We start from the raw sequence: 136,644 nt of genomic DNA, 5'->3' as shown, positions 1-136,644 counted from the left end.
ACATTAAAATGGGTTGTGTTTCAAAGATTATTGTTTCTCATCCCATCTCCAGCACACTCTGTTTATTTCAGTGGACCAAATATCAAGGTTGTTATTTCTGGGTGTGAAATCCTGGTTCTGCCCTTGCTGATTTCTATATCCCCTTCTGGCCTTGGTAATTAAACCAAGCAAGCTTTTGGCTACTTTTAGAGGATTTTCTGGTAAGGCCTGTTTCACTGCTTTTTCACCTGCATCCAAAACAGCAAAGAGCCCAGTGCTGTTTGCCACCTTTTCTCCATTTCTCTGAAAGGTGTAGGACAGAGAACACAGAGGTGTTGGCCAAGATGAAAGAAGGATTCCTGTTTTCTGGTTAGATCCCTTGTTTAGTTTTGGGCTCACAGGTGCTGCTACATGGTAAGATTCATCTCTCCTAACTTCAGACATCTGCAACGTGGACATTTATTTCTGAATAGTCATCCTGGACTCCCTTTACAGTCCAGCAATGTACCTCATCCTGAAGTAGACATTTTCAGCACTTACCCTGTTGGGTTATGCTCTAAAAACCCCTGGTTGTCTTCCTGGACTCTAGTGGGGTGTGGAAACCCAGGGCACTGGGAATGTTTCTCTGTCTGTTCTGGGGTGCCCTGACCCCCAGGGCAGCACTGACTTTGACCCTCATTCATGGAGAAAGTTCTCCAGACTTCAAGATAGACTGGAACCCACAAAAGTGTGAAATAGATTATAGAGAGCAGTGCAGGTGTGTCACTGGGTGAGAAATTGAGGTTTTGGGGTTTTTAGTGTGTTGTGGATGGCAGCAAGATGGAGGGCACAGGGTGTCATCCTGGGTTTCTGCTTCATGCTTCTTCCTTCTTCTCCATGGGTTTGGGTGGCATTTTGTAATTGGGCAGAAAAGTCCCCATTGCAGCTCTGTGGGATCAGTGATTGGGTTAAAAGGGAAAATAATCCAGGTGTCAGTTCTTCATTGGATAGTTTAGTCTGAAAACACCTTGGAACAAGAGATTGTTGGCCATTTTGTGCCTTCTAATGAAAAGCTGCCAAACTCTCAGTAGTGAGACTGTTTTACTGATAAGAAATAATAAACACCTGAGTCTGAACATGAAACAGCATCTCAAATGCCTTCAATCCAGACCCAGAGAAACCCACAACTGGGACCCCCACAGTGGGGTCTATCAAATCAGCTCAGGGACAGACAGCTACAGCTGAGATGTTCACATTTGGTTGGAGAGCCTCAGGTTCAGAGCCTTGTTTTTACTGGGTCTCAGATTTTAAAACAAACCTCTGTTCAGTCTATTTTCCCTTCAGTAAGTCACCTTTGGAGATGGATTTCCCCTTTTTTGAAGATATAATGTGAACTCAGTCCCTAAAATCTACACCTATGGCCCTTTGCAGAAGCCATGCATTCACAGGTTTCTTGCATTGGGGCATACCTGTCCTTCCAACCATCCTCTAGGATGTATTTTTAACAGAGGAATATAAATGGGATGGTTGTGCTTCTTTCCATCATTGCTTGGGACACCACCACTAACCAGTACTCTATGAACAAAGGAGCCACCAGGGCAGAAAGCCCAAACCTTCCACAGTCCCCAAAGGTACCCTGTAAGAGGGACTTCCACAAACCTTCCACAGTCCCCAAAGGTACCCTATAAGAGGGACTTTTGACCAGGGCATGTAGTGTTAGGACAAGAGGGGATGAGCCTAAATGGGCAGAGGTCAAGTTTAGATGAGGTATCAGGAAGAAACTCTTCCCTGTGAGGGTGGGGAGGCCCTGGCACAGATTCCCAGAGAAGCTGGGGATGTCCCATCCCTGGAAGTGTCCAAGGACAGGTTGGATGGGGCTCTGAGCAACCTAAAATTGTGGAAGTGTCCCTACATAAGGTAGGGGATTGGAATGAGATTATCTTTAAGGTCCCTTCCAACTCAAACCATTTCATGATTCTGGGATGTCCTCATGAGTGAATGCACTTACAGAACAGGAGGGCAGCATCTGGATCGTGCCCCATAACACACTGAGAGATCCTTGGGATGAAAGAAACTGCACAAACATAAACTATCTCCATTGATTACAAATGACAGGGAAAGGGAAATGTGTGATTTAAAGCAGTGCCAGCTCTGGTTTAGCAGCAGATAAGCAGCACTGGGGCTGTTGGTGAAACAGTGCTGCTCACTCTTCAGTGCTCATGTTCAGATGAAATGCAGGGGAAGGATATTTTTTCTATCAATGCCACAGAGATCTGAGTGTTCCTGTATGTCTTTCCTACAGAGATAAGGACATGGACACTGCTGACACGTTACATTCCCCTTATCTGGGGTGATTGTGCAATCCCACTGGTGTAAATCTCCTGCTTCCTAGCTGATGCAAACAAACTCTGCCTCTGCAAAGACTGGGGGCAGTTTGGCACGGCCCTGCCCCCACAAAGCAAGAGGTGTGACTTGTCAGCAGGAAAATCATGGAAGCCATTCTGCAGGAGGTGACAAAAGGTTGGAAGTGAATGCAGGGCTTTCCAAGAAAGCCCCATGCAGGCTCCACAGCAATTCCTCCTCTGGCTGTGTGTTTTATGCAAGGTAACAAGAGACTGACTTGCTCAGCTGGGCTGCAGGCTGCTGCTACATGATCCATCTTTGGAAACAGAGGCCCATCAGGAGAGCTTCCAAATGGGGTATTTCCATGCCCTGCTGACCTGGGCACTTTGGGAATGATTTTCACCTCATGCAGCTTCAGGAGAATTAAATCAGTGACCAAGTGCTGCTTTGGATGCCCCATGTCAGCCAGGACATGAGGCTGTGTCACCTGTGTCCTTTTCTAGAAGCAACCAGAAGCCAGGTGAGACACACCAGGGCATCCCAAAGGGCCTGAAATGCCTGTGTTTAGGCAGCTGGCTTCCTTCTTGCACATCTACACCCTGTATCTCCATCAGAGCTGGGCTGTTCTTGCAGCAGTGCCACAAGCTCTTTCAAGGTGGGGTTTAGCCAAACTGATTTAGACACCTACTTCAGTGAGTTGCTCCCTAAACACCACAGGCTGTCATAACTAGACTCCTGTGACTGTGAAGGGAGCTTAAATGTAGACATTTACATGCAATCAGCCAAACTCCATCCCAGATCTGGTCTGTCTCACACTGACATTAACTTAATACCAAGAAAGCAGCAATCCACGGGCCTGATTTTGCTTGTAATTACAGCAGTGTTGATGAGATTAGGTACAGAACCACCACTTGGCAGTTGTCCCCCAAAGTAAGCTCTGACAGATCTTCATTATGGTAATGTTTTCATGGCTCCCTTTGTAAAAACAAGAGTTTCAGTTAAGAGTTATTTGTTTGGATTCAAGCCAATTGTGAGCAGCTTCAGTTTTAACAGGGTGTCCCACGATGCTTTCAATTACAACGAGGTGAGTAAGAGATGTTTTGGTTTGCTGGCGATGCTGAGAGATAATTGCACATGTCTATATTGTTCCTGATCTAATAAAAAAGCTCCACTCCATCCCAGAGAAAACATTTCAGTTCACTCTTTAAGGATTTTTCACGGTAAGAAGAAAAACAGAGTGAAAGGAAATCTCCGAACAAAGACACATTTCATAGTGAAATCCATCTCAAGCAACTTATGGTTTTTAACTCTAAATGAATTCACTTGGCAAAACTGACAGAAATTCACAGTGTTGCTGCTTTCTTTCACCAGGAAAAGCATTTATCCTGCCCAAAACACGCCCACACTGTTGCAGCTGCAGTGCTCTAAAACCCACAGGGCTTTGGACCCTTGCTGGCAGGGCTGGGGGGCCTGGGGTGATCCCTGCAGGTTTTTGACAGCAGGTTGATAAAAGGCCCTTTTGGATGCCTTCCCTCCATGATACTTCCACAAGGTAAATGTTCCTGGTATTATTTGCAGCACAGTCATATGTCACAGCAAATGCCAGGTACAATAAGACCCAGACAGCAAAACAGTACAAATAGATGAGGGAATTCCTGGCATTAGTTTTGGAGCAGTTTGGGACTGGAACAAGTGAAAAAAAAATACAATTTTTCATAAAGGGAAGTTTCCTGTAAGTAAAAGAAATTCTCCCCCATTTCTCCCCTCCCTTCTTTCTCCAGATTGCACTTTTTCACCAGGGAGAATCCAACTGTTCCAAGTGAGTTGAACCAGAATTTCATTTTGCTGAAGTGGCCTGATTTGGGATGCAAACCACCTCTGAAAGGCTGAAATTTCCCATGGGAGTGGAAATTTTCTGAATTTTGCTCATCTCTGGTTAGTGCTTGCTCAGAAATGGCCTAAAGCAAACAAACAGCCCTCTCCTGGAGCAGCCTGGTAAGTAGGTTAATTTGGATGGGGTTCCCGGGTGGCAGCTCCTCATCCTCCCTCCTGCCTGGGGAAACCTGAGCAGTGATCAGCTCTGCACACAGGGCAGTGACAAGCCTCCCTTCAAGGCAAAAATAAACTTCCACATTTATGAGCTCAGAGATCCTTCCCTACAGGAGTCATTCCCACCCCAGGGCAGGCTGGTGTGGCCTGACACAGCTCCACTCACCAGAGCACCCCAGAAAAAGGATCACCTCATTGTAGATGTGAAAATATTCCATTTTAGAGCAAAGCCAAGTCCTCAAGGGATTTTTTTGGTAGGTTCTACAAAGCAGCTGATAGCCCAGATGGGAATTCATAGCTGTGGTTGGTTGCTGAGAGCCTGCCAGCTGGTGATGCATCCCCATTGGTGAGGTATCAGCATGTTATTGGTGAGGATCAGCAAACATGCCAAGGCTGGGAGCCTGGGGGGATGAGAGATGGACATGTGTGAGAGGCTCTGGATGGAGACAGCTGGCTCCTTCTCACTGCCTCTGCCTCCTTAAAGTGACTGCAAGGAGACATCAGCCTCCAGAGCTGCTGGGAGGCTGGGGCAGCTGTGGGGAGAGCTGGAGCCCAGGTAGTGCTGGGAGGTTTCTATCCAGGTGCACAGGGCATGGGATGGAGGGTCAAGCAGTTGCCTCTCCTTGCAGCAAAGACAGATGTGCTCTCTGAGCACTGCACTGGGGTCCTGAAGTGTTCATGGCCTGCCATGCCAACCTTCAGCCTTCACTTCTCATCTGGGGAGAGAAAAGTGCCCTGCAAACAATTAACACTCAAAATCCCCCAGTGAACTAGGGAAGAATTATTTCCTCATTTTTACCTGTCTGGAAAATGACACAGAAATTAATTGACTTCTTCAAGGTCACTCAAAGAGTCAGTGGGAGATTGGAAAATGGGACCCAGGAGCCCTGACTGCTGGTGCTTCCTAACCACTAGATACCTAACTTCAATTGCTAGACAACCTGCTCTCAGGCTTCACAGTTTTGATTAAATAGTAAAAAAAAAATAAAATTGAAGCTTTAAAGGAAAAATAATTCACTACAACTGTACCAAGTGATGTGTGACTGGGCACAGCCCCCTGGGAATACAGACTCTGTTTAGGACACTGCTCTGCCCAATGCTCTGCATTCACATGAGGTCCCAGGCTGGATGCCAACAGACACTGGCACAGATCTGGCTCCTGCCACCACAGGCTGCTCAGGTGGCTGCCAGGGCTCTGCTTGTCCATGTCCAGCAGATGAGGTCCTGAACTGCAGCAGCACAAGCTGTGTGTCTGCCCCTCATGCTGGGCTTTGGGTGTGTTATGTGCTCAAGAGTGTTCCAGCTGCTGAACATGAGCAACCAGGGCTTTGAGAGTAAAACATGGAGTTCAGTGGGTGCAGGAGCAGAGCAGGGAGTTGGCTCCTGGCTCAAAATCATCCTGTGAGCACAGAAAAGAAAGCAGAAAGCACCTTCTACCAGGCTCCTCATTCCCTTCCCTGGGCTCCCACCCCGTGGCCCTGTGCTCCCTCAATGCTCAGTGGCCCATTTCTGATGCCACCTCATTTCTTCTCCCACCAGTGCACACAGACCCCCTCCCAGTGTTGTCACTATAGTGCAAGAGTTCTATTGTCATTACATTGCAAAGGTTCTATTTTGCTACAGTTTTGTACCTCCTTGATGCTTTTTGTAGGCAGCTCCCCCAGGCACTGATTCTTCCTTGTCCCCACAGCAGCCAACTGGCTCCAGACCCCTCAACCAACCAATCCACTCTTTTATAACACTCTTCTTATTGGCTACAGGTGTGGCCTGTTAACATCAAGCCTGCTCCTCATCCTTAATAATTGGCTCAGCTGCAACTCTTTAGGGGGTAAGATTACTTTCTATACTACCTTTATTTACCTATGTTCTATCCCCCAACATCCCAGCATCCCACAGCTCTGTCCTTGGGGCAGCCCAGCCCCACTGGTGCCCCATAGCAAGGACAATGAGGGCAGTGCAACCAGCCCCTTCTTTTGCTCTTGCCTGTTCTGACCTCCCTGGAATCACCACCTCCAACCCCTGCATCACCACCAGCACAACCCATCCCAGCAGCTGGCCCACAGCCTGACTCACTGTTACCCTCTAGTGCTGGGCCAGCTGGAGACAGCCTTCTTCTCCCTGGAGAACTCAGTGCTCCAGGCAGCCCTGGGCTGTCCTCCTCACTCCCAGACACCCAAAATTCAAGTCCTGGCCCCAGTGACTCATCACAGGGTGCTGACTTTCAGCCCCTGCATGGTTTGCTGAGCCACTTTCTCTGTTCTTGCATGCCAGACAGGCAGATTTGTCACACAGCTGTTGGTGGCTTGGACAAGCCCTTTGGTTTCTCTTGATTATGTGCCTGCTGTAGGTTTTGTTCTTCCTTCCTTTGTGTTTAAGGATCTCCCTGTCATCTTGAGTTGTGTTCTCCAGACCTTGTTTGCTGTGGTTTTAGTGGAGGGACCAGTAGCAGGTTTGCCCACGGAGAGGCTGACAGTGAAACACCTGCCAGGAACAATTAGGGAAAACTTGTTCTGTTGGAAACTCCTATTTTTATAGGGAAAGCAATGCTGGTGAGAGGGACCAGAGTTTGCTCCCAGTCTGCACCAGTAAGAGCTCAGACTCAGGAAGATGGTGAAAACATTAAAGCCCTCTGGATTTTTCCCTGCAGTCTCTGAGAATATTGACATTGGTTTTTAAGGAACCAGGACTTTCCCTCTCTGTTGGGAAAGGAGGGGTTGAACATCTTTGTAGACAGGGCTGAAGACAGCCTGTGGGGCTGGGAACAGAATGCTGGGATCTGGCCAGGGTGGAGTTAGGAGCCTGAAAGGGGGATGGCTTTCCTGGGGGGAGTGGAGAAAAATAATCCCTTGCAGCAACAGCAAAGCCTTAACCCTCCTCCCTCTCTCCTTCCAGGGGAAGAGGGTTAGCATTTTTCCCTAGCAGGATTTGTCAGAGTTGGGCACCCAAATTAGAAGCCTTCTTGCCCTAGCCAGGCCACAGCCCTGAATGCCAGTGATTCAGCACTGGAAATACTGGTAAAGCTACTTTCCTTTTCACGCTTTTCTGTTCCTTTTCTTTCTTAATGAGTGCCACCAATTCCTTATTTCACACATGCCAACATGGATTATAACTTGCTCTTCTGAAAAGAGGCCAACAGCCACATTGGCCACGGGCTCAATGCTGTGTAATCAAAACCTTTCTCTGGCTCCTGACACATTTGGACCTGTTTTTCTGATAAGCTGAGCTTGTTTATGGCCATGCATGAAATGTAGCTTGTGGTTTTCTGTCCTAGTGCATCTTGTTTGACTGTATTTTAACTTCACTGAATGTTCCTGATGATAGAATAAACATTGGTATTCATATAAATAGTTTACCCTTTGAGATCCTGTGATAAAACACAGGAAAAGTGTCTTGCCTGCACTAATGAACTGAGCAAAGCAAACATCCTGGACGATAGGTAAGGATCATTTGGAAATTTTATGGCCAGAGACAAGGTCTTTGAGTCTGAGCATTTGTGTACACACACCACAAGAACTCACCCCTGTGTTTGTGCAATGTATCCAGCAATGCATTCTTGAGTAATGTATGTGTTCCTGGAAAACACACAGGGCACTGTTCACGTGTCTGAATGGAGGTGTACGGGGGTTTTTTGGGATGCTGTGAGAATCTGAGGCATCCACACGCATCTGGCAGGAAATGATGCAGGCCTACAAGCTCCCTCCCTCTTGGGGCAGCTGCTGAAAGCTGGGCAAGATAGGCCCAAGGCCCTCCAGGGGTGTGAGATAGCGATGTGCTGTCAGCAGGGCTGAGCTCCCTGCGTGGTGTGAGGGGTAGAGCTCAGAGATGGAGGCACAGCTGAATTACAGTGTCTGCAGGATGGTGTCTGTCCATCCTGTCCACAGACCCCAGGGAGTGATTCCTTTGGCCAGAAGAGCAGTGCTGTTGGCTGTGGTAGGAGGGACTCCGCTTTCTGAGCACTGGCATTTTTTCATTTGTGAGATGCTCCAGCCTGTCCCAGCCAGCACATACCATGGATTCCTCTGGCATCTGCAGACATGACAAAGGACTTAAAGGAGACCCAAGTCTGCATGACACCAAATTCCAGAGAGATGAAGGTCTCCTTTATCATGTCAGCCAGCAGGGATGTGTGCAGATACCCAACACATCCAAAGAGCACTGGGCAGTTTGGAAACAGAGATGAGCACCAAAATTGGAGTTCACCTCTCCAAACCAGACATTTACAATACAGTCATATCTAACGAGGCCAATCCCAGCTCCTTTGCCATAGGTGGTAGGAAATGTGCACTCCAAGGGCAGAATTCATCTGCCCAGTGAGAAGTGACCTCTAGAGAGATCAGAACAACCCCTTGGCTCTCCTGAGCACATTGACTAGAACTCTCCAGGGTCTAAATGTGCACATCAAGACAGAGTTACTGTTGGCTTTTCCCTGTGGATACAGGCATTAATCAGAAGAATTGCACCTTCAGGACACAGACAGTCCACCAATTCCTTTGATAGATATTCTCTGTGACTGGTAATTGTCTCATCTGAATTTGCCCAGCTCAGTTTATGTCCTGCTTCTCTTCTGCAGATTGAAGGATCCTTCAGCACTGCAGTGAGTCACATATTCTGATCTTCCCATTGATAAAATGAAGAGCTGGAGCTGCTCAAGGCTTTGACAGAGTGCTTAAAATCCTTGAGAACCGAGATAAGATATTGTTGAGCACATTGTTTCCGTCAATGAGGACAAATGGAGCAAATTATTAAGTAATTCTGTGTTATGAGATAACTGCCCTAATGGCATCATCATGGTACAGCCATCTATGACAAATCAGAGCAAAGCTTTGTGCAAGCAACTCATGGATGGGAGAATATATGAATGTGTGTGTGTGTCCAAAGAGAGGCAGAAGGACCAGAAAAATGGAGGGAGAATATCCAATGGATGTAGTCACAGGAATGCTGTTAGGATTTGCTAAGAGAGAAGGGGAGCAATAATTCCTTTTACTTTCACACCTTGAGTTAGCTGGAAAGTGGATTGGAGCTGTGAATTCAGAAACAACCTTCAGTTCTTTTTCATCATTTCTAGAGGAAGAAAAAGAACAGGATTGCTCTGCAGAGGTCTTGATCCTACTGTGAGTTCTCCTGATGGAACACAGAGCTGCTGTGCCTCAGTTTCTCCACCTGCACAGTGGAGCTGTAGGATGCTACTGAGCATCTCCTCAGCTGTTAGGGGTCTACCCAGTCTAACTCAGACCTCTGATGGTGTAAATCAATTCCTCTAGTACTTACTGACAGGGATTCTGGCCTGCAGCTTGCACAGCAGCCAGACATTCCCATGCAATGTGAATCCCACCCCTGGGGCAAAACCCACTCCCAAATCTGTGAGCAGGAGAGGGACTTCCTTGCTGGAAACATCACAGTGTCACCCTGGAGGGTGGAAAAGGAAAGAGGACCATGGACTGCCCTCCTTCTGGACAGAGTTTAGTTGAATTTTAAACAGCCTCATTCTAACCTCCCCCCATGACAGCAAATGTCACTTGCAAAGTGTGTAATTTGTGCATGCAGCCTCATGTCACTCAGGTCACATGCAGACGTGTGCTCCCTGCTGCTCCCATCTCTGCTCCTGGCAGCCCCTGACATCCCAGTGAGGCATCCACCCACAGATCCAGGGCCTCTCCATGATGGGGAGATGGGATGATGGGCTTTGGGGAGGTCTCAATGTCCCCACTGCACCCGCAGTGACCTCTGTGCATGCACGGCTCAGGGCACTGCTGGCAGCAGGTGTCTGCATTGTCACCAGCTCTTAGGCCTGTGAGCCTGCAGGGTCTGCTGGGGGAGAGAGTTCCTGCTTTTCCTGGGCAGATGTCCCTTCCCTTGGCCTTGGGCTGGTGTTCTCCCTGGCTGGCAGAGCGTTCCTCCCTCGCTCGGCGTCGCGGCATTGGCAGCACAGACGGTGCTCGCAGAACCCTCTTTGCCAGCCTGACCTTGCAGCCATCTCTTCTCCAACCAGAAAGATGACTATGCTGGTTGCTCTGCCTCTTACAAACCCCACCTGTGCTGGGAGGGAGCTGCCAGACCCGTGGGGAAGCCCTTGGCACCTCATGTTGTGGTCTATTACAACAAGAGACCCTTTGCAGGTCTTCAACGTGGTGCTGGCCACACGCTGACAGTGCTGGGCTGGGCAGCTGTGGTGCTCACTGTGCTGCACACCCCTGGGCATGCCCTGGTTCATCTCAGCCTTAGGCAAGCGCTTCTTCTGCTGGAATTATTTAAATATCAAAGAAAAGCCCTAGTCCTCAACTGTTTGGTCTTTTCTCACAGTGAAACCTCGGCGGAGTTGAGTAACTTCATGGCTACATCCAGCTAAAAAAAAAGTGTTCAGTGTTTCATCATTTTGGGGAGTGAAACTTGAGCTTCTGCAGTGAGCCAGCCCAGCAGATGCCTTCTGAAGGCTGTTTGTAACCCAAGCAGGCACATGGCTCTGCTGGAGGTCAGGGAGACGTCTGTGAGTGTGCCCTGATGAATGAGAGTCAGGAGCCACCAGTGGGTGATCCTGTGAGGCAACTCAGTTGCTGACTGAATTTCAAAGACACCATGAATAACATGAATGAAAGGCTCTGTGGCAGTCTCTAGAAACTCCTGCCTGGGCTAAGGTCCTATTTACCAACCAAGAATAATGAAATTGTACACCTTTTAGAAGGCACTTCAAGATCTGCTTATGCTGAGTATCTTAGAAAAGCCAAATACTGCCATTATTATTTATTCCAATGTCAGAAATGTGCCCACACCTTGTAACCAGTGGAGGCCACCACAGAGACTTGACAATTCCATCAGCCAAATGACGTCCATGGAGTACAAAGGAGTATCCATCCTCCCTGGCTGTGCAGTGTGCATCTGAGTGAGGCTGAGTGACTCACAGCTACCCAGAAATACGTGGATGAGGCAGGACTGATTTCAGTGCCACAACCCTTGAGGCTGTACCTGCTCTGAAGATCACGTTAGCAGAGCAAAGCAACCCTTGCAGAGAAGGTCCTGATCCTGTCTTGTCTCCATGCAGAGCTGTGGTCATGCTGGGCAGCGAGCCTGTGGCCAGTGAGTTTCCTTCTGTAGCCCTCGTAACAATTTCGTAGCCCTCAAAACAATTTTCTTTCATCCCACTCTAAGCTTCTGCATCCCTGCTGCAACCCAGCCCATGCATGTAAATACCTGTGACAGACAAAAAAAGTTTCCTCTAAAATACTTTCAGGATCTAAAGTATTTTTATAGGTTCTTCTACACCCTCTTCTTTTAGGTGAAACCTACACTTTGAACTTCCATTGGGAAAGGAACAAAACATTTCCGTTTGAAAGCCTGAAACCGGGTGAGGGACGCCGGGTAGTGTGTGAACAGGGAAAGAGCTGGGTCCTCATCAGATCTAACGCCTGTCCTTAATTAGACAGGCTTTAATCTGTGGTGATTAAGTAAATGAGAGCTCAGTGGGAAGAGGGAAGGTGCTTGGCCCGTGGTGAGTCACGTCCTTGGTGCCAGCCCGAGGGCGGGAGGAGCGGATGGATGCTCCTGCTGCAGTCCTCGGGCAGCAGGGCTGAGCTGGCAGAGCAGGCTGGAAAAGCTTGTCCTGTTGGGGCTTTGGTCAGACACCAAGACAGGGCTTCCATTTTCATGCATGGCAGCCTCATGCTTTCCGTGAAGGGCAATGAAAGGAGTTTCGTGTCCCAGGGCTGTGCGCTGCTGGCCCGTCACTGAACTCAGGTTCAGCAAACCTTGTGAATCCCCTGATTCAAACATTTGACTCCAGATCTGAGATCAGATCTAGACCTGTAGAGAGAAACCAAGGTGGGTTTTTTGTTGTTTGTTTGAGGAAGTATTTTTCCTAAAGATAGTTTTTTCAAGCACTTTGAGTTTTGTTATTGCATTGCTGAACCCCTTCTTTAAAAACCAATGAGTTAAGAAGGGACCCTCTTTGCAAGGCTTTTTTTCTATTCCACTCTCTGCCACAGATCTGCTCTTCAATGGGTGCCACTCGTAAATAAATCTTCCCCTTGTTCTCTCCTCCTCTGAGCCAACCCAAGGGAACTAGATAGCACTTTAGCAAGCCATTATTAAAGTGATGGTAAATCCAAACCCTTGATGGAGAGCTGTGGTGTAGGAACAGATTGCCCAATTTTCTTAGAGCTATAGGGATGTGCATGTCATTAATAAAACATCTTGTTGTATGGTTTTTAATTATTTTTCCCATCTCAGTGGGGATCGTTACCTCTGCTCACATGAAAGAGCAGATAACTTGATGAAGGTTCTTGTAATAAGCATTGTTGGAGCCATAATCTGCCAGAGCATCTTGGTAATTAATGGTTTCTTTAAATTCCAGTGCATAATTGTCTTTGCCTTCTTGACTGTGGCTGCTGCTTGGATCCTAATGGGACATCTGTAGAGAAAACAGGAGGGCAGTGGGGGTTTAATTAATCACAAATGTTCATCAGCCAGGTGAGCTTCAGCGGTGTCACATCCCAGAGGTGCCGCTTGGAGAACGGCTGCCGTTGCTCAAGGAAACAGAATCTCTTTGCTGGGCAGTGCCATGGATTTGGGAATAGGACTAGACACCTTCTGAGCTAAGATTAATGTTTGGGTTTTTTCTGGTGGCTTCTCCAGACATTAAACACCACCCTGTGTGACAGCACAAGGTGCTGTACAGGCAGGACCAGGAGATCTGATTCTACTAAATATTTACTGGGACCAGCTGGTATCTTGCTCTTTCAGCCCTCAGTCCAGTCAGGACTGGGCCCCAAACCCCTGCCCTCACTTGGCTCTTTCTCCTCAACAGAACAGCATGAGAAGGCCTTTGTCTCTTGTCCTTGCTGCAGCCCTGCAAATGATTTGCACCTTCTTTCACCTGATTTTATTTTGAGACCTGAAATACCCAGTGCTGTGTTCCCCACTCCCAAGTCTGATGTTTGATGAAGTAATTAAGTGTAGACATAAAAAAGGGCTTCTGATCCTTGTAAATATGGAAGAGATTTTGAAAACATGATCCATGCACAGCTTGAAATTCTTACATGTGAAAAAGAAGTATCCTGCTGAAACAAAAAATACGAAATGATAGTGACATATATCTCAGGAGATGCAAATCCTGCGGAGAGGAAAGGGACCAAGGGGTATGCTCACACTGCTTTGAGGCCAAAGGGTCATGGCATTAGCTGTGTCAGGACTGTCACTTTGCAGCCAGTAAAGCATTTAGTACAATTGCAGCTTGACAGATCCTGAAATGTAAAGCTAATTTCAGTAAATGACAATTGCTAGATGGGTGCACATCCTCACTGAAGAGGTTAACACTGTTAGCTGAGCAATAAAAGCATCACTGGAAACCTCACCCTCTCCATGCCTGGAGTGTGAAATTCCTCCTTGGAAGGTGTCTGTGCCACAGGAGGCAATGGATAGAGCTGGGATCTCAAACAGTAAATAGAGTTTTTTACACCCCAATGACTAAATGACCCATAAGAGCTTTCATGGTTCTCTGCTGTCACCAGTTCTCATGCTTTAGGACAGACAGAATCCTGGTGCCAGGAAGGGATCTCTCCTCCACTGCCACAGGTCCCACAGGTGACCAAGGACAAGGTGCCTCATGTAAATCTCCCCTCTGAAACACCCACTCACCAATGCCTGCTGGGTATTTCATTTTTCAGCCAAAATATTGAGTAGCTGCTAATTCCAAGATGACAAGTGAGCGGCTCAGAATCATGTTGTTGATTATTTTTGGGAAGCCCCGTGTTACTGTGGTGACAGCCTAGAAGGAGTGAGTTTGCTATCTGAAATGCCTTTGGGCACTTGTGTGTGTGTGAAAATGTGCTGTGTTCCCAGCTCCCCTGGCATCCAGCTGGGGCCCTGAGCCAGTGGAGCAGCACAAAATGATTCCAAGTGATGACTGGGAAGAGGGTGAGCATCACCAGTGGTGCCTGTGGGTGAGCATCTCACCTGTCAGGAAAGAGGTGTACAAAATATCCAGATTGTCAGAGATGCTTCTTCAATATGTTCCCAGGGAAATTTGAGCTCTGGACATGTTGGGATGGTGGGAACACAAAGAAGTTCTCTCCTCCCAAGGTCTTGTCCTTTGAGAACAAGCACCAAGCAAGAATCCCTTTGTGAGTTACCATGGGGGAGTCAGCTTGCAGAACAAGGCCTAAATTTAGCTGCTTTCGAGTCACAGAATCCTAGAAGAGTTCAGGTTTGAGAGAACCTTAAAGATCATGTCATTCCAACCCTCCTGCCATGGGCAGGGACACCTTCCAGTAGACCAGGCTGCTCAGAGCCCCATCCAGGCTGGCATTGGACACTTCCAGGGATGGGAAGGAACAGCATCATCTATCTCCCTCTCAGGGACCCGTGGCTTCTCTCTTGTGTTAACTGTCATCCTCCTCCTGTTTCTGCAAATGCTGTAATTCGAAAATAGAAAAAGGAGAAGAATGAAACAAAACAACTGCTTTAAAAGCCCTGTTAAAAAAAAAAAAAAAAAAAAAAAAAAAAGGGAACCTGGAACCTAAGATATAATTATGCCTCTTGGATGATATTTTCCTCTGGAAAAATACTAAACATGTTCACGTGATGTTCTGGTGTACAAGTATCTGCAGCATGTCTCCCTCTTGCTCTCTCTCTTCCTCCCCCTCCCCTGCTCTGTGTCCCAGGAGCTGCAGCACATTCTGCACACAGACCCAGCTCAGATGTGAACCCACAGCACTGCTGGGCTCGGATTTAGGGATCACTCCAAAACATCACTCCACGAAACCCACGGAATGTGGTCATGGCATTTTTAAAAAATTACATTTTGAATCCTCTTCCTACCCTAATTTCCAGCTCATTTCTGGGAAGCTTTGCCAGAACAGAGGCACCAAAGGGCTCGGGGGTGTTGAGCCATCCCTGACCCGTCTCCCCTGAAGGCAGGCAAGCCCCGGGAGCTCCTGGAGCAAGGCAGGAGCAATTCCTGGTGGGATGGTGGATGGATGAGAGCCCAGGGGTTGAGTTTGTGGGACAGGGCACTGACACTGCATTTCTGCAGTCACAGGGAGATGTTCTCTGGCCCTTCACTCCCCAAGACCAATGCAGAATCAAGAGGGGCCATCCCTGGATTGGTGCGGGGACTCTCCCGGGTGGCAGTGTGTCTCAGTTTGGAAAGACAGGAATCTGCTGAGGAAGGCAGGAGCCTCCCCTGAATTGGAAAATGTAAACCTCCCCACCCCTCTGAATTGCTATAAATTTAAAAATTAAGGGGCTCTCAGGCAAAACTATGGGAGCAGGAAATAACAGTTCTATAACAGGGAAAAGAAAAATAAAAGGATAAAATAAACAATGCAGTGAACTAGAACAACACTGACAGAGTCAGAACCCAGCCTGACACCCTGTGGGTCAGGGTGCTGGCAGCAGTCCCATTGGAATTGTGGCTCAGCCCTCCTGCAGTGTCAGGGGTGGTTCTGCTGGAGCAGGGATCCTGTAGAAAGGTGCAGTCTCTTCCTCTGAAGATCCAGTGGAAGGAGAGGCAGCTGCTGTTCCTCTGGGGAATCCAGTGGAGAAGCTGTGCTGGTGTTCCAGAATCTCTGGATTATATCCAGGTAGGAATGCTTGGCTCCTCCCTCTGGGCTCACATCTCCCAATGGGATGCTGTAGTTCTTATCAGTCATGCAGGGACATTCAATGGCTGTTATCAGCAGGTGTCCCCTCCTGAGGGAGGAGTGATTGTGATCACTCAGAGAGAGATAAGGCAAACTGCCCACTTGACAAAAGACAACTGCCATACAGATGGTGATAGAATACATCTTGCCTTGCAGCCTGGAACACAGTGCCCACAAGGGGCACACAGCTCCCTGTAGCAGTTGGCTGTGGTGTGAGTAGCACAGCAGCAGCACAGGATGGAGACCCAAGGCAAAGGAATAGGGAGTGATCACTTGTTTGAGTTCCAAGGAAGTTTATTTCCCCAGGGGAGTCAGGGACAAGTGACACTAATGGAGGGCAACAGAACTGTGTTTAAGGAAGGGAGGGAATAAGGGGAGGACACAATTCTTCACCTATAGGAAGGCATTAGGGCAGGGGTGCAGGGTAAGGGCTATCCAATAGAAGCCAACAAGGGGAAGGAGCAAACTTTACAATTTAACCTTGCTTCAAGGAAGGGATGAAGGACGGGGAACATTCCAGAGTGAAAGGGATGTGCTATCTTTGACAGACAAGGGAATAAGGGAGGTACAAGGAGACTGACAGGAGGATTGACATGCACTTGGCAGGGAAAATCTTGGTGCACACAACTCAGGACTGAACTGTCAGGGAAGCCAAATGGGGTACATGGAATGAACCATTGCAAACTTACGGAGTATTACAGAAGAACAAACTGTAAAATAACAGGGTACCACATAGCACCATGGTTTAAGAGAGATCTAAGAGAATAGCTGCAACAGAGGCTTCTGCACTCAGAGGCACAAACAATCCCCTTGCTCCCATTCCCTGCCTTAGGATCAAGGCCACTGCTGGTTGTGCTGCCAAAGCTCTGCGAGAAATTCCCTCACTGTCCTGGGGAGGCTTCTCCTGACACCCTCCCGGGGCTAAAGGATCCCGAGTTTCATTTATTCCCTGTTCTCAGACCTGGGACCTTCACTTTCCCTTTCACTTCTCCCCTGAGAGAGGTTTGCAGCAGCTGAAATTCAAACCCTGCAGCAAATCACCGTGTGTTGCACTAATTTAACACGGAGCTCCGGGTACTTAAACATTTCTCCAGTCTTTGAGCACAAAAGTGGCCTTTTTTTCCCTTTGCCTCCATCCCCTCTGTTATTCAAGCCCTGTTCCAAAAAATCTGAGGAATGAGCTGTGTTGCTTGTTGCTTTCTGGCATATTTCATGTATTAAGAGCAGTTTTTCCACCATGTTGCAGAAAAGGACTCATCACTGGGCACAGTCCTTAGCAGGCTCTTGAGAACCCAAGCTGGATTTAAGGCTGGGGAGAAAACCTGCAAGAAGATTTGTGTCCCAAAAAAACAGAGTTTAAGCTTGGGATGTTTGCACATCTCAGTTTTGGGGACTTGATGCTGCCCTGTGGGGTGAAACCCCAGCACAGGAGGCTCCCCAAGGGTTAGGTGACCCCATAAGGATGCAGCCTCTGTAAAAAGCTCTTTTTTTTTTTTTTTTTCTGTTAAAACCTGAAGCCTCACATCTATCACAACACTTCTGAGGCATCATTTTCTTTTAGGTAACTCTTAACCTGTCAGAAAAATAGATGAAAAAAGAGGAGACCTTGCTCCAAACAGGGTGTACCTCAGTGAAAATGCAGAGCTAGAAAAAATGGAGATGCCAATAAAAAATAGGAAAAAGAATGTTTTCATCTTTTTAAAAGTGGTTTTTTTTTTTTTTTACCTGTTATTTTCAAAAGGTGCTTAAAATCAACCAAAGGCTCTTCCTTCCAGCTGCAAAGGTGTCGTCCTAAATTAAAGCTCCCATGAAAATTCAAGCTGCCTTGTCCTTACCGGGTTTTTAAATTGAATTAGTCAACTGAATTAGGAATGCTCTTTGCTTTTCTGTGTTTGGTGGTGGCTGATAAGCCTGCAGCCACAGAGAAGCCTGGGTTTGATCCCAGCTGCTGCCTGGACCTGTGTGTGGAATTGGTTAACCATGTGCAGGAGAGCCCTTCGGAGCCAGGCCCATATTTCCTCCATAAATGATACTTGTGACAAATACCTGGTGTCATTGATATTCCATTAGTTTCCTTCAGTGAAAGATCAGACAGCTTTAAAAAGCCAATAAATTCCCACAGATTGTCTCTGAAAGGGAGAGAAAAAAAGATTCCTTGGCAGGCCACACACCATTAAGCCCAAGCAGTGAGCAGTGTTTTATGGTTAGTGCAGCTGAGGTCACTGCTTCTGGATGGGTGCAATTAAGATTCACTGAAGCTTCCAAAGCCCCACCATTCTTCAGGTGCTGGGGCAAAGACACCTTGTTCAGACAGCAGCAGCCTCAGCCTGGGGGAGGGATGTTCTGCACTGCTGCAGCTCCAGGCTGTGCTGGCCCTGGCAGCACCTCCCAGTGCTCACAGCTACAAACCAGCACAGATCCCACTGACAAAAAAAAAAAAAAAAAGCTTTATGAAGATCCAGGGAAATGTCACTGAAGCCAGAGATTCTGCTTGCCTTGCAGACCAGAGGACATTTTTAAAAGGGGTTTTGGAGTGCTGTTAAAACTCTGCAGCTGACACTGTGCCCACCTTGTGGTCACCTCGTCTCTGTCGCTCCAGAAAATGTCTCAAAGCCACGTGGATTTCTTTTTTTTTGTGTGTGCAGACAATCCATATGTGCAGTATGAAATGGCAGCAGCTTCCCCATTGCCCAGCGTGCTCAGGAAATCTGGATATTGTCAGGTTTTGGGTGCCATTTCCTGACATTTGGGTGTCCTTCCATCCATCTGTCTGTTGAAATGATTTCCTCAGATCTTGCTCTAGCTGCAATCCTCCAGCAAGTCCTTTGTTCCCACTATTCTGCCTATGCCTGAGAAATTATATTATTCACACACAAAAATATATTTTAGCCATATGCACCCAGACTTTGAATTTCAAGAGCCATTGATTAGGCTTTTTGAGTTTAATATTTTTTAAATATCATTTTCTACAGGTAAACCAAATCTTTTTAGCTAAATACCAGAATAAATGAATATGCAGAATTTTTTTTTCCTCCAAATGCTTGCTTTGATGAATGACTCATTCCCTTTGTTACAGGAGAATTGTTGGAGCTCTGGTGTTTTCAGGCTCTGAGCAAGGCAAGGTTGGGAGGAGGAGTTATTGTCTTTTATTAGACTAGATGATATAGTTGGAAAAAAATCAGGCAGGATTTCAGGCATGTGATCTTTCCTTCAGGTTTGGAGCTGCTTTTGCTGCCTTCAAGCTGACTGCAAGTTAAAAACAATCATTGCAATAATTCACTGGGTGAGCCAAAGTCAGTGCAGTTGTCCTCAGCTTTTCCTCCTGACCTGGGAAAGGAGTCCTGGAGTTCTGTGCCAGCATCACCTCATGCTAAAGCTCCTTATCATTTCACCCATTAAATGAGAGCAGCCCCTTTGAACATATTTACCCACACAAAGTCTGTTTAGCTTCCAGTGGCCCCTTTGTAGCTGAGAAATGAAATCAATTGGAGATACTGAATGGCATTTCTGCCTTCTTCCTCCCAGCATTTGGATGGAAACCCAACCTTCAGGTAATTCCAGTCCCATACAACATTTGCACAGGAGGAAAAGGAGGGAAGGGCAGATGCTGGAATTTAAAACTTCTCTCTGAAATAATCTGGGGTGGAAAAAAAATCCCCAAGTTGACAAACCTCTGGGTAAACCTATAGGGGAGTCTCTGTCTCAGAGCAGATCCTGGGGCTGGAAAACTTTTCCATCTGGGGAAGGAACAGCCTGATGAGGAGACACCCTGAGGTCAGGCAAGGCTGTGGCTGGGTGAGTGGAAGCCAAGCATTTTGCACATCCCTGGAGGAAAACTTCAGCTCCCATCATGACACCCCATGAACAGGAGGCTGTGGGTGATGCTGCCTCCAGGCAAGGAGCTGCCTGATGGGTTTTGGGGGAGATAACCAAGCAGACCCCCATAGCCCTTAGGGTTTGCACAGGTGCTGGTGTTTTTCAGGTGTCTGCTCTGGGCCAAGCCAGGCACTGCCTGTTTGCTTCAGCCTGGCTGGGTGTGGGAATGCTTTCCTCCCCTTCTCCCACTGCATCTGACTCAGAAAATGTTTGAAAATCCCAGGTTTCTGCTGTCTCTCCCACTCTGGGTAACAGGAGGCTGAAGGAGAAGCAAACAAAGGCCTCCTTATGCTCTGGAGAGCTGATGGGTCATGAAGCAGCAACTCCTCCTCTTCTCCTGCTGCCCTCCCAGGAATCCAGCCTCCCCATTGTCTGCAGCAGTTCCAGGCACATTAAAGGCCTCCTTGGTGTGGCTGTCACATCCAAGCCAGGGCTGAGGGCTGTTTTTATCAATTATCCAAGCTGAGAACACATCTGAGCCCTTTGCTGTGCCCGTGGTCCGTGCGTTCGCTGCTGGGCTTTGATGGGTGCAGAGGTGACAAAGCCAGGGGAAAAGGCACAGCAGGCATCTCATCACCCTGCTCACCTGCACTTGTGTGCTCACTCCTGTCTCAGAATCATCTTGCAAGTTTGTTGGAGCCAGAGTTTCCCTTTTTTCAGTGTTTGTGTAGAATCCAGCACTGCAGGGCCCTGCTCCACCTGCAGGAAGCATCATTTAAACTGAGGCAGTGCCACCGCACAGCTGTGAGTCCAAGGGACAGAGGATGGCAGGTGGGTCATTTCCAAAATACATTGCAAAAGCAGAGAACCAGGTCTGTCCTCATCAGGGTCTGCAGCTTCCTCATGAGGAGGAGAGGAGGAGCAGGCACTGATCCTTTCTCTAACCAGTGACAGGACCTGAGGGAATGGCCTCAGGATGGATGGAGCCAGCTTTAGGTGGGATATTAGGAAAAGATTCTTTCCCCAGAGAGTGGTGGGGCACTGAACAGGTTCCCCAGGGACAGGGTCACAGCACCAAGCCTGATGATACTGGATTTAAATAAAGGGAGAGATATCTGAGGGTCTACACAAGGCAGAGCAAATCTGGAACTCCTTTTCTCTGCCTCCCAAGGATCAACCCCTTGCTATTTTGCTATTTTTTTTTTCAAATAGTGGCTCAGATGCAGGAGGAATTGCATCCAGCTCCTGCTGCAGCACTGGGGTGTCATAAGAACATAGGGAAAAAATCCCAGGCTGTAGGAAGAGTCCCTGTGCACGCCCAGGTTGGCACCTGGGAGAGATGAGGAGAAGCATTCCCAAGAGATCTGCTGGGGAGGCTTCTGAAAGCCTTTTCAAGCCCATGACCTTGTCAGCAGAGCTTCTGAACCCTGTGATGGCCAGCAAACCTTCATCCCTGCACGGTGTCCTCATCCTCTTTATATAAACCCAAGCCCCAGGCGAGGGCAGGCGGCCAAGCAAACACAAATTCCTTCCTTCCTTCCTGCCCTGTTCCACCTGCACCGTGCTCAATGCACGGGCCCCACATGGGGCCTTGGAGAGAAAGGTCAGGACCATTTGGTGTCCTCTTACTTTGGCTAGTGAGAGGGTGTCTCTGGCTGTGCAGCCTTCTAAAAATAAGCCAGGCTTGCAGAGAGGTTTTGCTCTCCACCACACACAGGAATAAAAGGATAGGAGAGGTAGGAGAGGTGTCGGGCGAGGGAGGTGTCCAAAAGCTCCCTCCAAACCACACATATGCTCCCTCCTTTGTGTGAGCATCCTGTGTGCTGACAGAGGGACAGGGAGGGAAGCAGAGGCTCAGAAAGCCTCTCCTGCCCCTGGCATGGAATGCAGACCTGCTGGAGGGGACACAGAGGGACCCCTGCCCCGTGAGCAGGCTGGCAGCTGGGCTGGGGACACAGAGGGCACCGTGCCTGTGAGTGGGCAGGGTGCCACCAGGGCTGCCCTGGGGACACAGCAGTGCCAGCGTGCTGAGAGGGGCCTTGGGGCTTTCAGTGGCTGCAGTCTGGGGGATGTTGGGATCTCTGCTGGTCACAGGGACCCCGAGAAAAGTTCAAAAGTCTCTTTTCTCAGCCCGGCGCTTGAAGGAGGAGTCAGAGCTCTTCAGTTCTGGGTCTCAAGGTTGTTTATTGTTTCTTATCTATAAAATTCTTTCTCTTGTCCTGCCAGATCCGCTCAGCACAACAGTCCAAGGCACTCTGCCTGCCCCAGGGCTGTGTTATCTTTTTATACTAAAAACTACCTGTACAATGTTTACAATCACTTCCCAATACCCATCACCTGTGTTAGACAGTGAGCTTCTACTCTAAACCAACCCAAAAGTGCCAACATCACAGCAGAAGATGGAGGCCAAGAAGGAGAAGGAGAAAGGCTGGACACACCCAGTTCCCTCCATCTTGCTCCCTGAACCCCCATACCAAAAACCCCAATATCGACTTTTCCACTCCATGATAACTTCACTATCATTCTACCTAAACTGTTGTGGCTTGCAGATCTTCATCTAAGGTTGGTAATTTGCTCCATGGGTCATAATCAAACCCACAGGCACCTTGGGCTCTGTGCCAGGGTCTCTGAGCCCCTGGCAGGGGTCCTGGCAGTCCTGGACAGCCAGAGGGATGTCCTGGGTTCCCACAGGGGGAGACCTCCTGGGAGAGAACCATGGGCTGCTCAGAGCAGCAACAGCTCCTGCTCGGGGGAGCTGCTGGGTTGGGATGGATATGGGGAAGATGTGTCCTTTGGGGTAATCCTTTGGGATTGTAATCCTTTGGGAACAGCTTTGCCTGCCAGAGGCAGCCCCTAGGACAGGTCACCAAGGGAGATTTTAGGGCTTTGACCCCTTCAGGACTCTGAGGGGTCCTGCAGCACAGAGCAGGTCGCAGAGGTAGCCATAGCACTGATATTTCAGGTCCTGGTGAGGATCTCCCACCACCAGAGCTGGCCAGTATAAACCAGCTCACTTCAATGTTCATCTTCATCACCTTTTTTTTTCCTTTGGCTTACCATGCAAATATGTCCTGTGACAGCATTTCTCCTGTGATTTTGAACACTCAATCCAGCTTGATGTTCTATGAAAGGCATTTCTCACTTGACTTTTCCCAGGCAATCCTGCCTCAACCAATTAATTGCTCATCTAAGCAAGCCCACAAAATGTGACAAAGTCAGCAAGAGACAGTGGAAAAATGTGCCAGAAAACCACGGATTTACCCCAGCTTTCAAAATCAAGAGAGTGTTTCCATCATGTTTATGGAGAGCTTGGAAGTTTTCATCCTGGGTAGAAGGAGGGGGATTTCCACCCAAAGGAGTGTGAAGAAGGTCAGAGGAATGGAGAGCCAGCCCCAGGAGAAGGGACTAAATCCTCCTGGTGTTGTAGATGGATTTTAGTCCTTATATGAGCAGTATTATATTTTATGGCTGCCTAAAACAGCTGATTGTGGGATTTGAGAAATCACTGGCCATATATTCTACACTGTAATCAGGAATTAATCTGGCCAACTGCCCACAGCTCTGTGATTGCATCTCTCCAAAGAGCCTTATAGCACTCCTTGAGCTCTGGGTGGATGGGAAACACTGGGAGCAGTCATCAGTCTCTGACAAAGCAGAGCAAGAGATGGTGACAATAAATAAAGTGGAGGTCAATCCAATTTCCTGTGATGGGCCATTTGTGAGAGGGAAGGGGTTTGTCTGTGGGAGAACCCCCTGACATTATCCAGGCAGCCACCCTGTTAACCATCCCCTCCTTCAACAGGTAGGGGTGTGTCACCCTGATTTTTTAAGATTTTCTAAGCCTTCTGATGTTTCCATTCTTGTAATGAACTTCCTCACACACTTTCTGTAAATAACTAATTGTTTTGCATTCTTTTATGGAAGAAGAGAAATTTGATGGACTGTTGGTTTGTCCAGTGTCATTGGAGAGGTGGCACTGTCACCCTCCAATCCTCTGTCACTTTTGGAAAACTGTAAATGTTGGAGTCAGAGAATAAACTTCCCTTTTTCTTCACCTTGAGAGCAGCGGTGTGTGCGCTCATGTTGTTTCGTGTCCTGTAGTGACAGGGGTGTAAATGGATTTTACATCCACAAAGCAAGTCCAGCTCAGGAGCTGTGGAAGTGGATGTCAGGAACACATGGTGACAGCCCTCTGGATGTGTGTAAGCCAAAACCTGGGGAAAAGTGGTTTATGGGAGAGGGAACCAGGAGCTCTTCACTGGGCTCCTCCTGGGTAAGTGCTGTGCTGTAGATCAAAGGTGCCTGACAGCACAGCAGCACTGGTGCTTACACTGGAGGACAATTCATCCAGCCTGGCTGAGCTGAAGAGTAATCAGAAATAAAAGCCTTGGTGGTAACCTGGGAAGGCTGCTGTTTCCCCAGGAAAACAAAAGATCTTGCCAAAAACCTTCTTGTTGCCCTGTTTTTGACAGGAATCACCAGGAAAGGCGCCGTGCTGGGCTGTGATTGCAGCTCTCACCCCAGCTCTGAGCTTGGGCCACTCGTTCTGCCTTTCTCTGTCTCCTCTCTGTAAGATGGAGAGATTCATTAATGGCTTTAGGCTGAAAGGGGGTAGATTTAAATTGGATGGGAGAAGGAAATTCTTCCTTCTGAGGGTGGTGAGGCACTGGAACACATTGCTGAGGGATGTTGTTGGAAGTGTCCAAGGCTGGACAGGGCTTGGAGCAACCTGGCAAAGTGGAAAGTGTCCCTGCCCATGGCAGGGCTGGAACTGGATGAGTTTAAGGTCCCTTCCAACCCAAACCATTCCATGATTCTATGAATCATACTTACAGAACATTGCAGGGTTCTCCAACAAGCATTTGACAACCACAGAATGATCCTATTAGACGTGAGTGTTGGGTTGCCTTGGATGATGTCCCAGCCAACATTCACCTCCCAAACAAAACTGAGGTGAGCCAGCTCCAGGCTATAAACAATGGCTGCGGTGGGCAGGAAACAATGCAGGTAACGCTTCCAATTCACAGCTCAGCCATCACTGAGAAAACACCTTTGGTCACAAGCAAACAAAGCTCCCAAGAGCTGATTTGATTCCTCTTTGCTCCTCAGCCCCCGTGTGCTGCTGGAAACCCGTTTGTGCTCCGCTCTGCAGAGAGGGGGAAGGCAGCCAAGGGAAGCAGTACAAAATCTGCCTCTGGAGGTTCATTTCCAGGGAGCTGCAGGGACTTTCACACACGTATAGAAAGCTATTAATAATAAACAGAGTCGTCTGGAACATTCCTGCATCCTGGGTAGGGGTTAATGCTTCCAAGTCAGGGAGATCCAGCAGATGAGCAAAGAGGGACTGTGAGGATAAGGGGGAATGTTGGACCCAGAGGCTTGGATCTCTGGAGGAGGGGATGGGGAACTGCCTGCCCCCGATTCAGCAGAGCCAGCCCCGAGATCAGAGCCAGCAAAGGCTGTTATTGCTGGCAAGAGCAATGAAATTAAAGAGATGTTTCACTATCCATCATCAGGTGTGTCAGTTTTCAACACTTAGCGGCTGCGAGTTAAAGCCTTTCTCGGCTGCATTTCCAGTCATTGGCTTTTAATTTCGGGCACAAAGGAGGGAATTACTTTGCAAGTACTTTGCAGGTGAGATTTCCTCCCTCCTGCCACACATTTCCACGGCAATGCATCAGTAATGAGACTTCATGGGCAGCGTCTTCCTCGGCAAAGCAGAATAATGAATTCCGTTCTTTACCGGGTTGCTTGTCCAAAATCCACCTGGGGTAACAGGATAGAGACTGTGCCAGTCCTTTCCTCTGGTGTGTGACAGCCAAATGCCACACACCAGATCACATCAGCATCCCTCCTGGCAGAGCTGGGCTGTCTGAGGGGCAGGGCACCTGTGCTGAGACCTCACCTGGTCTGTGCCTTGTGCTCAGCCTCTCCAGGTGCGCTCCCAGGCTTTCCTTGGGCTGAGGTGAACACATCCGTGGGGCACAGCTCAGCTCAGCTCAGCCCCAGCAGTGTTGAAGGAACCCTGCAGAAGCCTTTGCCATAGGTTCGGCCCCCGAGTGAAGAAATGAACAGAAGCACACAGAGGGTGAGAGCAGCAGCCCATGGAGCATGGGAGGAGAGAAGAAAAGAGCCCCTTCGCTTTTACAGCCGCATGAATGTGTGTCAGGGAGAGATACAGGCTCCCTTTTGGCATTTGCCAGACAACAGCAGTTTCTCAAGGCAGCATCATATGGATTTTCCTTTTATAACCATCTCTCTCGTGGAAATCCCCATTGGTCCCTGCTATTCCAGCAAAGGAGAGTGTCTAATTCAGCTCGTTTTCCCCCAGGAAGATCCAGCTGATTATGCAACAGCAATGTGTACCAGCACGTTAATGGTGCTTGGCACCTTCCTGGGCTGCACGGGAGGCAGGGGATATTGCTGTCATTATGGAATTAGTCATGCTGGAAACACCGCGGGGTTTGTTTAATCCAAGGAGAAAAGGAAAAGAATTGCTGGGGTGGGGTGAGCAGAGGCAGCTTTCTGAGCCCACAGAGAGGGAGCCAGGCAGGACCCGGCAGCTTGGCCAACAAAAAGGGGGTGTCCCAGCAGCTCCCCCTGCTCTGGGAGCCTGGGGGTGTCTGTGGGGTTCAGCCAGGATGCAGGCTGGGGGATTTCACCATGCAAGAGCTGGCTGGATTTGAGCAGGGATAAAACAGGCAGGTCACTGCAGACCCCCATGGGAGGAGTGGTCTGGAGGGAAATGTCAGAATTCAGAACATCCCTCTGGCTGTCCTGGATTGCCAAGACCCCTGCCAGGGGGCTCAGAGACCCTGGCACAGAGCCCAAGGTGCCTGTGGGTTTGATTATGACCCATGGAGCAAGTTACCAACCTTAGATGAAGATCTGCAAGCCACAATAGTATAAGCAGAATGACAGTGAATTTATCACGGGGTGAAAAAATAGATTTTTGGGGTTTTTAGAATGGGGGTTCAGGGGGCAAGATGGAGGAATCTGGGCATGTCCAGCCTTTCTCCTTCTTCTTCTTGGGCTCCATCTTCTGCTGTGATGTTGGCACTTTTAGATTGGTTTAGAGGAGAAGCTCACTGTCTAACACAGGTGACAGGTATTGGGAAGTAACTGTAAATGTTGTACAGGTAGTTTTTAGTATAAAAAGATAACACTGCCCTGAGGGCATCAGTGTGCCTCTGTCTGACCTGCTGGACAGACCTCTGCAGGCCAGGAGAAAGAATTTTATAGATAAGAAACAATAAACAACAGTGAGACTGAGAAATGAAGAGCTCTGACTCCTTCCTCGAGCACCGGGCTGGGAAAAGAGACTTTCCAACACATCTCAGGGTCACTGTGACCAGCGAGAGAGATCCTGAGAGGGAAAGAAAGACCCTGCCTGGCCTTTGCTGACCGAGGCGACACTGTGTAGGGGGATACAGTATGGGTAAATGAAGGTGGTATAGAATGTGATCTTATCCCCTAAAGAGCTGCAGCTGAACCAATTACTAAAGATCAGGAGCAGGCCTGATGTTAACAGGCCACACCTGCAGCCAATAATTAGAGTGTTATAAAAGAGTGGATGGGTGGGATCTGGAGTCAGTTGGCTGCTGTGGGGATAAGGAAGAGTTGGTGCCTGGAGGAGCTGCCTACCTCATCAAGGAGGTACAAAATTGGCAATATGGAACCTCTGCAATGTAATGATAACAGAACTCTTGCACTGTGATGACAACAGGGACACACACAGGTTTTCTGGAGAACCCCTGGGGATGCTCTTGTGTTGGTGAGGAGAGGAAGGTCCAGGCCAGCCCTCCCTGCTCTCCAGCTTTCACCCCAACACTGCTCCACTGTCTGGTGCTCTGCAGGTCCCCTCTGCCTCCCCAGGCCTTTCTGGGCTCAGGCACCATTGTCACACACTTCCCCTCCATCCTCTCCTCTGGAAATAAGGCACAGCTTGGGGTGACCAGCCCAGTGACCTGGCTCTAGCCCTGTGTCCTGACCACCCCTGGCCCAACAAGAGCTGTGTTGGCTGCCCCATGAGGTCCATCCAGCTCCTCCTGCTCCTTCAGGAGATGTCTCTGCAGCTGAGCTTGCAGCAGCTGGGACCCAGTGTCACCCTGCTGGCTCTCCATCCCAGCTGGGCCCAGGCACCTCGCTCACAGCTGTGTGCAAGCCCTCCCTGTGCCACTGGCTGTGTGCTCAGTGCCAAGGCACAGCTGGGATGGTGCCAGATGGAGCTTGTCCGCCCCCAGTCTCCTCCTCTGAGCCAAGATTTAATGGTTTTGCAGCAAACTCAGTCCCCCACCTGTGCCTGCATGAGTGCTGCTTAGATTTCATGTGCTGTCAAGGGCCTTCAGATGCTGCCAGCTGAGCTGGCCCTCACAGGGCCAGGAGAAGATTGGTCTGGACTAAATTAATGCACAGACAGGTCCCTAAAATTCCTGTGAGCTTCTGAGCCCACAGGAAACACTGCCATGTGTAATGGGAACCAGGCCAGAAGACTTTCCCTAAGGAGAAGGAAAGTCTGTTCCTCCTTCAGCCACACCATATCGCCTCCCATGAGTTTTCCTGCTGGGTGCAAGGCCCTGACAAGGGGATGTTTTCTACCAGTTCCTTCCACAAAAATGCCTGCAGCAAGGCTGACTGTGTGGGGGAACGTGTCCCCCTCTCTCTTCCTTGAGGGATGTGGAGCAGAGCTCCCACCAGCTCTCCCCATCCCTCACTCCTGGTGAGGGGGGAACAAGACATGGTGGGGATGTGCTCTCCCTGCTGGGCACTGCTAATTAACATAAGAAACAGTACCAGAGGCTGTGAGGCATTGAACCAGAGTGTAATTAGCTACATGGGATTTGCTAAGTGTCTCAGCAGCCCTGACAACAAGAGAGAACCTCAGGGCCAGCCTCTGCCATGGAGCTGCTGTGTGACAGCAGAGCCCCCCAGGGCTCTCAGTGCTGCCCTGCCTGCTCCAAGGCTGTGCTGGGATGTCTGGAATGGCCAAATCCCTGTTCCCTGCCCCAGGTTGCCAGCAGCACAGACATCTCTCTCCTCCTCCCTGCAGCTTATTTAATATTTATGTACCCAAGTGCTCAGGAATATCCTGACAGTTCATATGCTCAAAAGTCCAGAGCTCTGCTGAGATGTTTTGCTGCCTGTGTTTCCTTTCCCTCCTTTTCTCCTTTACCCGTGGCTCTGCAAAGGTGCTGTCACTGGGTCAGCCAGTTCTCCTGCCTGGGGAAGGGAGCAGCTCCCCAGCTGGGGTCAGGCTGTCACCTCCTTGTCACCTTGTTGAAGATTTCAATGCAAGATGTTTTCAATTGCCATCTGTATGGCAGATTACCTTTGTCAGGTGGGCAGTTTGCCTTATCTCTCTCTTTGAGTGATCACAATCACACCTCCCTGGGGAGGGGACACCTGCTGATAACAGCCATTGAATGTCACTGCATGGCTGATAAGAACTACAGCATCCCATTGGGAGATGTGAGCCCAGAGGGAGGAGCCAAGCATTCCTGCCTGGATATAATCTGGAGATTCTGGAACACCAGCACAGCTTCTGCACTGGATTTCCCAGAGGAACAGCAGCTGCCTCTTCTTCCCCTGGATCTTCAGAGGAAGAGACTGCACCTTTCTACAGGATCCCTGCTCCAACAGAGCCACCCCTGACACTGCAGGAGGGCTGAGCCACAATTCCAATGGTTCTGCTGCCAACAGCCTGACCCACAGGGTGTCAGGCTGGGTTCTGACTCTGTCAGACACACCTCCATCTGCTCCTCCCAGACACAGGCAGGGATGTCCTGCTGGGATCTCATCATCTCAACTCCCTTTGCCAGGCCATGGAGATCCAGTGAATGCCAAGGAGGGGCTGTCCAAATGCTGCCAGGTGAATCACACCTCCAGAAGCACCTGGCCTTGCCCACTGAGCACCCAGTGGCATCCCCAGGTCGTCACACCCCTGGGGACTTGGGGACTTCAGGGACTGTGAGCCCGAGGTAGAAAATATTTTATGCTGCTTCTGGTCTCCATGGTCACCTTGGGATGGGCTGGATTAAACATGCCTGGCTTAATCTATCCTTTATGGGGATAATAAACCCACCCACTCAAATCTCTAAAGGCTTTGGAAGGCACAGACAAAGGGATCTCTCCTCAAGAGGCTAAGCCAGAGGCAGTAGGACACCTCCTCTTTTGGATTAGCCAAAAGGGGACAAAAATAGCCTCAATCCCCCCGGAAGCCTCAACCTGGGCTGTGATTCATGCCCTGGCTGGCTGCCCACGAGGTTTGCACAGGAATTTGTGAGTGGAGCTGTTGGGTTTCTGGCCCCAGCTCCCCTGAGTGCCTGCAGGAAGGATGAACCCTTCCCAAAACATGCCAAGGCTTGGAAAGGAGCATCACGTCACGCCTGGCAGGAGGAACCTGCTCCAAACAGAATGCAGCTTCTGTTCAAGGCTCCCTTTTCTATTTTTACATGTGTGGAGTGGTGTAAAATGTGCTTTTTTATTTTGATTTTAAAGAAACCCCACATGCAGTGGAACACAGAGCAAAAGGACTGGAGCCACGCTGGAAAAGGGGAGATGGGGAAAGAGAAAGCAAGGCAGCAACAAAAATCTGTCACCTGCTGGTCATGTTAGATGAGATCTTTTGATGTTTGGTCTTGTTCTGCTGCTCTGTGTGTGCTCTCCTGCTTCCAGCCTGGCAGCCCTTGCCTGTCCTCCAGGAAAAAGGAGGCAAAATGACTCCTAGGAGTAATGCTGACCCATTGAGCAACACCAAGGGCTTCATGGTGAGGATCTGGGGTGAGTGGGACGAACCCTGTCACAGAAATAATTCTCTTTCCCAGGGCTTCTCACCTGGAAGCCTTTCCCAAGGCTTTTTGCACTGATTTTAGGCATCTTCTTCCCTACACTAATGGAAGAGATACAGATCTGTATGGCCAGAGATCAAGAAAGCCCCAAATGAGGGGGAAAAAAAATTAAATTCACTTGTTTAATATTTGATAAAGTGCAGTTCTGTCTGAGCCCAGGGTGATTTGGTTTAACCACAGTGTGCAGGGGAGATTTTTTACATCACTTTGCAGACATGGGCTGAGTCTCTTGGGCCATGCTGTTATCTCATGAGCAATCACTCTTGTCCATACTGGGGTAAATGAGAAAAACTTTGGGATGAGGGAAGGGGCTCCAGGTGCAAGGGAAACCCCAGGGATGGTTTTGAATAGCAACTGATTGCCTGCACTGAGATTTGCCCAGAGGGTGAGACATGAGTGCTCATCTCCTTTGCACACAGGGTGGGAGATTTAACCTCACATCCCCCAAAGATTAATAAAAACATTTCCTTGGGCAGGAAAGCTTCATCTTTTACCCATTCCCTGTGCTTGCAGTAAACAAAAGCTGCTCCCCTCACCTCCCTGATCTCTGGGGTTTCTCAGCCCTGGCCTCACCCCAGAGCTCTGCAGCTGAGAGCAAAGAAGGTGGGATGGGACAGAAGGACAGATGCCACGGGGGAAGGCAGCACATGTGCCTGGGGTGGGACTCACTTTCCAGCTGAAGACACAGCCCTGGTGGGCTCCCATCTCCCAAACCCTCTTTGTTTCTTCTCTTTTTGGGAGAGAGGAGCTTCCCCTTCCCTCTGGAGGGTGAGATCTCCCCTGAGGTGAGGGTTACCCAGATGTGGGCAGGACTGTGCCTCAGTATTTCGGTATTTAATGGGCTGAGTGGCTGCAAATCCAGTCACTTCTAACCTCAGCAAGGTCTGTGGGACTCTGCTCTGCTCTTGGCACTGGGAATTGAGGAGCAGGGACCGGTCAGGAGTTGCAGCTTCATTTTCCTGAGGGTGATGCTGTAGCTCACTGTGTTGGTCTAACACCAGCAAAGTCCTGGAAGACCCTTTTAATCTTGGCTTTTAAGGGCTTTTTCTCTGTCTTAAAAGCACATCTGCTGTGTCTGTGTCACCTAACCAAGACCAGGGCTGGAGCTGATCATCCACAGCATGTGTGCTGTCCCAGAACAGTGAACTCCCCCCAGTGCCACTCCCAGCACTGCAGCCCTGGTTGGGACAGCAGGAAGGTCACTCAGGTAGAAATGTTGGCTACAGACTCACCTCTACATGAGGTAACAAAGTGAGCCAAGGCCATTGTGCCCCTGCAGAACTGCCTGGGCTTTGAGAGTCGATGGATGCTTTGGGAACCATGATCCAAGGCAAAAATAAGCTGGAAAAAACAACCTGGGAGCCAAGCCCAGTGGGTTCCTTAGTGCCTCATCAGCCTCCTGAATGCTGTGTCCAATCTGCCCAGAAAATTTCTCCTCTGGATTAAGCACCAGCCATAAAACTCCTGGCAGGGCCCTGGCCACCAAGGCTGGCTTTGACTCCACCACCCATGTCCTAAGTCACTGGTGCTGAGCTACACTCACACACCCCCTGAATCAGCTTTACTTTTTAGTGTAAAAATCCAAATAAGGACTGGAATAAATGATTTAGGTCCAGGTTGGGTTGTTGCAATGGGATGTGTAGGCACTGTGGGCAAGGGGCTCATCCCACTGGGCTGGGTGAGACCCTCACAGGCTGCTCATGGTCACTGCTCATCCCCTAAATCTTCTCTAAGAGGGAATTTTTGAAGAGGATTGGGGGAAAGTCCTCTTGTTTGTTTATTTGTTCCTTCCTCCCATCTCTGCAGAGAGAGAGAGAGGATTTTTGGAAGTCAATCCAACTCCCTTATTGCCTTGCCTGAAACATTTCCCCCCATCCTCACTTTGAGGAGGAGCTCAGGCAAGTGCCTGATACTGGCCCCTGGGATGTGGAGGGAGGCTCACTGGGACAGGAAGGTGGAGCTTGGAGGGTGCAGTGCTGTTATCATAGATTGCAAAATATTGCAAAAGTTCCATTTTGCTAGAGTTTCATACCTCCTTGATGTTTCTTGTAGGCAGCTCCTCCAGGCACTGACTCTTCCTTATCCCCACAGCAGCCAACTGACTCCAGATCCCACCCATCCACTCTTTTATAACACTCCAATTATTGGCTACAGCTGTGGCCTGTTAACATCAGGCCTGCTCCTAATCCTTAATAATTGCTCAGCTGCAACTCTTTAGGGGATAAGATTACTTTCTATACCACCTTTATTTACTTCTGTTCTATCCCCCTACACAGTGCCCCTCCTACAGCTTTTCCCACTGGGACACACCAGCCCCAGAGGCAGGGATGGCAAGAAGGTGCCCTGAGGAGTGCAGGCACCACTTGTGGGGATCTGCAGCCCCAGGGTGCTCTGCAAATGACCCTGGGCTCATTCCAAGGGACTCCATCAGCACAGCTGGATGCCCTTTCCAGCCTTCCAGAGCTGGAAAGGGCAGAGGATTGTTTTTAAGGAGGCTCTGCCTTGCTGGAGGTTTGCCTGGTGTGAACAGAGCCCTGTACCCTCCCTGCAGGCAGGGCTGCCCCCTCTGTGCTCCCCAACAGGTTTGGGGATAAAATATGGAGATTGTGGGTTCATCACTGCCATCTCCCACCTGAGGATGGAGGATCCTGTCACAGACATCTTTTATGAAAAATCCTTTCCTTAGGATTTTTCCTCCTGAGAAGCTGAGAGGCCTCAGGAACAAAATGTAAGCAATGGTTATCTGCTGCTGTGGAATGCAACAGGTGCATCTGGGATTGGTCTCATGTGGTTGTTTCTAATTAATGGCCAATCACAGTCAGCTGGCTCAGACAGTGAGTCCGAGCCACAAGCCTTTGTTATCATTCTTTATTTTCTATTCTTAGCCAGCCTTTTGACGAAATCCTTTCTTCTATTCTTTTAGTATAGTTTTAATATAATACATATCATAAAATAATAAATCAGCCTTCTGAAACATGGAGTCAACATTCTCATCTCTTCCTTCATCCTGGGACCCCTGTGAACACGGTCACAGGATCCCTAAGGAAGGCAGGGCCCTGGCACAGAGAAAGGCAGCACAGCCTCCAGTCCCTCTCCTGGACAAGGTTTGTTCTCCACACCCTCCAGGGACCCACTGAGCAGCAAGGCTGGGGTATTTGGGAGGCTCCTTCCCAAGGGCCCAGGATATGATTCAGCCCACCCCAAAGCAGGGCAGGTGATTCACATCCTCCTATCACCTGTGTCTCCTCCTCAGCTCCAGTGGAGCCTGGATGGAAGATGAACTCAGCATCTCTGGTGCTGGATCAGGCCCTTCCTGCTCTGGAAAACTGAGCAGCACCCTGGCCTTGCAGGAATTGAAGCTACTGGGATAGAGGATGATCTTGCAAGGTGCAGCATGTGCTGGAAAGCCACCAGTTCTGCTGAATTTGGGGCTGCTCTGTGCCCTGACTGCCTCATCCATTAATCCATGCAGCCTGACAGGACATTCCCTGTTTAAATCTGCTACCCAGCTTTAATTTTTCATGTTTCTTATGCTGAATTTTTTTTTTTTTTTCTCTGAGAAATTATTTAGGCAGATGGCGGAGCTTGATATTAATACACTTATTTCAACATTTGCATAGAGCATCTGTTAGGGAAAAAAAACCTCCTAAGTTTTGCAGGTTTAAAAAAAATATATTTTTTTCATCTTCAACTGATTTCCAAGAATCTCAGAAGACGACCACCCCTTCTAAGAATGCTGAAAAGTTTCATTTATATGCCAGTAAGATGGCACTCCACTGAAATGTCAGTCACTAGCAGATGATTTGGAAGGGGAGAGGGAAATGAATGTGTGACTTGAACTGATCAAGTCTAGACAAAAAAAAAAGGGAAACTTTGAAAAGCAAGATCCTCAAAGGGTGGCTGAGACGAAGCTGCTGAGAAATTACATTTTTTTCTCTTCGAGAAGATCTGACAGTTTGTCTAAATCCCACATACCTCTTTCTTCCCTGGTAAAATAACCTCCTACATTAATTTTAGATTATTAATGTTTGGGCTAGCCACAATAAAAATAAAACCTCATGATGTGGTTCATCAGTGCATGTGAAGAAGGAGCCATTCCCTTCTGTCCAAACCCTCTGGGTCACCTCCCTATTAAACCCCCAGTGCCAGTGCTCTGCTTCCACCCAAAGGACTGTCCTGATGCTGAGTTCTTTTATTTCTCCCTTTTATGACATATGGAGCAAAGTCAAATAGTAAATACCTTTCAGATGTTTTCATCTGGCCTCCACAGCACAGGGTCTGTCCTGATGAGCTTTAATAACAATGTCTGCCCATCCCTGAGAGCTGTAGGTCAGGCTCAGCTCTCAAGCCAGACCTGCATTTGTGTAATTGCCTCTGCAAAAGGCTTTCCCTCTGCTTTAATACCACGTGTGTCGCAGACATCTTTTCATTAAAATCCTTTCATTAGGATTTCTCCTGCTGAGAAGTTTCAGCAACAAGATGTAAACAATGGTTATCTGCTGCTGTGGAATGCAACAGGCCCAGCTGGGATTGGCCCATCTTGGATGTTTATAATTAATGGCCAATCAAGGCCGAGCTATCTCGGACAGAGTCTGAGAGAGCTGCCTTTTGTTATCATTCTTTTCTATTCTATTCTTAGCCAGCCTTCTGAGGAAACCTTTCCTTCTATTCTTTTAGTATAGTTATAATGTAATATATATATATATCATAAAATAATAAACCAAGCCTTCTGAACATGGAGTCAACATTCTTGTCTCTTGCCTCATCCAAGAACCCCTGTGAACACTGTCACACACATGGGTTGAAGAAGGTGGCTGTTTGTGCCTTCAGTTTTTACTCTGTCTTCCTCATTATTCCCACTCAAGCAGCACAGAGGGTGCAGCCAGGCAACCAAGCCCCATTTTTTTTACTTGTGATGGAGATTGATCTCAGCAAGTCTCAGCTGGAGTCACCCAATACACCCACGTTGATTCTGGGCAGTATCTTTGATTTGGAGTCACTCTGGATTTTTTACACTTTACACTGCAAGGGCAAGGAGAGCTTTTGAGCTGCACCTCTGACAGGTTTTCCCTTGGCTTGATCCTTCCCTGTATCCAGCATCACTCCAGACTAGGGCACTGCAGCGAGAGGCAGTGTTATAAATCACAGCATATACATGCTTTAATTATTTTGTCAAAATGATTTATAAGCTCTAACTTACTGGAAAGTACCAGGCTGTACCCGTGGACCAGCCTTTTCTGGTCCCTACCTGTGTTAGCTCTGCTCAGCACCTCTTCCTCCCACATCCCTGCCCTGAGTTTGGCAGTGCCTCACCTTGGGAGCAGTGAGGAGCAGAGGGAATGGACCTGGCACTGCAGAGATGGAGCCAAGGTGCCACACACAGCCCCTGCCATCCCTCCCTCCACATTTCCACCCTGGGGTCACTCAGTTTATCACAAACCTTTCTGGCAGGGTAATAAAGATTTACAGCTCGGGCAATGCCAAAAATACCTGGCATAGCAGGCTGCATCCCAGAGCACAGGTAAAGGGGCTGGGATTTTCCTCCCTTGCAGTGAGGGAGGGGTGCTGCTTTTTGAACGTTTTCACAGTGGTTTTTTTGCTTTTTAATGACCTGTTTAACCCCTTGGCTGAAGGGTGTAATTTATGGCTCCAAAATATAACCAGGGGGTTCACGGCCTTCATGCTTTGGCTCCCTCTGCTTTATCATCCAGCTCATTCCTCACAGTTTTGCATGACAGCACAAGGGCTGAGTGCCATGAATGGTATGCAGATAAAAACAGGGGGGGAAAGGCTTTCCCTCAAAGTCCAGAGCCTGTGGAAGAGTGGAAGGGAGGGGGAATGTGCTGGGGGAGGCTCTGGAGGAGCTGTGAGATGCCTCTGGAGCAGGCAGTGGGAGAAATGCAGAGTGCTGATGGAAACCAAGGGCTGGATGCAGCCCTGGGGACACTGAGGGGAAGGAAAATCCCTTTGGCACTGGGATGGTGGGGCACAGGCAGTGCTGTCCCATTTTCCAGCCTCTCTGTGCAGCCACAGGGGCTTGCTCTGGCCTCACCTGCTCCAGCCTCAGCCCCTGCAAAGTGAAGGGACCCTGCAGGAAAGCTGAATGCTGTGCAGGGAAAGGTAAGGGGGCATCCCTACACCTTCCTTCATGGCAGCACTTTGGGGGTCAGGGTGAAGATGAGTCCCTTTCCCTCATCCTTTGGTGGGGGACTTTGCCTTCCCTGCTCTGCTCCTCCCTGCTGAGCTTCTTCCCCTGCGATTCCAGCTCTGTATTTAGGTGAGAGGTAACATGAGGGGTTGTTGACATGCCAGAGGACTTGTTTCCTCCTGGGATTTCCAGTCAGCAGCAGAGCAGCAAAGCCTTGGGATGGGCCAGATGGACCCAGAGGAGGCTCCTGCTCCTGTCTGGAGGCTGGAGCTGAGGTCCTGCACCTCCTCAGCTTTCCAGCCTGCTGGGATCCAGGTTTGTCAGCAACACTGGGGACAAAGCTTAACCACAGCTCTCTGCTCTGAGCTGAAGGATAAGGTTATTTATATATTTCTGTATTTATTTCTGTATTTCTATATGTCTGTATTTCTGTACTATTTCTATATTTCTGTATTTCTATATTTCTGTATTATTTCTGTATTTCTGTATTATTTCTTTATTTCTGTATTATTTCTGTATTTCTATATTTCTGTATTATTTCTGTATTTCTGTATTATTTCTGTATTTCTATATTTCTGTATTATTTCTGTATTTCTGTATTATTTCTCACCCCAGCTCCACCACAAACACAATTTTACCCCACTGGAAAACACTGAGTGGTGGATTCTCTTTATGCTCATGGCAAATCCTTGAGGGAGGTCCAGGCCAGGCTGTGGAGAGCCATCCATGCTCAGTCCTCTCCCTGATCTCCATACATCCACTCAGAAAACAAAATCACACCAATTTGCTTCCTTTATGCATTTCTTGGGGGTCCAGACCCAGAAACTGCTCCCTTGCTCTGTCCATTTCCATAATTAAAGCAATAAGCAGTGGATGGGATTTAAATCAAGCCTGAGCTCTTGAAAAGCCACCTGTGGTGTTAAAAGCAAGTCCAAAAGTGTGTTAATAGAAGCGTTAACATTTCAGCCAGCACAGGCAACGTTAATTACAACATTCCCCATCAGGCAGGGCTCAGTGCCCCTCCGTGAGCAGGCACTGGGGATGGGTTTGGCTCTGAGTGCTGGGCTCAGGAGGGGAGCAGTGCCAAGCTGGGCAGGCAGAAAGCATGGGAGATACCCCTAAACAGAGTATCCCACCCTGGGTCCTACAGTCACTGGCTAGCTGCAGGATAAATGGGATTTAAGCATGTCTTTGGCACATTGAAATAATTCCAGAGCAAGAGAGTGGACTGTGGTATTTTCAGAGTTCCCCGTCGTTGGGAGGAATGATTGAATCTGACTCCATGTTCTCAGAAGGATATATGATATGATATGATATGATATGATATGATATGATATTATATTATATTATTATGCTGTACTAAAACCATACTAAAGAATAGAGAAAGGATACAGACAGAAGGCTAAAAGATAATAATGAAAACTCCTGACTCTCTCCAGAATCCTGACACAGCCTGACTGTGACTGGTCATTAAGTCAAAACAATTCACATGAAACCAATCAAACAACCACCTGTGGGATAAACAATCTCCAACCACATTCCAAAGCAGCAAAACACAGCAGAAGCAAATGAGAGACTATTGTTTTCCTTTCTCTCTGAGGCTTCTCAGCTTCTCAGGAGAGAAATCCTGGCAAAGGGGATTTTTCAGAAAATATGATGGTGACAGTGGACTAAAGCATCCTTGAGGGCATCAGTACCACCACCCTGGGGAGAAACTCCTGCAGGCTGTTGGCAGCCTTTGCCATCTCTCCCTCAGGTTGTCTGTCCTGCTGTAGGGCCCCAGTGATCTCCTCTGGCACAGCCATGCAGCTGGTCCTTGTGAGAAATAGCTCCTCACTTTTCATGGTTTAGGAAGGTTTATTAAACCTTATCAAAAATACAACAGAAGACGAATAAAGAAAAAAGGGTTACGGCGCCAGGAGCAAAAGATTTTCCCTGCCATGTGCTCAGCCCCCTCACAATGGAGATTTTCCCTTTTTAACCCTTTAACCCCTCCCAAAGTTCTGTCCATCAGCCCCTTCTCTGCTGTCCAGTGGTGGAGATCTCTTCCTATCAAATCCTGATTGGAGGTCAGATGTCCCCATAGTGACAAACCAGCCCTCCCAGGTGTCCCAACTCCAGCCGTCCCTTGATAACCATGTAAGGGGGTACAACATAACTATAAATCTATAAAACTTTTCTTAACCTATATCCATGATATTTGTCCATTAATTGTGAGAGTCACTCATCGCATTGCTCATCTATCACATCCTTCACTCATGAGGTTGATATAATTCCATTTATATCCCCTCAGACAGGCAGGAACCATTAAAGGTCTGGGAAGGGGGATTCCAGCAGCAAACTGAGCACAGGACCCTCTGCCATCAGTCACTGCTGTCCCAGGGCTGAGCTTTGGGATACTTGAGAACAATTTTGCCCCATCCTGGCCCCAGAAGAAGTGCAGATGTGTGAAGATGTGCAGTGCCCAGCTCACCCCTGGGCTGCTGCAAGCACCTTTACCCATTTACAGCCTCCCTTTGCCCAAGGACTGGAGAGCAGCTTGACATTGATACTGCTCAAAGTGGAAAGCAGAGGGAAATAAAAACCAGGAGAGGTTTACATTCACCAGTGCCAAAACGTTCAAACCAAATAAGTTTGTCCTGAGTTTACTGTCTGGGAAAGCATTTAGAAATGCTTTGCTTTTCCAGACTGTTGTGATGTGCCTGCTCACATGTGCACAGGGACAGGCTCCAAGGAGAAACAATAACATCAGGACCTTCTCAGAAAAATCCTCAATTAACAGGATGCTTGGCACATGCTTAAGATTAAGCATGTGCTTAAATCCACCCCCAAGAGCAAAACTGTCAAACATAGTGGGGAATCCATCCTGCAGCCAGTAACTGATCCTCCAGAGCCATCAGCTGTGACTTAAAACTTGTCCTCAAGTGCTCTGCGAGGCAGGGGCCAAAGTCCCACTGAGTCAGCTGAGTCTCTGACTCTCCATTTTTAATTAAATTCCATTTTTACAGGAGGAAAAAAATGCTCACAAGCAGTTGATTAGACCTTTCCCAGGTCTTTTGATCAGCATGGGACAGAGGACATGTTCAGTCTGTCATTAAACATCATCTGATGGCTTCTAGAAGTCACATATTTGTCTTAAAAATGTGTTATATTTAATTTCTCTCACTTCCATGCTTGCTGCTTCATGATTTCACCTTCTCCAAGCAGACCCTCAGTGTGTATGGAGGACAGAGCAGCATTTCTGCTTGCTCTGCCCCACAAAGTCTGTGCTCTACCCAGCACAGATCCTGTTTCTGCAGAGTTTTAGGGAGGTGGCATCCTCACCCTCACTACACACATGCCAAATGGGGGGAAGAATGCCCAAGGGCATGTAAAAGTTGGCAGCACAGCTGGGAATTGGGATACTTTGACAGCAAAGCCCACAGCTTGCTCCTCCCTCGTAAGACTCTGGTGTCTGCCTGTCTCCATCCCTCACCTTTATCCAGCACCTCAAACCACTGATTTTTCCTGCAGGGAAGGTCTTGTAGGATGTGGAGAGCCTGGTACTCTGGCTGTTTCTTTGGTATTGCTTTACCATGACTGATTAAAGCCTTGATAAGCCCAGCCACTCACCACAGAGGCAAACTTGCTGTTTCCATCCTGGCTGCTTTGCCTGTGCTCAGATTCTCCAGGTGTCTCCTCACTCCCAGTGCACCCACATGGACTTTATTCTTCATACCAAGACAGACTGAAAAAAAATTCAGTTCCTTCACTGCTGTCCCCTTGGCCTGCCACTAAATATTTTTCATCTAAGGGTATGCTCTTGAAAACCATATAGATTTAAGTGCTGCCTCTCAGGGCTGCCATTTAACTGAGATCTATGTGTTATTATTCATCTCTCCCTGGAAGCCAGTCCCACTCACCAGCGTGGCTGGATTCCCCTGTTACACATAACACCTGCCTTTTCCCTGGATGGAGGTGTTATTTATTGCCTCTAGCTTGGCTACAGGGAGGATAAAACCATCCCAGCAGCTGCTCTGAGAGGAGCAGTGGCCTTGTTCCTCGGGACTCCAGTGTGAGCTGCAATGAAGCACACTGACCTGGGAGCTTGTCTTGATCTATTGGAAGGAAGGAGGGCTCTGCAGAGAGGCTTAGATGGGTTGGATGGATGGGCAGAGTCCAACAGCATGAAGTTTAATAAGTCTAAGTGCCAAGTTCTACATTTTGGCCACAAAAATCCCCTACAATGTTACGAGCTGGGGACAGCGTGGCTGGACAGAGCCCAGGCACAAAGGGAGCTGGGGGTGCTGGTCAGCAGTGACTGACCATGAGCCAGCAGAGTGCCCTGGTGGCCAAGAGGGCCAAGGGCTCCTGGCCTGGCTCAGGAATGGTGTGGCCAGCAGGAGCAGGGAGGTCACTCTGGCCCTGCCCTGGGCACTGCTGGGGTCACACCTGGAGTGCTGTGCCCAGCTCTGGGCCCTCAGCTTGGGAAGGACCTGGGGACACTGAGCACATCCAGAGGGGACAAGGAGGCTGGAGAGGGGCTGGGAACACAAACCCTGTGAGGAAGCCCTGAGGGAGCTGGGGGTGCTCAGCCTGGAGCAAAGGAGACTCAGGGCTGCCCCCATCACTCTCTGCAGCTCCTGAAAGGTGCCTGTGCTCAGCTGGCCCTGGGCTCTTTCTCCAGGAACTGACAGAACCAGAGCACACAGCCTCCAGCTACAGCAGGGAAGGTACAGGTTGGATATTAGGAAGAAATTTTTCACCAAAAGAATAATAAATACTGGAATGCTCTTTCAGGGAGGTGGTAGAGTCACCATCTCTGGATGTGTTTAAAAAAAGACGGACATGGCACTTGGGGCTATAGTCTGGTTGAGGTGTTAGGGCATAGGTTGGACTCGATGATCTCAGTGGTCTCTTCCAACCTCATTATTCTGTGATTCTGTGAACACCAAAGGCAGAGATGAGCTGTGAGCACAAACCATGCCAGGCTCACCAGACTTTCCCAGACCCAGCAGCTTTTCCCAGACTCACCCCTCACCCTGAGGGTGAGGCAAGGGCTGCTGGTGGTGATGGGACGGGCAGCAGCACCAGAGGGAACTTCTGACCACAAAGAGGGTGAGCGCTCACTCCTGTGCAGCAGTGCTTTGAATTTCACTGATGTCAGCAATAAATTCACCCAACCCAGCTCAATTAATAAATTTCTGAATGCGTGCAGTAGAGTCTGCAAGATGTATGGGCCAAGCATCATGATGAGAAGATGAACCCACCTCCCTCTGTCTCCCAGCTGTCTCCATGGTGCTTCCACCCAGAGCAGGGGGAATATCAGCCCAACTGCAGGCAGTGACTCCCCAGGAACTGCTCTGTGGGGCTGTCTTGGCTTTCTAGGTGTCTGCTAAGGAAGGCAGGAGCCTCCCTTGAAATGGAAAATGTAAACCCCCTCCCTCTGAATTATTATAGTTTTGAAATTAAGGGGCTCTCGGGAAACGATATGGGAATAGGAATAACAGTTCTTTAACAGGAAAAGTAAAAATACAAATATAATAGTACAAAAAAAACCCACTGCCAGAGTCAGAGCAGTCCCTGCCCCCCTGTGTGTCAGGGGGTGGCACAGCCCCATCCCATGGGGGCTCAGCCCTCCTGCAGTGCCAGCTGTGGCTCTGCTGGAGCAGGGATCCTGCACAAGGGGGGAGTTTTCCTCTGCAGCTCCAGGGCTGCTGCAGATGGGCCTGGGCTCCCTCTGGCCATGCAGGGCAGCAGAAGCTGCTCCTCTGGCAATGCACTGGGCAAAGGCTGCTGGGCTGGGCCAGGCTCAGATTGGATCCAGGGAGGAATGCTTGGCTCCTCCCCTGGGCGGAGCATCTCCCCATGGGATGCTGGGATTGGCTCAGCCCTGCAGGGACACTCAGTGGCCATGGACAGCAGAGATCTCCTGCAGGGAGGATTGGCTGTGGGAGAGAGAAAGAAAAAACTGCCCCATGGACAGAGAGAACTGCCCCAGCTCTGAGAGATGGGAATAGAACACACAACCCCAGCCACATCTTACAACCTAAGACAGGGGCAAAGATACTTCATTGCAGGAGTAGGCAGGGTCAGCAGAGCATCCTTGTCTCAGCTGTGGGGTGAGGACGGCCCCAGCCCTTTCTCTGCAGACAGAGAAAAGGACTTGGGCACAGCCAAGGGCAGAGCAAGAGCCCCTGCTCAATTTAAGCATCCTGTCACCTCCCCAACCTCACCAGAAGCCAATTCCCAGGCCTCTTGAAGCCTTGAACCACCCCAAAATTGTAAGCCAGACTTTACAGCATCTTGAGATTAACTGAGGAAATAACACCTCCATCAAATTTTATTTTAAAAAATAAGATACATGGGGTACTTTGCCTGGCTGGCTGCACTGTGTAGGGCTGGGCTGTGTGCTGCTGTGGTGCTTTTTGCTTTTCCAGTGTTCCTTTCAGGGATGAGAGACTCATAAAATCATCTTAAAAACCAAAATGATGTGTCACACAGTTTTCAGCTTCAGGATCCATGGGCTCATTTAAATAAAAAAAACCAAATAGATTGGGGGAGCTGGGGAAGCTGGAAAAGCAGATTCCAAATCGTACACAGGCTTGTTATCAAATGTCAGCACCACTGAAAGAGACCAAGGGCAGGAAAACCCAGGGAGAGGTAAATCCCTTTCCAAAGCTGAGAAATCCAAGGCTGCAGAGCCTGTTGTTCCCCCAGCATGTTGATTTGGGAGGAATACTTGGAGATTCAGTCATTTTCCTGAGCAGGACGTCAGCTGCCTAATGCTCGTTAGTGCTAATGAAAATCATACAGCCCGAGCTGTGCTGCAGCCAGGAATTCCTCTAAGTGCTGCCATCTTCACTGTCATCTCAGGGAAGATGCAGGAGCACAGCCTGGAATACTGAACTTTAAATCAGTGCCAGCTTTAAACAAAGCAAAGCCATTGCAGAGGACCAGAGAGGTTTATTGGGTTGCCCTTGAATTTTATCCAGCTGGATGGGGCAGGCCACAGTCACCTGCCTTTATAATGGCCCTAATAAAAATAAAAGTGCAGAATTCTCCACTGGATTCCTAAGAAAACTCAGGGGTGCCCACGGGGGGAGAGCTCTCCTCCTGCCACATGCCCATGGGGTCTTTGTCCCACCAGCCCCTACAGGGATGGTGACACACCAGCCCTGTGCTGTCTCTGCAGGGGACACTAAAGCTGCTGGAATCGTCCCCTTAAAATCATGACTCAAACTTTTACCCTGTCTTATCTGCCACGGGCAAGAAGGCAGGTTAAGGATTTGGTGATCAGGAGTGCCCAGAGCACAAAGATCACCCATTTCCTCTGTGATCTCAGCCAGTCTATTCACCTCTCAGCCTCAGCTTCCTTACTTTTAAAGCCCAGGCAGTAACAGCCTCTTAGAGGAAGGAAGTGTGAGGATTTGTATGTTAATATTTGTAAGACACTCGAGGGATAAGTTGAGGAGCTCCATAAAAATGTCTAGCAGGGATGAGTGATGATTTTTCTGGGCGTATCTTGAATCCAGCTCAGGCTGCTATTGTTCCCAGAGCACCTGTGGGTACCAAGCCTGGGAAACACATTCCTCAGCTGCATGAGGATGGGGAAAATGAGGGGAAAAAGGAAAATCTCACATGGCTCCAGTGGGTAAAGCCTCCACTCACAACTATGTATATCAAATCTGCAGTAAAATCTGGATTAATTCCCAAAGATTTTTTCCATTTTTGGCCAATTTCTTCAGTGTTTCCTTTGGTGGCCATGCTGGTAGCTGGCTGGATCTGATGTTTTCCCTCACTTGTTCCATGATCAGGGATCTCTGAAGTGCTGTGGCTCTCCTGACAGGTCTCAGGCACAGCTCTCATTTCATGCAGGCTGAGAGTCCCTGCTTGGTCTGGTTGCTCTGTTGGAAACATGGGCTGAACAGCAAAGGTGTCGAGGGAGAGAAACCTGAACTTCCCATTCACATAGCTGGGAAGGGAATTTATTCCAAAACATGCTATTTTAAGCCTTATTCCTGCACTCAAAGAATAAGACCACTGTGAAAAAAGAAAAAAGCTTTCATGGAAAAGTGGCTGCCTGTTGGTGGGCAGCAGAAGGTGATCCATGACTTTACTAATGAATAGGGTGGTGCTCAGGAAACGAAATTTGAAAGTGTTTTCCATTCTAGGAAAGCCCTGGAAAGGCCTGGCTCTTGCAATAAGACATTACTTCACTTGCTTTGCTGGGGTGATCTATTGCTTTGCAGGGCTGTACGGCCTTGCCTGTGGATGCAGCCACAAGGACAGAGTTGGGAGGAACTTCTGTGCTTGTCTTTCTGGATGAGTTGCCTTTTCATGCACTGATTAAATATGTAGCACTGTGGAAAGCCTGATTTTCTGCATGGCAGCCTAGAAGTCTTAGGCCCAGGGAATACAGGGAATACATTTATCAACAACACCTCTTTTCCCTGGAGTCCTGGTGGAGGCATCAGCTCCTGGGTGTGACCGTGAGAGTTCAGGAGAAGCTGCAGAAATGCAGCAGGGCCAAAAGCAAACACACAGGACCTGGGGATTTTGTCCATCTGTGATGAAAAACCCTGCTTGAGCAGCGAGGAATGGAGAGGCTGTGGCTGCAGATGGCTTGCACAGGCACCTTTGCCCCCCCTGCCTCCCTGATGGGCACGGGGATGCCAACAACCACGCAGTCATCTGCTCCTGTGCTGCCAGGGTGGCTTGGAACTGGTGTGAGAGCTCAGCCCTGGCGTGGTGACAGGGCAGCACAGCAATGGTGACACCATCCTCGAAAGAGAGAGCTGCTGAGGACATGGGAACTGCTATAAATAACCTGCTGCTCCCTCGTGGGCTCTGCAGCCTCCACGAAGATGGGCAGAAATTTGCCTCAGGCCAGCATCCTCGGGCTCAGAGTTGTTCAGGCTTACCTGTTAGAGAGCCAGGAGGCACAGGAGAGCAGGGTTAGGCCAGAATGTTGATTTTTAAGGCCTGTGAAAGGTGGCTGTCAGGCCTTCCGTGTACATATTTGCACGATGCAGAGGCAAACACCAAACCAGCTAAATTCCAGGGCAGCCCAATCAGGAGTCCTGGAGGGTACAAGACAAGGTTTTCTTGCACTTTGAGGAGACAGCTTGTGGAAACAGACCTTCTCTGACAGAGGCTGGTTTCTGTAGCTGGGAGAAGAGTGTGAATCCCAAAGCAGAGGGCCCTGGATGAAGCACAGCTTGCTGCCAAGGAATCCTCCTCCCTCCCCCTCTCCCTCCTCTGAGGCTCTGACACTGGAAATGGTCCTGCTGATTAGACAGTGTCAGAGCTGCTGAGCCCGAAGCTGGAACATGGAGTACTGTTCTGATGCCCACGTTTTCAGAAGGAAGTTGAAAAATTGAGGAAGGTGCCAAAAACAGCCACAAAAATGATACAGGGGCTGAAAGAAATGGCTTATGTGAGATTTGCACAGCTCGAGCTCTTTAGCTTATCAGGAAGAAGATGGAGAGGACATTGTAGCTCACAAGTACCTCCTCTTGAACAAAACCAAAGCAAAACCAGGTTTTGAGTATGTCTTTAATCTATCAGAGAAGCCATAGGAAGAAGTTGGTGCTGGAGTGCACAGCCAGTCAAACGCCAGGCAGGGAAAAGGATTTATGAATTTTGAATTTGTGAATTCCCCTTAACTGGGAAGGTTGAAACCACTCTGGGGAGGGGACTGTGCTCCATCTCCTGGGATCCAGGCAGAGCATTTTCTCATCATGCCACCAGATCCTGGGTGCTGGACCTCAGACAGATGGGGTCTGCTGGATCCTGGAGCTCAGAGGAGAGAATACAGTGATCCCTTCTGGCTCGAGGCTTCCTTGTCATTCCCAGCAAGGCAGGAAGAAGGAGAGCAGATGTTCAGTGGCCACAACCCACACCACAGATTTACCACTCCAAGCAGGCTTGTTTCCTCTGACCAAAAATACCAGCCCAAGGCCTCATCAGCAGCTGCACACCCTGATGTTCAAAGGGCTGGTGCCCAAATGTGGTGGGGTGTGACACGGAGTCTTTTTCTCCTTTGTGCAATGAGAGACTGCAAAAATCAGATGAGTCTTGGTCCTGCTGTGGCAGTCTCAGGTCAGACAGGCCCTTGACCCACCTTTGACAATTTTCTCTGGTGGGACTTCCAAGCTGGTGCCCCCACAGGAGGCTGTGCATGGAGAGCTGTTTGCTTTTGCTCCGTGGCCAAAGCTGGGTTGAAAATAACTCCAGGCTTGGTGTGATGCAAACTCAGCAGCAGCCCCCAGAAATAGGCAGGACCCAGTGGCGTGGTTGCACATACCTCTGTGGGGCAGGGCTGGCCTAAAATAAGAGCTGACCAGAACAAGAAAATGACCTACTGGAAACAGCCTGGCCCTGCTCTGCACAGGCCCCATTTCCACCTGTGTAACGAGGTGTAAAACATTCCCCAGTCGAAACATTAACTTGTTTATATGCTGTCTCTGACTAGGTGTAAATACTTACTCAAGGCACAGAGAAGGAAAAATAATAATAATAATAAAAAAAAGCTTTAAATGCTTTAACATTCAAGAAAAGTACTGTGTGTACCAGGAGTTTCAGTGATCACTCTGGGAGAGCCAAGCGCCTGAGCAAATTAGCCTTGGATCTGAGCAACCTTGCAAAAGGCTGTCTGAGAGTGAGCAAATACCATGTTATTAAAGACAAATGAAAGTAGCAATTCAGCTGAAGAAGACAAAGAGTTTTGCTCATGTAGATGCTTAATAATTTTTTTTCCTGCGAGCGCTTCTGCGATCAAAGCTGATAAGAGCCAAGCCTCCTTTACATTCATGGGCCCTCAAATGATTGTTTAGTGAAGGTCTGATGCAAATTGCACGTGTCACAGTCCCCACTGCTATCTGCAGCCCGTGATTCATTTCAGCCTGAAGATTATGGTGCAGTGTGAGGCTTGTTTGTTCAAGAAATGCTCCTGCTCTAACCTTCTTGGAGAGCTCCATTAAACACAGCGCTTCCCACTTCATCAAGAATGTGTCTCCTATTTCCAATAAACACAACAGCAAATTAGTCAGGCAGAGGGACCCAAAGAAAACAAACAGGCTTGGAGCACAGACTGGGATTTCTGCAGCCTTTGAAGTTACGGGGAGTTTTTGCAGCTGGGGAGCCCAGCACCAGGAGAGGAGCATCTCACATCATTGGGCTGGGCACCTGTGAAAGCCAAGGCCAAGGTGCTGTGCCAGGGCACAGTTACTGCCCCCACAAGCCCAGATTGCTCTGGACATAGCCAGAAGCCCATGAAAACTTGTGCAAATGTGTTCCATAGGGCTTTAGGGCCCTCTGGGGTATGATATAAATTTTCTTTCACAAGATAATAAAGAGGCAACATACTGCTTACTTTCCCTTCCGTGTGTTTTCTCCCTGAACCTACTGCCAAGGGAATTATTTCTATCCTAAAGCTTTCCTACATCAGCACAGATAGGGCCTGGCTGCCATTACCCAGAGCATCACCCCTAGAGCATTTGCCCAGGAGTCAAAGATGCCATGAGGAGGCTGGTGTGGAGCAGGCATCCAGAGCCCCCTGTGCTCCCAGGAAAGCTCTGCAGTCCTGGCTCCCAGGTGGGCTGCCTGGGAAGGCAGATGTGCCTGAGGGGCTGAGGGCATCACACCAAGGTCCCTGGGTGAGCCTGGAGGGCAGCACAGGCCAGGGGACAGGGCTCCATGTGGGGAGGCCTGGGGGACACCAGCTGTGGCCAGGCAGGTTCTGCTCTGCTGCTGCTGCCATGCACGGGGCCACCTTGTTCCACACGGGCTCTGTGGCCTTGGGAGAGCTCCTGTGGAAACCCAGGGCACTGGGAATATTTCCCTGTCTGCTCTGGGGTGCCCTGACCCCCAGGGCAGCACTGACTTTGACCCTCATTCATGGAGAAAGTTTCCTAAAGTCCAGAATAGACCAGAATCCTCTAAGGTGTGAAGTAGATTGTAGAGAGCAGTGCAGGTGTATCACTTGGTGAGAAATTGAGGTTTTGGGATTTTTAGTGTGTTGTGGATGGCAGCAAGATGGAGGGCACAGGGTGTCATCCTGGGTTTCTGCTCCATGCTTCTTCTTCCTCCTTCTCCATGGGTTTGGGTGGCATTTTGCAATTGGGTGGAAAAGTCCCCATTGCAGCTCTGTGGGATCAGTGATTGGGTTAAAAGGGAAAATAATCCAGGTGTCAGTTCTTAATTGGACAGTTTAGCTTTAAAAGCCCTTGGAACAAGAGATTGTTGGCCATTTTGTGGTGCTTTTCCAGCGTGCTGAGCCTGGTGTGGACAGTGTGCAAAAATCTTGATAAGATCACAATAAACAAGAACCTGAAGACCAAAAACATCCAGTGCATCTCTTTCCTGACACAAGACCATTCCAGGAGGGTCTCCCCCGACAGGGGAGCCCCCTGGGAGGGCCCAGCCAGAATCCCAGAAGTTGGGGAATCAGCAACAGGAACCCCAGCAACCTCCCCAAGGCTGTGGTGTGGCTGTTCCCCCTCAAGGCTCCTCCTGCCTACCTGACCCTGCACAGGTTGGCATCACAGGGCTGGGTCTTGCAGGAGCAAGGGCTGCAGGCTTCACTGACACTGTCACTGCTCAGAGCCTCCACATGGAGCTGGGGCTGAGCCCTCACTCCCACCAGCCCTGAATTTCCAGCTGGAGCAATCCCTGCATGGAGCCTGCTGTGCTCTGGCTCTGAGATTGCTAATCTTGCCCAGGACTCCTCCTAGCAACAAATATGTTTGTGCCCAAAGTGATAGTAAACACCAGAGGTGGGGTGAGAAGCATGCAGAGCCAGCAGAGCTGAGGGAAGGGGCTGCCTATCTTGAGCAGAGTAGCTGGCTTGGCTTCTCTTTTTTTCAAGCTTAAGCTGGTTTCATGGGGAGAACAAGACATCAGATATTTCCCTTTCCTTGTCTGAGTGCGTCAGATCTTTAGGTCTCCATCCAGAGGCAGCAGTGGCTGCCATGGCCAAGTGGGGAGTGCGGTGCATGCAGCAAACACACAAAAACCTCCTCTCAGCACTTTGCACACTGTCAGGATCCTGCACCTGTATTCAATCAATCCTAATTCTGCAGCTTTTTTGATGTGGAAGGGCCAGAAGCTGGAATCACTCCTTTTTTATGTAAGCTGGTCTGAGTATATGGCAATAATTGTTATATGTTTTATTTATTGCATATATTGAGATGTGAACATCTGAAGTGCAAAGCTGTGATTTATGTTTCCAGCACAGCTGGATCCAAAACACAGAGAATGCAGCACATGCTGTCAAACCTGGGCTCCCAAACTCCAACCTTGGGGCTCTGTGCTGGTGAAGTTGTGGCCAATCCATCAAGATTAAAGAGGGTCAAGGTCAGATTTACACCCGCTGGGTGCAATCAATACCCAGCTAAGACCATTGATTTCATGGCTGTTCAGCAGAGCAGGATCTCAGAGGCATTGGAGTGGGCAGGTTCTCTCTTGCACCAAGGGACTCAGGGCTCTGGATCTTTATGGCAAAAGCTGCTTTTCTTCAGCTTCTTTAGGAATTTCATCCCAGGAAGCACGGTGTCCCTGCCCATGGCAGGGGGTTGGAACTAGGTGGTCTTTAAGGTCTCTTCCAACCCAAACCATTCTGTAATTCTGTGAAGAAATATAAACCAGACTCCAATGAGATGAACCCACAGGCTCTCTGACCTTCCCCCAGCTTCTTCCCTGCCTGCCCTGCAATGATGACAGCAGCAAATCTCCATGAGGTTTTGTGGGCACCTGATCCTCTTCCACCAGGCAGCCCAGCCCAGATCTTTTCTTCAAGGTTTGGCTGAGCCAGTTCAACTCATGACATTGGAAAAACCCCTATTCTTGTGTCTTTTTCCTGGCAAAGTTAGTTTTCTCCCTGAAGCCACTCAGAGTGGAATCCAGCAGCCACAAGGGAAGAGGGAGGATAGCGGAGCTGGGAGTGAGGGAGAGGAGGGATGGGAGGAGAAGCAGGACCTGTCTTGCCCCTGGGTCCCAGGTAATGGCACTTGCCAGTAATTTCTCTCTGTGCTCAGCATGGGATTACTCACTCCAAGCTACTTTATCTCTTCAGGAGAAGAGTTATTCTCTTGCCCCATTAATAAGAAGCTCCCTTTGGCTGCTGCCATGCTGGCACTGCTCCTTGGGGCCAGCTGGTTTTGTCCCAGCACAGCGCTGGCCCTGGCATTGCAGCAGGTCTCAGCCACCACATTTCCCATGGGAGAGGACAGATGCCCATGGGAGAGGACAGATGTCCATTCCTAACTCTGCTTCTGCCTGCCTTGAGCCACAGTGTCACGTGTAGGTGCTGGGTGATGGTGAGGAAAGGAGGGCACAGCACCAAGCCTCCAACCCAGCAAGGGAAACCCTCTAACCAGCTCCAGGCTGCCTCCCATGTCCAACTGGAAAATTTATTCACTGAACCTTCTCTTCTTTGATCATTAGACCTCCAGCTCCCATGACTTGCAGCTCAGACTCTGGTAATTCCCAGTCACAATTCCCCCCACCCCACCCAAGTGCCTCCTCCTCTGGGTGTTTTGCCATTAAAAATCTTTCTAACTTTTGGCTAATTGGCAGAGGTTATGTGCATGCTTCAGGAAAGGAGTAAATCATTATAACCTCATGCCTCTGTAGTCAATTATAGATTGTTTTCCCAGCTCAGCTGATTTGGCAGGCAGCAGTGTTGCAGTAAAAAATGAGAGCCTTGAGCCAGCGTGCCTGACGTCTTTGCTCGAGAGCAGCTCAAACCAGAACCCTGCACTCAGCCCTCACCCCAGTCTGGGCAGGGATGGGTTTGGATGTGAGCCTGTCTGAGGACAGGCAGATTGGGCAAGTTGTTGGGGAAGATGAAACAGGAAAGCCTTATAAATATGATTGCCTGGCAAAAGATCTTGAGAATATGGAAACTATAAGTGAGATTGAAATGAAAGCAAGCTTTGAGATCCCTCAGTTACTGAACAACTGGAAAACAATGGTGTGGCCAGCTGAAGGTGATCCCCTTTTGATGAAACAACACCCTCTGCTTGCAGACAGGCCCAAGGGTCAGAGCAGACCCTGCCAGCTTGGCAGAAGGGCCCAAAGAGGAGTTTATAGGGTTTAAAATGTAACACAGTATGGTAATGTAGTGATTCTTATAGGCTGTATGGAAATGCTGTAGGATTGGTATCTTGGACTAGATTGGTTAGTGAGAATTAGAATATTCAGCACAGAAGAAGATTTGTGGTATTGTAACGGGAACCTCGCTCTCTTACCCCTTTTTACTTTCTTACTCTCTCATCCTCTCTCCCCCTCTCTTCTCTCAGTCCTGCTCTGAGCTGTGTCTGGCAGCTCCCAGCAGGGCCCTGCACCCAGACCCTTTGCAATAAACCCCAAGTTCCAAGCCCTGGCTTCAGAGATCTCTCATCTCCATCCATCCCGACTGTCCTACCCCCGTCGCTCCTACAGCAAGTCTCTTACTCATTCCTTTGTTCCCTTTTCCCAGGTTAAAGCAGCTTCTCCAACACCACCAGGCTGTCTGCTCCAGCCCCTTCAGACCATCTCTGCAGGAGGGGACGTTCAGGTGCATCCTTGTCAGAATTCAGGACATCCCTCTGGCTGTCCTGGACTGCCAGGACCCCTGCCAGGGGGCTCAGAGACCTGGCACAGAACCTAAGGTGCCTGTGGTTTTGATTATGACCCATGGAGCAAGTTATCAACCTTAGATGAAGGATTACAAGCCCCGACAGTTTAAGTAGAATGATAGTGAATTTATCATGGGGTGAAAAATAGATTTTTGGGGTTTTTAGAATGGGGGTTCAGGAGGCAAGATGGAGGAATCTGGGCATGTCCAGCCTTTCTCCTTCTTCTTCTTGGCTTCCATCTTCTGCTGTGATGTTGTCACTTTTAGATTGGTTTAGAGTAGAAGCTCACTGTCTAACGTAGATGATAGGTATTGGGAAGTAACTGTAAATATTGTACAGGTAGTTTTTAGTATAAAGACATAACACCACCCCGGGGGCAGGCAGAGTGCCTCTGTCTGACCTGCTGGACAGACCTCTGCAGGCCAGGAGAAAGAATTTTATAGATAAGGAACAATGAACAACCTTGAGACCAAGAAATGAAGAGCTCTGACTCCTGCTTTGACAGCTGGGCTGGGAAAAGAGACTTTCTGACATATCTCAGGGTCACTGTGACCAGCTAGAGTCCTGAGACATCCTCACCACTGCTTTCCTCCCATTCCTCTCCTTGGTTCCCTTCTCTGGTGAAGAGGGGAGATTCCCTCCCACCTGGACTCCACATCCACCTTTGTGTCTGAGAACAAATGTTTGAGGAACATCTGGGATTTGTGTTCACAAGGACCCTTGGTATCTCACATACTCCAAGAATTATTTTACCAAAGCACTGCAATTTCTTGGCTAGACACCTCCAGTGATGGTGCAAAACCCAGAGAACCAACAATGGACTGAAATGTGTGAGTGTCCCTTTGGCCACTGCCACTAAACAGAAGCTGAATTATTTTTTTACTCTTGAGAAACCCGAGAAAAACAAGGTATTTGCCCAAAAGGCAGGACTGTGGAGCATGTGCCAGGGCATCACTAGGCAATGTCCAAGTGCTCTGTTTACCAGCCCACCACCTGCCAGGGCAGTGCTGAGTGTGCAGCCGGTCAGCAGTGACAGAGGGAAGCACTTTGGGAGGCTGCTCAAACCCAGGGCAGCCAGACAGAGCCTTCCTGACCATCTGCTGTGGGCTTCAGTGTGTGCAGCACAGACCTGCAGCTGCCCCTCTGCTGGGTTGGTGTCAGGATCTTTTCTAACACATCTCTGCTCAGAGTGACCCCGAGATGTGTCGGAAAGTCTCTCTTCCCAGCCTGGTGCTTGAAGAAGGAGTCAGAGCTCTTCATTTCTTGGTCTCAAGGTTGTTCATTGTTCCTTATCTATAAAATTCTTTCTCCTGGCCTGCCGAGGTCCATCCAGCAGGACAGTTCCAGGCACTCTGCCTGCCCCCAGGGCTGTGTTATCTTTTTATACTAAAAACTACGTGTACAATATTTACAATAACTTCCCAATACCTATCACCTATGTTAGACAGTGAGCTTCTACTCTAAACCAATCCAAAAGTGCCAACACCACAGCAGAAGATGGAGGCCAAGAAGAAGAAGGAGAAAGGCATGAAGGACATGCCCCAATTCCTGCCCCCTTAACCCCCATTCTAAAAACCCCAAAAATCTACTTTTCCACCCCATGATAACTTCACTATCATTCTACTTAAACTGTCAGGGCTTGTAATCCTTCATCTAAGGTTGGTAACTTGCTCCATGGGTCATAATCAAAACCACGGGCATCTTGGGCTCTGTGCCAGGGTCTCTGAGACCCCTGGCAGGGGTCTTGGCAATCCAGGACAGCCAGAGGGATGTCCTGGCTCCTGACAGGTTGGGATAAACCAGGATTTCCAGCCTGTTTTGCTCCATGACAGCTTTCACAAGTCAGTTTTTGCTTTCACATAACATCCTGAGAGTTGCCTGTGCTAGCAAAACACCCACCTTGCCTTTCCCCCTCAGACCCCCATGGAAAGGGCTGGATCACATTTTGGGGCTTCCTGGGACACATCACCAAGGCAGTGCTGGATCACCAGCTTGTCTCAGTGCCTCAGAAGAAGTTTCTGGGTGGGCTGGACCTGAGGCTCTGTGGTGAAACCTGAAGGACAGAATTCACAGCAGGTCTCAGAGGTTTCTGTGTTTGGCATCAGCCAGTTAAAATGGACACCTGGAAAATGGCTCCTAAGCTGGGATCTGCTGCTGCTTTTGCTGATCTTGTCAATGAAAATCTGAATTTTCTGCTTGGCTGTGGCAAAGGTGTAGGTCCTTCACCCTACGTGAGGTTCAAGGTTTTCATGGACACAGTAGACCCAAGGGCTCCAGGCATTTGGCAGAGTGCTTAAAGTGCATCCAGCCTGTGGAAAAGGACCAAACCCAGGCCTCTGAGGCTGTTTGGGAGCAGCCATTTGCTCCATAGCAGGAGTAAAGAATTAAGTCGTTTGGTGCACTTGGCTTATCCAACAGAAAATTACAAAGCTTTGAACACCTTAATATTGGTATATGTGACAGTATCTGTGCAAGGAACAGATTTTGGAGGACAGGTAGCCCTTGCTGGGCAGTGACCAGAGAGCGAGAGGCAGAGCCAGAAAAAAGCAGAAATGAAATATAATTTTTAACAGCACCAGTGATTACCCAGTGAAAGGTGAAAACGTTACAACTGCACCCAAAGCTCTTAAATCACATCTGGATGTTCTTCTGGCTGTTAGACTGTAACTCAGCCAGAGGTGATGAGCCTTTTGAAGCATTCCCAGATCAAAGGCCCTGAGCAGGAAGAGGTGAGGGGATGCACAGAGCAGCTCCATCTGCTGCTCCTGGTCCCAAACATGGGAAGAGCAGACAAATCTGGGTTGGTCTCCACAGTCAACAAGACCAGCATGGGTTTCTTCTCCTAAATCTATCACATAACTTAGGGCAGAAAAAGCTCATCCTAGAAGTGTTTCTTTTTCTTCATGAAGCACAAAGTGGGGCTGAGGCCAATGGATCTGAGGCACAGGGCAGCTTGAGGGTACCTGAAGGTAAGGGAGGTGCATCCTGTCAGTGTCAGGAGCACGTGGCTCTGCCACAGGATGGGTTTTGTCCTCTCCTCCCCCTCAATTCCATCCTTCCTCTGAGGCTTTCAATCCCCCCTTCTGAAGGGCTTTGAAGAAAGTCTCCCTTTGCAAAGGCACTTGGTGAGGCCCTGAGCTCAGTTTGGGATTTTTCCTGCAGGACAGCAATGTCCTAATAATATCCTCAGCACAAAGCACAGGGACACTTCAGGAGGAAAGGAACACAAGGTTCTGCTCTTATTCAAACACTTTTAAACTGCAGTGCCATTTTTTTTTTTTACCAAATCTTTTTTTAGGGAAAAAAAGAAATTCAGCTATCCAGAAACGCCATGCAGATTTGCGTCAGCTTTTGTTGAACCGTCTAAAATAACATTTCTATTTTTTTTAAAAAAGAGTCTGTGGGAATTATGTTCAATAAAATCTAATATTTGCCTTCCAGGATTATTAAATCAAGAAAAAAATATTACATTTACAATTAGTTTCTTGGTTTTAGTGTTTTCCTAATTCTACCTTTTACAAGTGTTTAAAATCTTTCCAAGTGGAAAGAACTCCCTTAGTTGCCAGCTAAAAGAAATGCTTTCTTCAGCAAGTTTTTTTTCCTCATTAATTGATTGATTCTCTTCAAATTTTTCTGAGAATTGCATTTCTGGTTAGCTTAGATCTGAACTTTCAGTGAACTATACCAGTCACTGAGCAGCTTTATCAGCTTAATTAGTTAACGAAGTGCTTGTTATCAGGTTTCTTTGACCCAAATTCCTCACACCTAGAAATGTAAATAACCCTCCCCTCCAAAATAATGCCTGAAAAAAATCCCATGAACTGATTCACTTTAAACACACCTTATGTCTTATATTTCTTGGCCAGTTAATATTGATTTATTTCAGGCAGTAATTAACCACTCTGTGAGTAAGGGATGTTTTATTTTTTTGTCTGTGACAATATGTAGTTATAAAGAGGGATCGATACTGATCCAGCCAAACCACACTGAGCTGAGAAATTGCTGCTGTTTGCATTTATTATTTATGCTGTTTTGGAGGTATCAGAGTGCTCAGTGTGCCAGTGCACTGTTGATTTAAAAGTGATAAAAGATCCAGTTAATTTATGGATTTTGGTGAAATTCCTCTCCCTGTAGAGCACCTGTGCACTCATCTCAGTGCTGAGCACAGCCCCATCCTCCTCCTGCCCCTGGTGGGGCCTGACCTGCTCTGATTTCCAGGGCAAACTCTGCTGGGCTGAACTCAATGATCTCAGAGGCCTTTCCCAACCTTGATGATTTTACCATTCCACACATTTAAACCACTCCATCTTCCCCACCTCAGCATCTGCCACCAGCCTGCCCTGCAACAGGAGCACTCAAAAATCAGCTTTGGGGACAGCTGGGAGGCTTGGAGTTGGTGTGGCTGTGATTTTTCTGTCCTGGTTCCACAATATCTGGGTGACACCGGAGTGCAAGAGCTCTGCTCACCCCTGCACCTCAGTAAAGCCAAGCAGGCAAGCACCATATATCCTTAAAAAACCCATATGACCAAGAGGGCAAGAGCCGTGCATCCTACAGGAGCCTCTGTAACCCAGCAGGAGAGCACCATATATCCTGAAAAAAGCCCATATAAGCCATGAGGAAAGCACCATATAACCTAAAAAGAGCCCTTCTGATGAGCCAGGGTACACAGTACTTTTTTCACTCCCTTTTCTACATCCCTGAGTTTTCTGCAGGGCACAGATTACAGCAACTGCTGCTGTCAGGGAGCTCCTCTCTCCTAAGGAGATCTCCAAAGTAACGCCACATTACCTTCAGTGATAAAATACTCATCTTTTTTTTTTTTTCCTTTTCTTTAAACACAGTAGCTGGATGTTCTAATCAGATGGTATCAGGTGATTTAAGGTTGTATTTTTTTTTCTTTTTTAAAAGACCCTCACATTATTTATTTATGGTGTTTTTGCTGCGTATTCCAGCCAGGAAAGATTTTGCCTGAGGGTTGGTACAATAGCCTGCACAGTGTCTCACAAGCAGGCAAACACAATAAGCAGGCAGACACAAGAGTAAACTCTTGCCACATATTTTCCTCCTCATATTTTAGTGTTGCAGGATTAGAGTGTTTATGTTAGATTTGTTCTCTGTTATTTTCTTCTCTGTGTATGGTGACTGGAGAGCTGCAGTGTGACTCAAGCACAAAATATATCCTTTAAAACTTACCTTTTACCCATGGCTTCATGCAGTGCCTGTTCAAAATTCCCAGCTCCTGGAACCTGGTGATTATTTATCAGTTTAAGAACTTTTTTTCCTTCTTAAATTTAAAAAAAAAAAAAAAAAAAAAAAAAGTTTCTCTCCCTCGTGACCGGAGAAAGCCGCTTGAAAGAAACTCATCTGTGAAAACAACTAACACTCATGGTCTTTAAAACCCTGTGGTTTTTTTCCAAATCCAGTCTCATGATTTTAATGTGTTGGCTGCGGGGAGGGAGATCTGCCTCGTGATCCTGGGCTCTCCTCAGTGGCACTGTCACCATTGCCACGTGTGGGAACGTGCCCCTCCAACAGAAAGCACCAGTGCAGCATCCCTTGTGTCCCCCCAAAAGGACTGGGGTGAGCCAGGAATCCCCACAGGATTCTTGGCACGTCCAGGGGGATCCATGGCACAGGGTCATAGGGCCAGCCACCTATGGAAGTCAAGGCATGGCTCACCAGGAGTTTGAGTTAAACGATGGATTTTTGGCACTTGGCAAGTTGGATGTGTTCAATATGTTTAATTAACACCCTTCTATTCATCTGGGATAATTATATCAATATCAGAGTTAATTACGAGTAATATTTATAGTGTTGCACTCAGCTATGTGTGCTTTTAGAAATAATATGAAGTAATTTTCAATTTACCAGAAATGCAGAAGGGGAAAAAAAGGAAAAAAAAAAACATGACAGTGATCTAATAGTTATGAACCAAATATGTCTAAAAATACATCCAGAAACTGGAATTGTTGTATGGAGGAAATATCAACATAATGACATTTTTTTCTTGAAAATATCAGAAAAGCCTCAGAATAGCTGAACTTTTTGCAAGTAAATGTGGGAGGGCTGAAGTGAGACATTCCAGAGCTTGGGGGTTTGCCTCAGTTTACAGAGGTGGGGAGTGAACAGAAAAGGTGAAGGAGGGAGCAGTGAAAAATTATATAAAATTCCTCAACCAAAGGAAATGTTTCTGAGTGCCTCAAGCTGCATCGAGGCAAGACAAAAGTTTCTCATGGATGAGTTCTGCAAGAACTGTAAAGGCCTTGCAGGTGACTCGGATACCAGCAAAATCTCCCACTCCTATGGCAAATTTTGTGTGTCCAGATGTCTTGGTTTGAAAAGACAGGTGTCTGCTAAGGAAGGCAGGAGCCTCCCTTGAAATGGAAAATGCAACCCCCTCCCTCCAAATTGTTATAATTTTGAAATTAAGGGGCTCTCAGGTAAAGAGATGGGAATAGGAATAACAGTTCTTTATTAGGGAAGAAAAAACCAAACCTAAACAACAACAACAAAAAAATGCAGTAATACAAAACAACCCTGTCAGAGTCAGATTAGGAGCTGCCCCCCTGTGTGTCAGGGGGGTGGCACAGCCCCATCCCATGGGGGCTCAGCCCTCCTGCAGTGCCAGCTGTGGCTCTGCTGGAGCAGGGATCCTGCATAAGGGGGGAGTTTTCCTCTGCAGCTCCAGGGCTGCTGCAGATGGGCCTGGGCTCCCTCTGGCCATGCAGGGCAGCAGAAGCTGCTCCTCTGGCAATGCACTGGGCAAAGGCTGCTGGGCTGGGCCAGGCTCAGATTGGATCCAGGGAGGAATGCTTGGCTCCTCCCCTGGGCGGAGCATCTCCCCATGGGATGCTGGGATTGGCTCAGCCCTGCAGGGACACTCAGTGGCCATGGACAGCAGAGATCTCCTGCAGGGAGGATTGGCTGTGGGAGAGAGAAAGAAAAACCTGCCCATGGACAGCAGAGAACTGCCCCAGCTCTGACAGATGGCAAATAGAACACACACACCCCCATTTCCAGTCTAACACACCAGGCAAGATCCATCTCCACCACAGCCTGCAGGTCCCTCCTGTGATGGTGACACAGTGCCCTTGGCCAAACTGATGCTCTTTGTGTGTCCCCCTTGAGCTGCCTGTCCCCCCAGTGCCACAGCAGTGCCACCACCCTCCTCTCCATCTACCAACCCTGGGTATCCCAGCCCAGGGAAGCCCAGGTTTGATCCCGGAGAGCAGAGGAGAAGTCAGGGGATGCAGCACCCAAGGCTTGCAGCCTGGGAGCAAAAGGCCAAACCCTTCCCCACAGAGAGCTTTGATGGAGCAAAATTTTAGTGGAAAAAGTTTAGGAAATAAGAGCTTTGAAGTCAGTGGGAGTGATTTACACCATCATGTGGCCTTACTTGTAATCCAAACAGCATGAAAAATAGATATCTGGAGTGGCTGGGTTGCTTTTTTTAAAGGCAGATCAACTGTTATTACTGGAAAAAGTGAACAAAGGTTCAGGGGCACAAGGACATCTTCAGCCTTCAAAGTCTGAAAAATTTCTTTAATTTCTTCAGTTGTTTCAGATAAATAATTCCAATGCTTAAGACATTCAAGTCTGCAACATTTAAATAATAACATATTAGTTATAAATAAAGCTATGTACAGTATATACTTTATTCCTGTAGAATTAAATAATAAACCTGAAACATTATTTATATTTATATTTATATTATCAGAAACCAAACATTCCTTATTAAAAAGAAAAAAAAGCACACCCACACAGACCCCTAGGTACAAGCTGTCCATGTTTTTCCTTCTGAATCAAAGAGCTTTGAAAACTTTGGGGTCCAACCTTGGGGGTGTCCATCATCAACCTCCTTTGAAGCTCTTGAGGACTGAGGACACCTGAATTCTTTCAGGAAAAGTCTCTGAAAGTTTCTGGACCTCAATTACAGAAGGAAAATGGAATGAGTTAAGAGTACTCAATCACTGGGTCACTTTGTACTTTGTTGAAATGAAGAAGAAAAGAAAGAAAGAAAATCTGGGGGAATTGTTTTTATTGTTATCTCCTGTCTTTGAAATGCTGTAGCAATAACAAAAGCATCCTCCAGCACACAAAAGAGAAGAAATAAAGGTTAAAGCTGGGTGGAACTTTATAATTTTTTAAAATCTTTTTACTTTAATTGCCAGTTGTGATGGCAGGAAAAAAAAATGTAAAAAGCAAGAATAGCTAAAAATAGGTCAGATAAAAGGCAGTATATCTAGCCATAAATTATCCAGAGCCCAATAAAAGCTCAGTGAATGAGACAGTGGAATGTGTGGGGGCATGAAGACATAATGATATTAAATTAGAGCTTGCCTTCCAAACTGGAGCGGGCTGTGAATTACTCTCATTTAAGAGCCTTGCAGTAATCGATAGCGGCTTTCGCTGCCTGTGGACAGAATCTCATAAATCCCCTTTTATTCGGAGTGGCTGTGCAGGAGGAGCAGAGCACGGGTGCTTCAGGAGAGGCAGGAGGAGGGAGGGGTCCCCAGGTGGTCACAGCATTCCCAGGTCCCTCCGTTCCAGGTGGGATCTGCTCCCCCTGCCCACCCCGCTCCCCGAGGGTGCTGAGCTGCATGTGCTAATTGCTGTGCCATCGCTGCAGAGGTAAAGCTGCACTTCAGGGGTACAACTGCCGAGCTGGGCTCCCTTTGGAGGAATTAGAGCTCCTTGGAATCCTCTGCCCACACCTGGAATCCTCTGCCCACACCGTGGCTGGAAAACATCCCTGTAGGGTAACATCCGCTCAGAGTCATCTCCTGGGGCTCAGACCAGGACAGTCCTTGCATGTAGGGACAGCACAATTTCCCTACTCATAATTAGCTGATCTTCCAATGAGTGCCCAAAGAATCCAAATTATTCATGTCTGCATCCACCTGAATTTACCAGAGCCCCTTCTCATGAGCCCCATCCTTTTCCACACAGGTGCTGTTTGGACACAGGTAGGATTTCCTGGTTTAGAAATTCCCCCTGTTCTGAAACTTGCCAAGAAGTGCAGGTGTCCTGATTTTTAGGGTGGATTACAGCAGTGAGAGAGGTGTCTGTGGGCACAGAAGGCCTGCAGAACCCATCATCCCATAGCCAAGGCTTACTACAGGCCACAAAACTCTTCCTAACCTCCTCTTCACATGCTGAAGACCAAAAATAGAAGGAAAAGGTGGCACAGGAAGTGAGGAAGACACACAGGGGCTCTAAGTCATGGAATCACTGGGTCACTGAGGTTGGAAAAGACCTCCAAGATCATCGAGTCTGACCATTAGTCCAGCTCCACCCTGCTCATCACAAAACCATGTCCCCAAGTGCCACATCCACACAGCTTTGGAGCACTTCCAGGGATGGTGATTCCACCACTTTCCTGGACCAGAGCCCCTTCTCATGAGCCCCATCCTTTTCCACACAGGTGCTGCTTGGACATGGGTACGATTTCCAGGCTTAGAAGTTCCCCTCTTCTGAAACTTGCCAAGAAGTGCAGGTGTCCTGATTCTTAGGGTGGATTACAGCAGTGAGAGAGGTGTCTGTGGGCACAGAAGGCCTGCAGAACCCATCATCCCATAGGCCACAAAACTTCCTAACCCCCTCTTCACAGGCTGAAGACCAAAAATAAAAGTAAAGTGTGCCCCAGGAAATGAGGAAGACACACAGGGGCTCTAAGTCATAGAATCATTGGATCACTGAGGTTGGAAAAGACCAAGATCATCTAGTCTGACCATTAGTCCAGCTCCACCCTGCTCACCACAAAATCGTGTCCCCAAGTGCCACATCCACACAGCTTTGGAGCACTTCCAGGGATGGTGATTCCACCACTTTCCTGGGCAGCCTGGCTGCCCTTTCAGTCAGGAAATCTTTTCTTCTATCTGATCTAAACCTCCCCTGGCACAACTTGAGACCCAGAGGGACTCATTAAAGGCCTCCCAGAGGGAGCTGGAGAATGAGCCATGCCTCCTACTATGGAAAAAGGTGACAAATGCCAGCAATCCCAGTAAAACCCCAGGATGAGCCAAGCTTCATTGCCTCCCTGGGATATTTGCATTGCCTCTTGAGTGTTAATAATTAACAGGAATCTGCTTCCAGGGCCATTACCTTGGGCATGTGCTCCTCTTCCTGGTGGGTTTAGGAAACGAGCCCTCAGCACAGATGGGCATGACCCTCAAAAGCACAGATGGACATGATCCTTGGAGGGGATGAGTAAGGAAAGAGCTCAGCTTGGCCATGAGAAGGAAAACAAACACTTGCTTTTGGCAATGGCAGTGGGCAAAGGAGTTATCAGGAGCGTTATCAGGATCTTGGGAAGGAAATTGCTGTGCCCAACATCCCTTGTCTAGTCGGGGTTTCTCAGCCCTCAGTGTGAGAAAGCAGAGGCCCAGGGTTATCTGCATTCCTCTCATTCCACCAACAAAGTCTCCCTGTGGTTCATTTCCTCCAGAAAGGTATTAGGGAATATTAAGGGGATAGGAATCTGCTCATTAAGGACACGTCCGGCAGATCCCTCGCTCGCAGAGGAAACACTGCAGGGCTTAATTTACCCAATTGTTGATGATTGATTAGCAAGGCCATTTTAAAATGCTTTTGATCCCCAAGTCCCCTCATTACAAGCATGGCTGGGGCTGAAGCCTTGGACTATTCCCAAGTAATCTGGGAGGATGAGGGTGCTTTGAACAAGTTTTTATTAATATTCCAATCGATAAGCACAAAGGAGCGGATGAAGAAAGGCATTTTTCTGGATTGCATCCACCTTGCCAGGTTTTCCACAGGCTTGGATGGCTCCACTGGGCTGCTGGTGCTTCCCACAGCTGAATTCTGGGTGTGCAGCAGGCTCTGTGCACGTGTGCCTGGCCATGGGGGGCCTGTGCAGCTGCAGCAGTTGTGCAAACACATTTTGGATCCGCCGTGGCTGTCACAGCTGCTGGGGTGCAGGGAATGTGTCTGGAACACCAGGCTGCAAGGGAAGCACACACGGGCTCTGGGATACACAGAGGCCCCCAGGTCCTGCTGGTTTTAAATGAGGGTTTTCATCTGGTGTGCTAAAATTTTATGCCTCTCACAGCGAGAAGGTGGAGAAGTTCAGAAACTGCTGGACAGCCCAAGGAGAGCCTGCTCTCAAAGAGAAATGTCTTTTCTCCAGTCTGAGTTCCCAACCAGGCAACAAGCATTTCAGTGAGAGGAGGGTGGAGAACAGGCAGAGAGATGGCAGGACAGGTCCTGCCACAGGAGGTAGAGAAAAGGCCAGGAGATTGGCATGGAAGAGAAAAAAAAGAGAAACCCTACATGAAGTTGTCCCTCACATGTGTCTTGTGCCTCAGGCCATCCCTAGTGTGATCCCAGACCTGCCTCTGAGTTTGCATCCAGACAACCTCCAGATCTGACTCCAAAATTATGCATTTGAAGGCTGGTTTGAGTCTGGTCTGCTCAGGAGACACACATGGTGCCAATTTGGGCTTGGGTCTCCTGAGACTTGTTTGGCTGCAAAGGGATCACAGGTAACTCCTCAGACACCAACGTGAGACACGCTGAGATCTGCTGATGAGATCTGCCTTTTGTAGAGAGCTGGCATCCAAATCACCATCAATCAAGGTCTCACATCTTCCCATCTGCTTCTGGTTCTCAGCCTGGCTTGCAGGTGGCAGGGAGCTGCTCACAGCCCTCTGGGCTCCAGTGCCCACCAGTGAGTGTGGAGGGGATCCCTCCCGAGCTGTGTGTGCAGCTCTGCCCTGTTCATTCACACAGGTAAAGGTGGGGATGGTTCAGAAATCAGAGTTTGCATCCCACTCACCTCTCCTTAGATGGCTCCAGCACCACTGTCTGTCTCTGAGCTCATTGTCCCAGGTTGCTCCTTCAGTTCAGGGGACTGAAACAGGCACTTTTAAGACATGATTCATCTGCTCTGGTTTAGATGCCAACTCCAGGATGAATTGTGAGCCAGTCTCCATTTCCCAGACTGGTTAGACATATCTGAATTGTAAAAAAAAAAAAAAAAAAAAAAAGAATGTGCAGGTTGAAAAGCTTAGAGGTAGACATCTACATCTACAGGGAGATAAACCAAATGAGATGCTTCCTAGCACAGGCATGTGGAAATGCTTCCTGCAGCTGGAGATTGGCAAGGTCTGCTTTGGACCAGAGGACCTTCCTCAGCAGAGATTCCCATGAAGAATGTTAACAACAAATCCCACATTCCCTGGGCACAGTCTCCTGCAGATTGAGGAATAACTCAGGTGGAGCCCCATGACTGCAATGCAGTGACTGAGTTACCTGAATTTAGGTCCTTGCATGTGGTGAGGACTTGGGCAAAGCCATGATGTGTGGGAGCCCAGAACATCCCTCTGGCTGGCCAGGATGGCCAGGACCCCTGCCAGGGGCTCAGAGACTCTGGCACAGAGCCCAAGGTGCCTGTGGGTTTGATTATGACCCATGGAGCAAATTACCAACCTTATATGAAGACCAGCAAGCCACAACAGTTTAGATAGAATGATAGTGAAGTTACCACAGGGTGGAAAAGTAGATTTTGGGGTTTCTGGTATGGGGGTTCAGGAGGCAAGATGGAGGGAACTGGGCACTTTCTCCTTCTTCTTCTTGGCCTCCATGTTCTGCTGTGATGTTGGCACTTTCAGATTGGTTTAGAGTAGAAGCTCACTGTCTAACACAGGTGATAGGTATTGGGAAGTAATTGGAAACATTGTACATGTAGTTTTTAGTATAAAGACATAACCCTGCCCTGGGGGCAGGCAGAGTGCCTGGAACTGCCCTGCTGAGTGGACCTCGGCAGGGCAGGAGAAAATTTTTCATAGATAAGAAACAATAAACAACCTTGAGACCAAGAATTGAGGAGCTCTGACTCCTTCTTCAAGCGTCCAGGCTGGGAAAGAGACTTTTAACATCTCTTGGGGTCACAGCGACCAAAAGATCTCGAGAATGATACTCCTCAGAAGGAAATCACTGCCCTGTTTTTTGTGGCTCCTCTCAGCCTGCAACACCTGCCCTGTCCTAGGGGAGAGACGTGAGCTGTGCTCCTGGGTGTGGCCACGGTGGTTATTTGTGCTTTCCTGGTGGCCTGTCCATGAGCATCTCCTCTTGGAATGACCTGCTGGCAGCCAAGGCAAAAACCACAGAAGTGGCCATTGTTGCCCTGATTTTTTAAGATTTTCTAAGCCTTCTGATGTTTACATTCTTGTAACGAACTTTCTTACACACTTTGTGTAAATAACTCATTGTTTTGCATTCTTTTATAGAGGAGGAGAAATTTGATGGACTGTTGGTTTGTCCAGTGTCATTGGAGAAGTTGCACTGTCACCCTCCAATCCACTGTCACTTTTGGAAATCTATAAATGTTGGAGTCAGAAATTAAAAAGTCCCGTTTTACCTTGAAAGAAGCAGTGTGTCTGTGTCATTTCATGTCCTACAGTAACAGGCCATGTCTGGCAGGGATGTGGTGGCCCTAGAGGAAGTTTCAGATGGCCACATCGGATCTGAATTTGTTGTCATGCTTGTTTTTGAAGCTTGTCAAAGTTTTAGCAGCAACACTAATGCCACCACGACTTTTAATGCTGACATAATTTTAAAGGATTCAGTGCCTAAGAGCTGAATCCCAACGTGCACAGCAAGGACACTAAAGCCCAAATATCAAGGTACCAATCATGTTCTTGTAGCTATAGTGACTGAAGTCACTATAAAAACATACAATAGCCTTTGTATGAGCAGAAAATGGGAAGCAGAAGAAATGCATTTCTGAAAGCCGTCAGCAAGTTCTCTGTGCTCAGAAAGAAGTGCAGTTAAACAGAACAAGGAAAGGGTAGCACATTCAACCCTCAGGTCAATTCTCCTTCAGGCTTCATCAAGAGTTGCATGTCTCTGGTGGATGTGGCATTTTAGGCACCATTGACCAGACACAAAAGAAAACACACCTCCATCTCTCCTTGGCAGACCCATAAGGTTGGTTGCTTTTCTTCCATTTCCCTGGGGTCAGGCAATTACCAGGCCCTTCAAGGTTTCATTTTTTGAGGAAAGTATGTTTTAGGGTCCTGTGGTGATGAAGAAAAGGGTCAGCATTGAAGATTCAGAAGGATCATTTTTGATTAATGGGAACACCCAGATTTCCTGAGGGTGGATGGGGTTGGAGGCATCATTTTAAATGGTGGAGTTGGTAATTCTGGGCCAGCCCTGCCCAAATCAGCCTCCTGTCCCCCCATCACTCAGCAGGTGACTTAAAGGGGATAAAAGGTCAGGTTTGAGCTGGGAAAACACAAATAGAGACAGATCTGAGGAAGACAGTCGCTGCAGCTTTCTCCTGGCCTGTGACAGCCCCACAGTGAGTTGTGAGGGCAAACACATCCCATGGTGTCAGGTGCTCTGGAAAGCACCCTGAGCAAGATGAGCTGATTGACTGTCAACAGGCTGACTGTTCTCTCTGACCTGCTTTTCAACATGATCTCTCACCAAAACACCATTTTATCTTCCTTTCAGCTCAGAAAGCTGATTCTGTCCTTCCTCATGTGAAGCTCAGCTCTCAGTCCCAGCTGGATGTCCTGAGCACTCATTTTAGGGGATTAGGAGACAAGTTATGCTGCAACATTTCTCCATGGCAGAGACTCATGGGGTGCACTTATCCAGCTGGATAGGAGTGAAACTTCCAGCCTGCTTTTACTTATCAAGGTGATGTCTACAAGCTGCATTAATTCTGGGACAAAATCTGCCCTGTGAGACTCACGGGCAATGCCCATTTTCAAAACCCTCTCTGTCCTGGGGGATTTAGCTCACCCTACACATTTTACACTGTAAAATCCATCCCTCACTGAGTGCATCCCAGCACATCTCAGTCCACAATCAGTTGCAAAGTCAGGAAACCTCTGGCTGTGTTTTCTTCACTATTTAGGTTAGGAGATGTAAGATGGATGTTACTCAAGAGAAAGATCCTGTTATCCTGCACTGGCTGCAAACTTGCAAAGAGAATCTTCTCCTGACCCAGAGAGCTCTCTGGAAAAAAGGAGTGTGAATCAGAGTAACAAACAAGATGCAAGGCAGGACACCACAGCCTCTGGACTTGGGTCCTGCAAAGTTCAGATCCTCTGCAGATCTTCCCACGTTTGTCCTCCTGGACCTGAAATCCTGTTCTGCCTGTGACCTTGGCAAGGAGCTGGGTCCAAAGGTTCTTCAGTTCCCTCTCTGCAGGACTAGGGGCACCAGCACTTGTTTGTGCCCCTGAGCTCTCCAAGTGCTTGCAAATTGTTCAGACACTGAGTATGATCCAAACAAACTGAGCTGGGGGTTGTGTAAACTATCCATGCACATAAATTGGGACATTTAAGAGGGGGAAATGGAAGGTTTTGTTTGTGTATTTTTTTTTATTGCAGGGTATAAACAGGCAAATAAATAATTTACCATGTGTTCCATGTTTCAAGGCAGCCCAGAACCATTCCTGCTGTGTGTTTCAGAGCCCTATTCAAAGTCAGAGACAGGCAAGGGAGCAGCCATACATTTATTTTATTGCTCTGCAATCAGCCAACAAGCTCAAAAGAGTTGAAAGCAAGGATGGGAAAGAATGTGACCAACCCAGGTCCCAGGAGGAATCTCTCTGAGCTCTTGGACCAGGGTTCATCTCACCAGCCTTTAGATGGCCACATCATGGATGTCTGCTAGAGGAGAGGTCATGGAAGGCTCCCTGTGTGGAGAGGAGGGCTCATTTCTGCAGCATGAGTCACCTGATCTTGTCTGAACCCTTCTAGACATCATCATCCCCTGTGTTCTGGGGAAAGCTGCAGCAGGGCCATGGACTGGCAGTGCTGGTGGGCTGGGACAGAGGCTCAGAGGGGAGGACAGGCTTCTGCTTGTTGTCCTGTGCCTCCAGAATCACAGAACTGGACTCCTGGGGACTTCAGGTTTAAGAGAATTATATTTCAGCATGCCCAGGTAGGGCTGGATTTGTGCGAGAAGCAACCAGAGAAGGCAGGGTCTTTAAATATGCTTTTAGAGGTGGTGGGAATGGGGATGCAACCTGAAAAGGTGGCTGAGAAGATTTTTGTTGGATCATTTGGTCTCCTGCCCCTGGGATCCATCTGGATTAGTAAACAGAGCTCTCAAGAAGGGTTCAGCTCAGCACTACCACCACAGGCTGGGGTTGCATCACTTCAGCCCCAAACCAACCATGAGATAGGAGAACAAACTAGAAACACCTAATTACCTGCTCTGAACCAAACCAAGGTGAAAGGGATGCTTGGACACAGACCCTTAGAGCTGTTCATGCAGAGTTTGGCTCTGCATTGGTATTTGTGTAAAATTGCCCATCACCTTCCCAGGGTGTCTCAGCATCACAAAACCTGAGGTTTTCTTAACTGTATTAAGGAAAAGAATTTCCTTTCCCTCCCACCTCTGATTTATGACCTGGTCTAGGATATTTGCTGCTCTAGAAAGGGTACAAAATGAAAGCCACAAGACAGGTAGGAGCTTTCTCTGGAAAAGCCAAGCTCATTATGTCAAATGTCTGGGGGCAGTGTTTCAAGGAAACTCAGTGAAATGCAGGGAAAGGAAAACCCTTGCTCATGTTTCAGTGGGTCACAAGGTGCAATAAATGTCCATATTATTGAATGCAAATATGTGCCCTGGATCAGTCAACTGGCTCTTGCAGTTTGGTTATTCAGTTACAGAGCAATGGTTCTTGCTTTTGCCTTTCCAACAGACTTCTGAAAGATGATCTTGATTTTTTAATTTAGACCAGATTTGTCTCTTTTCAGGAAAAAAAAAAGAGCCCATGGTATCTATGGTACAAGGCACTGCCAAACCTGTTTTGTACAAATTCTCTATTCATCAAGAAGAGGGAACCAGAGCCTGGCAGGAGAGTGGGTGGATGAGGTCTCCCACAAGATCTCTGACCTAAAGGTCAAAACTCTTTAGCCCACTGTATTTTAGCAGCCACAGAATTCAGCTTCCACCTAGATACAGCAAATGTTAGCATAGAACCACAGAATCTTAGAAAAAATCTGGTTGGAAGAAACCTCTGGAAATAATCCAATCCATCCCCCTGCTCAAAGCAGGGCCAACTTCAACAGTTGCTCATATCTTTACACTTCTTCAGCCTGTGTTCAGAAATAAGGTCTGTGACTGAGTTTGTTCTCCTTCAGCAGGAACTGTGTAAAAATTCTGCTTTCCAAGACTTAATCCAGGGAGATCTTGGCAGCACAGCAGACTGGGTGACTTTTCCCTATATATTTCCTCACTAGTATTCTAAATATCATCTGAATTCCAGCCCCACAAATTCAGTGGCAGCTATTTCTTTTTCCTCCACGTTAAAGCAGCTGATTATCCTCCAAAACCAGCCCAAAGCCCCCAGTGTCTCACCTCGAGCTGCCCAGAGTTTAATGCACTTTCTGACACTTTGTGACACATTTGGACCTGTGCTCATCCTCCATTTCCAGGCAAAGCTGGTGCAGGCTGCAGCAAGAATTATATAAATACTGACAGGTCAATATCCTCAGCACTTGATTTTTGCTCAGAAAGATGGGAAAGCAACATCAGAGATTGAAAACATTGGTTTGTACTCTGAGGGAGGGGAATGTGTAGTCCATGCTGCAGACTTGGTTTCTCTTGCTGTTCAATTGAAAGTAACAGCCCTGCTTCCATGGCTTTCCCTTCTTTTCATGTTCACTCAGGTTTGAACTGATTTTCCCCCATGGCTGCATCCCATGAGTGGCATTTATGGTCCTTCAAGGATCCAACAAGGAGGAGGATCCAACAAGGAGAAGATCCAGCAAGGAGAAGATGGCATGCAGGGTGAAATGTGGCAGCACAAAACCTCTCCTACAGGTGTCTCAGTCCTTCTGGGCACCTGAGGGTGTGGTGGGTGAGAATACTCAGCTGACTCTGAGGAGGAAAAGCTGGAGGGGTTTTTGGTGTTAATGAAAACATTTTCCTGGCACAGCTGGAAGCGAAACTCCGAAAACTTTGAGTCAATTGCTGCAGCTTTGCTGATGTGGTCTTCTGGGTCCCATCAGCAAAGCTGGTCATAAAATCACTGAATCACAGAACATCCTGAGTTGGAAGGGACCCACAAAGATCACTGAGTCCAACTCCTGGTCCTGCACAGCCCAGCCCACAGAATCAGCTCCCATGGCTGAGAGCACTGAGCTCTGGCAGCCTCGGGGCCAGGACCATTCCCTGGGGAGAATGTTCAGTGCCCAAACACCCTCTGGATATGGAACCTTTCCCTGATATCCAACCTAAACCTGCCCTGGCACAGCTCCAGCTGTTCCCTCAGGTCCTGTCTCTGGTCCAGAGAGCAGTACCTGACCTTCAAGCTGCAGACAGTGGTCAGGTCTCCTCTCAGTCTCTTCTTCTCCTGGTTGAACAAGACAAGTGACCTCAGCTGCTCCTCATAGGGCTCCCCTCTAGGCCTTGCACCATCTTCAAAGCCCTTAAGCCCTCAGTGATGCCTCAGACCAGGACTTGACCCATAACTGGCATTGTCTGTTCAAGTCCTGCTAGAGCCATGTCAGATAAATCCCTCTGGTTTTCCCCCTGCTCTAATTTATCAACACAACAACCTCACAGAGGAAAGACACATCCTCTGTTTCAATCCAGCAGCTGGTTCTGAGAACATCAGGGTCCCCAGCATTGCTGGATGAGCTTGGTGCTCTGAGAGGTTTGGGAGAAGCCCTTGGTAAAAGCAGCACCACCTTGGCAGGAACAAAGGCACAACAGCAGAGCTCGTAACACACCACAAATGTCCCCTCCAAACTCTGAATTAAACACCCACTCAGCTGAAACGTTTGAATGATGAATATCATCATCTGGGGGCGGGGGGAGTGAGGGAGGGAGGGAAATCTAAGCAGCTTTATTTTTTCCAGTGCTACAGAAAGAATTTCCTTCCTGCTGCAGATGTGCAGCCGGGGCGCTGGAAACAGTTCCCTGTCAGGTTTGAGCAGCTGAACTCATGTGGCACCAGGCAAGGAGACTCCAGGCCTGGGCTGTCAGCTCCACTATTGAAATTAATGGGCCAGACTCCTTACATGAGTGGAAATAATCATCCCATAAAAAAAACCCAAAAAACAAAAAACAAAAACACAACAAAAACCAAACAAAAAACCACAAACAAACAAAAACAAACAAAAAAACCCCCACAAAGAACAAAAAAACCCCAGAAAAAAACCCAAAACCACCCCACCAAACCAAAACAACAACCAAAAAAACCCCAAAAAAACCCAAAAAACCCACAAAAAAACCCCAACCCCAAAACAACTACAAAAAAATTTAAAAATAGATATATTTTATAATATATTTTATATATATACATAGTATATTATAAATACATATTTATATATGTATTTTATATATATGCTTAGTATATAGTATATATATATTTTTATATATACATAGTATATTATATATATACATAGTATATACCCCATATACTATATATTTTTATATATAGTATATTATGTATATAATCTATATTGTTTATATATAATATATATCTATATTAAACAATATAATATATAAAACATATATAAAATAGATAATATATAATATATTTATTTATATATTATAATATTATAGTTTATAACATATTATATTTATATATTATAATATATTTATATAAAATATATATCCACACACATATATACACACACATAAATACACACACATATATATGTGTGTGTGTATATATATGTGTGTATATATATTTTATATAAATATAAAAATATATATTTTATATATATATTTTATATTTTATATAAATATATATATTTTATATAAATACACACACACACACATATATATATATATATATATATATATATATATATATATATATATATATATATATATCTGCTATAGTTACATAAGGCAACTGCAAACTGGCAGCATGGAGGGAAGGGGAGCGGGTCAGCAGGGAGAGGGAAATGACAGGGTGTAAAAAGAGAAAATCCCGGAGAGGGAGAACACATCCTCAAGGGAATGATATTAATTCGATGAAAGAAGTGTAAGGAAAGCCAAGAACTGATCAGATAGCACTGGAATGAGAGAGAGAGAGAGGAAAGTAGTTATATGCATGGATAGATGGATGCACAGATATTTAAGATCTGTGCAAGAACAAGCTCGGTGTGGGACTGAATCAGTGCCCCAAATGCCAGAGATCACTTGGATCAAATACCTGCAAGGGTCAAAAAAGCCTTCAGCAGCAACAGCAAACTTCAAACCACGGACCAAACACAGTCCAGCAAGGGAATGGGTTTTTTTTTCCCCCTTCCTTACTTAGTATTCAGGAGAAGCAGCATTTTTCTGCAGCATTTTGAGAGAGTAAATAATCAGGAGCATGCTGCTGGAGGAGCTGGGAAGGGGGCAGAGAGCAGGGCTGGGAGGCAGGGGAGGGCCAGGTGCTGGCAAGGCTCCCCACATGCACAAGAGGACAGTGGGGACTCTCTCACCCCACAGGGAGCCAGAGCTGCCACAGGGTTTGGGACCATGAGGTCACCAGGGCTGGGGGGACCTGCAAGGTGCTGCTGGGCTGGGGACAGTTCAAGGCTTGGCAGAAACCTGGCACTCCACCAGGAGAGATGCTGGGGACTTCTCCCCACCTCTGATCCTTCAAGAAGTACCAGGAACCATTTTTAAGACAAATATTCCTGTTTTCCTGAAAAGAAACAAAAAGAAGAGACCTCATCTTGAAATCAGATGCACCATCCTTCAAGAGAGGGTTTAAAAATGGAGGTAACCCAGAATTTGGTGATGACAGTTTATAAGGGAAATGATTTCTTCATCGAGATTTTTCTGTTCAATCCCTTCCTAATTATTTTTTCTTTGCAATCAGAAACATGAAGCTTCTGATCTGGGAAATAATGCCTTTTTTTTTTTTTTCCTGTGGAAAAAAGTTGCATTTTTTCACAGTTCTTTTCCAAAGCTGCTGCTGCTGCTGCAGTAGAACAAATCCCTTTCTGCCTGCACTGGTGAGATGAGAGCAGGGGCTGGGGGACCATCATGTTTCTCTGCATTTCCCCTCAGTGCAGCCATGCAGGGGGAAGCAGAAATAATTCAGAGGTTAAATACTGCCAAGCAGGAAACATCAGCATGTGGAAATCACAACTCCAGGAGCGTGTAAATGCTTTTTTGTTTCTGAAGGAGTTGGTGTCACAGGGGTTGTCTGGCTGCTGGAGAGGGAAGGGTGGTTTGTGAACAGATCCCAGAATTCAAATGACAGGCATTAATGGGCCAGGAATGCTGCAGCTGTGAAATGGGGAAAACAAAACAATTCTGTTTTGCAGAAGGACCTCACCAAAGATGACTCCAACGAGCACACGATCCACCAATCCATCACCTCCCAGGATCCCACATGAGAAGGTGGGATAATTACTGTAATTTTAATGTACTCCATGATGATTTAAATACACTGGTAAACTAAAAATATCCTGCTTTTCCATGAGGGCTCTGACTTTCTGAGGTAATGCTGCCCCAGAGCTGCTGTGCTTCATGTGCCAGCCCCTTCTACAACCCCTCAGGGTGCCATAAACCTCATCACAGCTTTGCCCTGTGCAAAGTCTTTGCCTCCTGCATTTTGCACACCTCTCCTTTGGAAAAAAAACACACCAAAACCTCTGCTTTTTCTCTTGTAATCTGTGGTAGAGCTGCAGAAGGAACAGAGGATGGAGGAGAGGATGTGAGCAGCAAGGGTGGGAGCAGGGAGCCCGGGCCAGCTGAGTGCTTCAGCATGCTTGGAAGTGTCAGTGAAGCAAATAGTGTGTTTCTAACACAGTCCTGAGTGTTGAAATGCTGCTTAAATTGCCTCCAGAGCTGACATGAAACCTCAAGATCTGGAAGTATCTCCTGTGATTGATTGAGTGGCTGATTGATTTGATTATATACATTTTATATGTGTGTCTTAGGGCTGGGCTGGGCTGTCCAAACACCATTCCCAGAGCCAAGTTAGGAGCTCTGGGGTATCCAGCTCTGGCTTCTGAGGTCTGCTTGTCTTCCCTGGGCTCTGTGTCCCTTTGCCAGCACTGTGGGATGTCTCAGATGCACGAGGGCATCTCAGATGGCACCAGGCTCCTGTGTGTAGGCACTGAATGCCACCCCCTGAGTCATTAAGGCTCACAGAGATCATATTTGCAAAGTTCCCCTCTGCAGTCACTGGGATCAGAACTTTACCTTAAAAATAAACAACATCCAAAGCCAAGAGTTTCCTGGATAGTCAATTAATTTTTTTTTTTTTTTTTTTTTTGTGGGGGTTGGTTTGGAAGCATTCTGAAATCTGATCCTTGTTGTAAAGTTGGAAATCTTGGCAGCCATGTCAAGAAGCAAACTTTGTATATTTTGCCTAGAATTGTTTCCACTATATAACCAGGAAATAATAATAATAAAAAAAGAGCCTCTTCTCCTTTAATTTATTTGCAGAGGTCTATAATAAAAAAAAAGAGCCTCTTCTCCTTTAATTTATTTGCAGAGGTCTTCATGGGTCCCTTGCTTGTCCCCCATCATGCTGGAAAGAGGGAAACCTGAGATGAGGTTGGTTCTTGCATCTCTGCAAATGCAAAATTCTTAGATAGAATCAACCTGACTGCTCATGTGAGGTGGCTTTAGCAGCACAGAAGTTCACTGGACCATTCCTATGGATATTTTGTTTAATAAATGAGGTGAAACACGATGAGGATCCAGGCTGGCCTTTTCCCAGTGCTGGGAAGGTCTCTGACTTGGAATTGCAGAGTTTTTGGGTCTTGGGGAAAGAGTGGGGACAAATGGGTCAGTCAGGACTGTCAGGTTTTTTGTGTTCATTTGTAGGGTCTCCCTCAGGAGACCCCCAGGACAAGCTCAGAGTGAAGGAAACAAAGGATTTCACAAACTCCAGCTGATACAAAACCAGTGACCTTTGTTCTGCTCCTCGGTTGACCACTGAGAAATTATTATTGCAGAGATAAAGATCATAAATTTTTGTGCCTGGCTTTTTTCCTAGATCCTGTTTAACAGTGTTTCTTGGCAGTTTCTTAGTAGATACTTTTTAGCTCTGGCTCTCTTCCTGGAGCTCTGGCAATTAAAGATATTAACATTCAGCTTTAAAAATAGCAAGGAGTGGGTATCCAGCCTCCCCAGATGAACAGCCCTGAATGTGGGGAGAGCCTTCAAGGATGCAGAGCCCAGAGCTGAGCCATGCACACCATGGAGAGGCTGCCTGGTCTCTCAATGCCCTTTTCAGTCCCTGATCCCAGGAATTCCTCACCCTCCCTTCTGCCTGGCAAATTCACACCCATCCCTTCCAGATTTTTCACCCCTTCGCTGGTTTATACAGAAACCCTCATGTTGACAGGATGTCCCTGTCTTTAAGTGCTACAATTTAGGCTGTTCTGCTCCTGGGTAGAGCCACCTACCTCTGCTGTGTTTTCCAGGATGCTGAAGTGTCACTGATGAGCACAGGGAAGGGGAAAAAAACCAACAAACAGCAAACCCTCAAAACAAAACCAACAGAACAAAAACCTTCTCCTCCCTCTGCCTGAGCTCTGACAGCATGAAGTGGAAATGACCTGGCTGGTGACTTAGCTCTGAGCTTCCCTGCCTCTCTAAAATACAGAGGAAGCACACTGTTATCTCCAGATCCCCAGGGCTGCCCAAGGAGAAGCAGACCCCTGTGGGAGGAAGAACATCTTCATCTCTGCTTCCCTCCTCACTTCTCCATCAGCAGCTGGCAAAAAGGGACAGAAAAACAGACCCACCCCTTGAGAGAGCACAGAGGGAGATGAGGGCTGGGTACCCCAAGCTTCACTGGGAGTCCTGGATGTGTGTCCTTGATGTTACCCAGGGACACTTTTCTTCCAGCTTGTTCAGGGCACTCAGGAGGTGCTCTGGACTCTCCAGCATTTCTCACTGCAGTGAGAATTCTCTGCTGAGGACCATAAAGCTCCCTCCTGGGGTATTTGGATGAAGCTGAGGGTGGGCAGAAGTTCAGGCCAGGATGTGGCAGATGGAGGGAAAAAAATTCCTGCACATTTATCCCAAAGGGAGCTCATGGGGCTGAAGCACAGCAGGGAGGGCTCTGGAGCCTGGGCACAGTGAAGATATCCAAGGACAGGGAAAGGGGGAGCTGATGTTGGGAGATAACCAGCAAAGGAAACCCAAGCTCCCCTCCAGGAGCCTGCAAGAGCCAGCTGCCAAGGACAGCCCTGCAGAACCAGCTGGACAGAGCAGGAATTTTGATTTGGAACCCGTGATAGCCAGGACACAACCCAGGAGAATTTGAATGTACAAATAAGCTCATAAAATATGGAGTGAGGGCACTGCAAGGGATGTGACTTGAAGGGCAAGAAAAGTCCTGCTGCTCCTTCCACTGATCACCCCATGAGCTCAGAGAGCTCCCTGAGCTTCTGGGACCTCAGGGATGGCTTTGGAGGAAGGTCAAAGGAGCAGCTCAGAACATGCAGCACTGAGCATAATTTTGGATAGAGATAAACCACTTCCAGTGTGGGGTGGCCTGTGTCCCCTCTCCTGGCCAGGCAGTCTGGGGTGGGGTCACAAAGCAACACCTGGAGGAAGAAACTCAAGGAGAAACTGTGGCTGCCAAAACCTGGGCCCCAAACCTGGACATTCTCCATGCAAAGGACGTGGCTCAACACCTTGGTGAGGGTGAATCTACAGGTGGTGGAAATGAAGGGGGAATGTGGGGTCTCCAAGGCAGGAGTGGGAGGCAGCAGCTGTGCAAATAGCAGTGAGCTGGTGAGTGAAAAGGAGAAGGGGTGGCTGTAGTCACCCTGTTTTGGGGAAGGATGAGGTTCCTGGGGAGTCTGGGGATGTCTTTACCCCTCTCTGTGATAGGTGGTTGCCCCATAATTTTAAACAATGAATTATTTGCTCTTGAAAACTTGACCTTTTAGCCCTCAATTCTTTGAAATCAACAGGAAGACTGTGGCACTATCTCACAACACCCAGTGCTTGAGGCGACGCCTTTCACCAGACATCTGAGGTTTTAATCACTTTTGGTTATTCCTCATAATTTCAGTTAATAAATCCAGGGTGGTTACAGCGATGATTCATGCAGGATGCATCCTGTTTCTTCTCTCCCACATCTCTCTGGCAGAAAGCTGCTATGGATTAGGAACCTTGCCCTTCATTTTTGGAAATTGCTCTCCCACTATAGACTCCAAATGAGAATTGCTGTGGTATTTCACTGTGTGCTATTTCAGAGCGCTGGCTCCTTTGATGCAGTCATCATCTATATGGAAAAGAGGTGTGTGCATGAATCAATGGTATAGTTCAGCTGCATCTGCATTAGAAAGGCATAAAAATGAATGAAATGCAGGAACTGAAATGTGCTCTCCCAGGATGCTGTGCTAAATCTGCACTTCAGAAACATGCCAAGGCGCGGGCTGCAGAGCCAGGAGGGTCCTGCAATTTCACACCACACTTCCTACATTTCCATTTTCACCTCTGCTGACTGGAGCATCTCAAGGTTTGTCTGAGTTCCCTGGGAGTTGCATGATATGTCTTTCATCTGCTATTTAAAAGAGTGTTTTGTTGGTTTTTGTTTTTAGTTTTTGGGTTTTTTTTTTAATGGCTGGTTTTCTATTTTCCTTTTCTTTTGTCACTGCCCACTTCTAGAAAATGCTGGTGGTTTTCAGTTTCTGGAGGAAGGCTGCTCTTCTCTATGAAAGAGGCAGCAGAGCAAACTGTGCCAAATCAACTTAATACAAAATGATTGGTGCATGCAGCTTTAGACATCTTAAGAGGGCCCTTTGCAGGAGCAGGCCCAATTTTCTGCTTTGAGTCTGCTCATCTCACCAGATGGGGTGGCAGAGCCACGCATCCCAAACCCTCTTCTGCTTTTCTATTTGATCAATTAATAATCACAGCAGTTAAAGGACGAAGCCAGAAGCCCTGAGGGGAGCAGATAATCTGAGCTGCCTTCCTTGTCCTTCAGTAACAGTGAGGGGGAAAGGAAATAACCTTACTTTTACCCAGCCTAGCCCCATCTCCTGTTGCTCCTCACATGAAGGCAGGCTGCATCTCACTGGGAGAGGGGACCACAGCACTCACAGCAAGCACTGCTGGGGAGTTTGTCTCTCTCTGGGATGTTCAAAACCCTGCTTGTAACAGTGGAGAGCAATGGGAACTGCTGGAACATGTTAATTTAATCCCAAAACTGACATGTCAATTAGGTCCCCTCAGGGACTGCCATTTTCTCACCCCTGGCTCTGAAGAGAGCCTGGGCATAGAGAACTGTGAAAATCCTGGGTGAGGTGAGTCTCATCCCTTAACTGGAGGGATCTGGACACGTTCTGCAGTTTCCTCTGTGGGCTGTGGGAAGGGGACAAGCCCAAAGAAGAGGCCATTGGGCTTCATCAATAAAGGAGGGTACAGGGGACCTGGAGAGGGGCTTTTGACAAGAGCATGAAGAGACAGGACAAGGGGACAAAGCCTTTAAACTGGCAGAGGGGATGTTTAGATGAGATATCAGGTGGAAATCTGTCCCTAGGAGGGTGGGGAGGTGTCACAGACACATTTTATGAAAAATCCTTTCCTTAGGATTTTTTCTCCTGAGAAGCTGAGAGGCCTCAGGAACAAAATGTAACCAATGGTTATCTGCTGCTGTGGAATGCAACAGGTGCATCTGGGATTGGTCTCATGGGGTTGTTTGTAATTAATGGCCAATCACAGCCCAGCTGTCTGGACTGTCTGGGTCAGTCACAAGCCTTTGTTATCATTCCTTTTCTATTCTTAGCCAGCCTTCTGATGAAATCCTTTCTTCTATTCTTTTCGTATAGTTTTAATATAATATATGTCATAAAATAATAAATCAAGCCTTCTGAAACATGGAGTCAAGATTCTCATCCCTTCTCTCATCCTAAGACCCCTGTGAACACCACCACAGGGAGGCCCTGGCACAGGTGCCCAGAGCAGCTGTGGCTGCCCCTGGATCCCTGGCAGTGCCCAAGGCCAGGCTGGATGGGGCTTGGAGCAGCCTGGGATGGTGGAAGGTGTCCCTGCCATGGCAGGGAGTGGAATGAAATGATCTTTAAGGTCCATTCCAGCTCAAACCAAGGATTTTATGATCATTGCTCCCTTGATCTCCTGATGAGCTGACAAATACTGGGGACAGAAGATGCTGTTTTGGGCACATGTTTGCATTCCAAACCAAGCTTTAATGGCTGAGTGCCTCTTTGCCCTGGTGCTTTCATGCTATGAGGAATGGGAACATCCTCACTGCAGTTTAAGAAGCACAAAGCATTTCTCTTTTTTGTTGTCAGAGAACAGAAGAGAACAGGTAGAAGAGGAAACGAGCAGCCAGCTCTATCCAATATTAACAGCTCTGCTCTGCAGCTCAGGAGACATGTTCAAGCAGGTTTATCTCCCCCAAAAAACTGGCAGGTTGAGTGAAAACACTTGGTAGAAGGGTGACCCCGGGGAGGATGAGATACCTTCTGCATAATTATCTGCAGCCAGGGTTTGGCTCTGCTGTGGCAGATGTTAATCTTTCACACCCACCGTGGAGCAGCCAGAGAACAGCCCTTGTGGTGAAATACATGAACGGGAGGCAGAGGAATGCAATGTTCCTCTTGTTTTGCATGGTTCAGGATCAAATGCAGCCAGCACTGGGAGCACCCATCACAGGAGGGAGCTGTGCCTTATCACCAGTTTCATCCTGCTGGCAATCCCAGCACCCCCAGCCTCACAGCTGGAACTCCTATCACACCATCTCTGCCCTCAGGATCGTGTAACTAAAAGGTGAAGAGGAAGGAAAAAAGAAAAAAAAGGAAAAAAAAAAAAAAAAAGAAACGCTTGAAATGCTAGGAGAGCTCTGAGCTTTGATTCAGCAAAGGCTTTGAGGATGTGTCTCATTTAAATGAGCCCTGAAATTGACTCCCATCAATAAGCCTTAAGAAGATTTTTATGAAAATAAACCATGACTGTTTCTCCCCTCAGAAAAAGACAACAAACTAGAGCCAAGTCCAAAGTTATGAAAATAACCCCCAATAATTTACAGCCTAATCAGCTGTGGGAGATACTACTGGTTTCCACAGGAAAGGCTGTTATCTACCAGGATCAATAACCACCTTGTAGTAAAGCCTCAAGGTGCTGGCAGGGGCAACCACAATATTCCCTGCAATTGTTGCTCAGCTCCTGTTTATGGGAGTGTGCTCACAAAAACCAGCTGCAGGAACAAATTCAGAGCTGGCCTAACCTGACACAGAGTTTTTGGGAGAGGCACCCACTCCTGCTGAGCCTGAACTCTCAGGAAGAAAAAAAAAAACAACAAAACACTTAGGAAAACGTGGGTTTTTTTCCCCACAAAAATCCTTCTGATTTATGGGGGAATTGGGTGATCCTGGGTTGAGCACAAATTTGAGATTCACTATCAGTGACATAGTTGCAACTTTCATTTCCTTGGATGCTGCTGACTGCACCTTGTGCTAAAAAATCCCTTTTTTTGTCACCCTCAGCCTTGGTCTTCATCCTGGGACTCACAGGGGCCTTAAAGAGATAAAGAATGGACACCTATAGCTGTAATGAAAGAAATGAGGTGAAAATGCCACCTTGCCTTTGTGAGGAACACCTGGCACTGGGAAATGCAGCAACCAGGGCTCAGCTATCACCCTGTGACTCTTTACACTGTAGGAATTGTGCCCTTGAACCTGAGGCAGCAGGCTAAGAAGGAAGGGAGAGGGGCTCTGACCCAAGGTTTGATAAAGCACTGCCTGGTTGGAGTCTCACAAATCCAGCCAGGAAGCAGAGTGAGGGGATTGTCCCAGTCTGCTCTTTGTCCTTGTGAGGCCCCACCTGCAGTGCTGTGTCCAGCTCTGGGGCCCTGTCTCAGTTTGGAAAGACAGGAGTCTGCTCAGGAAGGCAGGAGCCTCCCCTGAAATGGAGAATGTAAACCCTCCCCACCCCTCTGAATTGCTATGAATTTTAAATTAAGGGGCTCTCAGGCAAAAATATGGGAGCAGGAAATAACAGTTCTTTAATAGGGAAGACAATAAAAGGATAAAATAAACAATGCAGTACACATGAACAACACTGACAGAGTCAGAACCCAGCCTGACACCCTGTGGGTCAGGGTGTTGGCAGCAGAACCATTGGAATTGTGGCTCAGCCCTCCTGCAGTGTCAGGGGTGGCTCTGCTGGAGCAGGGATCCTGTAGAAAGGTGCAGTCTCTTCCTCTGAAGATCCAGGGGAAGAAGAGGCAGCTGCTGTTCCTCTGGGGAATCCAGTGCAGAAGCTGTGCTGGTGTTCCAGAATCTCCAGATTATATCCAGGTAGGAATGCTTGGCTCCTCCCTCTGGGCTCACATCTCCCAATGGGATGCTGTAGTTCTTATCAGCCATGCAGGGACATTCCATAGCTGTTATCAGCAGGTGTCTCCTCAGTTGTGGAAGAGATAAGGCAAAGTGCCCACTGAACAGAAGACAGCTGCCATACAGATGGTGAATAGAATACAACTTGCTTGGCAATCCAGGACAGGCCCTCAACACAAAAAGGACACAGAGCTGTTGGAACAGAGTCCAGAGGAGGCCACGGAGATGCTGCAGGGCTGGAACATCTCTGGAGCCAGGCTGGGAGAGCTGGGGGTGCTCACCTGGAGAGGAGAAGGCTCCAGGGAGAGCTCAGAGCCCCTTCCAGGGCCTAAAGGGGCTCCAGGAGAGCTGGAGAGGGAATTGGAACAATGAGGAAAGACTGAAAGGGGCAGGTTTAAATTAGATATTAAAAATAAATTCTCTTTGAGGGTGGCAAGGCCCTGGCACAGGTTGCCCAGAGAAGCTGTGGCTGCCTTGAACACTTGTTCAAGGTTGGAAGGGGTTTGGAACAACCTAATCTAGAGGATTAAACCCCACATGGCAGGGGTTTTGGAAGTGGATGATCATTAAGGTGGCTTAAACCCCAACCCATTCTGTGACTCCCTGATTTAAGGTGTGCACAGGCAACCACAGCTCTTGGCTGGGTCAGTGTCACCTGCAGGGGGACATCAGTGCTCAGTGCCCTTCCAGGGCATGGGTGACATCACAAGAGCAGTTCTGTGACCTGCAGAAAGCCTTCACCCAGGTCCCTCCTGGTCTGTGGGCTGCTGACCCAACATTTTTTCCCCTCTGAGCACTGGCCATAACCTCTGTTTGCTGGTGGCCAGGGCATTTCCCTGCTCCCTGACAGCCCTGCCTCTTGTTTTCAGCTTTCCTGCAGGCAGAGGAGCCTGAGAGCTTTCCCTCCTTCCCCTTTCCCTTCTCCCACAAAATCAGGCACAGGGATAGGGAGGGAGGGAGGGAAGGAAGGAAGGAAGGAAGGAAGGAAGGAAGGAAGGAAGGAAGGAAGGAAGGAAGGAAGGAAGGAAGGAAGGAAGGAAGGAAGGAAGGAAGGAAGGAAGGAAGGAAGGAAGGAAGGAAGGAAGGAAGGGCCTTGTGCTGTCCTCGTGCCCTCTGGTGCTATTTTGATTTTTGCCTCTCCTAAATCTGTCCCCAGGGCTCAGGGTGGCTGTAGCAGCCCTAGGGCTTGGCACAGGGCTCTGTTTTAAGGTTGCCAGGGTGGCTGCCATGGCAGCATTTAAAAATGGCACAGGCTGTCATTTAATGCCGGCTGGGCAGGGATTGCAGCGAGGGTCAGTCAGTGACCCAAAGTGACCCTTACAGACTGACAGCCCTTCACAGCAGGATTGCCCTGGGAACTGGCTGGGAAGGGGGATTCACCCTGAATCCACGGGCAGCTGAGCATTCTGGATGAGTTTTTGAGGAGTTTCCATGAGAAGGACTAAAAGTTTAGGCCAAGCACTGCTGTGACTGAAACTGGTCTGGAGGAAAAGGGAGTTTTATCTTACAGCAGAAAAACCTGCTTTAATTACACATACATGGGAAGGAGGGAAGGCAGAGCTGATGATAAGAGACCTGCAGCAGCCCCAACAGAATTAGCTTAATTTCTCCTGTGCCCTTAATTATCTTAGAGGAGGAAGGGCTGGAGGGATAGAAATGGTTGGGGAGGGGAAGGGAAGGTGGCTTGCAAGGCTCTCCAGACTTCCCCAGCTCCCTGGTTCCTGCAGCCATCACCCCAGGGATGGTGCTGTCACTGCCAGGGACCATCCTCCAGGACAAGGGATGCCTACAAGGACCTGCAGGGTCACCTTGGGGTGCAGCTGAGTTTGGTGTGCTCAGAGAGGGGCTTTGCACCTCTGCAAAAGCCATGGACGTAATTTTGGTAGTACACACATCTAGCAAAGGGCAGGTGTTGGGACCTTTATCTTGTCACAGTGACCCTGAGATGTGTTAGAAAGTCTCTCTTCCCAGCCCAGTGGTCGAAGAAGGAGTCAGAGCTCTGCATTTCTCTGTCTCAAGGTTGTTCATTGTTTCTTATCTATAAAATTTTTCTCCTGCCCTGCTGAGGTCCATCCAGCAGGACAGTTCCAGTTCCAGGCACTCTGCCTGCCCCCAGGGCAGTGTTATGTCTTTATACTAAAAACTACATATACAATGTTTCCAATCACTTCCCAATACCTATCACCTATGTTAGACAGTGAGCTTCTTTCTACTCTAAACCAATCTAAAAGTGCCAACATCACAGCAGAAGATGGAGGCCAAGAAGAAGAAGGAGAAAGGCTGGACATGCCCAGATTCCTCCATCTTGCCCCCTGAACCCCCATACCAGAAACCCTAAAATCGACTTTCCCACCCTGTGATAACCTCACTATTATTCTATCTAAACTGTTGTGGCTTGCTGATCTTCATAGAAGGTTGGTAACTTGCTCCATGGGTCATAATCAAACCCACAGGCACCTTGGGCTCTGTGCCAGGGTCTCTGAGCCCCCTGGCAGGGGTCCTGGCAATCCAGGACAGCCAGAGGGATATTCTGGGTTCCCACAGGCAGGCACTGCCCAGTGACAAACTGAGTGACAGTGGTGAGGCCCTGGCACAGGGTGCCCAGAGAAGCTGTGGCTGCCCTGGATCCCTGGAAGTGTCCAAGGCCAGGCTGGACAGGGCTTGGAGCAGCCTGGGATAGTGGCAGGTGTCCCTGCCCTTCCTAAGGTGGGCGATCTTTAAGGTCCCTTCCAACCCAAACCATTCAATGACTCTATGAATAATAAATCACCAGCACTTTAATAGCTTGGTGGGATTTGTACATCTGCATGATTGCAAATTGTTCACTCTGAGGCTGTACCAGCAGGCCCAGTCCCAGGCTGTGGCTGTGGGAAGAGGACAGGGAACACAGCTGCCATGGCACAGGGTGGTGGTGCTGCTGTCCCCTCTGCCCTCTCATGACACTGATGTCCAGGGATGAGGAATCTAGAACTGTTTTTCCATTTGAGGCCAAATTTAATCCTACCTATCTGCTCTCTCTGCCTTGCTCTCCCTGCAGCAGGGACCACGCCCTCACCCAGCTTTTCCACTTGAGTCCATTTGAGCTTTCCTGGGAGAGCCAAAACCACTGGGCTTTTCTGTAATTGCTTGAGGGCGAGGCTGTTTCTCCAGGCAGCACGATGGGAGGCTCTGGGGGACACAGAGCTCTGTGTGTCCCTACCTTGGGGGTTTTGGTGACTCCTCCAGGCAGGAGGAAGATCCTATCACACAAGTGACCTCTTCTAAGATCAGTCATCCTCCACTAAGCAGATGCTGGGGCAGTGGGCATGCTCATAAAGCAGCAGGAAATAAGGAAATGTGTGCCTGTAGAGGGATATGTTCATTCAGTCACTGTAGTGTTGGTCATGGCCATGGTGGGGGCCTGGTCTGCATCCCTGGAACCTCCTGGGCTTGCACAGGGGCCAGCACAGACAGGGGACACCCCCAGCACAGGGGATTGTGAGTATCCACTGGGCCGGGTGCAGGGAGAAGAGCCGTGGTGTTGTTTATGGATACAGAGGTTAAAATTAAAAGGGTAGAAAATCATCAGACATGATAAACAAGTCCTGCTGCCATCTCTCTGGAGGGTGTCTGTATCTGCATCCTCCAGCCCCTTGTTAGTTACTGATAAACTCCTTCCCAGATGGAGGTGCCAGATTTACCCTCCCAGAGAACCCAGACCATTTGTCTGAGTCATAAAATCACAGAAGCACAGAAGAGTTTGGGTTGGAAGGGACCTTAAAGCTCATCCAGTCCCACCTCCTGCCATGGGCAGGGACACCTTCCACTGTCCCAGGCTGCTCCAAGCCCCATCCAGCCTGGCCTTGGGCACTTCCAGGGATCCAGGGCAGCCACAGCTGCTCTGGGCACCCTGTGCCAGGGCCTATCACCCTACGGGATTCCATGGGATAAGGAGAAGTGGCTTCCAAGTGAAGAAGTTTTTTATCCCAAGGGTGGTGAAGGACTGGCACAGGCTCCTCAGAGAGGTGGTGGCTGCCCCATTCCTGTAAATATTTGATGTCTGGTGCTTGGATGGGGCTCTGAGCAACCTGATCTCATTGGAAATGCCCCTGCTCACTGCAGCTGGGCTGGACTGGATGGCCTTTGAAGGTCCCTTCCAACCCAAACTATTCTATGACTCCGTGACTCTAGGATTCTATGGTCCCATGATAATAATTCTGATCATTCTGATTCCTTGATTCTCTGATTCCACAACTCCATGACTCTGATTCTATGACTTTATGGCTCTTTGATTCCCTGATTCCAGACCCTGAGCCCCCCAGCCCCACAGGCTGCTCCCACCCCAACACCTGCTCTGCTCAGTGCCCCAAGGGTGGGAATGTCCACGAGGGGAGGGGAACAGCCCTACCCACTCCTCAAGACAAGAAATTCAAGAGTTTTTTCTTCCAGACCACCCAGGAAATAAGTGGCAGAGCAAGATCAGGATTTGGGTTCCCAGCTCCATCTTCCAGCCCCAGGTTTACACCATGAAACAAAAAAAAAAACCCCAAAAACCCTAAAACTAAAAATGTCTGCAAACCACACAGTCTCCTGCTAAAAGATTTGAAGAGATTAAATTATGTTAAACTCTTAATCCTTCAGCCTTTTCCAAAGGCCCAGCTCCACTAAAAATCAGAAATGCAAAGCTTAACATCAGGCTGTAAGAAAAACAAACTACAGTGATGGTTTATTTTAACCCACAAAACTGCAAGAACAAGTAATTGCCCTAAACCTACAGCATTCTTGGGAAGAGAGCTGTATATAAAATAGGTTCCTTATGACTTTTTGGGCCAGCTTTGTAAATTTCCTTTTGGAATTTCTGACACAGAAAGGAAAAGGAGTCCTTTAACTGTATCTGTGAGAAGATGGTATGACTTTAAATTTCCAGAGTGGAAGCGTGAAAATAAAAACTTCTATGTGAGCTGATAAAGCTTTAACTTTGCATATCTATCTTGATTCTCTCTGTGAGAACATCCATAAAATCCTTACAGCTGGGGAAGGATGGGCCTTTAAATAAAAATGCTGAAAAAAATCCTTAGTGAAGGAGAGAGTACAGCCTCTTTAATCATTGAATTTTGTTTATTGCAACAGATTATGGATCTGAGAGGAAAAGAATTCAATAAATAATTATGGCTTTAAGATATAACAGGATAGCCATTATGAAAAACATAGAAGTTTGCTGTTTATAGGGGAAGTTGTCTTAAAATTGCTGTGCCCAGGTTTTCAGAGATGGGAACCCCATGAAATACAATGGAGCTCACTGCAGGAGCAGAGGGAAAGAGGGATTTGAGAAACATGAGGGGGCAGTTTGTTATTGTGATTTTATGGAGACAGACTCTTTTAGGACCTTAGCTGAGGCTCCAGTCCAAGTCAACATCCTGCAAGAACCTAAATTCTTCTGGCACTCAAGGTGATGAGCCATGAAGTGGGAAGGCAACTTCTCCCCTTGTTTGCACCAGCATAAATCAGGAACAGCTCTGTTGGTGTCCAGGGTCTTGAGGGCTTCCTCCAGAAGCAAAGGATCAGCCATGGACTGTGGTGGTGCTTTCAGCTTTATGGGAATGTTTCAAAATGTGTGCTTTATTGTGCTGCAGCAGAACATCTCATGACTGAAAAGAATAATTTTAATAATGGGGGAAAAAATTATGAGTTTGAGTCAACAAAAAGACAGCCTGCATGGGGACTGTGAAGGCAAAATGACTGTTCAGAATTATTCTTCACTCACACAACTGAAATAAAGGGGGAGTTGCTCAGGTGATGGTGGGACTAAATCATTGTAAGAAACCATCAGGCCTGAGATTTCATTCCTCACAGCCTCAAAACCCACTGTCTCCCACGGGCTGGATTGTGCTTGTATAAGACTTTCCTTCTTGGCTTTTGGTGGTGATTTATGTTTCCTTGCAGTGTGTTATTTAGCCATAAGTTATCCCTTTGTGCTGTAGCACATACCCTGGTAAGCAGCTAGACAGAGCAGGAACCTTTTGGGTTTTTTGTCTGTAGTGACTGGAATGAGGCTTTTCTCCATATTTCCTACAATTTATTGGGGGCTGATAAAAGGAAGATTTCCAAGTCCTCATGCTCAGTGAGAAACAGGAACATAAACTCCTGGTCCTGGGAATAAGGACTTCTCAGTACAAAGAGGCCACTCTGTGGGTATTAAAGGAATCCACCCCCTGTTCTCCAGAATGAACCTCAGAAATAAAAAAGGAAATATTCTGTGGTTTTGTTGACACATTACACCATGCTGCTTCACACTTGATTGCTGCACTTGTTCATCACCAAGGTCTCCAAACCAGATCCTGATTCTTCAGCATCCAACAGCTGAGTTCGCAGTGCAAGCAGAAAAGGAGAGTTACAGGATCATGGAATGGTTTGGGTTGGAAGGGACTTTAAAAATCATCTAATTCCACTCCCCTGCCATGGGCAGGGACACCTCCCACTATCCCAGGGTGCTCCAAGCCCCATCCAGCCTGGCCTTGGACTCTGCCAGGGAGCCAGGGGCAGCCACAGCTGCTCTGGGCACCCTGTGCCAGGGCCTCAGCACCCTCACAGGGAAGAGTTTATTCCTAATATCCAACCTAAATCTCCCCTCTTTCAGTTTAAAGTCATTACCCTTGTCCTATCCCTACATGCCCTTGACTTGGGTTGAAGGAAATCTCTGGGGGTCACCTTGCCCAAAGCCTGCTCCAAGCAGGGCTGTGGCAGTGGCAGCTCTGAGGTTACTCTGAGGTTACTCTGAAACTGCTCAGCCAGCTGACAAGGGTGTCTGCAATTCCCACGACTATTTTTTTATTGTTTAAATCATCTGAGGATTAAGAAATAACTTATCTTTTAATTAAGAATCAGTTTCGTTTCAGATTGCAGCATAATTTAATTTATTCAGAGCATTCCTGGAGTTGATTGACACCAAGCCATGCACAATGGGGCTTTCTGTCTTGGTGCATTTCCCAGCCTCCTCCACTCTGTGGTCTGGGCAGCCCAGATAGCACAGACACATGAAGGAGGAGATCAGCGGTGCCTCGAGGCTGCTCCTTGCACCCTGAAGTCACATTGACTTCAAAGGAATTGGATGGGCTGCTGCAAGCTGAGGAACTTCACTAAAGGGCACCTGGAGTCAGCAGAGCATGAAGAACATCCACACATGTTGGTTCATGGCCCTTCTGGCTCTAGTCCTGTGTCCACCCAGGGCTCAAGAGCCAAGGAGCTGAGCAGAGGATCAAGAGCTCAGAGCAGAGAGTGAGAGCAGGGAAAACACACAGTGGTAAAACACACACAGGGAAAACACACACTGCCTTGAGCAACACTCACTTTGTGGCTCTTGGACTTCCAGAAGTGCTGTCCCTGCATTTAACAGCCCTACAGGAATTTCTCCCCCCATGACTTAGCTGAATATTGTTTCCAAAACCTGTAAATGTTCTGCACTCACTCCGTGATCAAAACCTGCTGCCACCTCACAGAGGGGAAGGAGATTGAGGGATGGATGTGGGAGCTGAGGTCAGTGCAGGCTGCAGAGTCAAATCTGTCAGCACAGGGTGGCAAGCAGGTCATTCCCTCCCACTGGAAAACAGTGAGCAGGAATTGCTGCAGAAATCAGTGAGGACAGGAGCCAACACTGAGCAGCTCAGGAAGGTGAGGACCCAGGAGACAGCACATTCAAGGGTTTAGGTGGTGTGACCCCAGATTTATGCTGGCAGCAGGGAAACCCAGTGCTGAAGAGCTACAAAGTCATGGAATCAGATCTCACTTTTCAGCAGGAGCTGGAGGATTTCATTCTGTCCTAAGTAAACCAAGTTCCCATGCAATGTGAAGAGAGTGACCTGGTGATGCCCTGGCACAGGTGCCCAGAGAAGCTGTGGCTGCCCCTGAATCCCTGAAAGTGCCCAAGGCCAGGCTGGACAGGGCTTGGAGCAAGCTGGGATGGTGGAAGGTGTCCCTGCCCATGGCAGGGGGTGGAACAGAATGATCTTCAAGGTCCATTCCAACCCAAACCATGCTGTGACTGATAAAATGCCTGGGGGCCTTCCCTTTTGCATGTTAGTTACAGTAGGCTCAATTCAGGTTTAAACTCCAGATTTGGCATCATGCATGGGGGGTCCATACACAAACAAAGAGATCTCTTGTTGCTGTGGTACCCTGGAGTCTCTCTCCTGATCTCCCACCAAAACTCCAGGATGCTGGAGATGTTCTGCAGCCCTTGCATTGAGCTGGTAGGGATATTGCAGATCCCTGGTGGCATCTCACCTGCACCACTCTGTGTGAGCAGCAAAATCAAGCCCCAAATCTGAGGAGAGGATTTGCACAGGAGCAGCAGGGTTTGATCTCACCACTCTGGTGGCTGCTGGTTGCTTTGGATCCTCTGCCTCACCCAGGTGTGAGGCAAAATGTCTCAGGGCCTCTCGCTGGTCACAGTGACCCTGAGAAATGTTGGAAAGTCTCTTTTCCCAGCCTGGCACTCGAAGAAGGAGTCAGAGCTCTTTAGTTCTCGGTCTCAACATTGTTTATTGTTTCTTGTCTATAAAATTCTTTCTCCTGACCTGCAGAGGTCTGTTCAGCAGGTCAGACAGAGGCACACTGATGCCCTCAGGGCTGTGTTATCTTTTTATACTAAAAACTACCTGTACAATGTTTACAGTTACTTTCCAATACCTATCACCTATGTTAGACAGTGAGCTTCTACTCTAAACCAATCTAAAAGTGCCAACATCACCCAGAAGATGGAGGCTAAGAAGAAGAAGAAGGAGAAAGGCTGGACATGCCCAGTTCCCTCCTGAACCCCCATTCTAAAAACCCCAAAAATCTACTTTTTCACCCCATGATAAATTCACTGTCATTCTACTTAAACTGTTGTGGCTTGCAGATCTTCACCCAAGGTTGGTAACTTGCTCCATGGGTCATAATCAAACCCACAGGTGTTTTGGGCTCTGTGCCAGGTCTCTGAGCCCCCTGGCAGGGGTTCTGGCAGTCCAGGACAGCCAGAGGGATGTCCTGGGTTCTGACAGTAAAAAGTGCATGTTCCTGGCTGTTTGCATGGAGTGAACTCCTTTATTCACCACAACCTTGTGGAAGGATTGCTGTCTGTGCAGCAGCCTGGGCACACCTGCTCCCCATGGGATGCACCCAGGCTGGGGATGCTGCAGTGGCTCCAGCTGTGGACCTTCAACATCTGTCTCTTCACACATTTGTCTATCTCACCTTAATTTTTTTTTTTTTGTATGACTTCACACATCAAGACAGAGTGATGAGGTGATGCTGTGGTGAATCTAAGCACACTGGTTTTAACCCAAATAATTTCTTAATTCCTTTATTAATGTTTAATATTTTATATTAAATTCTACTAATTATTTTGACTTTTTAATAATTTTTAACCCTGAAGCAAATGGACAGGTCTTGGTGGGGATGAGGATCTCTTTCAGTGCTGGTATCACTTTATATGAGCTGCAAGAGCTTTGATGGCCTGATTTAAACCATTAACACCATTAAGCATTTAATTAAGAAAGTGAATAATTAATTATATATGTTCATACAATAGTAGTCATGATAATACTATTGCTAATGAGCAATAATTAACGAGGGGTTGTATTTGGAGAGGCAGTAGCAGGACTGACACCACTGGGATCAGGAATGTGCTCTGGGAATGGTCACAGGCACTGATCAGTCCTGGCTGTCCCTGAGGAGGGAACAGGGAAACCTTCCTGGCACTGCATCCAGCCTTTCCTCACTTTCCCTACCTCAGCATCACCTTCAAGGACTGTGGACCTGGGAGGGGCCCTGGTTTGGGCAGAGCAGGTGTTGGGAGCAGGAGGTGGAACTGGAATATTCCAGGGCTCCTGCACCTTCTCCTGCTATGCAGCTGGGTCTGTCTCCCTTTTCCCTATCCCTCACCAAGCTCCAACACACATCTGTGCTCCCCACAGCAGAGCTGAGAGAAACTTAACAAGAAACACTCAAAACCCACCCTTACCCATTGTTGTGCACCTTGTGTTGGGCACTGCAATAACACATTAAAAAAAAAAAAAAAAAAAAAAAAAAAAAAAAAAAAAAAAAGCCAGTTCCCTCCCCAAGTACAGGAGTGGTGAGTGGTTGTCAACAGTCACTTATTGTCACTGTGTGTGTGCTAACACAAGCTGCTCCTCTCCGAGCCGAGTGCTATAAATAAGAATTAAATAATGGTAGCTGCAGTGGGGAAGATGATGGCAGTGTTATTGTGATAGATATCCATGCTGGACCCTTTGTGGGCTGTGGGATGAAATGTGTGCTTTCTACACAGTCAGGAACAGCCCAGAGAGTGTTTGGAAAATTCCAGGGGAAAAACTGATTTGATTTTTGGCCTTCCTCAGGGAGGAAACTCACAGGACATATTTTCCTGGCTGTGGGAGTAGGCTATGAGAGGGGTAACACGTTCTCCATACGTACGTCCCCGTCTCACTTTGCATCCTCAGGAATGCAAGGTTAGCAGGAAAATGCAGCTGGGAATCTGTAATGAAAAATTCTGCCGACTCTTCAAAGAGCATCTCTGATCTCTTTCACAGGCACGCTCATCTTGCACAGAGATGCTGCTGATGTGAGGGGCTCCAGCTCTGAGAGCTGCAGGACCACGCTCCAAATGGAGGAGAAGTGCTGGACCTGGGGGAGGAGGCTGTTGGGAGGGGGGAAATGTGGAGCTATGGGGTGCCAGTGGGACAGGGCAGGGCTGGGGTTGGTCACGGTATTTTGGGGTGTTACACCTGAGTGACAGTCATGCCTGCCTCATCCATCCATCCATGGATCTGTCCATCCATCCATCCATCCATCCATCACTCATCCATCCATCCATCCATCCATCCATCCATCCATCCATCCATCACTCATCCATCCATCCATCATCCATCCATCATCCATCCTTCCATCATCCATCCATCCATCCATCCATCCATCCATCCATCCATCCATCATCCATCCATCATCCATCCTTCCATCATCCATCCATCCATCATCTATCCATCCATCCATCCTTCCATCATCCATCCATCCATCATCTATCCATCCATCCATCATCCATCCATCCATCCATCCATCCATCCATCCATCATCCATCCATCCATCCATCCATCCCTCCCTCATCCATCCATCCATCCATCCATCCATCCCTCCCTCATCCATCCATCCATCCATCCATCCATCCCTCCCTCATCCATCCATCCATCCATCCATCCATCCATCCATCCATCATCCATCCATCCATCCATCCATCCATCCATCATCCATCCATCCATCCATCCATCCATCCATCCATCCCTCCATCCACCATCCATCATCCATCCATCATCCATCTATCTATCCATCATCCATCCATCCATCCATCCCTCCCTCATCCATCCATCCATCACTCATCCATCCATCCATCCATCCATCATCCATCCATCCATCCATCCATCCATCCCTCCATCCATCCATCCATCCATCATCCATCCATCATCCATCCATCCATCCATCCATCCATCCATCCATCCATCCATCATCCATCCATCCATCCATCCATCCATCCATCCATCCATCCCTCCATCCATCCATCCATCCTTGCAGCCCCAGCATGGTGCAGAAACCACTCTCCAGAGGTTCTCAGTGACCTGTGCTGTGCTTTTTAACCTCTGCCATTTGTTCTCTTCAATTCCTCTGAAGTTTCCTCCCTCTTCCACTGTCCAGTGGCCAAGGTCGCTGCTCAGAACAGTCAGGATGGGAGAGGAGAAGGCAGGAACTGGCAAGATAAAGTATTTCCAAGGACTCCTCCCTACTCAGACCCTCTGTGTTAAATCAGCTGAGGTTTTTTTGCCCCTTCTCCTTTCCCCCGAGGCTGTCCCAGGCCAGCTCTGCTCTGGGAGTCAGAAACTTTCCTGTAACCACTCAGTCTCATGGACTCACTTTCAGCTCTTTTGCCCTCAATTTTGCTCTGCCTGATCTTTCCTGTTTAGCCCTGAGATAAATGTGCAGACAGCAGCTGCATCCCATCCCAGCTCCCATTTCAGTAGACTGAGCAAGCTTGGGGAGCTCTTTTTGTGGAGCACAAGGTTCATGGATCAAAGGCTTTCCTTTCACTTGCACCAGGCAATTTTTCCTAAGAGCAGATTTGTCTTGATATTATTAACATAGCTCATGAGAGGGGAAAAATAATGGAATGTCCTTAGTCCTGGTGATGCCAACCCCATACACAGAAATGATGGAGTTTTTTTTTCAAATTAATTGAAGAGGAAGATCCATCATGGCATCAAGGCTTGTGGAAAAACCCCTGTGTGTTCTTTTTTTTTTCTGCATGAGCAATCCCATTTGTGGACTGGTGCTAAGAGAGCTGCTGGAGGATGAGAGCTTTCAAAAGTTAATTGATTAGAGGAAAATCCCACCTCCTTAATAGTTATTTAGACTTATTTCATATTTGGCAGCTATTACATAGTTATAAAGTAGCTGATAGAAAAGCCCCTCTATTACAGATGGGAAAACTATTTCTCATGAAAAGATCAAAGTCCCAGTTTCCATACTTGAGCACCTTTATCAATAAATCACATGCCAGGATAAGAAATTTCAGTGTCAGCTTTCTGCTTCCAGACCAACAAGACTGAACAACTACTCAAAAACAGAGAGTTTAATTTTAATTAAATTTCCAATTGCTTTTAAAATTAGGTACAATAAGGATATTGACAATTAATATTCTGTTCAGCTCTGTCATTTTCAAAAAGATAACCCCTGGCTCAGCTGTGGATGGTCACCCTTAGGAGCATTTCTTCACTAAATAGTGAATTCTTATTTCACTGAGAAGTTACGCTCCTGTGGTGACAATCCATCATTGCTCACAGGACTGGTGTTGTCAGTAAAACCTTATTTACTGCTCCTCTGACCAAATAAAAGCTTTCCAAATGGGCAAGAATACACATGTCTCTAGAGAAAATGAGAGACCTTGGCTTCTGGGAACAGCTCAGCCAACCCTCCAAAAGTCTGAAAACACTCTTTACAGGCTTGTGCTGCTGCACAAAATAAATCCAGCCCAGAGAACCCTTGATCTGCCAAGAGCACCAACAAAGTGTCAGCACAGTTGGACTCAATGATCTCAGAGGTATTTTCCAACCTTAATGATACTGGGATTCGAAGTCATAGAAAACTGTGCAAGGGTGACCTTCTCTGGAAGGAGAAAATGAGGAAATTTCTTGATCTTCAAGACTCGTGGAGGAAGAGCTTTTTGAGCTCAGCTCTGGGTCAAGCCTGGGTAAAGCTGCTGCAAAGCGACAATTCAATTTCTCATGATTTTGCCTGGAGTCTCAGGCTGCCATGCTGGTGGTGGGAAGTCCAGAACAGGCCCTGGGAATTTCACTTTTGACTTTCACAAAGGTCTCATTTTTTTCCTTTATGTTTTTATAAAACTCCAGTCACAAGCCTATGAGGGTGTGAGAATCACAGGTTTCCATCTTCAGCTGAAGGGCTCTAAATGTGATTTTTAGGCATGCAAGCACAGATGAAACTAAGAAGAAGTCACAATTACTAATTGAACATCTCAGACTGAAGATTGGCCCCTGAATTTTGTCTGCTCGAGGCCACCAAAGCTGCTGAGGGACGTTAACTTTTATCCTCCCTGTGGAGTGGAGTGTTCTGATGGTCAGGAGATGTGAGGTGGTTCACCAGCCACCTATCTGCATGTCTGTGATATAAATGCTTGTACTGAGAGAGGGCCACAACCCATCCCTGGCTCTCTGGTGGAGCCAGGATGTCCCAGCTGGCTCCACCAGGCCAGAATGGCTCATATCTCCTGCAAATCCTAGGCCAGGCTTGTCAGCCCCCTGTCCTGAATGCTCTGGAGCTTTCCCACTGCCTGCTTATGTTAAGGACTGAATTATCCCTGCATGTCAGGGTCAGCCTGTTCAGCCTGCAGCTGACAGGGACAATCCTCTGTCCTGTGTCTTGCTGTGCCCACCCCGCCTCTCAGGACTGAGAATGAACAAAAAAAGCACATTGCTGCTGCTGCTGAGGAATCTCTGAGCTTGCCTCTTTGGCTACTGATTCACTGTGTGTGAGCAGTGAAGGACATGCCTGGCTTTCCTGGAAGGGCAGGTGTGAGAAGGGAAATGAAGAGCTCAGCACTGGCCTTGGTGGGGCTCTGGGAGCAGATGGGGATGGTCTCCCATGGACCGGGGACATTTCATCCCAAGTGCTGCCATCTCACACATCAAGAACTGCACCCTCACCCTCCTGTGCTCTCCAGGGGGAATTTGGGGAGTCCTCACTGCCTTTGCAGCCTCAGCAAGGAGGGCAGCTTGAGGGGTGTTATGAGTAGAAAAGCTGCCCATTTTTTTTAAAGGTTGCAGAGTTTACAGGTTGGGCCAGTTGCTGCCAGGGTGGAGTTCTAACTGTTTGTTATTGTAATCACCTGTAGTTTTCATTAACTCCCTGTCGTTGATGGTTAAGAATTCCCCCTTTTGTCGAGTGACACCCTGCTGCTTCCTGGAGGATGGCACCCAGATGGTGATGGGAGCATGCAAATGACCTTGGAACCAGCATGCAATGGGAGAAGCCCCTCACCAAACCTAGCCAAAAACCCCTAAAAACAATGAGCCAACATGAAATGGACGAATCCAAGTGATGTCTAGATGTGAAGAACAGAATATAGCATCTGCTAAGACCCTTTTTACCCCTCACCCTAACCTAAGGATGTCGGCTGGACAGAGGAGCACGAATGTTGAACCAAAAAATTGGGGATGTCCTGATGCTTTCCTGAGGATGGACCCCACAGACCAGCAGACACACCTGCACTCTTCGTCCTTCTCCAAGTCACTCCTGGAAGCAGCAGAGGTGGCGTGAGCGTGGACCTGTCACTCCTCCCCATGCGAGCTGATCACTCTTAATAAAGGCATGAAAAAGGAGAAAAGTCTCCTGGCCGTGTTTGTTTCAAGGGGGAGGGAGCACCAGGCATCCAGGGCAGTGCTGGAGAGCAGATGGGGCTGAGCAGAGACAAATGAGCTCCAGCTGGAGTGCCTCATCCAGCTGCTGCCCTCCCCAGCTTGGAGAGGGCAAAGCCCCTCTCACCCATCACTCAGGCCATGAAAGAGACGTGAGGAGATGAAAACAGGGAGCTAAACCCTCCATCCTTCACAAGATCTGATCATCCTTTTCAATTGCCTGACAAGCTGTGAAACCTTCCCTTCCCCATCACATTGTCCTGCTCATAATTACTTCATCAAATCAACTTCTTCTGCTCTCCTTTTCCTCCTGCGAGTTTCAAGCTGCCCAACCCCTCTCTGTGATAAATCTGCCTGAAACCACATCTGCTCCTGCATCCTTGGTGCCCGGCCTGCCTGTTTTTATTGAGTTCTTCCTGTCACACACATACATGTATACACAAATGTATATTTTTTATGAGCCTCTATTTTCCTCCCAGCGCTATTTTCTTTCCACTGTCTTGGTTTTGCTCCCTCTCTGGCCTCACAGGGCCATTTCTCACTCTCTGGATGTTTTTTTCTTTTATCAAGATGTTTTCTCCTGGAATGCTTCCCGCCAACGAAAGCTGCCTGGCCCATTAACTTCCAGAGTTCAGCTGACAGCCTGGACTCCAAGGCCCATTGCCTTGTGATACTGAGTGCTTCTGAGATGCAGGAATTAGCTGGTAAAACGACCCAGTCACATGCACAATAGGAAGAAGAAATACAGTTTCAGGGTACAATAAGATAATAAATTTTGCAGCTGTGCTCAGATCCTTTTTTTTCCTCTCTCTCTCTCTCTCTCTCCCCCTCCCTTCTGCTTTTCACTCCTTCCTCTTGTGTGATAATCTGATAAATGGTTGTGGAAGTTTGACTGTTTCTTAGCTGGAGCTTTATTGAAGCATTTGCTGGGCAGACAAATTGTGTTAAATTTCTCACAAACACGCCAAAGCCTCCAATCCATTGTCATTCATGGAGATCGATCAGGCTTGTGCCCACGCTATTGACAAGTAGAAAGACCTCTGAAATCTTTGTTTAAGCACTCAACTGGTGCCATGAATTATCTGTATTTAAATTAGCAAGCCTGCATTTGAGGATTCATTATGCTTCCCTGCTAATTGGGTCTTGCTAATGATCATTAAACCAACATCCCCCACCATCTTGTTAGCTGACAATTTAAAGGGTTCGTAAAAAGGCAGCCAGCAGGGAGGCTGCACAATTCCAGAGGTTCTTAATGGCTCTGGAGCTGGCTCAGCTCTCAGCCCGTGGTTTGATGCCAGCTCAACATGTGTGTGTGTGTGTGCCACAGAAATAATTGCAGTGCAGACACCACTGAAGGAGAGGGGACATGAGGCGATGGCTCCTCAGTCCTGGGGAGTAGAGGGATGATGCTGTGGATGCTCCAAGGTCCCTGGGTGTGGTTTATGAAATAAATACAGGCAGGAGACTTTTCTCCTTTTTCATGCCTTTATCAAAAGTGATCAGCTTGGGGGGAGAACCAACGGGTCATGCTCCCGCCACCGCTGCTCCCAGGAGGGATTCGGAGCAGGAGGAAGAGTGCAGCTGTGTCTGCTGGTCTGTGGGCAAAGCTGGGGGTTCCATCCTCACCACATCATTAGGAAATTCCCTTGATTTTTGGTACAACATTCAAGAGCCTCTGTCTAGGTGACATCCTTAGGTTAGGGTGAGGGGTAAAAAGGGTCTTGGTGGATACTAGATTCTGTTCCTCACGTCTAGACATCAGTTTTGTGTTGGCTCGTTGTTTTTAGGGGTTTTTGGCTAGGTTTGGTGAGGGGCTTCTCCCATTGCATGCTGGTTCTGAGGTCATTTGCATGCTAACTCCAAGGTCTCCTCCTCTTCACCATCTGGGTGCCATCCTCCAGGAAGCAGCAGAGTGTCACTCGACAAAAGGGGGAATTCTTAACCATCAAGGACAGGTAGTTTGTGATGGTGTTCACAGGGGTTCAGGTTGAGGGAAGAGATGAGGATCTGACTCCATGTTTCAGAAGGCTGATTTATTATTTTATGATATATATTACATTAAAACTATACTAAAAGAATAGAAGAAAGGATTTCATCAGAAGGCTGGCTAAGAATAGAAGAGCAAAGAATGATAACAAAGGCTTGTGGCTCAGCTCTCTGTCCGAGCCAGCTGGGCTGTGATTGGCCATTAATTACAAACATCCAACAGGGGCCAATCCCAGATGCACCTGTTGCATTCCACAGCAGCAGATAACCATTGGTTACATTTTGTTCCTGAGGCCTCTCAGCTTCTCAGGAGGAAAAATCCTAAGGAAAGGATTTTCCATAAAAGATGTCTGTAACAGTAGTTAAAAAAAAACGACAAGTGATTACAATAGCAAACAGTTAGAACTCCACCCTGGCAGCAACTGGCCCAACCTGTGAACTCTGCAACCTTTTAAAAAAATGGGCAACTTTTCTACTCATAACGGTTTATACACTGACAAACCTGAAGGCTGAGGAGATTCAAGCTAAGAGGCCTTCGCTAAGGGGATTGTGACAGACAACTGCTCACTTTGAAAATTTAAAGAGGTTTATTAAACCTTAACAAAAGTACAACAAGGGACTACATAAGGAAGAAGCTGCAGCACTGGGAACTGTCCTTGTCCACATGGCTGGTTCATCTTCAAGATGGATGCTCAGTCTTTTATACCCCTGGGAGTTGCATCAGCCAGCCCTGGTCCCTCCCAAAGTCTGTCAGTCAGCTCTTCTTTGCCATTTATCAGTGGAAACTGCTTTGTAACTGGATTGGAGGTCAGGTGTTGCCATGCCCATCCTCTAAGCTCCAAGTTTTTCCATTCCCAGCTGCCCCATGCAAGGGACACACGTGCAGCCTTCTTTGTACCTGTCCTAGACAATCCAGACTGTCTGATGGCAACAATACAGGGGGAAAAGGGAACTATGGGGAGAACAGAGGTCATCTAAACTACAATAACATAACCATACATCACTAAAACTTTTCTTAATCTTTACACAATAGTCATTCCTTAATTGCAAGAGCCAATCATCTCATTATCCATCTACAACAGGATCTTTGTCATTGTCCACCACAAAATCAATTATTTATCTCCTCTGTCTTGCCCCCAGGGTAGGGGACATTGCTATTAGAGTGCACAGTAGAGGGTTTGAAGGCCCAAACCTCACGGAGAGCCCAGATGGGAGCATGGATGGTGATGGATGACCCTGTCTCCTCTGGGGAAGCATTTTCCTACAGCTAATGCAGCTGATCCGACCTTCCATGGGCCATCCTACACTTCTGTGGGTCACCACCCGCTGCTCAGCCTCTTCTCAAGATGACATTCTGCCTATGTGATTCCTTATCAGGGCTGAGGGCTCCCCACCTCTGTAAGGGGAGAAAACAGGCTGGGTTTGAACAGGAGCAGTGTGAATTTTGAGCACTGGTAAAAACCAGGCTGGGTTTGAACAGGAGCAGTGTGAATGTTGAACACTGGTAAAAAAATGGGTTTTGAACAAGAGCAGTTTGAATGTTGAGCACTGGTAAAAACCAGGCTGGGTTTGAACAAGAGCAGTTTGAATTTTGAGCACTGGTAAAAACCAGGCTGGGTTCGAGCAAGAGCAATGTGAATTTTGAGCAGTGGTAAGAAACAGGCTGAGTTTGAACAAGAGCAATTTGAATTTTGAGCAGTGATAGCTCCCCATTAGTGCAACCTTTGGGATCTTACTGGGATTATCTCCTTCAGCAGCTGGGTACCCACAGACCTGGGGCACTGCTGCAGCCTGCCAAGCCTCCTCCAGGTGGTCAGCCCTGACAGCTGATGCCTTGAGAGCCCAAGGGGTGAGGAAAGTAAACGAGTTAGGTAGTTAAACCTCCCTCCACCCCGATGATTTAGTGATAATTACATATTGAAAAGCAAAACGAGTTGCTGTTTGCATAGCAACTGCAATATAACTGCAGTGTAATTACAGTTCTGCCTCAGAGGGATTGCTGGCCCTTCAGAAAGCCCCTGTCCTGCCTCTGCTTCAGTGTGCATCCCCACTGGGAGCAGCAGATGGATGGACAAACACACCTCAGGGTGTGGGGGTTCAGAAATCCCTGAGCTGTACAAGGAGGGATGCTGGAAGGACCCATGAAGGATGCTGGAAGGATCCATGAACTACTGGAGCACAAGTTTTGGGTTGTGGAAGGAGAGGGTCGGAAAAAGGAGTAGGTAAAAGTGCCTTGTTGTAGGTCAGACCACACACCAGCTGTTCCAGCCAGTGTTAAGGGGCAGAGAGACCACATTTAGGGCAGAAAGGCTCAGAAACTGTGTGTGGGTACGTGTGGTTTGTCTTTTTTTGTTTGAGATTCCACGTGGCTGGAAAGCCAAAGAGCCAGGGCAGGAAGGTCACAGAACCATAGAATGTTTTGGGTTGGAAGGGACCTTTAAAGGCCATCGAGTCCAGTCCCCCTGCCATAGGCAAGGACATCTCCAACCAGCCCAGAGAATATACATGGGGAGAGCACTGAAAACCCATCCCAGATGGGCCAGGGCACACTTCAGATTCCTTAGGAATAGGTGCTTGACCCTGAAAAACAATAGTACCCACTGAGCAAAACCCACAGAGCAGGCTGAGATGGATTTGTAAATTATTAATTCCCAGAATTTTCTGTGGATGGGTGTCTTGGTTTGGAAAGACAGGAGTCTGCTGAGGAAGGCAGGAGCCTCCCCTGAAATGGAGAATGTAAACCCTCCCCACCCCTCTGAATTGCTATAAATTCTAAATTAAGGGGCTCTCAGGCAAAAAATATGGGAGCAGGAAATAACAGTTCTTTAATAGGGAAGAAAAATAAAAGGATAAAATAAACAATGCAGTGAACTAGAACAACCCTGACAGAGTCAGAACCCAGCCTGACACCCTGTGGGTCAGGGTGCTGGCAGCAGTCCCATTGGAATTGTGGCTCAGCCCTCCTGCAGTGTCAGGGGTGGCTCTGCTGGAGCAGGGATCCTGTAGAAAGGTGCAGTCTCTTCCTCTGAAGATCCAGTGGAAGAGGCAGCTGCTGCTCCTCTGGGAAATCCAGTGGAGAAGCTGTGCTGGTGTTCCAGAATCTCCAGATTATATCCAGGCAGGAATGCTTGGCTCCTCCCCCTGGGCTCACATCTCCCAATGGGATGCTGTAGTTCTTATCAGCCATGCAGGGACATTCAATGGCTGTTATCAGCAGGTGTCCCCTCCTGAGGGAGGAGTGATTGTGGTCACTCAAAGACAGAGATAAGCAAAACTGCCCACTTGACAAAAGATAATCTGCCATACAGATGGTAATAGAATACATCTTGCATTGCAATCTGGAACAATGAGTTTAGTTCTGTGGCCTCTTTAGAGCCAAATTACCATGTATGGATTCTCCCCAAAAGTAATGCATCTTTCTCTCTGCCAAATGAGTGAAAAGTCAACCTGAGAGTGTCCCACATATTCCCAAACTTTTCTTGGGGTCTCAACTCAGAATAAAGTGCCAAGGCACTTAAGCAACAGCCTCCCCTTGACCTAAAGAGGATCCCAAAAAGCTGGATATCCTCCTCTGTCAATCCTGAGCTGAATCTTTACCACCTTGGGGAATTCACAACTCTATTAGGTGACAAATCTCAAGAGGTTTTAGGTGTCACAGCTTCAATAAAACAAAAAATGAGAAGCCCTGCAGGCTTGCAGGCACCTTGTGCCCTTTTAGGGGACCAGAGGTGTCTGCACAGTGGGTCTGGGGAGCAGCCACATGGGAAGCTGCTGCACCAGGGGGGACATCTGCAAGCACAGAATATTTGGGGACAGCTGGTTGAGGCCCTCAGTGGAGCAGACTCTGTAGTCCTGGTTGTAATTTATCCCAACCCAAGCCAGATGTGGAAAATAGGGCAGATGAATCATGCCCTGAAAGTGTCTGTTTCTGCTGACTACAAAGGGAGCCCAGGGTGACCAGCTCTGCTGGAAATGTCTGCATTGTGGATACATGAAGCCAGGTGAGAGAAATCCCACATCTCCCACTGCTCTATCTCTGTTTCTTACCTGCAACAGTCACTTCTCAAGATAAAAGGCCATCCCAGGCCCCAGGGCTACCTAATCCTGCACTGAGCTGCTTAAATAAATGGCAGCGGTCAGATGAGTGGGAATTCCTGCAGGATTTCCTTGTTTGCAAAGTCAAAGTCAATTTTGAAGCAAGGCTGTTTTACTTTAGTGCAGTGGACAAGAATTCAGCAGAAATCTCAGAGATGAATGAAAGGTTTTTAGTGCAGCCAACAGGAAGATGAGTGATGCAACTGCCCCACTCTTCCCAGTCTTTCTTACTCAGATTAAATTCTAACTATTGTATTCCACCCCAACAGTCTGCACTTCCCACAAGTTCTTGTGCTGACTTACACATATTTCCCTCATGAGAATTATTGTGGGGGTAATGGGAGGAATTTGGGTTCCTCTCTCTCCTCCACCCCAAAAAATCCAGTTCCTGTGCCTTCCCAGGAACAAGCAACTTATCTGAAGGCCTTCCATCAGACCAAGCCCTGGGCAAAGTGTTGATAAAATTTGGATGTCATCAAATTAAACCCCAGGTAGACTGGTGGTAGAAATAATACATTTAAATATCATCATTAGGTTTCATTGTGACCAACCTGCTAAGAGCTGCAGCATCTCTCACAGTGGAATTTTCAAACTGAAGGAGACATCAATGAATTGGTTTCCTACGTGTTCTACGAGAGCACGTGGCTCAGACTTTGTGTTGAAACCAATTAAATTCGTGGTGGAGAGCAGATTGAGTTTTGTTGGGTTTTTGGTTGGTTTGGGCTTTTTTTTTTTTTTTCCCTGTTTGAGGGAGGGGTTTGAAGAGGTGAAGAGGAGAAGCTGGAGGGAAAGCAGCAGGCAAGGCTGGTTTGACCACGCGGGCTGTGATGTATAGACTTGTGCAGTAGGAGATGGACTGGAGCCACGACAGAGCATCTGTCAGATGATAACTCACAGCAATTTGCAATCTGTGCTGGAGGCAGACCAAGGGCCTGAGCCAACACTTCCAGTTATCCAGGCCTTGTCTCCGGGCCTTAACTCCATCTTCTTTACATCCCATAGAATGAGGCTCTCCTGCTGCTCTACTGCAGCACAGCAGTGACATCCAGGGGCCATTTCATTTGCTGTGGAGATCAGCCTACTGATATCCCAGAGCATATGTGCCTCAGCCAAAAACCCACTGAAGGAGCTTGGAAAGATCCCCATCAACGTCAACAACTTTTGATCCATCTGTTTTCCTCCATGGTTTTTAGCAGTTAGCAAAGGCAGGGCCCTTGTGCTCCATTACCTTTGTTGCTACCTTTTTGGCTGAGTAATGTAAGAAAAACCTCCCTGTGCCAGCCTTCTGTTCAACACACAAAGTGACTTTGTGTGCTGTGATTCACCCAGTCCCCCAAATCTCCCCAAAACCATGACCTGCAGCAAGAACAGGAGGTCCACCCACATCTCTGGGTCCATAGTGGCATAACCTCAAGCTTTTGCACCAAAACCAAGCCATTCTACTCCTCCAAAGCTGGGGTCAGCCAATTACTGAGCCAGAGGCCCCCTTGATGAAAAACCCGCCAACCTTTAGCTGTGTTGCGTGCTAGGAGGACATCTGGACCTTGTGGGGGAAACCTGACCTCTGCACAGCTGGTTCAGATCTCTCACTTGGATTTAATCTGAATTTCCCAGACTCCATCTCATTACAACTTTCCTTGATGCCATTTCCAGGGCTTATACCTGCACAGATGTTGATAACCTGTAGTAAAGTCACTTCATTTTCCCCTTGGATATGTTTTTCTCTCTTTAAAGTAGGCTTCCAGTGCTTCCAAATCACTCTGGCAGGAATCTTTGCTGTTTCCTTAAGATCTTTTTTGGACATGTGAACATCAGGACTAGACATAACTTTTCAGAAATGGTCTCACTAATGCTGTTTACAGAGATAGTATCAGTTCAGCACTCCCACTTCATATTTGCTGTCTGCACAGCCAAGGATTACTCCAACCTTCTTGGCTAAGGCATTGCTGGGAGTTCAAACACCAGCAATTGTCCACCAGGACCATTCCAGTTGGTTCTGAGTCACTGATTTCCAGGATGTGTGCCCCCTACACACATCCCCTAAGGTGTGACCCCTATCACTTGCTCCAAAACATTCCTCTTTTCCTGTGGCCACACCAAAATGAGTTTTCAGTGGTGCCCACTTCAGCCAGCAGCACCTGCCTGCACAACCAGGCTGTGCCCATGGCTACTTGCCACCAATCTTGTTTTCTTCTTCCCTGCAATTTTTACCTGCTTTCTGTTTGGGTTTTTCTTCTCCAAGTAAGGGGCTGCTGCTCTGTGGTGATTACTGGATCATTCTCCAGCTATTTCCTCCTTGCATTTTTCTTCCTCCCACTTTTCTCTCAGCTTTCACTTCCCCTGCCATGCTTTTACTCCTTTTTGCTAACATCAGTTGGATCTGGTTTTGTTTTCTGAAGGTGGCTTGTTTGGCTCAAATCACCGGGCAGGATGGCAGATGTTTGGGTTCGAGGGGAGGTGTAATGCAAGAGGATCACACTGAGAACATGCCCTGCATGTCTCTGCTCTGCCTAGCCCAGATGTGCACCATGTGGCCCAACACAACAGTCATCAAGCACTGAAATTGAGAATATGAAAATACTCCTCAGAAAAGAAGTGCATAAAGCTACCAGAGGAGGCTCACCAAAAATCTCTTATTCTCAGCAAAAAAAGAGTTTTCCCATGGCCCAGTAACTGTTTTGATAACCCTTCCACTGGTCTAGCAGAATACTAATAAATAGGTAGCAAAAGAAATATTTTTCTACAGGCTTAACTACAGCAAAGCAAGCATTTTCTTCATTTTCATTATTCTCCCTTTTTTTTGGGAGCTTTCCTGGGTTGGGCAGGGCAGGCTGGAGAGATGGACTAAGTGCTTCCATTAAAGAACAAGTGGAGATTTTGCATTTGTACACTTAGTTCCTGGTTGGGGTGTCCTAGGCAGTGAGAGAATGAACTGAGTGGGGGAAAGGAATTAAATTATCTGTGTAAATAATAGGTATTATGTACCCAGCTTGAGTGGAAACAGGTAACTCCTCTCACTGGAGCCATGGTAATGCACAAGCAGAAGCTGGGCTTTAGGGTTTTCTTATGCAAAAGCTGTTTGCACTCCTCAGTTTCAGTCACTGAAAGAGCTGCCTCTGTAGAGGATGAAATTATGGAATCATAGAATGGTTTGGGTTGGAAGAGACCCCAAAGACCCTCCAATTTCAACCACCCTTCCATGGGCAGGGACACCTTCCACTGTCCCAGGCTGCTCCAAGCCCCATCCAACCTGGCCTTGGACACTTCCAGGGATCCAGGGGCAGCCACAACTGCTCTGGGCACCCTGTGCCAGGTCCTCATTGCTCTCTTAGCAAAGAATTTCTTCTTAATATCTAATCTAAATCTACCTTCCTCCAGCTTAAGGTTATTTCCCTTCTCCAAAGTCCCTCTCCAGCTCTCTTGTAGCCCCCTTTAGGCACTGCAAGGGGATCTAAGGTCTCCCCAGAGCCTTCTCTTCTCCAGGCTGAACAACCCCAGCTCCCTCAGCCTGTCCAGGATAGAATTTCATCATCTGTAATGGTTGTAAAGCCCTTACTGCCCGTGCTCATGGCTCTGTTCCCCACCCTGCAGTCAGAGAGCTGAGGCAGGGCAGGTTCAGCCCAAGGTCCTGCAGACAGCCCATGGCAGAGGAGAGGATGCTCAGAAGTTGGTGCTGCCACTGCTGCCCCATCCTCCCTCCTTCCCTGGCTGACCCTGCAGCAGCGCATGGCAGGAATTTGCTGTCCCTGGGGTGAGATCCCAGGGCTCCTGAGGATCATCTCCTGATTGGAGACTGAACCAAGCATTTCAAAAGGACCATTCTTCCATTCAAAAGCATATCTTCTTTGGATCTCTTATGAAAAGCATAAAAAGCTTTTCAAAATAGCCAGCATGATTATTCATGACTACTCATTTGCAGCCGCGCTTGTTTTCCATGGCAGCACCAATGAGCTCACCTGAATAAAGATTTTTTTGGGGGGGAGAATGGATGGCTGGAGGTTTTTGCACAAGCCAAGATGTGGGCTGGCACAGTCCCTCTGTGCTGGGCAAAGACCAGAGACTTCATTCCCCTTCCCATTCCCATCCCCATTTCCATTCCCATCCCCATCCTGATGCTGCTCCAGCTGCTGCCGTGCCTTCCCACAGCTGTGCTGTGCCTCTGGCACTGGGATCTCATCCCTGCTTGCTTCATTTTCCAGTATCCAACAGAGGAAGGGCTGGGGGCACGCTGGGTTTTCCAGGGAAGCTCTTGATGGATGGGCACACCTGATGGAGGGTGAGGATTCCTGCCAGAGGATGTGCCCAGGGCTGTGTGAGGAGGATGTGGCAGTGCAGGGGAGGGAGCCCAGATCACCAGTAAAACCCAGCCTGGCTCAGGATGATTTCCCAGCAGGCAGAAGATCCCTTCCCCTCCTGCTCACCCCTGGCCTCCATGTGCTCCAACCAGCAGGCTGCCAGGACTGGAATTTCCTGACTCCTGAGACCTCGCCTGTGCTGCAACACCCACTGGAGTCTCCTTCACTTCCCCCCAGTTTTGTTTGTCTGTGGTTTTGCACAGGGAAAAAAAAAACCCAAAAAAATGAAAGCAAGCAGAGGTTTCTGGGATCCCTCACAGAGAGCACAGGGCGATACTGGGATTCTTTGATCAGTTTATTGTTCAGCCTGGGTGCCAGCAGCAGCTGTGAGCAAAGCAGCACAGCCCAAAATCCAAGCAGGGTTTTCTGGCACAGCCCAAAATCCAGGCAGGGTTTCCTGGTAAAGCCCAAAATCAAAGCAGGGTTTGCCGGCACAGCCCAAAATCCAAGCAGGGTTTGCCAGTGCAGCCCAAAATCCAGGCAAGGTTTGCCAGCACAGCCCAAAATCCAGGAAGGGTTTGCCAGTGCAGCCCAAAATCCAGGAAGGGTTTGCCAGCACAGCCCAAAATCCAATCAGGGTTTTCCAGCACAGCCCAAAATCCAAGCAGGGTTTTCTGGCACAGCCCAAAATCCAGCCAGGGTTTTCTGGCACAGCCCAAAATCCAGGCAGGGTTTGCCAGCACAGCCCAAAATCCAGGAAGGGTTTCCTGGTAAAGCCCAAAATCCAGGCAGGGTTTTCTGGCACAGCCCAAAATCCAGGCAGGGTTTGCCAGCACGGGTTGGGCTGTCTGCTGCGTGATGTAAGCCTTGCTTTAATTTGTTTTTCAGAAAATTCATTTGGAGGAGAGCTCTGTGAGCTTGGCAGCAGCCAGGGGAAGCAGGCTGGGAGGACAGCAGCTGTCAGCCCTGGCCAGCAGGATGGCCTGGGGGCTTGCAGGGCTGCTTTCCTGCCCGGGAAAAGCCTCTGGGTCGGGTCCACAGCGAGTTCCTGCCGGTCACCTGCTGTGTCAAGCTCCAGAACAGTTATTTGTATGGCCCAGAGTGGCCAGCACAGAGCACTCAGCACCTGTGGATGTGACAGTAAAACCAGGCATAAAAAACAGCCCAAGCAGCAGCCAGTGCAATTCAATCTGTATTAAGTGAATGCAGTTAAGTGGGGAAGGATTCTCAGGCTGGCTGAGAACAGCTTTCCTTTCATCTGTGGGTCTAAGGATGCATGTCCAGGCTCAAAGTGTTTGGAGGATGCAGCACAGAGAGCTTTGCCTGCTCTGTTCTGCACCATTTGACTCTTTATCTGTAGGATAAGGAGGGGGCATGGCTGAGAGAGGGAAGCACAAAGTGTGCCAGCTATGTTGGGAAAAGCACAAACTGGCAAGTGATCTGCTTGTCTTTGTCCTTCCTTCCTTCCTTCCTTCCTTCCTTCCTTCCTTCCTTCCTTCCTTCCTTCCTTCCTTCCTTCCTTCCTTCCTTCCTTCCTTCCTTCCTTCCTTCCTTCCTTCCTTCCTTCCTTCCTTCCTTCTCTCCCTCTCTCCCTCTCTCCCTCTCTCCCTCTCTCCCTCTCTCCCTCTCTCCCTCTCTCCCTCCCTCTCCTCATGTTTTTTAAGGTCCCACTGACTTGTGCTGAGGTTCAAAGCCCTGTTACATCTTCTCCATCTTTTGGAAGTCAAGGAAAGCTGGGTTGCTCTTTCCCATGGACTCAGAGCTGCAGGAGACCCCCAAGGCCATCATGCCCACCCGTGGCTTCAAGCAGATCTCACCAGGTCCAGCCTTAGCAGGTGTTTCTGTAAAAGAAGCAACAACTGCTGCTTGCTCCAAGAGACCTCCCCAGCCTCCTGGCAGCCCATCCTGGTCCCTGCTCACCCCTGTCCAGCAGAAAGCTTTGACTTCTCCCAGATTTCTCTTGCTGGTAGCAAGTCCCTTGCTTGTCCTGCCCTTCAGGAGCAGCCCTTGGCCTGTGTGCCATGTCCCAGATGGGATGGGGAGGTCAGTTCTGCATTTCCTGGCAGTGAATATGTGAAGGAGTGTAATTATTCCTGGGAAAGGAGGTTCAGGCATATTTTCCTCCTGTGTGCCACCCCATAAGCCTCATTGGGGTCATCAGGAGAGGACTACAGGGGTAAGACCTGGAAATCAGCTCCCTAACTTCTTCCATGACTGCTGACCCCAAGGCTGGAAAATGGGCACAGGTGATGATGGCCTTACTGGCTCCAAAGGGATTAATTGAGCATGTGCCTAAATGCTTTGCTGGAGGAGGTCAGAGGCAGCTGCAGGGGGACACTGCAAGGTGGGATGGGAGAGCAGTGATGACTTTCCTGCTCTCTGGAGCATGGCAGTTGCTGGGCATTATGGCTGAGCACTGCAGGTGAGCAGGACAGAGCAAACTCCTCCTCACCACCTTGCTGCAGGTCGCCTCTTCCATAACTGACTGAGTCATTTCCTCCTGCAGAGAAGGACAAGCTGAAGAATTTGGTTGGCCAGATTGTATTTTTATTATTTTTTTTTTTCCTTTTGGAAAAATAATAGCATAGCATTTCCTCTGCCTTGTCCTCTCCCGTGCTGTTCTGGTGGCTGTGCTGAAGCTGATTGATTAGTTTAATAACAGTCAGTTGATATGCAGCCATAAAATTATGCACTTTTACTCATCAGGCTGATTGAACTCCTCTGCTGACTGCACAGGAGCAGAATGGCAGAGTTAAAATAATGAGGGAAACAGCCAAGGGAAAAGCAAGCGTGGTGGTGTTATTGTTTTAAAGCTGAGGAAGAAAATGAGTCCAGGGAGGACCTTTTCCAAAATAAACACCAAAATACAGAGAGAAAATGTTAAGATGTAATTAGCATTGGTACAAGTGCCATTAAATGTCTGCTGGGGCTGGAGAGCTTCTTTTACACCCACCTGGTCTATTTTGGGCTTTCAGGAGGTTGGGTCTGACCCTGTTGAACATCCCAGGTCCCCTCGTCCTCAGAAAGGGTGAGAGGGGCTGAGCCCTTTGCAGGGTGAATAAACTCAATGGGAAAAAGATGGGAATTCAGTTTGTTGTTTAGCTTGGGGCTGGTTTTGGTTGTTTTGTTTTGTTGTTTTTTTTTTTTTTTCCTAATTCTGGCCAAGGAGGGAAGGATATGAGGATGGAGCTGGGAAAAAAAAAAACAAACAAACACAACTGGGAAGGGATTGTTCCCTCTGTCCCCACTCTAACAGCATCAGTGGAGGGGAGATGGTGTGATGGGGACTAGCAGGGCTCCTGCATCCTGGCCTGGCAAGGACAGGACTCCTCTCAGTGGTGTCCCCAGAGCCCTGATCTCTGCTCTTGGTGGGCACCAGGGACCTGAAGTCAGCCTCTGTCCTGCAGGGTGTCAGTCCTGCTCTCTGAAGCCACCAAAGGCAATTGAAGGTTCCTGCTCAGCCATGAATCAAAATGCAGGAGCAGGCAGCAGGGCTGGCTGATGAAAAGCCACACAGCCCCCATCCATGCATGGAGAATGGCATTTAAGGCTTTATATCCCAATAAAATATTTCCCAGCGCCCCAGCGTGGCTTGCTCGGGTGACAGGCTCCCTGTTTGTCCTGCACACATTCATTTTATTTATAAGGCCAATTTGTCAGCAATAGGTCAGGCAGCTCCTCGTGCCCATGATCCCACTGCTGTGAAACATTTTAATTGAACCTGCTCACGTGCTGTGTCCCCAGCACAGGGCTGGCAGCCTTGACCCCAGGCCCAGCCTCCATCCAGAATGCAAAACAAGTCAGATTTTTCCTTTGGGGCTCTCCCTGAAGGAGGGGATGGGAACAGGGGAGGGAAGAAGGGGCTCTTGGTGTTTATTTTCTCCCAGAGAAGAATGCACAACTCTTCTTGCCCTTTCTCCCTGATTGCACCCCATCCAGGTTGTTCCTGGAAGCAAGGCTCTTTTCCTCACTGGCCTCGGAGGGCTTTGGGTCAGGCCATGAGTGCTTGTTACAGATGACACAATGACATAGCCAAGGGTGCTGCTTCTCCAGCTCTTCTTTATGGGTGCCCAAGAACCAGGAGTGAGGTTCTGGCTCCTGGAAGCCCTGAACTCTGCTTTGTCTCTCTGCTGTCATGGGTCTGTGCTCTTCCTTGGGTTAGGCAAGGAGGAGGCTGCACCTGAATCCAGAGCTAAGGAGCAGCTCTGACTGTGGCTCCTTGCTCCTGAGATGTGGAATGGAAAAGATAAACACGAACTGTGTTGTAGCAAAGACTTTGCTTTTATTTGTCTGCATCTAAAGTAAAAAGAGACCTTGCAAAGCTCCCACAAAATGTCTTTCTGCAAGTGCAGATCTTGGGAAAAGCTGTCAGGGTTTCTTTATGCAATGGAGTTGGAAAGCTAAATTTAACTGCTCTTTCAGGCTTCCCTCCCCTTTCTTTTGTTTTCTGGAAAAAGCCCCATTACCAGGACAGAAAGCTTCAGTACTGAAATTTTCCATTAAAGTTTTAAAAAACAACCACCAACAACCTTTCCCAAAAAACCAATAGTAAAACTTACCAAAGCTTTTTTTTCCTCCCCTCTCCTTATTCTGAGCAGGTGCAAAGAAGAGCCCTTTCCAAGGTGAAGAGTGGCACAGGAAGAAAGCACAAGAGGAAGCAAGGGAAGGTGACATGTGGACAGGCACTGCAATAACAAACAATATTCTGACTCAAAGGATGCTGCAAACACGTTGTGCATACTCAAAAGTACTTTTAAGGCATTTTTAAGCTGGTTCTTGCCAGCTGAGAGGGGAAGACTGACAACAAGTGCCTGGTTATTCCTGATTCCTGCTCTTGGCAGAAGATTTGGCTTGGTGACCTCCTGAGATCCTTTCCAACCTCATTTAGTCTCTGATCCTGCAAGCACAAGTCTTTGAGCTCACCAGGGTCCTTGTGCAGATTGCATTGAGGATGATGAAGAGAACGTGCAGGTGAAGAACTGAATGAGTTCAGCCCATGCTGAACATCTCCCTCCAGACCTGAGTGTCACAGAACCACTTGGGTTGAGAAGACCTTTAAGGCCACCAAGTCCAACCCTTAATCCAGCACTGCCCAAGCCACCTCTAAACCCTGTCTGCAAGTGCCACATCTAACACATCTTTTAAACCTTCCAGGGATGGTGATTCCACCCCTTCCTTGGGCAGCCTGTGCTGGGGCTTGGCACAAATTGAGGCCATTTCCTCTGGTGCTGTTGTTTGTTATTTGGGGAAAGAGCCTTACCTCCACCTGGCTGCACCCTCCTGTCAGGGAATTTGGGAGGGCCAGAAGGTCCCTCCTGAGCCTCCTTTTCTCTAGGCTGAGCTCCCTCAGCTGCTCCTCATCAGATTTGTGCTCCAGACCCATTCCCAACTCTGTTCTGTTCTCTGGACATGCGCAGCACAGAAAGGAAAGGGGAAAGGGAAAAGGGGAAAGGGGAGGAGAAGGAGGGAAGGGAAGGGGGAAGGGGGAAGGGGGAAGGGGGAAGGGAAGGGAAGGGAAGGGAAGGGAAGGGAAGGGAAGGGAAGGGAAGGGAAGGGAAGGGAAGGGAAGGGAAGGAAAGGAAAGGAAAGGAAAGGAAAGGAAAGGAAAGGAAAGGAAAGGAAAGGAAAGGAAAGGAAAGGAAAGGAAAGGAAAGGAAAGGAAAGGAAAGGAAAGGAAAGGAAAGGGAGAAGAGAAAAGGAGAAAAAAGAGAAAAAGAGAAAAGTTTTGCCAATGATTAAAAAAATGTTTTATGGAAAGTAGAAGGAATATGGTGTGAGGCCAATGCCGGTCCTCAGTGCCCCGCTGGTGCTCTCCCCTCTCTGCGGGGCCGCTCCGTGGCTGCCGAGCGCTGCTTTTGTTTTCTTCCTCTGAGTGACCTCCGGTCGCTGCAAATGTCACCCTGGGCTCACTGCAAATGTCACCCTGGCCGGGAGCGCGGCTCCCCGCTGCAGCCCCTTCCGGAGGGGAACACTCGGTCACCGGACGAGAAATTTGGCTGCAAACCCCAGAGAGAGCAAAGCAGCGTCAGAAACAACGGAGCCTGAGAACGGGGGGAGAGAGGGGAGCGCTCAGTGATCGTCATTCACCAGCAGCACCAGTTCGGCAGGGACTTCAGAAACACCCTCAACAGGCCACAAGGCCCCTGTCAAATGCCACTTTTAGAAATTGAGGAGTTTTCCTGTGTTGCTTCACATCCAGACTTTGTCTCCCGATGTTCTGGTCAGTCTGGAGCTGCACAAGCAGCTCAGGTTCTTCCCCAGGTGGCACAGCTTTATTCTGTGGTTGACATTTAGCTGCAGCTGGGATGGGCAAGTTAAAGCCATGATAAGGCAAATATTTGCTCAGCATGGAGAGCTGCTGATGGGTAAAAATTGCCTCTGTTATCTTCAGCATGCTTTACATGGCAGGAGTGGGGATGCACGGGCTGGAGCCAGGAAAATCCCAACCTGTGGAGGTTCAGAGGCTGTTGAAGGTACCAGTCACCCCTCTGGGAGCCCATCTTCTGGCTCACAGCTCCATTTACCACATGAGAGCACTGATTTCAAAGTATCAGGCACTGCATTCATCTGCTTAAATCTGCTGAAATGCTACTGGAGCAGCTGATGGGGACCAAGAAGCTGTTGTCCCAATTTCCAGCAGGAATCCAAAATGAGAGTTTTGGAGCAGATGAGTTGCAGTGCCCTGAAGGTGCACTGCAAGGCCTGCTGGCTGCACACAAGGTGTGGAATGAGGAATAGAGGCTGCTGCCCTGTAAATGTGCCCTAATAATTCGTCAGCCTCGATGTTACCAAAGTGCCTCCTCTGGAATACAAATTCCCCTGGACCTGCTTGCCAGCTCTCTGCTGTGATCACATTTTTCTCCCAGAGGTCAGCCAGCCCTGTATCCTGTATCCTCTCCCCTCGGAAGCAATCCTCAGCTGTAATGAAGTCCACTCCCAATTTTAGCTTTTGTTTGTTAGCCCTCTCCCTGTGATAAATATTTATTATCACGTTTATTATCACAATATTTTGGTGACTCACCATCCCTGACTTCCCAGCATTGTTTTTGACAGGAACTTCTCGGTACCTGTTTCATTAACACCCTGCAAGGAATAAACTTTACCTCTGTCTCCTATGGATTTAGCCCCCAACAAAACCCCTTCTGCCCCTCCTTTGGGGTGAGTTCATGACCTGCTCTTTGTCCACTGTGATCACTTCATCCTTTTGCACTGTCACTGCTCTCCCCACGACCAGATGGGGCTGTCCTTTCTTTCAATGTCACTGGCCAGCAAACACTGGTCCCAGGGCAACCATCAATTTTCCCTGCAGTGCTGAATTAATCCACAGCCACCATCCCAGCTGAGTGATTGCATTTTTGATGTGTGGTACTGCATGTTCAGCAATGGCCAGCTGGGTTTTTAGAAACACTGGTGCCATCTTTCTCCTGCAGCACAGGTTCCTCAGGCTGAAATCTCTGTTAACCAAAGTCTTCTTTTCATTTCTACAAATTCAAATTGAGAGCTCTTCCCCACTTGAACTCAAAGGCGCATCACAGATCCTGCCCACTCTTGGGTAATGTTAGCACAAAGATGCAAAGGCATGGGAGACTCTCAGGCTCTGAGGTATCAATAAATCTGAAAAGAAATGGGTATTTTTTTATTAATAGGTGTGCTCTGCTCCCTTTCCTCCCTTTCATCTTCCTCCACACTGCAGCCCATTACTGCAGCACTGCACTCACCTGAATCCCTCATGCCTCACCCCAGACTCCCCAGAGCACTCTATAAACTCCTGGAAATCTCTCCTCTGTCTGGCAGAGCTTCTGTCTGCTCATTACACAAAATCCAGTTTTGTTCTGCTTTTTGCCTGCTGTAGTCCTGCTCGTTTTGTGATCAGTTCAACACCTTTTTTTGCTTGCATTGTCTAGTCTCCAGCCAAATAAAAAACCCCCAAACCTGTCCTGCCCAGGAGCTGTCAGCTTGCCCTGTTGCCTGCCCATCTTTGCCTCCTTCCACAAACCCAAGGTTTTCAGCTGCTGCTTGCAGAGCAGCTTGCTCACACCAGTATTTTTTGCTTTCTTTCTCAATCTCTCAGAAAAATCTCCCAGCTGCTCCCCCCTCCAAATTATTCCTTTTTCAGACTCAGGGGTTCTCTGCAGTCTGTGCTGACCTGTGTAACTCCATGTGATGCTCCATCTGTTGTTGACTTCTTTGTGTTTACTTACTAAGGGGAAACTGAAAACACAATTTCCAGCTCTGGCCAGTGTTCCTGCCATTCCTCAAAAATAAGATTTGTTATGGATGGAGCTCTGATTTCGATCTGCTCGAGCCTGTGGCTCAGCCCCAGGGATGCTGGCTGAGGGAGGACATGTGAAAAGTGTCCTGTGCAGTGCTTCATCTCCCCTGAGACACATAATTCTCTCTGTCTCAGTCTCCACACTGAGATGTCAACAGCTGAACCTCCAGTTCAAGTGTATTTATGCATATTTATCCCTGCATGGCCAGTGAGGTGTATTAAAACCAGTTTATTTCAGAAATAGCATCATTTTTCCTGGCGAGGGAGAGCAGCTTCTCTAATTTTCTGTGCCACTTGTATTTTTGGGCTTAGTGAGGCAAAATGCCAAGGAGTGACAGCCTGTTTACCTAAGAGCAGCTAAAAGAGCTGTGTGGCAATCAAGGTATTGAGTGGGTTGGGCTGAAAATAGATCAGCTTGGGAAGGCTTTGATCAGAAATATTCACTGGGGGCCTGGCTGGCCATGAGCACCAGGGGCAGCCTCCCAGGGCATGAATCCCCCTGCACATGAGCTAAGCAAAGTACACACTCCTCCTCCCCCCATGAACCCTACCATGGAATGATGGGATCCATTATCAGCAATGTGGTCATTTTTTCCCCCACTGGGAAACCTCTTTTGGAAGGGTTTTTGTGGCCTGGGAAACCTCTTGTGGAAGGGTTTTTGTGGCCTCACTGGGATATCACTGAGTGCTTCACCTCAACCTTCCTCAGAGAATGATTGTTTAACCCCTTGAAGCTCTCCTGAGCTCCCACCAAACCAGGCTCCAAACCTTTCCCAAGCTGTTTTGCCTCTTTCTTTCTTGATCAGCAGACATGCCAAGCCCAACCTACCTGTGTGATTACCAAACTATTTGCCTGCAGCCTCACATATCTCACTTTTTTCAGCCCCTTGTGCCAGCTCTCTTCTCTGGGCATGTCTACATAGCAGTTTTGGCCCAGGTTCCAGATCTGGTGTGGCTTTTGGCACCCTGACAGGCAGGACAGATTACAGAAGAAAGGGTCTGGGCTCTTCTGGTGGCTCCAGGAAAGCTCAGACCTCAAGATAGGAGAGCCTGAGCACAGGCCAGGCTCTGGCTTTGAAGGTGTGGATTCAACAGGTTCAGTCACAGGCCCTGGGCCCAGCTCCAGAGAGAACAAACAGCATCACATCTCTGTAGCACTTTGTTCAGGAGTGCTCCTGCTCCTCAATTGCTGTATTTTGCAGCAAATGAGGCACTGTGGGCTTTTTTCTTTGCAATTTTCCAGCTGCAAACATCAGGGAGAACTGGCCACTCTGCAGGGATACAGCACTGTAAAACCAAGGGCTCTCCAAGGGCTGCCAGCCACAGAGCTTGTTACAGACTCAGTGCCCACTGTTATCATGAAAACCATGGTTACATCAGGAATTTTCCATTTCCAGGGCTGCCAGGCCCTCAGTTCTGCACCTCACAGTGGGGGAGAAATAAAAGCACTGCCTCAGGGTTGCTTGAAGGCTGCAGAGCATGCCAGGTCCATCCCTGCTCTGGGTGGCAGTGCCTGTACCTGTCCCTAGCCCTGCTGATGTTCAGGCTTTATCAGACTCCACAGGAAGAGAGCTGAATGTGGCCCAAGTGAATTCCTGAGGTTTTCCAGCCTCAGGAAGCATCTGGCACAATCCAGCTGGGGATCTCAGGGTCACTGGCTCCAGGCCTCCTCCTCCATGTCACACATCTTCCAAAGGCTGGGGTTGTGTTTCATTCTATAAAGGTATTAGAAACAAAATTATTTTTTCAACACAATGATGCTGCCCATGCAATTCTCCTTGCAGATCTTGGGAATTGCCTTGCTATCCACATCAGTCCTTCCCTGGATCAACCAACAGCACAAACCTCATTAAATCCCACACCCACTGCTGCATGCCTACAGCCCTGGGAGACTCAAGGAAGAGAAAACCCAGCTGCCCACACATTTGGGTTCAGAGAGTGGAAATCAGAGTGAAGAATTAAAAATGGCAGACTTCTGCAGTGCCACTGTTTTGCTCCTGGGTTCATGAGGCTGTGCTGGGATTAGAGCAAAGCTGAGCAGATTTCCAGACATGGAAATTCCACCAGTGGAATGAGGATCAGTAGTTTGCTGACCCATTTCTCATCAGGGAAACCAAGGGGTGGCAGCAAGGCAGTGACATCCCCTAAGTGAGCCCAGAGGGGCAAGATCCTCAGCTTTGGCTGCAGTTCCATGGAAAACAAGATAGCAATGGAATATGTGACCTTCCAGCATCAGCCTGAAGGTCCTTCCTGCCTGATGGAGGAAGCAGCAGTGGGGGCTTTTCTGTCCAGCAGTGACTGCACACAGGGCTGGGTTTTCCCACACACATCCTTTAGTTAGAAGTGAATGTGAAAGGCAGTTTCAAGCTTTGAAATGTTGAAAGCCTTGAAAAAAAAGGAATTTCCAAGTATGGGGACCATGCATGGGTTTTAGCTGATGCCTGAATACTTTAGGGGTTGTATTTTGGGATGTTCCTTATGCTGCTGAATCACAGCCCAGACACTGAGGTTTGAGAACTGCTGGTTTAGGGAGATGGTTTCAGACACTGAGGTGGAAGGTTGGGAGGCACAGCAAGCACTTGGTTGGTTACTGGGATCAGCTGACACTCTCCAGTTTGTTAAATCAGGTAATCTGACCTTAAATCCAAGCCTGTAGACGCAACCATGGAAAGAGCACTTCCAGGAATAGGCCATTTATCCTGTCACTGTGCACAGAATTACAGTAAGATAATAACTCTGGGGCTTGTTGGTTTATTTCCCTCTGGTTGCTGTGCCTGGATGCTCAAAAGAAAGCTTTTTCTTGCCCTTTTTTTTTTTTCAATTTTAGTTTATTTTTATTTTTAATCCTAACTTTGGCATTCCCTTACTTGCTGACTCCAGTTTTAAAATGGGGAAAACAAATGAAACTGGAAATATATCAGTGCTGCCTCCATGGGAAAGGTGCCTGCCAACATCCCAGCCCTGCTCTGTTCATAGCACCCAACTTTTAGCTTGTGTCCCTGTGAAATGACTGCTCATCATTGTGGGCCAAAGCACCACAACCAGCACATCAACTACAAAACCCAGCCCCTGCTCCAGCACATTGTTAGCCACCCTATCAGTTTCTCTGGGTCTGGATTGAAGGCCCTTGAGACAGTAGTTCATGTTCACACTCAGGTGTTTATTATTTCTTATCAGTAAAACAGTCTCACAACCATGAGTTCAGCAGCTTTTCATTAGAAGGCACAAAATGGCCAACAATCTCTTGTTCCAAGGTCTTTTAAGACCAAACTATCCAATTAAGAGCTGACACCTGGATTATTTTCCCTTTTAACCCAATCACTGATCCCACAGAGCCCCCAGTGGGGACTTTTCTGCCCAATTACAAAATGCCACCCAAACCCATGGAGAAGGAGGAAGAAGAAGCATGAAGCAGAAACCCAGGATGACACCCTGTGCCCTTCATCTTGCTGCCATCCACAACACACCAAAATCCCCAAAAACCTCAATTTCTCACCAAGTGACACACCTGCACTGCTCTCTATAATCTATTTCACACTTTTGTGGGTTCCAGTCTATCTTGAAGTCTGGGAAACTTTCTCCATGAATGAGGGTCAGAGTCAGTGCTGCCCTGGGGGTCAGGGCACCCCAGAGCAGACAGAGAAACATTCCCTGTGCTCTGGGTTTCCACAGCACCCCTAATAAATCTTGTGCCACTGGAAATCCCAGGTGCCAAATAATCCCTGTGTAAGCAAGCACAGGAATCAGCCCAGCAGCCAACCCTTGACTTCTTTCCATTCAATGGGCATTTAAAAGCAGGCAAAAAAATAAAATAGCCTGAGTGGATACCATTCCTTGGAAGGTCACTTGTACTTCAGATCACCTCAGCCTAGTGGCACATTCAAAACTTACCAGCAGATCTGGGAAAATTAAAGCTCAAAGAAGAGCTCCAGTCAAGGACCCTTTATTCCATGGGGTTTCCAGGCAGAGCTTATGGCATAGGGATCGTGGTTTTTTTCAGGAAAGAATTTCAGGGAGGAAGACTGGTGGGTACTGAAAGCAGCTTTGTGTCCTGTCACTAGATTCCAAGCAGGACACCTGGGTCCCTTAAAAAACCCAAACAAACAGGAACCTGTTGCATCCTTCTGATGCCAGGGACAGTCAAGAGTGGCTGATGCTGAGGGCTGTCTGCTGCTCCACTGGGTCACAGCTGCAGCCCCTGGGTAAATCTCCCTGTGCTCCTTCTCCAGCCAGGAATGACCCTTTTAGAGCACAGCTCCTCTCACCCCAAAGGAGCCAGCTGGAATAAGTAAAGAAAATTCCTACAAACCCATCTTGTAGGCTGCTGCCTCCTGCAAGGATATTAAACCTTTTCCAGTCATTTGTGAGACCCCTGCCTTGGCCAGGGGCTGGGGGAGAGGAGCAGGACAGCTCTACTCAGCCAGGCAGGAGGATTTGGGAAGTCACAATGTCCTGGTGACCCTGTGCAAGTTTTGCCCTTAGCTGGGAAAAGCCCCATGTGATGCTTTTCAAAATTACCAGTAAAATCATTGCTTCCTTTAATTCCATTGCTTTCTTTAATCCCAGAGGTGGAAAGGGGGTGTCTGTACAACCCCTCAGTGCATTTATATCCACCATTCCCTTAAGCATCCTCAGAGCAGGGAAAGCTTTCCTCATGCCTCCTGTGTGGCCAGAGATGCCCTCTCAGGTCCAAGTGGGAAGGAATGTCCACCTCCTCCTCACCTGATCCATGCCTCTCCAGGTAAATTAAAATTATGCTTTTTACTCCTGCTGAATTTCTAGCTGCCTCCTCTTGGTCTAAAAGCATGGAAAATTGGGGGTTTGGCATAGAGTGTTATGGGTAACATAGCCAAAGTCTTCATTAGCACCTTGGGATTAAGCAGTCCCTGGGACTTGTGGCAGGAAAACAGGCAGATGTGATCAGACAGCTTCTCTGTCACTTCCTGTTCACTGTTTGTGAACCAAGGGATAATTTCCAGCTTTGTTTGACCTTTGCATTCCCAAAGAGCTGAAGCCAACAAGGTTTGTGCCAACAGGCAGCCAGGTATAGAGGGGAGGGAAAGGGAGAGAAAAAGGGAAATTTCCTATTTCTGGGACACAAGAACCCACCCAAGGGCTCAACCTGAACTCTTACAACCAGGGAAGACCAGGTCATGTATGGGATCACTCACTCCTCCAAGGAGTGGCTTCCCAAGGAGCAGGGGTCTGTTACCTACCCCAGGACCTGCACCCACTGTGTCACCTCCAACTGGTTTGAACAGGGGATAAGACCTACAGCAGAATTTCTCTGCCTTAAACTGAGCCCTCCCCATCATCCTTGTCCTGCATGGACAAGATAACAGAGGCACAAGGAGTCCCTGGCAGTGGTTTGAAGCCTGGTGGTTCCAAGTGATGGAAAACACGAGTGTGCACGTGTGGGTGTTGGTGTTGTGAACCACTCACAGCCAGAGCACATCAGGCTTCAAATTCTGCTTTTGTTTTTGTGTAAAGCAGCCTGTCCCTGTCCGGGCAAGAGCAGGGATAGGAGCCAAGGCAGGCTGCAGGTACTGAGGGGACAGGAAAGAGCAGCTGTGGGAAGCAGCAAGAGTCCAGCCCAGACCATCTGCTGCTGTTGGATTAATCTCTAACCTGCACTCTTAGCTGGCCAAGGGAAACTTGTTAGGCTGAATTTGTATCTCTAGCTTCAGGTTACAGCCTGGCATGTTAAAATAAACCATCCCTGACTTTGTGTTAGCTTAAAAAGCTGGGCTGTGGATTAGAGATGTAGAAGGAATGGTGGAAGGGGCTGTTTGTGAGGGGAGGAGGAGACAACTCCATACTGCCAACAGCTTGAGCATGGCCAGAGCACCTCCTTGAGAAAAAAAAAAGATCAGAGCCCCAGGATAAAGGAGTGTCTGAAAAGAGCCTTGGACCCATGAGGAAAGGCTCTCTTCTGCTCTGGGATCAAGCCTTGTGTGCTCTGAAGGAGCAAATTAGAAACAATTTTTACTCTCTTGTTACTATTGTTTCTCATTACCACTGTTTGTCTTGTGTTTGCTTGCAAAGCATCCTCTGCCAGAGGAGTAGCAATCTTGAAAACTTGGAAGTAATGTGGAGGAAGGACGAGATTTTTTTTTTATTTCCTTTTTAAAAATGTGAAAAAAAAAAAAAAAAAAAAGATGTTTTCCCTGCCAGTGAAAAGTAAGGAGAGAAAGAGAAATGTCTGGGAAAAAAGCTGTTTCCCAGCTTTGTTGAATGCTGGAAAAGGAGAAGATGGATGAAAAGCATTAATAAAAAGCAAAGTTTGAGGAGTGGACTTGAAGGCTGCCTCACTGCTTATCTGATTCCCCACAAACAAATCGGCTGTCTGGCAGGATGGTTTCAGGTAACATCTGCCCGAGCCTCCTGACTCATCCCTGTGTGGGTTTTGGATGTGCTGGAGCTGAGCTGAACCTGCCAGGCTCTTCCAGTTTGCTTTTACACACATGGAGGAGAGCTGGGCTGGTTGGACCGAGCGTTACAAAGCCTCTTTCTAGGAAAGGAGCTTTGCGTAACAGAAGGGAAAATAGGTCGTTGTCAAGGTTTAGGGCATTTGCAGAAGAAAGTAAACAAGTGGTGCAGCATGGCCGGGCTAGAGGGGAGAGCAGGATCTGCTCCTGCTCCGGACAAGGCTGTGCTTTGAAGGAGGGTTTGGCTGGGAGCAAAGGCAGCCTCGTGTTTACGGCAGCAGGACTCGGATTCTCCGCGTGATCCTTGGCAAAGCATCCCATCCCATCCCGGGCTGAGCCTGGGTGCAGATGCCAGAGGATAAGAGATGAGGACTTGAAATTGTCCTGTTACATCCCACAGGGACACAAAAAGGACACTGAGGTGCTCAGCAGAAAACTCCCAGTAGGACAGGAGCCATCAGCACTTACTGGAGGTTTGAGCACCCCACAGCACCCCAGGCTTTGGGTGCTGAGCTCTGTGGGGCACGACAGGGAGCAAAGAGGGCCTGGGAATCACCGAGGAGCTGCTGTGGGATGGGGAGGTGTCGCAGACATCTTTTATGAAAAATCCTTTCCTTAGGATTTTTCCTCCTGAGAAGCTGAGAGGCCTCAGGAACAAAATGTAACCAATGGTTATCTGCTGCTGTGGAATGCAACAGGTGCATCTGGGATTGGTCTCATGTGGTTGTTTCTAATTAATGGCCAATCACAGTCAGCTGGCTCGGACAGAGAGTCTGAGCCACAAGCCTTTGTTATCATTCTTTCTTTTTCTATTCTAAGCTAGTCTTCTGATGAAATCCTATCTTCTATTCTTTTAGTATAGTTTTAATATAATATATATCATAAAATAATAAATCAAGCCTTCTGAAACATGGAGCCAGACCCTCGTCTCTTCCCTCATCCTGAGACCCCTGTGAACACGGTCACAGGGAGGCAGAAGAGCACAGCCATGGCAGAGCCAGAGCCGGAGCAGAGCCTGCCCAGGGACACTCGGAAAGAAACAAAAAACAAGGCAAAAAAAAAACCCCCCAACAACCACCAGCCTCCTGCAACAGCACCGCAAAGTCCTTACAAACGCCCTGGGGCACCGGCCAAGCAAAATCGCGGGGAGATTTTGGGAAGAGCTCCAGCAGCCTCCCTGGCTGATACAGAACCACAGCGCGTTACCTTCCCCAGGGCCGGGGGAGAGCCCGGGCGCCCAGCCAGGCACCGGGGGCTCAGTGCCGGGCTGTGGCCGTGCCCTGCCCGCCAGGGTACAGCCTGTGCCGGAGCTCTGGCAGCCGGGGGGCTCTGCGGAACATCTGCCAGCTGCCCGGCCCCCGCCGCCAGCCCGCCAGGACATCTTGTTTGTGTTTTTGTGCGGAGCACACTCCCAGCGGGTTATGTCAGAGGTGAGGAATGCAGGGCCACCCTGTGTCATGAGATCAGCCTCACATTTTTAGGCTCAGCTCTTACCGTATTTGCTGGGAAGCGGCGCGGGGGCCCCGCAGGGGTGGGAGATTCCCCCCTTCGCCCGCATCCCGCTTTTCCAGCCCTCGCTCCAGCGGAGCCGGGCGGGGCGGATGGGGCCCGTCTGCTGGAACAAGCTCTCCCTCTGTTCCTCGCAAGGAGCAAGAAAGGAAACGCAGTGAATTAAGGCGAATGAAAAGGCGGCAGTGAAAGGCGGCCGGGCGTGGTGACAAGCGCGGGGAGAGAGCTGGTGGCCAGCTGCTCTCTGCCGCCGGGGAAGGCATCGGCACCCGGGGCTGCCCCGCCGGGAAACTCACCCAGCCACCCCAAAACATCCCCGAGCCAGGGCCGAGAGAGTGAGGAACCACATGAACCCCCCAGGGCAGCGAGGAGCTGGGCTTGGAGCCCTTGGAGTGAAAGAACTTTGACTCAAACACCGCCCAGAGCAGTGGATTTCCCCAGCTCTGTTCCTGGGATCCAACTCTTATGTTCCACCTTTCTGAAACTTCTGGGCTGCTTGGTCCGAGTTCTGCTCGAGCAAAGCTGGTGCAAAACAGCTCTGCTGATGTCACACAGGGTGGCTGCACTGCTCGTTTCCAAGTTTTCCTGCTTAAAACTTGGAGGCTCCTTTTGCAGCTCTGCGTCCCGCCAAGGGTAGAAAGAGGGGAGACGCTTTGATCCTCAAGCCACTGCAGAGAAAACCCACCGAGGCAGGGTCAGACCCTGGCACAGGAAAGGCTTCTCTTCTCTGCTCTGGTGTGGCTTTTATTTTCTTTTAATTCTTTCTTTTCTCCCCTTTATTACAAATTTTCCTGCAATAGCTACCACAGTAGATCTTGAGATTGAAAAGCCCAAAACACTTCCACAGACCATGTCCAAAATGCCACTGCTTGATAATTTTTGGTTTGTTTGGTTTGGGTTTTTGGTGGTTGTTATTGTTGTTGTTGTTGTTGTTGTTCTGTTTTGCCCTGCAGAGGGTTTTGACATGGTGGTGTTTTGTTCTGTGTCAGAAGGAAAACAAACCCTGAAATACCAAAGTCTTTCACACAATGGTCTTTCCTTTCTCTAAACATGCCTATGAGCTGGGCCTCTTGCAGCTCTCTACTCTTCCCAGAACAGGAGAACAAATACTAAGAAATCTGGAAGGGTGCACTGCAGGGATGAGCTGCAGGGAGCTGGCAGCACCAGCTCCACATCATTCCATGTCTCCAGTGCTGCCTGGTCCTCACCTGGGGGAGCAGGTGAAACCTCCAGGAAGTGCTGATGGCTCCTGTCCTACTGGGAGTTTTCACCTCAGTGTCCTTTTTGTGTCCCTGTGAGGCATAACAGGATAATTTCAAGTCCTCATCTCTTATCTTCTGGCATCTGCTGTTTTGTTGTGTCACTCCCAGACTTCTTTGGTCACTCCACCATAGTCCCGAAAGTCCATTTGGGAAATTCTCCCTTTCGTGGCATGAAAATGAAAACGCTGATTTTTGGTCCTCTCTAGATTGTGGTGCTGTGGAGGCACCAGAGAGTGTCTTGAGGAAATGAGAGAGGTGACCAGCAGGGACAGAAGGACTAGCAGAGGGCTCCAGAGGGACCTTCAGGCCCAGAATCCTCCCTGTTCATCCACCAAACACAGAGGTGATGTGTTGACAGCAAGGGGCTGGTTGCTGCCTCATTAAAATAAGGAGGGAGAAGTGATGGGAAAATAAGGCTTGTTTAATGATTTAGGACATTATCTTCTTTTCCTTCCCACTCTCTTTGTCTGCCTTGCCCTTCATAAAGTTGTGCTTTGATAAGATTTTCTTTTTTATCATCTGGGGCAGAGATTTCAGTTCATTTTCCCTGGATTAAAAAAGGAAGGAAAATGGGGCATCATGCAACATTTAGCAACAGTCTTGGACACTGAACCAGGGCCAGGTAAGACCTGGAGAAAGGGGTTGCAGGTCTACCTTGGCTGATCCAGAAGACTTCAAATGACAAAAATAAGGATCTTGGCTTTCATTAGATTTTTCAGCTGCCTGGAATGCTTTAAGAAACAAAAACCTTCAGTAGCAATGATCATATATATATATATTTAGATTTTATATAAGTTTGGTTCTGCTGCAGTGAACTCATTTGCTTCTGCTATGCTCCTTCAGTTTGGGGGAAAAACACTGACATTGCTTAGCAACCTTTAAATCATTTTGGTAGAGCACAATAATGTGGGAAGGATGAAGCTGATGTCTGTTCCCCTGCCCCAGGTTACTTGATCTCCTAAATGTTAACTTATCTAACCTTATTATTTGCTTCTAATCACTATTGTTTTCTGAATTGCACTTGAGCATCCTGAAATCATAGAATCCCAGGTTGGAAGGGTCCCAGAAAGATCCTAGCATGGTTTGGGTTGGAAGGACCTCAAAGATCTTTGTGTTCCAGCCCCCTGCCATGGCAGGGACACCTTCCACTATCCCAGGCTGCTCCAAGCCCCATCCAACCTGGCCTTGGGCACTTCCAGGGATCCAAGGGCAGCCACAGCTGCTCTGGGCACCCTGTGCCAGGGCCTCAGCACCCTAAAAGTGAAAAATAACAAGGATCAACAAGTCCAGCTCCCTGCTCCTTTCAGGACTGCTATAAACGTGCATTGCTTGACTTTGATGTTGTGTTTTCACTGCCTCTGCAGTGTGGCAGAGCACCAGGCTCTCTGGGGAGATCCCACAGCACAAGGCAGCAAAATCTCCATCTGACCCAGGCAAGCAGCTGCTTTGCCTTGCTGCAGCTTAGCAGTGGGATGTGTTGTGCCTGCCAAAGCAGATACTGAAGGTTCTTTCTTTCCTAATTGTCACTTTTTCTGTGACTGCTTCGAACACAGAACCAAGGAGCACGGAAAGAACAGTGCTTCCCCTGTCAGGGATGGGGTGGAAAAGGCAGAAAAAAAAAGACTGAAGGAAGAATGTGGTGAAAGGCACCACAACATCCAGAGGCTTGACTCTGATTTGCTTGAAGCAGTGTAAACAAGCAGGTTACAAAACTTGGAGCTCTGACTGGCGCTGGCACCAGAAAAAACAAGGAAAACATGTTTTAGACCAATTATACTGCAGAAAATACATGAGATTTTCAAGACACCTAAAGCCATCAGCATCAGACAGTGCAGTAATTTGAGTTTTAGGGCCAGATGTAAACACCAGGGCTACAAGAACCAGATACTGAACCTGATATAAAGTGACTGTTGTGACGTTTCTAAAGATTTTGCACTGTTTGAAAGATTACCTACCATAAGATCCCTCTGCTCCTCTTCTAACCTCCCTGCTGGGATGTCCTGCAGCTGGCCCAGGCTCATCTTCCCCAAGTTCTTTACCCATCCTTCTGCTCTCTGTGCTCCAAATCTCAAAATAACTGTGGCACTGCATGCAAATTGTCTTGAGTTTGCCCTTTTCTGCTGGATACTCACCCAACCTTTCCTGACCTATGGCCATATTTCCCCACTCTTTGTGACCTACATCTATAACAAAACTCTCTGCTCATAATCAGGGCAGGACTGCCCTGGCTTGTGCTCCTTCCTATGAAACTCACTGGAAGAACATCCCACATCCTGGACTCCTGAGCAACTCAACTCACCTACAGAAAGAAAAATGAGGCAGAGCTGGTAGGTGTGAGCAAAGGGCCCAGGTCAGCCCCTGTGGAGAAATAGGACAGGACTTGCAGGAAGATCTTGTTCCTTGATATTCTCCAGGTTCCCACTGGGAGTCAGGCAGAGCTTCCTGGTTTTCATGGATTCAGCTCTCTGTCTCTCCAGCCCACCTCTCCACTGGTCCATCTCCATCAGGTGTCTCCCCATCCCATGATCAAGGAGGTTGTCCTGCTTCCTGATTCATCCACCCTGGTTCCTACAGAACAGGGAGACAGCCACAGAAGTCCATGGTGGTTTTGGTTCTCCTGAGCTGTGGTTCATTGCTCCAGCCCTTTATGTTCTTATATCCTTCAGGGGAAAAGCAACAATCAGTACAATGATCCATCTTCCTTTACTAATCCAGCACACACTTCAGTTGCCCCACCCTTCCCAGGAGGGTGGAGAGCTGGGAGATGGGAAGACACCTGAGAAATGATCAGTGGTGCTCCTGCTCCAGAAGGGGGTGTAGGAGGTTTCAGGCAGCCTCAGCATGGTGATTTTATCATTCCCTTCAGCAGGCCCTTTGCCAGACACATCCTGTCCAGCTTGTGCTGGACTGACCGGCCATGGGAAGAGTCAGTGGCAGCCAAGTCCAAATGGCCAAGACCAGCCTCTTTCCAGTGCTCAGGAGCTGATTCATGGTTTGGTTTTCTGCCCCACCCAGTCTAGAGTGAGTTCAGCACATCCCTCTGAGCTTCACTTTCCTGCTTTCAAGGCTCTCCCTCCTTCTGAGATCTTCCCACATTCGTGGCCCAACCCAGCCACCACCATCTCTCTCTCTTTTCCTGGACTGGACACTAGGGCAGCAGCCAGGAGCTCGCTGGCTTTGATTCATCCTCCTCTAGGAAAAAAGCTGCTGATCCTGCTGGTGATGCTTCCTCTTGACCGTCTGGCCCAGCACAAAGGCTTGGTGTTGATCTCCACCCCTGTCTCGAGGGGAAAGGCCACTTCTGAGGGCCACTGTCCCTACAGGGCACTGCTGAACTTGGAATGTGGGAAGTGGGAAAAAACACAGCCTTGGGAGCATGGGAACGCACCCCTATCCCATCAGCTTTGTGCCACCAGGCAATGCTCAAGTTTGGTGTGTGTTAAGACACTGATGGTTTCCCCCAGGACTCAGACTCCTGAATGATGCAAGCATTTGTCGTCCCTCTCCTTAAATAACTACAGAGTAGAGCCAAATGGGTTTTCTCTCCAACAGATGGGCTGCTGACAGGTGCTGCTGGAGGCTGAGAGATGGAAAAGCAAGGATGCTCTGATATGGTCTGTCACTAGCTTGAAGAGGAAAAAAAGCAGGTGAGGTCTGGTCTCCTTGTTCTGCCATGTTATTCAGATGCTGTAGAAGTATAAAACCACAATATTATTGTGCTAGGAAAATACTATTAACTTGTCTTAAAGGCAGGGGAATGGAATATGTCCTAAAGATGGAAGACTGGGATATGTCCTTTGGGACAAGGAGGATCTGCTTCCATAACACAGGTCCCAGAATAAGCAGGGTTCTGTCAGAATGGCATTGTGTAAAATAACAGAAAACAAAAGCCTTTCTTTGTCCCTAAATAAGTAATTTCTGTTCTTCCTTTGTGGTTCACTCTTAAAGGCTGGCTGAATCCAAGGAGGATGTGGTCACACTCGTTGGAAACTCCAGATGCTACAATATAAAAACACAAATCTGCATTAAACCCACATTTTTAATGAGGTAAATCTCATGTGCTTTCACTCTATTTTTCTCACAGGGTGATGGCAGGCTGCTGCAGTTTTCATGTCCCTTGGAGAGCATTTGCCCAGTTCCTCAGAAATCTCCCCCTTGATTTTTTTGACAGGATAAAGTCTTTTGTTATTTACTGATGTCACTGTAGCCTAGGAGAGAAATCAACAGAGTCATGAATTATAGACTATGCTTGTAGGACTTTTCACTTTGTTTGATTTAGTGTGAACAAATTCCAGATAATTAGAGATGAGTTCAAGTTACAACACTTCACTTCTGTCTTCTGAGTTGCCCTAAGTGGTGAGGAGTGTCTGGGTTGAGTATTTTCACAGGGGTCATTGGAAAGGTGAAATCCTTCTGCGTGTCTCAGTTTTGAAGAAGCTTAATATTACAGCAATGCATCTGTGTCTCCACTCAGGAAACACATCAGACTTTAAAAAAACCCCTCAGAATCCCCAGGGTGAAAACATCACATGGTGTTGTGTGGGTTTTCTTCAGCTTTAGCTGTGGCATCCTCCAAGTGGTTCTTCACCTGAAGGTCATTTCCATCCCAGCTAGAAACTCCTGCTGCTGAGCACTTGAGGGAAAAGGAAAGAAGCATCTTGGCTTGGGTATTTGGGATCTGGGACTGCTTGGACATAAAATGTACCATCTCTGCAAAGCTTTCCACCATCACCCTCATTTTGTGTGTAGAAAAGCAACTCCAGCCTTCCATTTAAATTAAAAAACCAAAAATCAAAACAAAAAAACAAACAACCCAAAAATGAAAGGGGTATGGGAAGAGGCCAGGGTCTTGCTTTCTCCTTGAACAACAAAACCCATGTCTCAAAGCAAAACCAAAGTCACTTCATCATGATTTTGGAAGATGATGTACAGTGCTGTGGTACAACAGTGAGGGGAGGGTGTCCCTGAGCACGCAGCCACCTCGGGGCACAATTAGAAGAGTTTTCCATCTGAATGCTCTGTCTATTATAAATAACCAAGATTTTAATCATTACTCACTGCCTGCTGGAAGTCCTTTTGTAATGCCTTCTGTGGGCATTGGAGACTGGGGAGGAGAAGGATGTGTTGGTTATGTGATGGACTCTTTCAGGAGGACTGCATTCAATTCTCTCCATGTCCATAATTTGGAAAGTCTGGGGAGTCTTTGGCAAGGTCCTCTTCATACACCCAACTACAGCACCAAACACACTCCTTAAGATAGTCAAGGCATAGGTGATGCACTCCTGCCTACCCTTGGAGTTTCTAGCTCTTACTGTTGGTTAAAAGTCTGAAAAAAATTAGGCCAATATGTGGGCATTGGGCCTGGAGGATGCCTCAGCTCAGGTTTTGAAGGTTTAGCTCATGGTTTTTAACTCCTGGACCTTACAGGGGTAATTGCTTAGTTTGCTTGCAGTCTGATGAACTCCATGGTTTCCAGCCAAGCACTTGACCCAGAGAATCAAGGCAATAATTGTGTGACTCACAAGGAAAAACCAGAAATAAGAACAATAAAAATCCTTGGAAACACGAGTAGACTCCAGTCAGTTATGGAGCAGCACTTTTACCACCTGGGAGGAAAGGAGGCATGGACCTTCTTTGGATGTGAAAGTAAAACTGCTTATTTCTGTCTCTTCAGGAGAAGATGGGAAAAGGATGGCCTGAAAAAACTAAAACTAGAGAAGGAACAGAATGTATATTTAAGAAAAAATTGCAGCATGTGGCAAAATATTTCCTTTTTATATCCTTTCTTGGGGTAATGGTTATTCACTATCTGAATGGCACCGGTGGTTGTGACTCCTCTGAGGATGTAAATCACAGTGTCACAGGCTGGTTTGGGCTGGGAGGGACCATAAAGATCATCCAGTTCCAACTCCCCCATGCATAAGAAGAGCAGCTGTACTGCACATGTGATGGGCTGAATGGACAGCTCAGTCCCTGGGGCAGTGTCTGGTGACGGGTGGCTTTGATGAGGCTTACAGGAAAGCCACTCATGGTGGAGAGAAGCACTTAGGGTCCCAGCTGGTTCATGTTTTACATGCAATCATAAAAAAAATCAAACAATCGTTTAGCATGCAATAAGAGGATGGAGGAAGGGTTTTTTAAACCAGAGTCACAGCAAGTTATGGCCAGTACTGATTCCTTGCTGACATGGTCAGAGGTCCCTTCTGATGCACAGGGGGACTCTCCTATCCTGTGCTGATGTGACCTGGAAACCCCTGTGGTCTTGGAGTTCCCCTGGCTCCAGGCCCATGCAGGGGGGTGAAGGCACTGATTGCTGTTCAACATCCTGTCCCACCAGAGACTGGATGGAAAATATTGATTTCCTTTCAGAGGAGGCACATTCAGAGATGCTTTTATGGGGGGCTTGTTTCTCCTTGGAGGCAAAGGGAATGCAAAGAAAAAGCCCCTTTCTCTGTCATGCTGAAGGCTCAGGGAATGGAGCAGGAAGATAACACTGATAACACAAGGCTCTGTAACATGCAGTATCTTGGTTTCCTACACCAGACCACAGTGCAAACTCCTGGCTCCTTTGTCAGCCACCATTGAGCCACCAAACATTAAATTAAGTGCTGTCTCCACCAAGGTGCTGACAGTCCCAAGTGACATCTCTTGCTGCTCTATCAAATTCAGGGTGCCCCCATTGCAGGGAATGATTGACACCTGACTCCATGATTCAGAATGCTGAACAATTGCTTTATTAAACTATATTACATTATACTATACAATATTAAAGAGATACTATGCCAATGAATACTAAAAGGATACTATACAAAAGATACTAAAGAAAAACCCGTGACTGTCTGAGACAGCCAGGACACAGCTTTGACCCAGTTGGCCAAGAAAACAAAACAATCCTCAGCAGAATCCAATTGACAAAATCCCTTCAGGTAAACAATCTTCCTAACACATTCCACATGTGCAAAAACAACAGGAGCAGCAAGTAGAGATAAGAATTGTTTTCTCTTCTTCTCTCTGTGCTTCTCCAGGAAAAATCCAGGGAGAGAAAACGATGTCTCTCTCTGTTCAGAGAATGTGAGTACCACACTGCTCCTTCTACAAAATGCCACATCCTCTCTGGGGGTGTTTTCAAGCTAAGGTGCCCTTTCAGACCCAAGCTTCATGGCTGGGAAGAAGCCCCCTGGAATCAGATGCAGAGGCAGAAGAAAACATGGACTAAGGAGGCACGAGGTGTTTGACCTGGTGAGAGCAGTAACTGGCTCAGATTTGTTGGCTTGTGGATATTCATGGGTGCTGTTGGAGGTGGGATGTGAGAGCACCACCAGACCTGAGGTGCCACATTTTTCTGCACATGGATGCGGTGACTGCCCTTTGGAAGGAGGTTGTTATTCTTTGCCATGTCATTGCTTTGAGCAGTGGAGCAGTGAAAGACCTGCTCTGCAGCACCTAGAGAGGAAGCCCAAAGAACTGTCTTCTCCAAGAACAACCCACGCCCACCCACTGGAAGGACAGAGACTCCTCTCTAGAATTTCACTGCCTCTTGGGAACCTTGAGGTTGAAAGCCCCTCCATGGCACATACCTGGAACAGCACTTCATCTTCCCTGGCTGTAAGAATTTGTCTTAACTAAAGATTTTCAATTAAAAGTCAAGACTGAATTGCTGCAAAGTGCCGGAGACAAGAGTCATTAATACTGGGATGCAAGTTTTAAATAATTTTTCATATGCTCTGCAAGACATCCATAAAAGGCCCTTAATCAATATGCGCTTCAATTCCTTGCATTAGGGTTTGAGGAATTTAAATTCATGGCAGGGGAAGGGTCGAGAAATCATAATGAATTTCCATCAGAGCTCTTACACAGCTAGACCTGGGAGATCAGTAGGGTCCAAGCTGTTGGGAGGATGTGACCAAATGGATCAGACTTTTTTGGTGGTCCCAATCCATGGGGAACGGGTGTTGTGGCTTGCCATTGATATGGAAGCAAATTTTTGAGTCCCTGTTGGTGACAGCAGCTGTGATTTTGCTTGGCCATTTCAGCCAGTATCAAATATTCACTGGCACTACTGGCAATTTAAGCATTACCTGACTGTCACCTGGTGAGAAGAGCAGAGAGGATGAGGATGGGCTGAGCTGTGGACATCAGGGATGCTCATGCTTGGGGACCCCAAATCTTCACATGCAGCATTCCCATGCCCTCACAGCTTTGATAACTCTCTTCCTGCAACCTGCAGAGTTAATTTTGTGGTTGGTGCACAAGGAAAGCAAGCTGATACTCCTGCTTCCCACTGCCATCATCTCACAGCAGGAGCATGGAGAGGCACAAGCTTTTCCAAGGTGAGCGGGACCAAGAGAATCCAACTCGTCCAAGAAGACACTGTGGCAATGCAGGTTTGAAGCTAAGCCTGTGCTTAAGCATTTGGCTGGATTTGGGCCAGAGGTGCAGAAAAGAAATTTCCAGTAAGGACAAACCTCTAGGAAGAACCAAACCCTAGAGGAAGCTCAGGGTGAGGTTTGTGCTTCCTATTTCAGTCTAAAAAAAGCCCTGTCCCAGGAGGGGGTGAGTTTCAGTAACATCCAGAGTGTCTCCCACACACACACACACACACGCCAAATATTCCAACTCTTTGTATCCAGCCCAGGGGTGATGGCAGTAAAGCACGTGGAAACTCCACATGCAGATGAACCCTCAGAACATCCTTCCCTGCAGGTAGCCCAGGGACAGAGCAGCATCATCCTTGGAATGGCTCACAGGAGGAGGTACACACTGAAAGGAGCAGAGGTGGTTGTTGCAGCCAAATTGACCCCCAGAGATGATAACAGGGCCTAGAGATTTATCTGCATGCTCTGTGGCATGGGTCTGGATGAGGGCCAGGTATTTCTCTCACCATTTTTCCTTGGGGGAAGGCAGGAGCTGGGGCTGTGCCCTAGGTATTTCTCTCACCATTTTTCCTTTGGGGAAGGCAGGAGCTGGGGGCTGTGCCCTAGGAGCAGGCTGGATGCAGCCACACTGTTTCAAAGGCTGAAAAAATGCAGTCCTGTAGAAGAAAGCCAGGTAAAGCTATTTATTAGACTGCCTCAGGCCCTGCCTAGTTTACTGCCAGCTTAAAAATCCCCCAGTGCTGGGAAATCAGCTTGGACCTTGTGTGCACGTTGCTGCAGCTCAGCCTGCGTTCAGAGGGTGCATCTGTCTCATTTTGCAATCCTGACGCTTGAAATGAGCTAGGGAAAAGCAGGCAGCCCTTTGGAGAGGGATAGGGGAAAATAAAAAAGGAAAGAAAACCAGAAGGAAACCAAAAGCGCAGGCGGGAGGGAAGGGAAAGGCAGGATTTTGTCTCGGGAAGGCGTCAGAGCCTCTGAGGACTGTCCCCGCCGTCGCCTCGCATTGCGAAAGAGCCTTTGGCTCGGGTGCCCCTCGGTTTTCCAAGGGATGCCGGCACGGAAAGCCTGTCCCGGGCGCTGCTCGCAGAGCGCAGCGGGGATGCCGGGGAGCCGGGGGGCCCAGCGCCGGGGCCGGGATGCGGCGGCAGCGGAGCGGGCTCGGAGCGGGGCCGCCTGCCATCTAGTGGCACCGGGAGCCGGTCCCCTCCCTGCCCCGGCCGAGGGAACCCCCGGACGCAGCCCAGACCCCTCCGACAGCCCCCGCCATCCCTCTGCATGCGCGGGAATCGCCCTCGGCTTTGGGGGTTCCGAGGGGATTCTGCCAGCGGGGCTGGAGCATCTCCGTGGAAAACGCGCCGAGACGGAAATGCGGCGGAGCGTGAACGTGTCTGCGAACCGAGGAGCCGCGCCGATCGATCCAGCAGCCATGGACTCCTGCCTGGGGCTTTCTCCCCCTCCCCGTCCTGCACCTCGCCCGCTCCTTACGCCTCTGCGAAGGGCTTCTCCTCCTTTCCCTCCATGAAAAGAAATAACCCGTGGCAGGAGCAGGGCTCTGCCGTCCCCTCCATCCCTTCGCATTCACTGCAGGCTCCCTCCTGCCTCCCATTTGTGGCCTCGTTGCTCCCCCACGGCTGCTGGTCCCCGTGGAGAGCAGCGGGGGACACACAGCCGCGTTTCTTCTCTTCCTTCTCGTGTGTCTTTAACACCCCTCGATCTTTCAGGGATGCTGACACCTCTGTTTCTGCACCCAGAAGTTTGGGAGCTGAAAGGGGGACATGAACCCCCCCTTCCTTTGTATCTTCCTGCAAATTCCATCATGCACTAAATCTCCCCTGCTGTGCTGGGAGCTCCCCTTTACTCTGGGGGTGACAGTGTCCCATTTCATACCCAGGGAAGGAAATGGAGATGGCTTTTCAAAGGCCACCCCAGCAGGGGATGGAGTAATGCACTTCCTAAATCTCATCCTGCCCCTTGGGGTCCTTTTGAGGGGTACAGAGCAGAAAACGAACATGGACATATTCTAACATGGACATATTCTAACAGCCCCCAGCAGGATGCTTGTCAGGTGCAAAGAGGTGCAGAGCTGGGATCAGATTTAAAAGGAGAGGGAAAGCTGGGCCCTGGGCAGCTGGGAGATGTCAGCCATGGTGTGCTCAGGAGTCAAAGATGGTGCCAGCAATGGGTGCTCCTGGCAAACCAGCACCAGGCACACAGATCATCTCTGATGGAGCGGGTCAGAGCAGCCTGGCAGCACCCCAGGACTCAAGAGCAGCGGGAGGATGGCACAGGGACAGTGTGGGTCTGTGCCCAGAGCCCCTCCATTGGCAGAGGATGCACAAAGCCCTTCCCACTGAAATCAGCTTGGAGGGGAGGTCCAACCAACCAACCCCAGATGGGACCCAGTTCTGGGGGTGCAGTTTGCTCATGGTCTCTTGTGGCAGCTATGCCTGATTTTCCTGCCCTCCTGCATAACCTTGGATCCAAGGATTCCAAATCAACACTCTCCATCTTCAGCAGTGCCATCGCAAAAGGGACATTTGGGGTTTCCTTGTGTTCTCCCCACTCAGCTGCCTCTAACCTTGCTCCAAAAATGTGTTCACCTTCCTTTTTCCTTCCCTGTTTTTTTCTTCTTTTATTGCTTTGTTCTTTTATCTAAAAAAACCCCAACACAACTTTAGAAGTTCAAGTTGACTGTACAGCCCAAACCTTGTGCTAGCCCAGAGCCTGGACAGTCAAATACATCTTGAAGGATTTATTCACCAGGACAGTCAAATACATAATGAAGGATTTATTCACCAGGACAGTTCCATAGGTGCTCTCAGCCAGATGCTTCTTGAAGTCCTTTGTGTGAAGTGCTGCACCCACAGTTAGTTGGGAATGGGCAGGCAGGAGGCTTTTTGGCCCTTGTGTTGAGGGTGCCCTTTACCAGCTGTGCTGGGAACTGGTCCCAGGCACGTTTTTGTTTGTTTTTCCAAGGAGAGGTCAGCACCCTGTGCAAGGCAGGATTTTATCCAGGGGAAAAGGCTCAAGGCACCAGTCTGGCCCATCTCCATCCTGCATTGTGCTGCCCTGGGGACCAAGCCTCTGCCACTGAGGAGGGGAGGAAACCTTCTAAGAGGAGGAAAAAAAGAAATTTCTGAGAAATGGTGCTACTTGGTAGAGGTACCTTCAAGTGTAGCATAGGAGAACAGAGCTGCCCCATGTCACTGGGGTTTCCCATCTTCCAGGGTTCTGCCCATATTTTCCCTACCATCCCAGCTGGCTGGGATTCCTCATTCTACACATGAGCCAGTTCCTTCTGAGGCTGATTCCACAATCTTCACATCTTAGCTCCATGACAAGCTAGAAGGGGACTGCAGAGCCAGTCCTTACACTTTTATCAGCACAGGATTAATTAAAAAAGAATTCAGAAATAGAAAACAGCTCGGCATTAACCTCATGCTAGAGCAATTTCCAAGCAGGTACGCCAGCAAAACAAAAACAGCAATTTGCAGCTAAATAAAAATAACAGTTAAGCATTTGAAACACAAATGCACCATTCAGGAGCAGCAGATAAATATTCAGACGCGTTCATTAGGAGGTTGAGGCTGTCTCTCAAATAAACAGACAGGTACAAAATAGCAGCCTGAATACTCCAATTACGCCAACATTGCATCAGTGCCGATGCTCCCGGCTCTGAGAGTGGGAGGGGGAGAAGGGGAGAGGGTGAGGAGGAGGAGGGCAGTGGGGAAAGCATGTGTGGGAAATATATATATATATATATATTTAAAATTCGCCTTAAATTTTGTTTTATGTAACCAGTGTTTGGATTCTC

At 48.2% G+C, this 136,644-nt stretch overlaps 1 long non-coding RNA gene across 2 annotated transcripts; it reads left to right on the top strand.

The window, feature by feature from the left end:
- Positions 1–77,591: 77,591 nt before the first annotated feature.
- Positions 77,592–136,423, top strand: LOC139590774 (uncharacterized). Of its 2 annotated transcripts, XR_011679435.1 has the most exons (5): positions 77,592–77,834; positions 128,008–128,102; positions 128,404–128,502; positions 130,130–131,381; positions 131,481–136,423. It is a non-coding gene; the product is annotated as an uncharacterized lncRNA (long non-coding RNA). The 2 variants fall into 2 exon arrangements; XR_011679434.1 differs by having other exon boundaries at positions 130,130–136,423.
- The last annotated feature ends 221 nt before the right edge of the window (positions 136,424–136,644 follow it).

The sequence above is a fragment of the Agelaius tricolor genome, unplaced genomic scaffold, assembly GCF_023055355.1.
Source record: "Agelaius tricolor isolate 1412-34295 unplaced genomic scaffold, bAgeTri1.0.p SCAF_6, whole genome shotgun sequence".
NCBI lineage: Eukaryota > Metazoa > Chordata > Aves > Passeriformes > Icteridae > Agelaius > Agelaius tricolor.
Note: the sequence above shows the minus strand (reverse complement) of the source record. Positions and strands in the feature narration are given on the sequence as shown.